At 53.1% G+C, this 133,653-nt stretch overlaps 6 protein-coding genes and 1 long non-coding RNA gene across 24 annotated transcripts; 2 read left to right on the top strand and 5 right to left on the bottom strand.

Moving 5' to 3' along the window:
• Positions 1-13,223: 13,223 nt before the first annotated feature.
• On the bottom strand, positions 13,224-26,503 carry IVD (isovaleryl-CoA dehydrogenase). Of its 2 annotated transcripts, XM_073800743.1 has the most exons (13): positions 26,302-26,503; positions 24,523-24,612; positions 24,234-24,285; positions 22,504-22,673; positions 21,469-21,562; positions 21,128-21,264; positions 19,314-19,410; positions 17,901-17,994; positions 17,329-17,410; positions 16,172-16,276; positions 15,988-16,060; positions 15,512-15,591; positions 14,854-14,989 (listed from the first exon to the last, which is right to left on the bottom strand). In XM_073800743.1, exons 1-12 carry the CDS (start codon positions 26,452-26,454, stop codon positions 15,551-15,553), a joined length of 1,188 nt encoding a protein of 395 aa, XP_073656844.1. In that variant the 5' UTR covers positions 26,455-26,503; the 3' UTR covers positions 14,854-14,989; positions 15,512-15,550. The 2 variants fall into 2 exon arrangements, with proteins under 2 accessions (XP_033707364.1, XP_073656844.1); XM_033851473.2 differs by lacking the exon at positions 15,512-15,591 and having other exon boundaries at positions 13,224-14,989; positions 26,302-26,502.
• A 1,517-nt stretch (positions 26,504-28,020) lies between these two features.
• Positions 28,021-45,265, bottom strand: KNSTRN (kinetochore localized astrin (SPAG5) binding protein). The gene is given in 11 exon segments (XM_073800744.1): positions 28,021-30,442; positions 31,101-31,121; positions 35,877-35,951; positions 36,721-36,776; positions 37,804-37,897; positions 38,061-38,166; positions 40,682-40,729; positions 41,606-41,735; positions 44,784-44,878; positions 45,043-45,172; positions 45,175-45,265. Coding segments are annotated over 11 exon segments (843 nt in total). The 5' UTR covers positions 45,251-45,265; the 3' UTR covers positions 28,021-30,430.
• Positions 45,266-47,752: 2,487 nt separating this feature from the next.
• DISP2 (dispatched RND transporter family member 2) lies at positions 47,753-65,240 on the bottom strand. Of its 2 annotated transcripts, XM_033851471.2 has the most exons (8): positions 65,053-65,240; positions 59,704-60,033; positions 59,382-59,411; positions 59,109-59,232; positions 58,720-58,835; positions 58,479-58,606; positions 58,016-58,113; positions 47,753-56,760 (listed from the first exon to the last, which is right to left on the bottom strand). In XM_033851471.2, exons 1-8 carry the CDS (start codon positions 65,163-65,165, stop codon positions 53,494-53,496), a joined length of 4,206 nt encoding a protein of 1,401 aa, XP_033707362.1. In that variant the 5' UTR covers positions 65,166-65,240; the 3' UTR covers positions 47,753-53,493. The 2 variants fall into 2 exon arrangements, with proteins under 2 accessions (XP_033707362.1, XP_073656843.1); XM_073800742.1 differs by lacking the exon at positions 65,053-65,240 and having other exon boundaries at positions 59,408-59,836.
• An 18,500-nt stretch (positions 65,241-83,740) lies between these two features.
• On the top strand, positions 83,741-92,793 carry CCDC9B (coiled-coil domain containing 9B). 10 transcript variants are annotated; one of them, XM_033851462.2, is made up of 12 exons: positions 83,741-83,896; positions 84,710-84,823; positions 85,107-85,205; positions 85,806-85,961; positions 86,052-86,177; positions 86,853-87,052; positions 87,378-87,436; positions 87,981-88,034; positions 88,134-88,233; positions 88,390-88,558; positions 88,824-88,866; positions 88,931-92,793. In XM_033851462.2, exons 1-12 carry the CDS (start codon positions 83,885-83,887, stop codon positions 89,494-89,496), a joined length of 1,698 nt encoding a protein of 565 aa, XP_033707353.1. In that variant the 5' UTR covers positions 83,741-83,884; the 3' UTR covers positions 89,497-92,793. The 10 variants fall into 10 exon arrangements, 8 of the variants coding, with proteins under 8 accessions (XP_033707353.1, XP_033707352.1, XP_033707356.1 ...); XM_033851461.2 differs by having other exon boundaries at positions 85,107-85,214; XR_012330051.1 differs by lacking the exon at positions 83,741-83,896 and having other exon boundaries at positions 84,783-84,823; positions 85,107-85,651; positions 88,931-90,458; positions 91,573-92,793.
• Positions 92,794-97,936: 5,143 nt separating this feature from the next.
• INAFM2 (InaF motif containing 2) lies at positions 97,937-101,200 on the bottom strand. The gene has a single exon (XM_019935285.3). The coding sequence runs from the start codon at positions 100,603-100,605 to the stop codon at positions 100,141-100,143; it is 465 nt and encodes a 154-aa protein (XP_019790844.1). The 5' UTR covers positions 100,606-101,200; the 3' UTR covers positions 97,937-100,140.
• Positions 101,201-113,681: 12,481 nt separating this feature from the next.
• On the top strand, positions 113,682-132,976 carry PLCB2 (phospholipase C beta 2). Of its 7 annotated transcripts, none has more exons than XM_033851453.2 (32): positions 113,682-113,826; positions 117,124-117,201; positions 117,849-117,917; positions 118,507-118,647; positions 118,773-118,852; positions 118,939-118,992; positions 119,099-119,174; positions 121,543-121,643; positions 121,824-121,990; positions 122,080-122,226; positions 122,394-122,551; positions 122,832-122,914; positions 123,186-123,270; positions 123,872-124,034; positions 124,173-124,282; positions 124,405-124,522; positions 125,471-125,555; positions 125,689-125,813; positions 126,329-126,483; positions 127,032-127,196; positions 127,776-127,875; positions 128,290-128,394; positions 128,563-128,657; positions 128,786-128,861; positions 129,126-129,167; positions 129,277-129,508; positions 129,595-129,760; positions 129,871-129,947; positions 130,038-130,133; positions 130,695-130,752; positions 131,427-131,513; positions 131,885-132,976. In XM_033851453.2, the coding sequence occupies exons 1-32, from the start codon at positions 113,743-113,745 to the stop codon at positions 132,086-132,088; spliced, it is 3,582 nt and encodes a 1,193-aa protein (XP_033707344.1). In that variant the 5' UTR covers positions 113,682-113,742; the 3' UTR covers positions 132,089-132,976. The 7 variants fall into 7 exon arrangements, with proteins under 7 accessions (XP_033707344.1, XP_033707341.1, XP_033707342.1 ...); XM_033851450.2 differs by having other exon boundaries at positions 129,274-129,508; XM_033851451.2 differs by having other exon boundaries at positions 129,123-129,167.
• LOC141278003 (uncharacterized) lies at positions 116,664-129,101 on the bottom strand. The gene is made up of 4 exons (XR_012330049.1): positions 128,990-129,101; positions 128,890-128,949; positions 123,485-123,615; positions 116,664-117,429 (listed from the first exon to the last, which is right to left on the bottom strand). It is a non-coding gene; the product is annotated as an uncharacterized lncRNA (long non-coding RNA).
• Positions 132,977-133,653: the final 677 nt, after the last annotated feature.

Below are 133,653 nucleotides of genomic sequence, written 5' to 3'. Positions count from 1 at the left end.
CCGTGCCACTCCCTGGAGGAGAGGCTCCCCCAAGGACCGGAGCTACGAGCCCTCCCCCCGCACCTCCCGCAGCTGCTGCAGCCTCCGGCTGAGGTCAGGCTCCACCTCCTTTCTCCGGAGGGAGAGCGCGAGGGTTGTTTGTTGTTGGGGTGTGAGAGGGAGAAGGTTCGAGATCACCTGGCCCAGTGGGCACCGGCCCCGGGAGCGGGAGCGGGAGCGGGGCCGGGTGGGCTGGGTTCGGCGGGAGCCGGCTGCAGAAGGTCGAGGACTCACCTCACCCACCCCCACCCGCTCCGGTTCTGCAAAAGCGGCCCCATCCGCCTCTCTAGTTCTTCCATCCAGCCGCCCACTCGCCCTTGCCCCCCCGCCCAGCTGTCCATCCTCGGAAGGATTCTGGAGGGGTCAGAATGCCCCCGGCCAAAGGGCCAGCCCTTGGGTTACCACGAGGAACCAGACTGGGGTTTTTTTTGTTGTGGGTTTTTTGTTTTGTTTTTTTTTTTGCTCTCAAGAAGCTTCCAGTCGGGGGCTGGGATGTGTTCGGGGTAGAAGGACAAGTAGACAGAAAACAGCTTGACAAACATAACTTCTTGACAGGAACACGCAGTGGCTGCTGAGGAAGCCAAAGGAGGGGTGCCAAGGTCTGCCTCTGGTGTGGAGCTGGGGTGAGGTGCGAGAACGTTCGAGAAAGGGCTAAGCAGTGAGCAAAGTCTTTATGAAGGCGCAGGCATTCTCCACGCAGACCTGCCATCGGTAGGGGCAAAGTTAAGGACGCCCCGGGCAGGGGTCTTCGCTTGAGTAAAGGCGTAGAGCTGTGAAGTAGGCGGTGAGTCGGGAGTTGAGGCTGGAGCGGGACTGGAGCCACCCGGGTTTGTAAGCCCTGCCATGGGGCTTCATCCCAAGGTATCGCTCACGGAAGGCTCTTAAGGGGAAGGAAGGTCCTGGTCAGATCTGGGCGTGACAGAGATCTGGGGAGGCGAGTTGGGGGAGCAGAGGGGTATAGCTCATGCAGGGGGCCTGTTGCCCCTTGGTTTCCACCCAACGCTGGCTTCTCGGAGGGACGGTTTACCTCCGGTCTCCGCCCTTCCTTCCAGGTGGGTTGGGCAAAAAGGGTCTATCCTTGGGGAAGAGTCCCCTCTCAGCGCGGCTCCCACCGCCAAGTACGGGTTCTACCTTCTCTCTCCCCGGGGAAGGGATGGGGAGGGTCCAATTCCTCCGTCTCCTCCCTCGCCCCTTCTAAGCCGTCCTGCCATTTCCTGGAGCAGTGGCAAGAAAGAAGTCGGCAAGCAGGGGGACCAGCTTTGCCCTCCAGGTGCTCTTTCTCTGCTCCACTTGGGACTGGAATTCTCAGGCAGTGAACATTGATGATTAAAAACCATATAGAGCTGGTTTCGTCTTCATCCCAATCCCAGGAGGCAGGCATGATCACTGTTGCCATTTCACAGGTTAGGAAACTGAGGCTTAGAACGGTTAATGCCTGTCCCAAGTCACACAGGTGAGACTTATACCCCAGCTTGCCTGACTCTCAGGTCAGGGTTGGATCCCCTGGACCCAGCCCACAGCCGTGATTTCTATGAGCCTGGACAGCCATGCCCCACTGTCTGCCCCTTTGGACCACGACCGATGTTGGTATTGCCAGGTCGAGTAGGACAGGGTGGGAACGTATCAGTGAAGCCTCATACGATCGCCCTGCACTTTCTAGCCTTTTCCCAGACACCTGGAAGCAAACTTTCCAGGGCTTTTCTTTGGGGTCTCCAGCACAGGTCATACCCATTCCTGTTTGTTCCTGGAGCTCCCTGGGCTCTCTGTCTCCGGAATCCTCATCCTCAGAGACTCAAGCCTGACTTCCTGGGAAGGTCTTCTGAAGCTCAGGTGAAGGTCTCCCAAAGCTTAGGTCCACCTCACTCCCTGATGTTCTGGACTCCCAGGGGTCCCACACTGCCTCCTGCTATGCCTTCCTGACCATCTCCTGCTTTGCCTGGGTCTCTGTGATGAGTCTATAAACCCTGGAAGACAGGACTGTGGCTTCAACTTCCTCTTTATGGTTTCCTGTGTGTCTCGCATATCCTTGGATCCAAGGAAGGATGGCATTATAGGTCCCTCAGAACCTAGCTCCAGGATAGCCCTCTACCTCTCCCCTTGAACAGATCCACTCAGGGGTCCCAATTTGGCAACCTCTGAGCAGAATTCAGCAGGCAGACAAGTTCTGTTTGACAAGTTTTTTTTCTCACAGGGCTTTCAAAAAAGATTAAAATTAGGAGTCAATGCTGAAATGTTTGGAAATTTAAAAGAAAAATCCAGATTTACAGTTTCTCTTGAAAAATCAGAAGATCTGGCTACCTTTGGCCCATGTTTCCACGTGCAACAGTTAGGCTGGTGCCAAGTAGCAAATGCCATCTTTACATGGCAGGCATGCTCCAGTGTGCTGTGGTTCCACCTTGCCCTCTTCCACCATTTATGTGTGTCTGACCCCTGAAGGTCTTCAGGTTTGTGATCCTTGCACTCTGGCCTCAGAGACACAGATGGGTGTCATGGTCCAGGCCTTTGGAGTGTCTGCCTCCCTGGGCCTTACTTGGAGATCCTCATTACATTCTCATAGCCTATTTCTCATAATACCTTTATTATTGTTTACTGAGCATGCTCCAAGATTCACGGGCCCAGGCTGCAGATGAAAAGGGAAATGAAATGTGGTCCAGAGTGTGTGGGCTCTTCTGGGTGACATGGTGTAATGCTTGGCAAATAGTAGGTGCCTAATAATGTTTGATGAGCTGAATAGTAAATGGTAAATGGCAACTGAATAAATAAATTAATGGAGTGGGGAGGATGGTTCCAAGAAACGCGAAACGTCTGTGATGATCTGGGTGTGGGTCGCTTGGGACCTCAGCTTCCTTGGGGTCACTGCTATCAAGACACTTGTCCACTCAGATATCAAAATAGGAGTATGTTAAGGGGATCCCTCCTTTGAGGAACCCAGGGGGCTATGGACTGGAAATCCAGGAGTGTACCCACTGTGATTCCTTGAACCCAGACCCGCAGACTCCTGGGACCATGAGGAAACCCAGATCTGGAATGGGCCATGTCTTCCAAAGCCAGGGGTCTTACAGAAGGCCTGGGCAGGCACTCAACACGCATTTCTTTCTTTAATCTTCAACAGCCCTTTTAGGTTAATATTATTCTTAAGTTTACAAATGAATAAGGACACTGAGACCCGAAGAGTCTAAGTAACTGCTCAAGATCACACAGGCTTGGAGTGGTTCCTACCTTTGCTTTTTAAAATATGGCACTTAGGGCTTCCCTGGTGGCGCAATGCAGGGGACACGGGTTGAAGCCCTGGTCCGGGACGATCCCACATGCCAGGAACAACTAAGCCCGTGTGCCACGCGCTCTTGAGACCGCGTGCCACAACTACTGAAGCCCGTGCGCCTAGAGCCGGTGCTCCGCAACAAGAGAAGCCGCTGCAATGAGAAGCCCATGCACCACAATGAGGAGTAGCCCCCACTCACCGCAACTAGAGAAAGCCCGCGTGCAGCAACGAAGACCCAACGCAGCCAATAAATAAATAAATAAAATGTAAAAACATAAATATGGCACTTAGCGTAAAGGGTTAACAGAGGTCTCACCCTTTGTAGGTCTAAAACCTTTGCTCTTTTCACATGTCATGTAGTGTAGTGGTTAAAGAATACAAGCTTTAGCCAGACTCCCCGAGTTGGAGTCCTGGCTCTATAGCTTCTTAAAACATGCAAAGTACTTAGAACAGTGTCTGACCCACAGCAAATGCCCTCAGAGCATTAGCAGTTATGAGTCTACTTCATCATGCCCCCATTCTGCCATGCCTGCAGTCTGCCCTGTTTCTGTATTGGTATTGGAATCCAGTCCTGCAAGCCCTGTTTGCACCCCTGTCTCACACTGGAAGCCCCTACTACGTGGTGCCCGTGGCTGTATTCTGTCCACCCAGCTGCAGTGTGTCCCCCTCTGGCCTCAGTCAGGCTGGATGCCTCTCTTTGCTACGTCTGGGGGAGGAGCCAGCCTCTCTCCCCATGGCTTTCCCACTTCACCCTCCCAACAGCGGGGCAGTCTCCATGACCCCAGCCATCTTCGTCTGCATTTGGAAAGATTTTCGGTGGCATCGCTAATCACATTCCCCAAGCCTCCATCTCCTACAGGCTTCTAGCCATAGCCACTGACCTCCCCAGTCTTCTGAAACCAAGAGCAGAGGCAGAGAGTCACTGGTGGCTCTTTGGCCGTCTTCCTTCAACCTCAATGAATGCACAGGAGCCCAAGATCAGCTTTTCCCAGCAGAGACACCCCCTGGAGAGGCCCCCAAACTAAAGTCTGGGCCACAAGTGCCATGCTAACCAACCACAGCGCCACTGACACCTGGCACTGTTCAGGCACCAGTGGACCTGAAAGGTGATGCTGATTACATTGCGTCTGACCTGGACAGCCACCCCTCCACCCATCAGAGGAGAGCCCCTCTGACACTCAAGAACCCCCAGCCAAGAGTATATGACCCAGGCAAGACTGAGTCAGAGAATAAATAGCTGGTCAGGTGACACCAGGAGTCAGGCATGAGGTCTGACAAATCATTTCCCCTGATTTGGGAATATTATCCTAATTTTTAAAAATCTTACAAGGGGATTTGCAAAAATCATGATTGGTTATATGGGCAATGCTTCTTCTTTACTGAAATGCATATGGGGAAGTCAGCAATTTTGTTTTTCATTTGTTTCTCTCTGTCAGAGTGTGTTCTGTGGTGATAGATAACATTCCCGGAGAGATTCCATGAGCTCAGAACTGGGTTTATACACTTATACAAGAGTCCTTTATACACTCTCTTCTAATCTTCAGCCAGTCTTATGAAACAGGTAGCTATTATTCCCATTTTACTGATGAAGAAACTGAGGCAGAGAGGGGTTCGATCGCTTACCCAGAGTCACACAGCTAATAAGTAGAGGAGCCAGGATTCAGATCCCAGCCTTGTCACTTTTTTTTAACATAAATTTATTTATTTATTGGTTGAGTTTGGTCTTTGTTGCTGCGCGTGGGCTTTCTCTAGTTGCGGGGAGTGGGGGCTACTCTTCCTTGCGGTGCATGGGCTTCTCATTGTGGTAGCTTCTCTTGTTGCGGAGCACGGGCTCTAGGCACGCGGGCTTCAGTAGTTGTGGCTCACGGGCTCTAGAGCGCAGGCTTAGTAGTTGTGGCGCACGGGCTTAGTTGCTCTGCAGCATGTGGGATCTTCCCGGACCAGGGCTCGAACCCGTGTCCCCTGCGTTGGCAGGCAGATTCTCAACCACTGCCACCAGGGAAGCCCTCAGCCTTGTCACTTTTAGTTGTTCCTTCATCTCTTGTTCCTAAATGAGCTTCCCCAAACCTCCATTTCTGTGTTTTCCAAAAGTCTGTTAGCAAGTAGTTTGGATTTTACACATGAAGTTGCTGTGAGCAACATTCATCTCACTATTAGATAGGGAAGCAAAATGTTTTGAGTGTATTTTCATATTTCTTTATAAAAAGAATATTCCTTTTGCAAACCCTCATCAAAAGTACCCTTTGCTTACCCTCTGCACTCATGTTGACAGTGAAATAATGTGGTCTTTCAGGGACATCACATACACTTCAACCAACTTCCAACTACAGGCAAACCCAGCGCTCTCCCAGTGTTTCGATTTGGGGGTAAAGGCACCAGCCCTCACCCACTTTCCAAAGCCAGGAAACTGCGAGTCATCCCTGGCACCTCGCTCTCCCTCCTCAGCCACCACCCATATCTAATCCATCACCACAGCCTGACTGTCATTTACCTCCACTCCTCACACCTCCTCCCAACCCCAGAACAGCAGCCCCAGCACCTGCATCTGCCCTGTCCCACCCCATCCCCCCATCCCCACTCTGCAGCCTGTTCTCCACGCAGCAGCCAGAGGGATCTTCCCAAAACCGATCACATTGCAACCTTCTCCTGCTTAAACCCTTCTATGGCTCCTGCTGGCTGTCAGGATAAAAATCCGAATATGGGACAGACAAGTGAGGCTGCCCTAGCTGGGAGGCTCCCTGATCCCTACCCAGCGCCACCGCCCCCCCACCCCCACAATTGCACTCCTGAACCGGCAATACTCCCTCCCTCCCAAGCCAAGCCAGGCCAGCAAGGGTAAGGCCTGACACCCGAGGCTGGGGTGAAGACCCATGCCTGCACTGGGTCCTGCCGTTTCCCCACAGCTTGGCAGGGCGCCTGCACACGGTAGTTCTCAGTAGCAATTACTGAATGATGAATGAATAAATGAATGACTGGCAAAGAAAGCAAGCCTTTGCCTGTGCTGCAGCGGCTCTGCAGTCTGCCTGCTTTGCCAGGTGGGCACAGCACTGGACCTTCCATATCCGCTTAGAAAACTACCTCCTGCTGCCACACTGCCTACCAGGCCCTGCTGCTATTTTTACTATAAAATTTTCTGACTTTAATTCAGTGACTAGATTACAACAGTTGTGGGTTCGACAGGGCAGACTTTGAAATCTGAAGACATAAAAGTTACGGTGCTGGCTTTGACAGTCCAGATGGCTTCTCCAAGAAGCTAGAATCTGTGGCCCCAGAACCCTGCTCTTTTAGCTGCTACTAAAAAGATCGGAGAATTTAGTTCAAGGAGAAGCCTTGGGATTTCCCCTGTCCTCTTATACCCCTCCCCCTGCAAGTCCGCCCTGGATGTTTTAGTTAAATCTGATTTCATTTAAATAAGCTTGGTGAAGGGTGACAGGAGGGCAGGTGGTCCCCTCTTGTAGCCCCCCAGGGAAGGCATTCATTATGCAAGTATTTAATGGTGGGTACCTCCGTTAAGCCAGGCTTAATGCTGGGGATTCAGCAGCAAACCAGACAGAGAATGTTTGGATGAGCGGTGCTCATGCTGGGTCTTAAAGAATGGATAACATTAGAACTGACTGGCGTGATTAAATGTCTATCAGTGTTTCACATCTATTTCCCCAACTAAACTGTAAGCTCCTTTGGCCCCATAACTGTTCCTCGCCTTTGAATCCTGGCGCCCCTCAATGCCGGTCATTCTTCACCAAGGTGGGGATTGGGGGCGGGGTGGAGAGGTGGGTCACTCAAGTGGGCTGTGTCTGGGGTACTCTAGCTGAGGGGCAGGAGGCTGGATAAGCTGGTCCATCCATTGACTGGCGGTGTGACTGGGTGGTGGACCCCAGGAAACCCTTGCATACTCTCTAGGTGCAGAGTGATGAAGTTTCTATGAGGCTGCAGGGAAATGAGTTGGGTGGCTTTTTCCTGGAGAGTGGGGCAGGCTGGGGCGGCAGGGAGTGGAGGGAAGGGACAGCTCAGAGAACCTTGTGGGGAAGAAAGAAGCCTGAGCCCACAGGAGTGGCCACGTGGGGTTCCCATCCTCAAGGCAGAGGGGAATGTGGAAGTTTAAGGAATGCAGAATATGGGATAGGGAAGTAGGGAAGGGTACACTAGTGAGGGAGATACCTCAGAGCTAACACCGGGGAGCCTTCTTTGGGGAAGGCTCACAGCCTTACTTACAGATTGTCCTGTTGCCTATTGACAGAAGGCTCCACATACTCTGAGGCACCTCCGGGGCCTCTCCCAGGCTGAGGAGTCCAGGACATGAGTCTCTAGGCCACTTGGAAGTTTGGGTGATCAGGTGGGGAGAGCAGAAAAACTGCAGCATGAAACTTCGAAAGGCTCCTCGGGGGTCGGTGAATGGGGCTTAGGGGTGTGTGGGGCAGGGTTCCAAGCACCCGGGCATCCTGCACAGGAGAAGACAAGGCAGGGCCCCACTCGCTTTCCAGTGTGGACTTCACCTTCCTTCACTCTGGAGCCAGGCAGCCTCCCAGGAAAGGAGGGGTACCCGGGACAGATGAAGATCCCAAAGGCCAACCTGCTTCCCATCTGCCCTCTTCTCAGCCTTGCAGGACCTACCGCAAGGTGTACTCTGTCCAGAGGCACCCAGGAGGCGGGGGCAGGGAGAGAGGTAGTGAGAGGGGCCGGGTCTGCATATCTGGGTGGTGATTCTTTTTTTATTTTATTTTGAAATTTTTTAATTTTTAACTTTTTATTATAAGAATTTTCGAACACAAAGGAGAATAACGCAATACACATCCATGTGCCCATTACAGAACTTCATCAATTGTCATCATTTTGCTAATCTTGCAGAAACAAGTTTTAATTATAATCAGAGATAAAACAGGATTCAAACTTCGTGGAAAAGAGTAAAATAGACTTTTTTTAGGTGGTGCTTCTTTAGCTTGAACTGTTGCCAGCTCTGGACTTTGGAAGTAGCCTCAACATTGGAGAGCAGGTCCCTGCTCTCCCAGGTAACTGAAGTCATACAAAATTCCCATCCCTCCAGTCTTAATGAACAACTTTGCAATGGCCGCAACCCCACCCTTGCACTCTGGGCCAACAGCAGGAGTCTGGAAAGAAAGAAAGGGCTGGGTAGGCTGCAGGCCAGTTATGAAGGACATCGGGTCTCACCTCCCCAGCCTCTTCTCACTTCAGATTCCTCCTCCTCCGATTTTAGATCTTAATTCATCTCATAATAAATTTAAGTAAATAATTTTATTTCAGCAAGTAAAGGGACCTACTGTCTACCCAACCTTGCCCAACCTGGCAGCATCAGGCAAGGTACTCAGGTATGGACTGAGACTCTGCTACTCCGTTCCCATAAATAGAACAAGCATTTGGGGTGGGCCCTGCGTTGCCCTGAAAATACTCAGCTTTGCAGAGGCTGCCTCTTGGAGCCCAGGCGGATGCGCCGGGGGGGACTCTCAAGGTGGGCCAGGCAGGTGGCCCCCAGTGCTGGGCTCATCTCCCTCTGGCAGCTGGGAGCTCACGCTCCTTGCCTCCGCTCCTGCGGCATGCCTAACAACCTGTCTCTTGGTGCGTGCAGCCGTGTACGTGTCTGTATGTGTGCACCCGTGTTTGCCCAGTGGGCACAGGGCACAGGTGTGTTTGGATGGAGATGTGCCTATCTCTGTGGTTCCCTGCATAGCCCTAGTTTTCTCTTCTTTCTTCCCTCCGTCTATTGCTGGCAAAAGCAGCAATACTGTACTTCTTCCACTGATCCCCTGTCCTCTGTGGGGGGAGGATACTGCCTGTGCTGAGATATCCCTGGGCTCGGAATATTGTTCCTCTCTCCAAGAAAACTCCCACTTACCTGTCTAGCCCATACTCTTCCATGTCTTCCAGGGCAAAGCTGTGTTGGGCTGCCTGGAAGAGTAAGTGGAAACAAAACTGTCCTTCTCTGAGGCTGGTCTATACTAACTCAATGCTGGCCCAGCTCATGGTTCTCAGCTTGTCCATAAAAGTTTGTTGACTGTGGCTTATAGGCCTGGGCAGGGAAGCAGTGATGCACACTCTTTTCTTTTTTTTTTTTTTTTTGCGGTACGTGGGCCTCTCACTGTTGTGGCCTCTCCCACTGCGGAGCAGAGGCTCCGGACGCACAGGCTTAGCGGCCATGGCTCACGGGCCCAGCCGTTCTGCGGCATATGGGATCTTCCCGGACCGGGGCACGAACCCATGTCCCCTGCAACGGCAGGCGGACTCTCGACCACTGCGCCACCAGGGAAGCCCCAATGCACGCTCTTTTGTTGTCTGATTTTTCCCCCTTGCTGAAAAGAAGCTCGTGGGGCTGGCCCTGAGGCTGGCGTGCCACCTCTGCCCTGGGTCACTTCTGGTGGCATCATTCTAAAAAATATAGGCCACGCAACAACTTTGGAAAACAGTCTGGAATTACCTAGTAAACTTGATCATGTATACCCTACAACACAGAAATCCCATTTCTGGGAGTGTACCTGGAGACTTGCACACATAAACTGGGAGACACATATGGAATGTTTTAGAGTAGCCCCAAACTGGAACCAACCCAAATGTCCATCAACACGAAAATGGATACTTAAATTGTAGTATTTTCACAGAATGGAATACTATACAAGAAAAAAAGTAGGCAAATTAAAGCTCCACTCATTAACGTGAATGACTCTTTAAAAACTATGCAAAGGTGAGCCAGAGAAGCAAGACACAGAAGAATATATTTAGGATGAGTACCATTGCACAAAGCTTAAACAGGTGATCGAAATAATAGTGTTTAGGGAGACACACAGAGGTAGGAAACTATAAAGAAATGCGGGGAGAGGATTATCACTAAATTCAGGGTCATGGTTCCTCTGGGGGGAACGTGTCAGTGAGGGGCACACAGGCTTCTAAGGTACTTGGAATGTTCTCTTCGTTGGCCTGGGTGCTGGGTACACAGGAGTTTGTGTTACTGTTTTTCACACTGCATACATGCATGTTATATACTTTTCTAAATATACTCTACGTTTTATACAAGAAAAAAAAGGATGGTGTGTGCCCCGACTCTGCCCTCTTTTTGTATCCAATCCCTGCACTTGTCCTCAGCTGGCAGAGAGGGGGCCAGGGTCCCTCATCACAGTTCCTTTCTGTTTCTGAGGGGGGCCAGAGGACTATGGGAGGTGAGGGCCTCCCCTCTGCAGCTGGGCCCCGCTACTCCAGAGTGGGAAGGCCTGGGGGAAACAGGGCCAGGCGAGGCCGGCTGGCTCTGCTGTCTCTGCCAACTCTGAGGATTAGGCCAGGGCTCTGGCCCACCTGTTGTTTCACTCATTCAGCATGAACTTAGGCACTGAGCACTTACTGTGAGCACTGGGTGCTGTTGGGAGTGTTCAGATAAGTGAGAAATGGTCTTTGACCTCAAAGATCTGTACTGTATACAGAGGTAATCACGTATACAAGTAACTATGGTACCTGGAAAATGTGAGCTAAATATCACATGACCTCCCATCTGCACTTTCAATAAACATTTGTTGAACAGCTATTATGTGCCAGAAACTGTGCTGGATGGTGAGCATATAAAGGCAGTTCAGTCACAATCCTGACCCTTATGTTCTTAGTCTGGTGCATGGGAAACAGACACAGATGAGATAAAAACAACAGCAGGGGGCTTCCCTGTTGGTGCAGTGGTTGAGAGTCCGCCTGCTGATGCAGGGGACACGGGTTCGTGCCCTGGTCCGGGAAGATCCCACATGCCGCGGAGCGGCTAGGCCGCTGAGCCTGCGCGTCCGGAGCCTGTGCTCCGCAACGGGAGAGGCCACAACAGTGAGAGGCCCGCATACCACAAAAATAAATAAATAAATAAACGACAGCGGGGAAAGCCCACTGATGCAAATATGCCCAGGGAGAAGCAAGAAGGGGCTCCACTCAGGATGGGTGAGATGGGGACAGACGAGTGGGAAAGGTTGGAGAAGGGAGGCCTTCCTGAAGGAAGCAGCCCCTGAACTGAGGCTTTAGGGATGAGGAAGCAAGAACAAGGTGAAGGGCTAAGACATCCTCCACACAGGGATCAGCTGGGGCAAAGGCGCAGGGTAAGAAACAATGTCACGAGGACTGTTTGCAACCAGAACACAAGTACTCAGCAGGGATGCGGAGAGGAGCAGCCGGAGGGGAAGGCCAACGCAGATCAGGGTCATATTTGCCTTGCAAAACCTTAGATCTTATAGGTGTTGGGAGCCACCAAAGTATTTAGGGGCTTGATAGTTCACTCTGGCTCAGTATAGAGGAAGGGTTGAGGTGCGTGGATTGGAAGGAGGCAGGCAAGTTGTCAGGTTGTTGTGGATCCGAGAACTATTTTGACAGGCTAGCTGTGTCTGAGAGTCGGTGGGTGGGTGGGTGGAGGAGAGGCCAGCTTCACAAACAGCTCCCTGCCGAGTGACCAGGTGTGTCCCACAGGGCGCTGGAACTAGTGTGGCTCTGGGTTCTGGATATGAGGAGTGTGGGCAAAGGCAGCAACAGCCAGGAATGTGGATGGGGCTCTGAACTCTCTGATTCCAGGACCCCCAGATGCTGGCCTGTGGACATGAGGCATGTAGTGGGCTTCTTATAAATTAAATGTGTGCACTTGAAAGATCCATCTGCAGTTAAATCAATAAGTCGGCATATCACTTAAAGGCATGAAGTGAATTACCAAACGAAATCTCTTAAAGATTCAAAAGGAGTTTCATCCTGGAACTGGGCGTAGGGGAGGGTTTGCAGATTTGTTTTTTTGTTGCTGTTGTTGATTTTAAACAAGCCTTTAAACTATCCTAGTTTAAAACCCATGCACATAAAACAAACACACACCCCTACCAGCAAAAAAAAATCCTGGCCTTTGTTCTGAATTTCTGTCCTTTCTACTTTTTAAATTGCTAAAAGTGGCCTTTCTTGTATGAAACGATACAGATGGAGAGTAGCCGGCTTTTCCCCCCGTTAATGTCCTCATTTGGCAGAAGAAAACGTCGCTGAGCCCTGTGCATCCTGAAATACAAGACTGCGAGCCTCCAGTCCAGAGCACCCTGCCTTTGCGGCGGGCGGCCGGCAGGGGTCAGGCGAACTCCACGCAGGACCCACGGAACCGCGCCCGAGCCCCAGCTGGGGTCCGCCGCGAGTGCGGCGCCTCGGGGGAGGGGGACAGAGGGAGGACCCTGGACCCTGGACCTGTCCTAGGCTGGGGGTCGCGGCTAACGGTCCTGGGTTAGCCGGGCGGGGCGTGGACTGGGCGTCCGCCCCCAAATAAAAAAGAGGCGCCCTTTCTCAGCCCCAACGCCTAGCTGACGCCAGGGCTGGCTCCACGTCTGGGCGTTGCCGGTTCACCTAGCGTTTTTTCGGGTACCGTGGGCAACTCACCGGTCTTCAGGAAGCGGGCCCTGCGCAACCTTGTCTCCTGCACCGGGTTGTCGGGATAAAGGAGCTAATATGTCAGTATGAGACTTGAGAGGTCTATATAGGTGAGCGATTGTCATTACCAGGTTATATGGGTTTAGAATTAGGACTCAGGCCTCTGGAGGTGTGTCCTCTAGGCCCCAGATCAGCTGTTCTAAAAGGTTGCCTGTGCTTTATAATTACCCCTGGGGATGTGATTAGGTCTGGGGCCCATCCAGGAATCTGGGTTTTTTACAGGTTGCTAAATTCTGATAAAGGGTGTGCCCAGACCACACTTGGAAAACCATTCTCTTAGCTTCTGTTGCCATCCGACGGGGCAAACAGTAGGAGAACAAAGAATGGCATGGTAGTCAACAGGGGAGCTGGGCTGATAATGACCTGCCTAAAACTGGAGTGGAATGAGGCAGCCCCAGGAAGGAGTGGTGCTGGGAGCTGGTACTGCAGAGTTGCACAATGCACATAACAACCCCAAATACCAAGAACCAGTGCCCCCTGCTCTCCCATCATTCATGACTCAGGCTACACTTTTGTGGCTTTATTTTATAACATTTCTGTTTCACATATAGCATTGGGAGAATAATCATCCTCCCCAAGTTGGTGGCAGAGCTCTGTTACCCACACTGACTGGATGAAGCATCCCATTCTGAACGTCTTCGGGCTGTTCGTTCCAGCTACACTTTATAACCAGCAAGACCACCATTTTAGCCACATTCATCTCCAACGCAGTAGGGAGCAGGGTGGGGAAGTGAAGGGACAGGGCCACAAGCCCCTCAGGATAGGACTGGGCTGGGGCTGGTAAGGAGCTAGCTCCACCTGTCACAAGCATCAGGCTGGGAACAGCTCTTGGCTATAGGCCAGGACCGAAAGTCAGAACAGGCGCTGCTGGGCTGAGGGCCAAGAAAACCAGTTCTCTTTTAGGGAATTAGATGGGGTGGGACAACCCAAAACTGTCCCACTCTCGCTGTGCTCCATCCAGGCGGCCATGTAGTAGGGCCCCAGCCTGGCATTCCCAGAACCCCTATTTCTGCTGATCTGGATTCTAGCTCCAGTTCTGACCTTGGGAAAATCAAATTGTCTTGATCTTAAACATGGGGATGGTTTCCAGAAACTTACGAGCTTCCTTCTAGCTCCAAGACTCTTACCGCTCCCTCCTTTCTTTAAAAAATCACTGGGAGATCTGGAAAAGGGAGGTTGAGAACTCCTATATCCTAAGGGCTGATTCCACCCCTGTGTCCCCTATCACCAATGAGCAGGCTGAAGGGCCAGAAGCAGGACCTGGACCAGCCACTCTCCAAGGACATAGGGCTGGAGCCAGACAGAAGGCAGTAGCAAGTAGACTGCTTCTCCCCCAAAACACCAGTTTAGAAGCAGATGGGTTTGCTTCACGAAATGTTTAATACAAAATGGCAGCAGCCACTGTGCAGTTGTAACAAAATTAGCCATAGGGTGTCCAGAGAAATGTATGCAGGCAGCCTTGGCTGGAGTTAAGCCAGCCAACCCAGGCCTGCTGCCCAGTCAGCTGTGGGCTGTCACATGGCCAGGACTGGACGGTGGCGGTGGCAGCGCTGTGCTGGAGGCATTGAGCCCCGTCCTTCACGAGCACGCTGACCTCTGCCCCACCGTGGACTCTGGGTGGCACAGGTGTTCTGAGATGCCTATTTCCAGACCTCTACCCCAGTGGTAGGATTTCAGCTTAAAGAATGAGGGATGGAGGGGTTGCTGCAGAGGGGGTGCCCACTCACAAGCTGCTGAGAGCTGATGCCTCTAGAAATTGGCAGAAACAGAGGCTAGGTTTGGGGGGTATTTTTCCCCAGAAAGAAAAGATGCTACCAAGTTCAAATGAAGGAGAGGGGCAACGCTTCTTGTGTACTTGAGCAGAGTTCCCTGGCAGAGGCTCACCAGGAAAAAAGGTGCCCACCCTGGGAGCGGGGGTGGGGCATCAGGCTTGAAGTTAGAGAGCAAGGGCGCAGAGTCACCAAAGCCCTCCCACTGAGCCCCAGAAAAGCCAGCATGCTTCCTGAGGAGTCCATGTCAAGCTGCTGCACACTTTCCCTGGGCCGGTGGGCAGGGCCTGCCTGGAGAAGAGCTGCCGCGTCTCTCCTTCCAGAGAAAGGCCTCTAGGTGCTGGGAAAGGGGATGAAGTGTCTTGGAGTTAGTGGAATTCTGCGTTGAAGGCTCTGCCGATGACTAGCCGCCTCACCTCACTGGTCCCAGCCCCGATCTCATACAGCTTGGCATCTCTCAGAAAGCGGCCCATGGGGAAGTCATTGATGTAGCCATTGCCACCTGCAGCCATGGTTTGGGCACAGAAGAAAGGACAACAGGAAAAGTGATGGGCAGTGGGCAAAGCGAGGAAAGCAAACAGAAGATCAAATACATAGAAATGGGCTAGGAGGAGAGACTGATTGAAGAGAAGCAGCAAAAGGTGATGAGAGGTTTCCCTGGTGGCGCAGTGGTTAAGAATCCGCCTGCCAATGCAGGGGACACGGGTTCGAGCCCTCGTCTGGGAAGATCCACATGCCACAGAGCAGCTAAGCCCATGCGCCACAACTACTGAGCCTGCGCTCTAGAGCCCATGAGCCACAACTACTGAGCCCGTGTGCTGCAACAAGTGAAGCCCATGCACCTAGAGCCCGTGTTCTGCAACAAGAGAAGCCACCGCAATGAGAAACCTGCGCACTGCAACGAAGAGTAGCCCCCGCTCACCGCAACTAGAGAAAGCCCGCGCACAGCAGCGAAGATCCAACACAGCCAAAAATAAATTAAAAAAAAAAAAAAAGGTGGTGAGAGGGATGGGGTGGGGATTACCTAATTGTGGGGAGGGTGGACAGGAGGCCGGAAGTCCACTCAGAGTGCTGAGGATGCCAGGCAAAGGTAGGGGAGAACCACTGGCAAACATGGAGAAGGGGGACAAGAAACTACTGCATAGCACTTACTGGGGGCCAGGCCCAGAGAGGTGAAGTAATTTGCACAAGTCACAAAGCTGGTCAGTGGTAGAGCCAGGATTTGAACCTAGGCCGTCTGGCTCAAGCCTGTGCTCTCAACCACTATGCGGCATTGAAGTGAGGCTGTTCCACCTCTGAGGCGTCTCCTCTTCCCCACTCCCCAGTGCCCATAGGACGAGGCTGGGAGGGTAAGAGGGGGGCACTACTGGAGACAGTAGCAACCTGTGGCCTCTGGCAGTTTTCTTCTTTGCTTTTCCATGTCCTCCCAGTAACTGGGGCAGGAGGAACCTAAGGGTGCAGCTCAGCTGAAGCACAGGGTGAGGAGTGGGGGCCGCTCACCCAAACACTGGATGCCGTCCAGGGCTACCTGTGTGGCGCACTCGGCTGAGTAAAGAATCACCCCAGCACAGTCCTGTGGGAGGAGGTTCCGTGTCAGCAGGGTCCCCGCCAGGGCCACACGGAGGGGAGGGGGCCCAGCAACCACCCCTGCCCCGGCGCGCTCTCCTCTGGGCCCAGCCCTTACCTTGGCAGTGCAGTAGCCCTCATCACAGGCCTTGGCGACATTGTAGACGTACTGCCGACAGGCCATGAGGCGGGTGTACATGTCTGCCATCTTCCCCTGCATCAACTGCACACAAAGGGAGCCCACAGGTCAGTGTGGTGGAGACACGCTCCTCTCAGAATCATTCCCTAGTTACCAAAAGTAGGTCAGCAGTAGCAACCTGACAGCCAGGAATGGGGACCCGGGGCACAGAGAAGAGGTGGTGGGACTTGCTTAGGATGACAGACATGGTAGCAGGTCTGGAGTCAAGGCCAGAGAGCAGCTGCTGCATTGTGGACCTGGCCCTCCACTCACACGACCCTCATTACCGACCGTCCCGCAGCCCAGAAAGTGTGACTCAAAATGCTACTCCCTCTCCACAATCTGCTCCCTTCACCCTCCAACCCTACAATGCCTCATTCATTCATCTCAAACAGGAAGGGAGGTGACATGAGATGAACTGCCTGACAGCTTTCAAAGCCAGTAGCATGCTGAGGAAGCCTGCGCCCCAAGCATTCACTCATTTTTTTGTTTTTTTGGCCACGCCACGAGGCTTGAGGCTTGCGGGATTAGTTCCCCAACCAGGGATCGAGCCTGGGCCCCCTGCAGTGGAAGCACGGAGTCCCAACCACTGGACCGCCAGGGCATTCCCGCAAACTCATTTTTTTTTTTTAATTTATTTATTATTTATTTTTGGCTGTGTCGGGTCTTCGTTGCTGCACATGGGCTTTCTCTAGTTGGGGCGAGCGGGTGCTACTCTACATTGTGGTGTGCGGGCTCCTCATTGCTGTGGCTTCTCTCGTTGCAGAGCACGGGCTGTAGGCACTGGGGTTTCAGTAGTTGTGGCACGCGGGCTTCAGCAGCTGTGGCTCATTGGCCCTAGAGCACAGGCTCAGCAGTTGTGGCACACGGGCTTAGTTGCTCCGCGGCATGTGGGATCTTCCCAGACCAGGGCTCGAACCCATGTCCCCTGCACTGGCAGGCGGATTCCCAACCACTGTGCCACCAGGGAAGTCCCTCAAACTCATTTTTTTGATGAAGGATAGTAAATGCCCACAGCAAGTGCCCTATTCGTTCATTTGTTAAAGAAAAGCTGAACCCAACGAAAGAGTACATCTTAACAAAACCATTCCACTCACCTGGAAGTGGCCGATCTTCTGGCCAAAGGCTTCCCTCACGTGTAGGTAGGGAATAGCGTGGTCGAGGATGGCCTGCATGATCCTGCGGGAAGGAGAGAACACTGGCGAGGGGCCTCGCTGTTACCCCATTGCTGGTTGGGGGGCAAATGCTAGTGTGGAAAGGCCTGGGGGGCAGCCCAGCAAGACAAGGAGCTGGCGTCCCAGGGAGGAGAAAAGGAGCGTGAGGACCCTTGTCAGCCCTGCTCAGTCACTGCACTGACTGGCTGGCAGTCAGTGCCCCTTCCCCTGAGACCAGGCGGAGTGGCGGGACCCTTCGTAGATGGTTAGAGCTCAGGCGTCTTGCTTCACATCTGAGTAACTAAGCAGGGTGGCTCCTCAGGCCTTGTGTCTGTCACCCAGTGATACTTGCCTTCAGTGCAAAGAAAGTAAACGTGAGAGGAAAGGTAATTTTTTGTCTCCAGGAGATAAGGTACAGGCTCCCATCGGCCCCGAGGGGAGGGCTGCAGCACCACCTGCTGAGGAGGCTACAAGAGCCCAGCTCCTCCACCCCCCGCCCCGAGCCTCACACTCACCCGAGGGGCCCACCGGCCAGCACCAGCCGCTCCAGGTCCAGCCCACTCATCAGCACGTAGACGCCCTTACTTCGATGGCCCAGGACGTTGGCAGCTGCAGGGAAAAGTGCTGGTCAGGGGCAAGGGGGCTGTCCACAGCCTCCTCGCTTTTAGAGAAGTTGCTGGGTTTAGTAACGTGGCTCTCTCACAAGGCATTAAAATATGTTACCTGACCTTTAACTAGGGCTCCGGGTGAGGAAAAGGATGGAGTTTACCATTTCCAGTCAGAAGTGGAGTTTGCTAGTGGGGACATGCTCCCCTCACCCTGCCCCCAACACACACACCATCCCCAAGACCAGACACACAGGCCCAATCCTTAGATCCTCCCCTTCTCTCCTTGAGCTGCCTTGGATGGGAAAGAAGAAAAGCTAGTTTGGTCTAGAAGTCATCCAACCTCTCCCAATTTTTCTTTTTAACACATTTGTGCCCATAAAGGAACCAGAGAATTACTCTTTCCCCCAGGTTGAGTCTGCTCTGGTTAATACTACCCTCCACCCTCCCCTGGGTGGTCCATGGAAGAGCCTGTCCAGGAGATGGGCCACTGGGTGCTGGTGACAGAAACTGCTGAACACCTCCCCACCCAGGAAGCAAGGACACTGGATGGCCTGGGGAGGTGTGGGCAGGAAGCTGAGTGCAAAGAGTTGACACCACTGACCTGTCTTTAATGCTAGTGGAGTTTTTGCCTTGCCGACAAAGAAGGCTCTGCACTGATCGTCCCTCCCTAGATGCTCCTTATGACTAGAGCACACTTTTCTCAGGTGGCGGATCGTGGGGCAGAGGGATGGTTTACGGCTGAGACACAGAACCATCCTAACTGGTGATCAAATCTGTGCCCTCCGTCTCATCAGCGCGTGACAGGCGTGCTGGTTCTCTCATGATGTGGCACACTTGCACTTACACTTCAGGGGAGAAATACCTATAAACTGAACTGCCTTCCCTTCACCGAGTCCAGCTTCCATTAGTTTATTTAGATGTTTTTTTTAGCATTGTTAATGAATACCTCACACAGGCTGTACAGGCAAATGTACATACAAGGACGTCTGAAGGACATGAGTGGGTAAGGGCAGATCTTACCTTTCTACTCCAGATACTGGAATACCAGCCCCGGGCACAGTGTGTGGTCCACATAGGGAACACCACCCTTCCCTGAAGCCACAGTAGGGCATACAGCTGCAGGAGCTCTGGCCGGGAAGGACAGCTGTCCAGATTGAGACCAACACCTATGGGCCAGTGGGCAAGGGCACAGCGGCAGGCCCACTGTCTGGCCACGTACCATGGGTGAGCTAACGATGGTGAGGCTCTCCAAGCCAGAGATGGGCTTTCTCAGCGTGTGATGGGGTCAGGACAGGGGCTCCCTCGTTCTCAGAGACTCACCAGGAACCTCGCAGTCCTCAAAGATTAGCTCACAGGTGTTAGAGCCCCTCATCCCCAGCTTGTCCAGCTTCTTGGAGGTGCTGAAGCCTGGCATACCCTTTATGGGAATAAAAGGTGGCCCTGATTACAGAGCAGTCCCCAAGGGGGCCAAGAAAAGGGAAACCCCTGGGAAGTAACCATCTTTCCATCAAGTCCCTGTGTTTGCCTGATACACCAGCGTCTACTCACTCTGAATGCAACCACCCCATTTCTGGAGGCGCTGCCCTAACACTCCACCCCAGCCTCCCCTGCTGCTGGCTGCATTCTCCCCAGTTCTCGAGAGACCGGTTCTTTCCCAGTGAAATGCCAGATCCCTGGCGCCCTTCTGACCCTTCCTGGCTTTGGTTCCTTTCCTTGGGGGAAATCACTTCTTTTTTTTTTCTTTAAAGATTTTTTTAAATTTTAATTTATTTTTATTGGCTGTGTTGGGTCTTTGTTGCTGCGCACAGGCTTTCTCTAGTTGCGGCGAGGGGGGCTACTCTTCGTTGCGGTGCATGGGCTTCTCATTGCTGTGGCTTCTCTTGTTGCAGAACACGGCTCTAGGTGCGTGGGCTTCAGTAGTTGCAGCACGCGGGCTCAGTAGTTGTGGCTCGCGGGCTCTAGAGCGCAGGCTCAGTAGCTGTGGCACATGGGCTTAGCTGCTCTGCGGCATGTGGGATCTTCCCGGACCAGGGCTCAAGCCCGTGTCCCCTGCGTCGGCAGGCGGATTCTCAACCACTGTGCCACGAGGGAAGCCCCAGGAAATCACTTCTAAGACACTCTCCCCAGCCCACTCAATTCCTTTGCCCTCTTGTTCCTCTGCCACCTGTACCTAATGGAGTCCCACGCAGGGTTCAACTCAACCACCTGTGTGCTCTGACCTGGACTAATCAGATGCAGAACGCATTGGCATATGCCCATCAGAGCACTGCCAGGTGTTGCTTCCCTCTCCTCTAGGAGATGAGAGCAGCGTGACTCAACCTGGAGAGTTCCCATCTCAGCCATGCCCTTTGGGCTACTCACTTTTCTTGTCCTCCAGTCCCATTCCGAAACACTCTCTCCCTCTCCCTATGGAGGGTACTGCAAATCTTTAAAACACTCATTCACGAAACTCTCTACCAACTCCCCTGCCCCCATGGTCCCCCCGCCCTCCCAGGGGCCCTGGCCTCCTACTTCATGACCATTAGGCGGATGGTTCCTCCACCATCACCATCGCCATCCCCCACCCGTGCCTCTTCTCCCTCAACTCACCATTGTGCTTTGCTCACTCTCTCTCATGCATCTCACTTTCTCCTTCTCCTATTTTCTTTTCTCTTTACCAAAAAATTTGCTCAGTTCTCTCCCATCCCTAAAAGCAAACTGAAACTCCCAACTTTTCATTCGAACTCCTGCTGTCTCCCTTGTGCTTTTACTGACAAGACTTGGAAGGTGCGGTCTCCGGTCTCCACCTGCATCCTCACTCATACCTCGGGCTCCCGCGGCTGCTCTCTCCAAGTCCACCAGTGACACCCTGATTGTCAAAGCTGGTGGCCTCCCTTCAGTCCTCATCTTCCTGGACCTCCGGACAGCCCGGCTCTGTGGATGGCTCCACCATCCTCAGACTTGACCCCTCCTCCCTGAATTCCACTTTTTGGCCACCCTCCTTTCAGTCTCCACTCCCGCCTCAGCCCCATCCCAGGAGGGAGCCTCAGCAGAGCACACAACCCTGCTGGTCTTTGCAATCACCTGAAGGAGGTCATCTCTGGTGCCACTTTCAGGAGATAAAAGCCTCCCGCCATACACTCCCCTACACTCACCTTCTCCACAATGAAGGCTGTGATGCCCCGAGAAGCTGGCACAGCAGCCAGATCTGTCTTGGCATAGACAATAAGGACATCAGCATCAGGGCCATTGGTGATCCAGAATTTGTTGCCATTCAGGACATAGTGGTCTCCTAAGGACAGGAAGTTGGCTACTTGCATAAGCTGTATGGGCCTGTCTCAACCAGTCAGTTCTCCAGACCTTCTGTTGACCAAAAAGCTGTCCAGCTGGCAAGTGCTTCTAGAAACCCAGCAGAGGCCACCTCCAGTCACTGCTCCCTCACCTCGAAGGTCTGTCCCTCTGCCCACTCCAGCTCTCAAATCAAGGGGATCCTCACCTTTCTTTTCTGCTTTCAGCTTCATGGAGACAACATCGGAGCCAGCATTTGTCTCACTCATGGCCAGGGCTCCGACGTATTCACCGCTGATCAGCTGCAAGGAAAACCCCAAAGGGCCTTGTTATGACTTCAGAAATACCCTACAGGGGCTCACTGATACCATGTCTTGCCTGGTCACATGACACCCCTTCCAACTTCTTTCAGATCCGGGCATAGGTAAAGTCCTAGAAGAGAAGCCCCATAGCCACAAGCCTGAAGCTTTCTCTTCTATGCCCATTCCCTTTGCAAGGGAAGCTAGTCCTAGGCTTTCATTTCTTAAAATGCTCAGTAAATGTTGTCCAGTGACTGACTCAGGTGTTCTGGCCCTATTTTTAATTTATTTTTTGGCTGTGCCACGCGGCTTGAGAGTCCCCGACCAGGAATGGAATCCACGCCCCCTGCATTGGAAGCACGGAGTCTTAACCACTGGACCACCAGGGAAGTTCCTATTTTTAATTTTTTTGATTGAAGTATTTTATTCTTTTTTTAGTGTCATATTTTAGTTTTTTATTTTCTTAATTTATTTTTAGCTGAGTTGGGCCTTCATTGCTGCGCGGGATTTCTCTAGTTGCGGAGAATGGGGGCTACTCTTCGTTGCAGTGCGTGGGCTTCTCATTGCGGTGGCTTCTCTTGTTGCGGAGCACGGGCTCTAGGCACGCAGGCTTCAGTAGCTGTGGCTCGCGGGCTCTAGAGCGCAGGCTCAGTAGTTGTGGCGCACGGGCTTAGCTGCTCCACGGCACATGGGAGCTTCTCGGACCAGGGCTCTAACCCGTGTCCCCTACATTGACGGGCGTATTCTTAACCACTGCACCACCAGGGAAGCCCTGACTGAAGTATTTTAAAACAAATCCCTGACCCCTTCCTACCCCTATCAGTTTCAGGGCAGCAGCATGCTACAGAAAGCAAGGCTGACCAGCCCTCCCCAATGGGGGAGAAGCCTCATGGCTGGTGGTTGCACCATGCGATCAGCGTGTTTCTCCATCCCCATTTCCTCACCTTGGGGAGGTACTTCTCCTTCTGGGCCTCGTTTCCATTACGAACAATTTGGTTGAGGCAGAGGTTGGAGTGGGCACCGTAACTGAGACCCACTGCTCCAGAGACTCGGGATATCTCCTCCATCACCAGCACGTGTTCCAGGTAGCCCAGGCCAGAGCCACCATACTGAACTAGGGGTTGGGGTGGGGGGCGCAGGGGAGTGGAAAAGGCAGCCTGGTTAAATGAGGACACTGAGAGGAATCTTACATTTATTTGCAGTAGAGGAACACTCTTATAGCACCTATTCCAAGTTCCCTCTAGCAAGGTCAACAGGCGGGTGCTGTGGACCCTGCTCGCAAGCTCACAGAATTGGTTTTGCCTGCTGCTGCCTCTGGTCAGCTGAGGCATGGTTCAGAAAACAGTCATTGCAACTCCTGCTTTATCCCAAACATCAAAATCAGAGAGGCTGGGTTACCTGGTGCCAGCCTACCCTCCCTCCGCCCTGCTGTCTGGGTAAACCCTGGCAAGGCCCTCTGTGTATGTTCACTCTGACCAAGAAGTCAGGCTGGTCCTTGGCTCTAGGGAAGGGTTAGCCCAACCCGCACGACTCCAGGAAGGAAAGCCCAAGGGCGGGTAACGTTAGAAACTGCTACCAGGACACCATGTGGAAACCAGAACTCATATCTGGCTTTCTTTTCAAGGTTGTCCCTGGATAGGGTTTTCATCTGATTCCTAACTGCCTCTTTCTTCCATTAACTAGCATCTGATTCAGAAGAATATTCTTTATGGGGGCTCATAAACCCCCAAGACACAAGGGGAGAAAGAGTCTTGTTTGAGAGTTCCCAGCAACCTTCCCCCTACTATTGTACGTTAAGATAGTCTAAATTAATTTTTAAGTGGTTACATCATTATTCATGATGTAACTTTGTACGATCAGCTTAAATCCCAGGAACTGTCTCCAAGTGGTGAGGGGAGGATGTAAGGAGAGAATGCTGTGGTCCACCGCTACTCTAATGCCCAGTGAACACAGGCCAAAGTAGGGTGGGCTGTTCAGGCTTTGGCTGGCGAGGCCATAGGCTCACCTCTTTACAAGGGACCGCAAGCCAGGCCTGGCCTTTGCTCTAGAGGCCAACATCTGAGACAAAGCCCACCAGCTCCCTGCCCTCTCCCCCTGGAAACAAGTAGCAAGACCCACAGGGGACTCTGGACAGGCCCAGGGACAACCTGTTAAATACATCATCTGGCCACCTCACTGTGGAGGCTCAGACAGGCATCCCTCTCCCCTCTACCTCCGTCTGCTTCCAGATGAGCTCTAGGGCCCAGCTGTGGGCAGAGAACACAGGCGTCCCCCATAGGAACACACTGTCCTGAGTGGTATTGCCTCGATGCTACTGGTAGGGCAGAGCCTAGGGATTATGCGAGGCAGTAAGACTGAGGTACTCAGACCACTGCTTGATCTGGAGTTTTCTAAACTCCCCAGATCACCTGGGGGAACTTGTTAAGCATGCACTGGGTGACCCAAGTGAACCACACAGACCTAAATTCTTTGCCTTGTTAACATCACTGCCTAAAGACACAGAAGAGTTTACTCTTCTCTGGGTTGACAGTCACTGGGCACTTTCTCAGCTCCAAGTGGGAAGAGACTCTGGTTTCTCCGAGTATGATCTTTCTTCTCCTTTCCTGCTTCTTTTGGGAATGGTTTTAAAGGGCATGCAAGACAAGTTCTCTGTAGGGAAAGAAACCATACTCACCAGGGGCTGTGACACCCAAGACCCCCAGGTTCCCCAGCTGCTTCCAAAACTCCTGCCAACAGAATGGAGTGAGTATAGTGGGTTGTGAGAAAGCAGACAGTCACGGGGGCCTGGCATATCTGGAACAACAAGACCCAAGGGCTTCACAGAAAGGGGCTGCATTCTTAGGGGGCTTTCATTTACCAGAAGACTATGAGAGCTCTGCCAGGCAGCAGTACAATTCCCAGGCCATCCCCGCCCAGCTCCCAGTCTGCCCCCCGTGCCCCTCAGAGTGGGCCCCACTACGCACTCGCAGGTTCTTGAACTCATTGCTCCGATCAATCTCCTGGGCATGGGGTGCTAGATGCTCCTGAAGGAATTTAGCCATGGTCTGACGAAGCTAGAGGGAGAGATGTGGACAGATGCTGCTGAAACGGTACATAATTGCCCCTGAGGACAGCGTCTCCACTACTGAGGACACCTTCAGGGAAACGGGACACAAGTAGCCTCACCAAAGAGCAGCAAACTGAAACTTAGAGGCCCCACCAGTTTATGCTTCCTCAGAGATGATCTTCCCCTCTCTTTCTGAAGATTATTTCTTTTTATTTATTTATTTATTTGGCTTTTATTTATTTATTAGGCTTTTATTTATTTGGATTGTTTCTTATTTATTTGGCTGCGGCATAGGGGATTTTTTAGTTGTAGCCTGTGGGATCTAGTTCCCTGACCAGGGATCAAACCCGGGTCCCCTGCATTGGGAGTGCAGAGTCTTAACCACTGGACCACCAGGGAAGTCCCTGAAGATTATTTCTTAAATGTCACTCCCCTACATAAATCATTCCATGGCTTTCCACTGTCCTTAAAAGACAAACTCCTGGGCTTCCTTGGTGGCGCAATGGTTGAGAGTCCGCCTGCCGATTCAGGGGACACGGGTTCGTGCCCCGGTCCGGGAAGATCCCACATGCTGCGGAGCGGCTACTGTGCGCCATGGCCGCTGAGTCTGCGCGTCCGGAGCCTGTGCTCTGCAATGGGAGAGGCCACAACAGTGAGAGGCTCGCGTTCCGCAAGAAAAAAAAAAAAGACAAACTCCTTATATATGTATATGTATAACTGAATCACTTTGTTGTACACCTGAAACTAACACATTGTAAATTAACTATGCTTTTTTTTTTTTAACCATTTAAAAAAAATTAAGACAAACTCCTTACCCAGGACTGGAAGGCCCTGTGTGAGGTGACCCCTGCAGCCTATCCAACCTTCCCCAGTACCTTTCTCATCCCCCACTCACTGTGCTCCAGCCACGCCCCCTTCAGTTCCTGGCACGTGTCAGGCTCCTTTTTGTCCCTGAGCCTTTGGGTAAAAGGGATTATTCAAAAGAGATTAGAAACTCCTTTTGGCAGGAAAGTTTGAGAACTAGGATTGAACACTTTCTGCCTGAGGTGATTCAAAGCTCTGTCTGCTGACTGTAAATACAAGTGGACTTTGGGGTTCTGGGCAAGCTCAGGCACTTGCTTAGAGCCACGGGAGAATCACATTCCCCGGGAACTCCAAGCCAGTGTCCAAGTGAACAGTCTCCTTCCTCCAGGAATGGCTCTGGTTCAGCCCCATTCGTAACAACATCTTTCAAGTTTTTTTTCAACTTTGTGGTTTGACCCGATAGGTTGAAGAATTATATACACTGTGAATTTCAACTCCACCCCCAAGGTGTTTATTTGAAAGATTCCGTGGTGATGATTAACCAGGTTTGAGAACCACAGCCGTAGACAGTATTGAGGTGTAAGAAGACTTCAGACAGATTGAGGGCCCTTTTGCCGCACGCGGGTAGTCCTGCCAATCCTCCACCAAAACACCCCCCGCCCCACCATCCCCGGTCTCCCAGGAGCGTTCCTATCCTCGACTCCTCGTCTAACTCCGGCAACCGGGCCTTGCTTCCGCCACAGAGGGGAGACTGGGGCCCGCGGCCGCCCCCGCGCTGGCGCTCCTACAGCCCCCGGATCACACGCCGCGGCTGGGTGGGCGCTGGGTAGAAGAGCGCCAGGGAGACCACCGAGCACGGAAAATGGGCCGGGAGGGGGGTCAGGCTCCCTACCTGCTTCTGCTCCTCGCTTAGCCCATTGATTGCATCGTCCACGGGCAACAGCGAGTTGGCCCGCTGGGTAATCAGGCCGGCGAGCGGCTGCAGTGGCGGCCGCGGCCTCCAGCTCGCCACGCGTCGACCCAGTATCCAAGCTACAGTCGCCATCTCGGCCTTGTCCTGGGAACCTGAGCCCCAGCAGCTGTGAGCGAGTCCTACGGCGCTCCACCAATCCCCGGCTTCGCTTCCGCCACCCAATCGGCGAGGGGGTGGGTCTCCAGCAGCCAATCACCCTCCCCTGTCCGAGGAAGGCCGCGCTTCCCCCGGCCACTGCACCAGCCAATCAGCGGTGACCGCCTGCGGACCGACGCCCCGCGAGGCTGGTGTGCTTGCTGGGGGAGCTGGACCTGCAGGGGTCATGTCAAGTTTGGGTCTTTTTAAAGTGGACGAGTAGGAAGAGTGTCTTCTTTTTTGAGTTGAGGATAAGTATTCCCCCTGCGTTGAAAATAGCAGTCCCTACCTGCAAACATCTGTGGGAAAGCAAGTGTTAAAAAAGCAAAAGGAAAAGCTCCTAATGCCCCTTGCTTAGCAATACATTGTTAAAGCAAATCGGGGAAAAGAGCGCTTGCTCTAGGGTACACGTTGGTTATAACTCAGTGAATTTGCTTTATTATGTAACAAGGTTTGTTGAGTTTGATTGAGTTTTATGGGAAAGGGGTTGTTAAGGAGTTGCTGTCTTCCAAATTATTTAATGTACCTAAGAACAAGAGTCAGGACTTATTTTTAACAGGGGTGGGGTGATGGTGGACCGAACTCAGCTGCTCGGGTTCAGCTGCTTCCTGCTGGAAAGACAAGTGTTGGCTGGAAAGGACGGGTTGCTTTATTCAGAAGGCAACCTGGGGGGAAGGCAGAGTCGTGTCAAAGAACCAACTCTGAAGAGTCTGCTCCACCATGAAAGTTTTTAAAGGGAGAAAGGGGGGAAGCCATTCGCAGTTAATCATTTGGGGAGGGGGGATCAGAGTCTTCCTTATCTTCCACTAAGTGCAGACTTTCCTCTGATTGGTTGGTGGTGGGGTAACAAGGTGCTGTTTCAGGAATCTGGTGCTCAGCCTGAAGTTACCATCTTCCACCTAGGTGGGGCCTTAGTTCTAGCAGAAGAACTCAAAGATATTGTTAGGTATATTCCTGGTTTCTGGAGGAACCAGGACCCTGCTTTATTGTTGTACTATAGTTTCTTGACAGCTCCTCCTTTGTTTCTGCATTCCCTCTTTTTTCTATTTAGCAACTGTTTGAATCTGCCCTTTGGCACTCAGGGAAGGTCTAGGAGGCTGATGCCTCTTTCCTACAAACAATAAATGGGGACACAGAAAGGATTTGTACACAGGAGAGCCTCACAGGGTCCTGCTCCATTTCAGGGAGACAGGAAAGGAAGAATGGTATATGAGGGGAAAGAGGAGAGCTGATAGAATTCGGCTTCTATCCCCTTCCTTGCTTTGCTAATTTCCCTTTCTGTGGGGTGGTCAATGCCCTTGAAGAACTCATCTCAGGTAGTTTAGCGCCCTGAATCCAGGGACACCATTGCAATCCTGCTACTTAGATGTGGAACTTTGGGCAAGTTTCTTGGATCTTTTCAGACTCTGTTTCATCCTCTTTTTTTTGGCCAAGCCGCCAGGGATTGAATCGGGTGCTCTGCAGTAAGAGTGCACAGTCCTAACCACTGGACCACCAGGGAATTCCCTTTCATCATCATCTTTATTTATTTATTTTTAAATATTTATTTATTTTATTTTATTTTTGGCTGCATCGAGTCTTAGTTGTGGCACACGGGATCTTTCGTTGTGGCCTTCGGGCTTCTCCCTGGTTGCAGCACTCGGGCTCCAGGGCGCGTGGGCTCTGTAGTTTGCAGCACGTGGGCTCTCTAGTTGAGGCACAAGCGGGCTTATTTGCCCTGTGGGATGTGGGATCTTAGTTCCCCGACCAGGGATCAAACTGGAGTCCCCTATATTGGAAGGAAGATTCTTAACCACTGGACCACAAGGGGAAGTCCCCCCTTTCATCATCTTTAAATGAAAACAATACTACCCATTGCAAGGAGGAATAAAGGAGGTTACATATTTAATGACAACACTTGGTGTTCCGTCTTACAGTGCCCCATTCATTAGTCCAAGGTCTCAAACACAGCTAAGACAAGAGCCAGGCTCTGTCAGCTTGTCCAGACCAAAATGTTTTCTTCTTCAGCTCACTGCCTTTCATATCAAAGGTTCCCCCACCCCCAGGTGGAGAAGATTTTTGGAATAACCTGATATAGATTGTGGGCAAGTTCTCTACATTTCTGATGATCTGCAGCCTCATGTTTGTGAAAATCTTCCATAGGCACCTTCCAATTTATCTCTTGGAGCCATTCCTTTGCTTTACTTTCAGGGACTAGTAAATGTACAAGCTGGTACAAGTTTGAATATCCAGGCTCATAAGTTCTTACTGTAAGATGAAATTGTTTAGCAAACCCCAAGGGATCCTGTGAACAATCTGGAAATTTCTTAGTTAAGGCCTTAAGTTCTGTCCTAGTCCAAGGGTGTATAGGTAAGAGCAGGTTTCTCCTTAAAGGGGGTGGCTATTACCTTAGGGCTGTCTTTATCCTTTCCCTTAGACTCAACAAGTTCTTCCTTTGAGATTAGAGGTGGAAGAGCAGAGAGGTCAGCATAGGGGAGCTCAGAAAGAAGAGGATACGAAGGAGCCAAAGGAGGAGAGAGAGGAGGAGAAGCAGTGATGACTTCTGAGGTCTTTTCTAATCTAGTCACCATTTCTGATAATTTCTGATTTGTCTCTCACAATGAAGCCATTTTATCATTCTCTCGTTTTGAGGCTTCCAGGTACCAATTAAAATGTCTCCATTCTAGCTGTTTGATCTTAAGCCGGCTTTTTCTAATTTAGTGTGCAAATAAAATTTACCAACTTAGGTAAGTCGAAAGTGCCCCATTTTGGCCATCTCAGGGACAAATGATTTTTGGTCAGACCTTCCCATTAAGTTAAACGCTTGCAAGTGTCAGTTTCATGGGGGTTATACATAAACCCAGCTGGGGTTCCCATAGGTGGCTATTCATCCGGGAGCTGTTTGGCCCGTGAGGCATGATTTCCCATTATTAATTTGGTAGTCTGGTTCAGGTATGAGATATGATCTGAACAATTTTCTGAGGACAGTGTGGTGGACTGGATGTGCACTGCTTCTGAGTCTAGCAGTCGGTTTGACTCTTATGTGTCTCGGTTTCTCCCTGTGACAGTCTAAGACTGTCATGGGTGCGGGGAGTGCTAAATTATCAGCTTCTGTTGTGCCCCACAGATAAGCAGCATTTACTTAATGGTCGTAGTGGGGTTCCCTTGTAGGACCACTGCACATAGTAAGGATTGATCCTCAGACACTTCTGCAAGGTCCTCAGTCACCTGAGGATGCCTTGTGGCCAGGAGCAAAATGTCCCTTTATTCTTCAGAGCTGAATAACTCAGTCTCTCATTTCACTAACAAAAAAGTTTTGTTAAGACCTGATATCAATTTACCCCTTTTTTTCCCTTGATTTAAGCCGAACTTAACAAAAACCAGCTACCTATGTTTCCCTGGACTTCCTGTCCAGATCCCCCTAGGACCCTGCCTAGGAAATTCCTACGTGCCCCTTAAGACAAGTAAAAACCAGCCCAAATAAAATTTTCAGGATCATCACCAAAACAACAAGATCTCAGGGGCTTCCCTGGTGGCGCAGTGGTTGAGAGTCCGCCTGCCGATGCGGGGGACACAGGTTCGTGCCCCGGTCCGGGAGGGTCCCACATGCCGCGGAGCGGCTGGGCCCGTGAGCCATGGCCGCTCAGCCTGCGCGTCCAGAGCCTGTGCTCCGCAGCGGGAGAGGCCACAACAGTGAGAGGCCTGCGTACCGCAAAATAAATAAATAAATACTAGCATATCATAACAAAAAAAAAAACAAGATCTGGGTATTAGGAGAACTCACCAGAACACCTGAGAGATGCTGAGAAGCTGGTGAGGCTCAAAGTACCCATGCTGGTACTGAGTGCCGGTTTGAGGCATCTTCCAGGTGTCCTCTGGTGGCTGTCTCTGGTATCCTGCTGACTACACCAAGCATATTTCGATGAAAAATTAATCAATAGCCAATCTATGAAAGAAATGGAAAATTTTATTTGAGCCAAATCTGAGTACTGTAACCCTCAAATTTGTGTTCCAAGAACTGTTCTGCCTGTTAGAAGTCAAAACACAGTTACATAAGTTTTGTGAGACAGAGCCGTACATTAGATGACGTATCACTGACAGTTTACACAATCCAGATCGGCAAGTGCAAACTGATGGGTCGTTGTGACCCCTTTACAAATCAGGAAGAAATGTTGTCTTTTAAGGCGTTGCCTTGTTCCTGCTAGAGGATGTTGCTGTTTATGGTTGAGCAGGTGTTTCTGCCAGCGGGGAGGTTTTGTTGAGGCAAAATGCAGATACACGATGCACAGTAGAGGGGAGACAGGAGGCTAAAGGGCAGAGGAAATTTTTTTATATTTAAATTTTTCTTGTCTTGCCATAAAATGTGAATTTCATTTCACACACCTTATCAAAAATTGTTTGGGGAGAGTCATGAGACAGGAAGCCAGATTATCCACAGGTGAAAGAAGAAATCACAATGGAAATTAGAACATATTTTGAACAGAAAGACAAATAATCAGAATAGGACATAGCAAAATTTGGGATGCTGCTACCTGGCCCTTAGAGGGACAATTTATAGTTGTAAACGCATATACTGGAAAAGATAAAAATTGAAATGGAATTACCTTATCTTCTATTTTAAGAACCTAGAAAAAGAACAGTAAATTAATGGGAATTCCCTGTGGTTAGGACTTTGCATTTCCACTGCTGGGGGCCCAGGTTTGATCCCCGGTCGGGGAACTACGATTCTGCAAACCATGTTGCATGGCCAAAAACAAAATAACAAACTTGTCGTGATAATCATTTCATGATGTATGTAAGTCAAATCATTATGCTGTAAACCTTAAACTTATACACTGCTATGTCAGTTGTATCTCAATAAAACTGAAAGAAAAAAAGGTGCCCCATGACCTCCTGCCTGCCCAAGGAGTGGCTCAGGAACTAAGATCCTGCAAGCCATCCATCTTTCACACATCTTTCATTTTTTTCTAAATCATTCATTATGGTGATTATCTGCTCAAAATGTATCAGTGATTCCTTATTGCCTAGATTCACGGTTCTCAGACTGTGAAAGGCATCCCTAGACAGCAAGCTCACTGGGATGCCACGGGATAAACTTCTGGGGGAATCACAGTGATACATGACATGTTAGACAACATGTGAAGTACTAGCCCAAAGTAGGTCAGTTTCAACATTAGGTCATGCTGTGTTCCTCTCAGTGTCAAACAGGATAGGAAGGTGGTAGTGTCCAATTTGATTCCAAGGCTTGAGAAATTAAACTGTGCCCCACATCCCATTAGTAAATAATTGTAGTTATTTAAAAATAAAAATATTTTCTTTAGATTTATTTGTATTATTTTTTCAAATACCTACTAAAAATAGAACTTTTAGGTATTTAGAACTTTTAGGTATTTCTTTTGGTGTGTCATAAAATATTGAGACACCAGGAGCATCATGAACTGAGACAGTTTGTAAACTTCTGGCCCGGATGATAAAAATCCACACCTCCTAGCTTGCATTTAAGTTTCTTCAAAACGTCTAGTAGCACCATGTACTTTCCACTCCCATTATTCCCTGGCTCAAATCTTTCTCCAGTACTTGCCTGTTGTTTGACCTTGGGCAAATCCACTTCATTTCATTAACTAATTGCATTAATTAATTATATGGATTAGTTTCGTATAATTTCTCTGAGCCTTTTTCTTTAGCTATAAAAAGGGTTAATAGTGCTTACCTTGTGTGACTGTAATGAGGATTACATGAGAATGAACATAAGGAGGAACACACATAAACATCACATGTGGCATATTGCAAGTGCTCGGTTAAGTGTCAGATATAATCCCCTCTCATCTTTTTTTTTTTTAAAATATCTTGGCCGTGCCACATGACCTGCGGGATCTTAGTTCCCTGACCAGGGATCGAACCCATGTCCCCTGCAGTGGAAGCACAGAGTCCTAACCACTGGACCACCAGGGAATTCCTCCCCTCTCATCTTGAACCTTCTGAAGAAGCCCAGTGTTCTTACTGAGTTCCTCAAGACTCATCTGGATATCCCCTCAACTTTTTTTTTTTTTTCTTCAGTCTCTCATAATTTTATTTTCTCCTCGGAAGTTCTAACGATCCCCTCCTTGGGTTTGACTGATTTGCTAGAATGGCTCACGGACTCAGAGAAATATTTTATTTGCTAGATCTGGTTTATTAGAAAAGGATATAACTCAGGAACAGCCAGATGGAAGAGATGCATGGGGAAAGGGCGTGAAGCTTCCATGCCCTCTCTGAGTGTGCTACTGGCCCCAAATTCCATGTGTTCACCAACCTGGAAAGTTCTCAATCCTCTAGCTAGTCTCCCTAAATATTACTCTTCCTTCAACCCCAGTTTACCGCTTCCATCAAGCCTCCCCCAACCGAACTAGGTCAGAGTTAACTACTATAGCACACAACTATATCACACAACCCACTGTTTAGTAAACTATTGCCTTTGTTATTCAACTTGTATATCACCTGTGCAATGTTTCACCACATGTACTGTAAGCATTTCTGAGGTTAAGAATGTCATGCTACATTAAAGTTTCCTATAGCGTCTGGCAAAGTGGAGGGTGCAGATCACATTGGTTCACGTAATGCAGGAATTTATTGAGGCTGTAGATCAGAATAAGCACCACAACACCTCCACACGTACAAAAGGCAGATGGAGCAGCAGAGGTCAGAGGGAAGACAAGAAAAGGCAAGACTGCACAAATGCTGGCTGGTGGTGCAAAGCAGCACCGTGAGGTGAAGGCCCCTGTGAGGCCAGACCTTGAGCAAACAGGATCTCAACACTGGGCAAGATGAGTAATGGAGGAGTTGGGAGAGTTCCATTCTTAGGAGTTAACTAGGGAGGCATGACAAGGAGGAAAGGATCTCACAGCTGAGTTTCCCACCCTTTCCTTCCAAGAAGGAAGTAGAACTTTTGGGGGGACCAGAAATGCCAATTACAAATTCACTTGGGTAAAAATCTTTTAAACGATAAACATCCTGAAAATGGGTAGAAGAAAATATTCAGCCCTTGTCACCAGTGAGAATTATTTAACTGGGTTTCCCTATCAAAATATTTGGGACATAACCAACTGTGTGAATGTTGTATGTGTATGAAGGAAAAGAATTTTAGCCCTATAAGTTAGGGTGGGACGTTACTTGACTTGATTGGGTGGCTCTGGGCAGCCCCAATAATGCTGAAGAGAAGGGGGAGTTGCTGAAGAAATTGGGAGAGGTGCAGAAAAAAATGGGAGATGGCCAAAGCCAAAGTGTGCCTAGTTTGACTATGAAATATGGCGGTGCCTTTGGTGGACTGGCGGTTGCAGGGGTGGGGTGTGGCTGCTGTGGACTTCAGTTGACTAAGGATCCAGGGGGCCAGGTCCAGGATTGGCCGTGCAAAGCAAGAGCAGAGATACACGCATACTTAGGAATGCAGGCAGGTAGTGACACAAACCTGGTGGACGGAGTGTGGCACCCACTGCTACAAACAGGGACCACCACAGAAGACTAGCTAATGTTCCTGGAAGATGGGGTTGGGGGGTGTGGGGGGGGCACTAGCTACAGAGCACCTAATGAGTGGAAGAAAAATATTCTGGGTGAAACTGGAGGCTTGAACTTGTTACCTAGATTAGTTCAATAGTATTCAGTGGATGTATTTAGGTTAAAAGGCTCTTTTCATTTGCCAGTGTTGCAGTCTGAATAGTTACAGAAATATTTACTTTTAAAGTAACACTTTATAAAAACAAAAACAGAACTGATTTAGATTAAAAGCTCCAAGGTGTATTGTTTCATAGGTGTTATTGCTATCTATACCTTCACCCCATTTATTAAACCATTTCAGGTAACTTCCAGTTCGTAAATTTACAGTGAGGTTATAGAGCCCAACCAGGATGGGACAGAATGCGTTCCAAGTTACGAGGGGACCGCAGGGCTCCTCAGTGATGTCTCCCGTGAAGCACCTGTGCACCACTGTTTCTTCCCACACGTCTGAATGTGACCTTTTGGCTTCTCTGACTGTGGCTGGTTTAGTCTCCTGATACTAATTCTGTGCTGCTCTGTTGCCTAGGAGGTTGATCCAAGCTTTCAGGCCCCCTCTCTTGTAGGCCTCAATTATGTATTGTGAGGTTCAGGAGAGCTGGCCAATCTGAAGGCTGGGAATGCTTGCTTAAAGGAGGAATTGCCATTCCAGCATAAACTGCAGAAACTGTTTTCATTCTGGAGATGGTGAGTCCTAGAAGGTCATGGCCAAGAAGCAGATGTCCTAAGGGGCTTCCTCTGAGAGTTCATCCCCAAGAGGGAGCCATGTGGCCACATGCTTTTTATCACATTTCTAATAGCTGCTCCATTTCCTCAAGGGCTGTTGTAAAATCATTTACTTGACTGTTACATAAGGTCTGTTGTTCTAGGAACTGGGCCCTCTCTTCTTCTTTTATCTTCAACGTTACCTTTAAGGCCTGCATGGAAAGACATTAAAAAAGACAAAAAACAAAAAACCACCAAACTCTGACTCACAGGAAAGACAATACCATAACTAGAACATTATGCTTCTGTTTGGGATACTGACAGACATTGTCTTTTCTATCTTAGGTTTGTTTATCTGTGTTGGTTTTAGGAATTGTCTCTCTCTACTACAGAGTCTGTTATCTCAACTGGAGCAATGAAATCCTCTAGGATTCCGTGTAGTATCCCATGGTTCATCCAAGCAATCCAAAGTGGTCCAGACCCAAGAATCGGGGTTTCCTATTACAGGTTTCCCTGAGATATCAAGTTTCTACAGCATGGATTTCACACAGGTGTCAACTGTCAACCTGGAGCCACCTAGCGTGTTGCACACTGCCTCATGCCCTGCAGATGTGAACATTTCTAAGAGTCTTTAGAACAGAAAATTAGTTGAAAAAAATGGTGAAATCAAATAAAGTCTTGGAATTTAGTTAATAGTAAGGCATCAATATTGGTTTCTTAGTCTTGACAAATACAGCATGATAATGTAAGATGTTAATATTAGGGGAGTTGAATTCTCCATTATCTTTACAACTTTTCTGCAATCTAAAATTATTACAAAATAGTTTATTAAAAATGAATAAAGAGGGCTTCCCTGGTGGCGCAGTGGTTGGAAGTCCGCCTGCCGATGCAGGGGACACGGGTTCGTGCCCCGGTCTGGGAAGATCCCACATGCCGTGGAGCGGCTGGGGCCGTGAGCCATGGCCACTGAGCCTGCGCGTCCGGAGCCTGTGCTCCACAACGGGAGAGGCCACAACAGTGAGAGGCCCGCGTACCACAAAAAAAAAAAAAAAAACGAATGAAGAGATAAATAAGAAAGAGCCCTCCACAGATCCACCTATTGTGGTAGGAAATGGTAATTTTGCCTTGCGGAGATGTCTGCCTCTCACCTGTAACTCCTCCATCTGCTTTTTGGCTGTTTCGTTAAAAAGCTTCAGTTCATCTTGCAAAGTTTCTAACAGCAGCTAAGAGAAAAGTACAAGGTAGTAACAAATCTTTATTGAAATGTGAGAACTTTCTTCATATAAACTAATCTCTTCATGGGAGTTGAATTAGATGATTGCTAATATCCCATCTGTTCAGTCACTGACTGAGTGTCCGCAAACGTGCTGGGCTCTCTCGTGGGCCTGGAAGAACTGAGTCCACAGCATGGACAGAGAACCCCACCTCCACGTGCTCTGTGCTACACAGGTAATATGAACGAAAGGCAGTAGCCACTAAAGGGGTGACAAATCGCCTGGGGGAGCTGAGGAAGGCTTCCATACCTAGTATTCTAGGATTCTAAGATGACAACTGATCTTCCTGGGGAATAGATCACAGAAGCTCAAAAGGCTTTAAGTGCAAACGATTGCCCTCTACTTTAGGGAGGGAACCAAAGAGAAGACAGATTTAATTCAGGCTGGACCTTTGTAAGACACAGTTCTCAGCAAAGGAATAAGGGGAGAAATTTGGTAAAGCAAAGAATAGAGAAACCAGAAAGCTGTCTCTACGGTCCACCCTGCTATGGGTTTTAAACTAGTACATTCTCAACTTAGACTCCCTCATATTTGTAAGCACAAAGTCACCTTCCAAGTAAAATATGCTACTTTGAGTACACATCCACCACCCTCTTCCACTACCCTGGATAACCGAAGGCTGCTTCGTGGGCTTTGCCGAGCACACGGCAGAGACCTGCTTAGATCTGCAGGGCCTCACGCTCACGGGGCCTTCGCCCACTCACACCCACACCCTCACCATCGAGTCCATGTGATCCGTGGTGGAGTCTTGCCGTGCCGCCAGGGTCTCACTGCCTAAAACCAGTAAATACAACAAAGTCAGCCTTGCCTAGGGAACTGCAACTTAAAAGAAAATTAAAATCCCTCCACAGGAGTATTCACGAGGGAAACTTCTCTAAGCATCTGAAAACTCTCTCCCCTGAGTTCTCACCTTGGCAAGGTCACCCACGCCTGCCCTCCAGAGCTGGATTTTATCTCCCCTTCCTCTCTAGGTATGGATATGGCCAAAACTTCATCCTGCTTTCTCCTCAGCTCAGCGGAAAATTTGTTCAAAAGAAATGTATAGGTTGTATTTTTTGGTTTCATTAACAATACACAAAACTATTTTTAAAAGCTTTTCAGGCCTTAAAAAATTTTATTATTTTTGGTAAAAACAGTGCATACACGTAGGAAATTAAAATCATCCAAAAACGTATATGGTGACTATCAAGAATATATCCTAAAATGCACAGGTTAATGGCAGCATTCAAAGTCAGCACTCCTTCATTCAAACAAGCCTGGGCTCCTTCCCGGGGCATTCTCAGGCTCCTCAGTTCAGGCTCTCTTACAGTCCTGGGGTAACCCCTTCTTCCGCTTCCTCTCTGCGACAGACTCTGCCCTCTAGGGACAGGCTCAGAACAGGAATCACATTTTAAACACCGTGATTCTGCTAACTAGCCAGCTTTAGGAACCCTTTCAACAGTATTATCTCTCTCTCCACCTGTGAAGGTTACCTGTATGCTATATCCCTTGAAAGAAAGAAAATATTTCTGATGTATTTGCAAGATCATACCTGTCAGCACCAAACTAATGGTATAAAGTGTTCAGATAAGAAAGAGAGAATCCTCTCTGCACAACCATCTGAAACTCCGCTGGGCAGGCAAAGTCAACATCACAACAGAACAGAGTGGAGCTCCCCCAAATCTTCAGGGCTTTGCTAGGCAACCCCTGCACTGACTGGGTCAGCTGACACCATGCCAGACCCCTGATGCACAGTCCAGAATCACCCAGGAAGGGGCACATGCACTGACTCCTTTGAAGGCAGTTGTGTGCCATCTCTTACCTGGGTTGAGGCCCTTGCTCTCCAAAATTGCCAGACAGCTGTCCTGAAACTTCTCCAGCAGCTCCACTTTTTGGGTCAAGTCTTTCAGCTCTCCCTGTAGGGGTGCCATACAGACAGGTAAGGCCTGCCCCATTCCTCAGGGGCAGCCACAGCGCAAGCCTGGCATCTTCTCCTGCGCTCAGGCACCTGGCGTGGTCCCTCAGGATTCCACATGCATCACCCAGTGCAGCTGATGGCAGGTCTGGTGGATCGCTTACCTGAGTTTCAATCAACTTCTGGTGCAACTGCTTGTTGACGGCCTCTAAGAGCTGGTTCTTATCCTTGAGCTCTTCCTCTGATTTCTCTTTACTCAGTGGCTTATAGCTGTAATGATAATCGTACTTAGATGAAGTGGTGGAGGGATTAAGAGTATGGGCTGGGCTTCTCTGGTGGCGCAGTGGTTGAGAGTCCGCCTGCCGATGCAGGGGACATGGGTTCGTGCCCTGGTCCCGAAGATCCCACATGCCGCGGAGCGGCTGGGCCCATGAGCCATGGCCGCTGAGCCTGCGCGTCTGGAGCCTGTGCTCCGCAACGGGAGAGGCCTCAACAGTGAGAGGCCCGCGTACCACAAAAAAAAAAAAAAAAAGAGTATGGGCTATGGAGTCCGGTTGGTTTGAATCCTGGCATCATCACATAGTGGTATATGACTTTCAGGGAGTTGTGTAACCTCTCTGAGGCTGTTTCCTCATTTCTAGAATTAATACACACATTTCATAATATTACCATGAAGGATAAGAGAGAATACATGTACAATTCTTAGCACAGCTACTGACACAAAACTTTTAATAAGTAATAGCCATAGCCCAAGCAGTCTTGAGGGAAAAAAACTGAGCTGGAGGAATCAGACTCCCTGACTTCAGACTATAATACAAAGTTACAGTAATCAAGACAATACGGTACTGGCACAAAAACAGAAATATAGATCAATGGAACAGGATAGAAAGCCCAGAGATAAACCCACGTACCTATGGTCAACTAATCTACGACAAAGGAGGCAAGGACATATAATGGAGAAAAGACAGTCTCTTCAGAAAGTGGTGCTGGGAAAACTGGACAGCTACATGTAAAAGAATGAAATTAGAACACTCCATAACACCATACACAAAAATCGACTCAAAATGTATTAGAGACCTAAATGTAAGACCGGACACTATAAAACTCTTAGAGGAAAACATAGGAAGAACACTCTTTGACATAAATCACAGCAAGATCTTTTTTGATCCATCTCCTAGAGTAATGGAAATAAAAACAAAAATAAACAAATGGGACCTAATGAAACTTAAAAGCTTTTGCAAAGCAAAGGAAACTACAAACAAGACGAAAAGACAACCTCAGAATGGGAGAAAATATGTGCAAACAAATCAACGGACAAAGGATTAATCTCCAAAATATATAAACAGCTCATGCAGCTCAATATCAAAAAAACAAACAACTCAATCAAAAAATGGGCAGAAGACCTAAATAGACATGTCTCCAAAGAAGACATACAGATGGCCAAGAAGCACATGAAAAGCTGCTCAACATCACTAATTATTAGAGAAATGCAAATCAAAACTACAATGAGGTATCACTTCACACCAGTCAGAATGGGCATCATCAGAAAATCTACAAACAACAAATGCTGGAGAGGGTGTGGAGAAAAGGGGACCCTCTTGCACTGTTGGTGGGAATGTAAATTGATACAGCCACTATGGAGAACAGTATGGAGGTTCCTTACAAAACTAAAAATAGAATTACCATATGACCCAGCAATCCCACTACTGGGTATATACCCAGAGAAAACCATAATTCAAAAAGACACATGCACCCCAGTGTTCAATGCAGCACTGTTTACAATAGCCAGGTCATGGAAGCAACCTAAATGCTCATCAACAGACAAATGGATAAAGAAGATGTGGTACATATATACAATGGAATATTACTCAGCCATAAAAAGGAACGAACTTGGGTCATTTGTAGAGACGTGGGTGGATCTAGAGACTGTCATACAGAGTGAATTAAGTCAAAAAGAGAGAAACAAATATTGTATATTAATGCATATATGTGGAACCTAGAAAAATGGTACCAGTTTGCAGGGCAGAAATAGAGACACAGATGTAGAGAACAAACGTATGGACACCAAGGGGGAAAAGTGGTGGTGGTGGTGGTGCTGTGATGAATTGGGAGACTGGGTTTGACATACATACACTAATATATATAAAATAGATAACTAATAAGAATCTGCTGTATAAAAAAATAAATAAAATGCAAAAAATCAAAAAAAGTAATAGCCATTATCATCATCAATATTAAGCCTTTTCAAAGTTCTGAGTCCTTGATAGTATTTTGTCTTCAGAACTTTTAAGTCATGCCCAAATAACAGATGTGGAATTAAAACCTATGTCTACAAACTTTTCAGCTCATGTTATTTCTGTCTGCAGGATTGCAAAATGTCCAAGCAAGTCTCAAGCAGAGAAAGATGGATCCTTCTCCAGAATTTCAACAGCAGCAGCAGCGGCAGCAGAACACTCATCTCGAACTCACTAACCACACGCAGGCTCTCCCATCCTGAGGGCTTCCCGCTCCTGCCGATGGGCCATAGCTAGGTTCGGGCAGTGGTCCTGGCATGGAGCCCCCAAACTCTGTCTGGTACTCAAGATGGTAGCATCACTGATTCTTGCCCTGACAATGGTTCTCAAAATCGGCTGTGCCTCAGCCCTGAAAATCCCATCTAGATTTCTGGGGTGGCATCAGACTCCAACACAGTAAAACAAGTCCTGTGACTGATTCTGATGTACAACCAGGATTGAGCTCCACTACCCTAAAACGGTGGCCAGGTTTCATCTACCCTGACGCTCACCTCTTCCTGATGTTCCTCCTGGTGGCAGTGTCTGTAGCTCTCAGCTGCCTAGAGAAGCAAAAACAAATCAGGATGTTAACTAGACTTACTGCGGTGATCATTTTGCAATATATACAAATATCAAATCATTATGTTGTACACCTGAAACTAACACAATGTTGTATGTCAACTATACCTCAATTAAAACAATAACAACAACAAAGAAATCAATCAGAGAATCACGGTACTGTTATTACTTTTTTTTTTTTTTTGTATTTTTGGCCAGGCCGTGTGCAGCATGTGGGAGTTTAGTTCCCTGACCAGGGATCAAACCCCGTGCCCCCTGCAGTGGAAGCACAGAGTCTTAACCACTGGACTGCCAGGCAAATCCCAGACAGCACAAGCTTGAGAAGCTCTGAGGGCCCATGCACTTGTGTGTCAGCCCAGACGACTGAAAAGAGCTTATGAATAGGGCACGGGCTCCCCTCCTGACCACCTCAACAACCTGACAGACCTGCTTCGCCTCAAGACAGTGTGGCTACTTCATGTCAGCCTCACTCACATGGGAGCTGAACACCGGGTGGAGGGACACACATGCACACTACACTGGGCTGGACTGCTCAGAGCAGCAACCTAGGCTAACAACTAGGCCCCACCCGCCACGACTACCACTTAAGGCTGGTTTGACTGCACTGCTGCTATTTGTATACTCAGAGCAAATGCTGAGAGAGGAAAGAATATCTCTTATTGTAACCCTGGCTGTGCCTCTTCTGACCTGATCAACACAGAGGGTTCTGACAAACAGGTCAGCAACGCTGCACTGCTATAGGCCACTGACTACAGGCCAATCCTTCAGATACCCTGTGCCCTCAAAAGCCCTAATTCTTGGTACTGAGCAATTTCTAGCCCAATGTTCTAATTGGATACCGATGCTCTGACTCTCACCCATTGTCTCGTCTTGGTTTGATGATTTTTGTAACATCATTTTCTGAATCCCCTAAGTGAGGTCGGGAAACATCGACTTCTTTGGACCTAACAGGTAATAGGCTCTTAGAAGTGGCTCGAGCTTGTGCATCTGCAAAGGAAAACAAGAGGGTGGAATCCCACGCATCATGACCCAACAGTGCAACTCTATAAATTCGGAAGAATAAGACCTCTAGACCAATTGGGAATAGAAACCAAAATTCTTTAAATGTGACAGTACAGTGTGTTTGAGGGTAGCCAAAAGCTTGCTGATACAGCAAACTGAATGGCCAGAGAGTATAGATGTGAAAGTGGAGATTCATACAGCAAAGAGGATGAGAGGCAGTGTGGCCGTCAGCAAGGCAGAACACAGCTGAGTCCTTCGTCACACAGCAGTTGAAAGGAACTATGTCGTTCAGCTCCTAAGCACTCTGCCCGCTCTCCTAAGGCTACACTCAAGCTGCTTCGAATTTCGGCAGTTGCTTAGTTGTTTTGACGAGACTGGCTCCCTAACTAGTACTCTAAGAGACATCTTTGTGCCCCAGCATCTAGGAGAGTATCTGGCATATTAACAGAGGTTCAAAACCTACTTATTGAATAAATGAAACACGTCACAGTTTCATGAGTTATTTCACAGACCATCTCTAAACTAGCTCCTCTATTCTTCTTTCCCTCTTCCATGCTGACTGCCTTTACCACCAGCCCTTTTTTTTTTTTTTTTTTGTGGTATGCGGGCCTCTCACTGTTGTGGCCTCTCCCGTTGCAGAGCAGAGGCTCCGGACGCGCAGGCTCAGTGGCCATGGCTTACGGGCATAGCCACTCCTCGGCATGTGAGATCTTCCCGGACCGGGGCATAAACCCGTGTCCCCTGCATCGGCAGGCGGACTCTCAACCACTGCGCCACCAGGGAAGCCCCTACCACCAGCCCTTTTAAACTGTTTATCCATCGTTAAGTTTAGAGGCTCGTTAGGTTCCCTGTTTGGTATTCTGTTCCGATCCTGCTAGGCTACTGCCAGATAACCAGAGAAATGGCCCTGACATGACATTCTTCTTCGCCAGAGGAGAGCATTTCCCCCCTAGCCCTTATGCCAGACCTCTACCACACAGCCTCTATCGAATCTTTCTACCACTTACATTCGATAGCAAATTCAAGTAACTTGTTCTGGAGTTAAGCACGCACCCCCAGCACATGCACAGGATTCTTCTAGTTTATACTAACTTTCACTTTGTTCATTGTAAAACGGCTCCTTTAAGCTTGACCTAAATTAAGAGCCATAACAATTAAATCAAGCTGAAGAAATGAGGTACAAAGCACTGGATCACAGGGATTAGGAAACTTTGTGTTTGATAAAGATTTATTTTGATGACTCTAGCTGCACAACAGTTTGGAATAAATATGATTTCTCAGGCTAACAAATTACTTCATTTATAGGTACACTCAATCGGCACTTACATCCTATTTTCCCCTCTTACCCACAAAACAAGTATTAAAAAGGTTCTTTCTGAGGTCTCTGTTGGAAGTAAAAGGTAACTTTGAGTGCATGAATTTACCTTCTCCTCTCTCAAGTATTAATAAGTTACACACAATAAGAAATCTATCTCATGCAAAAAGGTGTCCATAGCAAATTGATCAAAATTAACACTCTTCATTGACTGGAATTGGTTTCAATAACCCATATTTGTTAGATCCTAAGGACTGCATCATAGGAAAAATTTAGCAGGATTTAACAAAGACTATCTCCTTAAAATGAGAGACGCGAAGGAGGGAATTGGATGGCTGGTGTCAAGGAAGGGAAGACTTGTTTTTCACCGTATATCGTTTCCCCACTTTGGATATTTATTTATTTTGAATGTTACCTATTCAAAAAACTAAAAAACAACCAACCCATGCCTAAAATCTAAAATCCTGAGAGGCAGCCTAAAAATGTTAAACTATTGAAGTTACATATGATCATAAAGCTGGGACAAGGAAAAAAGCAAAGAGATGAAAACTTCCAACTTGGCTGGGGAGATGCCAGTCGCTCCCCACTGAACGAGAGACTGCTTTCTAAGGGAAAGGCAGCTAAGACCGGCTCCATTTCCTCCATCAACTCCTAGGTGTTGCTGATGCCAGAATTGCCACTCAGGTGTTCTGAAGCAACATAGGACAAACAGAACCCTTTGAAGCCTTTGAAGTAAAGCCTATTTACTTCAAAGGTCAATCCTGCTACTGCCCATCAGTCAACTGCATGGAGTCATCTGGGAAGGGATCTTAAATAGCTGCTTCAAAACCTCCTACCACAGGTTCTGATGTTTGAAGCCTATTCTGTGCTATAATCTCTAGATTAGGCAGCTCAGCAACTGCAGACATTAGGGGATGACTTTCAGCCGCAAGCCCAGTAACACAAAGCAAATGGCAAAGCAATCAAACACTGCTTTTATTTTATTTATTTATTTATTTATTTAATTTTTTAGTTTTTGACCACGCAGGGCATCTTGTGGGATCTTAGTTCCCCGACCAGGGATGGAACCCAGGCCCTTGGCAGCGAAGGTGCGGAGTCCTAACCACTGAATCGCCAGGGAAGTCCCAATCATTACTTTTAACCATCTCTCTTCTCCCAAGATTCTCGAATACTAGTTAGGCCTGACCCTTCTCTCTCACTTCACTCAACAAATGTTTACCGAGAATGTACTATATAAGAGACACTGTGCCGTTACAAATGTGAACCAGACACAGTGTGAACCCTAGTGCTCCCTAAGTATCCTGCTTTTCATATGACTCTCTCCTCTTCTCCCTGACAATAAACCCAGTCCTTCCAGATAGCTCGTCTGGAAATAAAACAGGTAAATGTTTAAAAAGGGATTCCTACCTTAATGGGAATAATATTGTAGAATAATCAACAACTTAAATCTACTTGGTGAATGCAGCAGAGTTCGGTTTGGGGGAGCAGGGGTATGGGTCAAGTCTAAATTCCCACCACGTGGCCCTTCCCCTAACTCCCATCACAAGCCTAGACAGCCCGGTTCTAGGGGAGTTAGAGCAGGATGTCAGAGCCGATAGAACCCCCTCCCTTGCCGGAGCCCTCCACTCCCAGCCACCGATTTGATCCCCCATACTCCTGGCTTGACCACCCGGGGCCAGTTCGCAATGCCCGGGGGCAGGGGGGGCGTGGACACCCACCTGCGGACAGGCCGCTGCTCAGCACAGAGGGGGGCTGCAGGGTGTACACTGTCTTGACCACGCTGGTCATCGTAACGAGGCGGCACGGCTGGGGCCTGGAAGGTACAAGGCGAATGTTACCCAGGAGTGAGCCAGGGTGCCCGAGCCAGGCGGAGGGCCCCAGAAGAGCGCGACTCGGGAGAGAGAAAATCCTCCATTCTCAGCCCATCCCATTGGCCTCCCACATCCAGCCCAGTCTCCCGCCCCGGGAGAGCCGAACCCAGACGCCTGCTGCTCCTGCCCGCAGGCCTCGTCGCTCTGGTTCGAAAGATGCTCGGCAATAACTGCCGTACCGCAGACCGGGTCTGCCGCCCGGGTTTCAAACGGAAACTTCCGGTGGCCGGGCGGGAGGGCTGCGATGCGCTCTCTGTAGGCGGCCATGTTGTACGGAATGCACGGCCGTGGGCGACGCCTTCGGGGGCTGCCATGCTGTACGGAAGATCCGAATCGAGGCAAGAGCGCGAGCTTCCTGGCGGTGGATGTGGAATCCCCCAGGTCTGGGCGGGGGAGGGGAGTGATGCGCTTTGCCGGCCTAAACGGAGCTATGAGTCATTGGCGTCTTATTCCGGCCTTGGGACGCAAACGCGGTCACGTTTAGAGTCCATGTCACAATCTCTTTATTTGGTCTATGATTGTTAGGGATGGTGCATGATACCGGATAGCCAGGAACACAGAGAGGGATGGGCAGGAAACTACACGTTACAGGGTGGAGAGTGGCAGGTGAGGTTTGGAGAGGGTCTGTGAGCTGAAATACCTGCAACACCTACCCTCAGTCCTAACTTTAATAACACTTATCCAGAATTTAAGCGGAGATTCAAAGCTACTCCTAGGGAACAGGGCAGGGTTCTTAAGCAGTGCACTAATTCATTTCGCTCAACAAATATTTATTGAGCACCTGCTATGTGCCAGACCACAATTCTAAGTGGGCAGATGGGATGAGGGCAGCAAGTATCAACACTAACCTGGGTTCTGCCCTCTTGGAGTTTACAATCCAGGAAACAGCAAACAAATAGTCACACAAACTTGTCAACTGTATCTCAGTTAAGCTGGAAAAAACCCAAATAAATATATATTCATCAACTATAGTAAAACTATGAAGGGAAAGTACAATGTGCTATGAGAGAAAAGCAGGGAAACCTAGTTTAAATTGCAGAGTCATTTTTTTTTGGCTGCGTTGGGTCTTCGCTGCTGCACGTGGGCTTTCTCTAGTTGTAGCGAGTAGGGGCTACTCTTCCTTGAGGTGTGTGGGCTTCTCATTGCGGGGGCTTCTCTTGTTGTGGAGCACGGGCTCTAGGTGCGCGGGCTTCAGTAGTCATGGCATGCGGGCTCAGTAGTTGTAGCACACAGGCTTAGTTGCTCCGAGACATGTGGACCAGGGATCAAACCCGTGTCCCCTGCATTGGCAGGCAGATTCTTAACCACTGTGCCACCAGGGAAGTACCAGGGAAGACATCTTAAGTGATGTTTGACTGACAAAAATGAGTAGGAGTTAATCAGATGAGCAATGGGGAAGAGGAGAGCAATGCAAAATCCCAAGGTAGGAATGGGCTTTTCCTAGAGGGACTGAAAGATGGGAGGCGAATGGTACTGATAAAGCTGGAGAAATAAGTCAAATGGCATTCTTTGTAGGCCAAAGGTAAAGAGATTTGTAGTCCAAACGTAATGAGATTTTTTCTCTTTTTTTTAGATTTTTATTCTTAAGGGTAATTAGAAATCACTGAAGTATTAGAGCAGGAGAGTGTCATTCAATTTATATATATATATATATATATATATATATATATATATATATATAGGCCACACTGTGCAGCTTGTGTGATCTTAGTTCCCAACCAGGGATCGAACCCGAGGCCCTGGCAGTGGGAGCGCCAAGTCCTAACCACTGGACTGCCAGGAATTCCCCAATTTATATTTTAAAATGTTCACTCTGGCTACTCCAAGGAGAATGGATTGAAGGAGAGCAAGAGCAGAATTAGAGAGACAGTTGGGAGGCTACTCTCATCGTTCAAGTGAGAGATGATGGGGGCTTGGCCAGGATGGTGGTGGTGGTAGTGGAGATGGAAAGAGGCGGACACATTTAAGACAGCTTTTGAGGGCAGAATCTCAGGACTTAGTGCTAGACTGTATGTGGAGGAAGGAGGAATAAGGGGGAGGGAGATCTTAAGGATGACTCCCAGGCTTGAATAATTGTGTGGATAGAGTCATTATTTTGTGTTGGGGAGAGATTTAGATTTCAGTTCTGAACACGGCAAACCTGAAATGCCTTTGAGACATTCAAGTGGAGCTGTCAAGTAGGCAGTTGGAAATACAAGCCTTGAGCCCAGAGGAGAGTCTGGGTTGGAGATATACTCTTGGGAGTCATGGGTATACATATGTATTTAAAGCTATGATATTGGATGAGATCACCAGGGAAGAAGTGTACAGAGAGCCTTAGGACCAAGGACAGGGATGGCAGTACTTAGAAGCTGCAGTGATTAGAAGGTGCCAGCCAAGACATCTGATAAAGAGGTGTCAGAGAGGTGAGAAGAAAATAAAGAGGGGCTTCCCTGGTGGCGCAGTGGTTGAGAATCTGCCTGCTAATGCAGGGGACACGGGTTCGAGCCCTGGTCTGGGAGGATCCCACATGCCCCGGAGCGACTAGGCCCGTGAGCCACAACTACTGAGCCTGCGCGTCTGGAGCCTGTGCTCCGCAACGGGAGAGGCTGCGATAGTGAGAGGTCCGCGCACCACGATGAAGAGTGGCCCTCGCTTGCCACAACTAGAGAAAGCCCTCGCACCGAAACGAAGACCCAACACAGCAAAAATAAATTAATTAGTTAATAAACTAATAATAAACTAATAATAAATAAATAAATAAATAAACTAATAAATAAACTAATAAATAAATAAACTAATAATAAATAAATAAATAAAGGGTGGTGTCTTAGAAGCTAGGAAGAAGGAAGTGGTAAACTGCTGAAAAAGGGAGTGATAAACCATTGAAAATAACTGAAAGGGCAAGCAAGATGAGAATTTAAAAGAACCCATTTAATTTAGCAACAGAGAAGTCATTGGTGTGTACAAAATCCTGCAGTGAATAAACTCATGCATATGTTTTCTCATACACACACAAAAGTCACTGTTGAGTATCAGAAGAGGAATTCTGGTGGAGAGGCTGGAGTGGAAGCCACACTGGAACAAATTGAAGAGTAAATGAGAGACGAGGAAGCAGAGATGGCAGGTGCAGAAGAGTTTGTCTGTGAATGGAGTTAGAACAATTGGGCAATAACTGAAGGTGGGTTGTGGGGGTCAAGGAAGGGTTTTCTTGAAGATGTAGATAATAGTGGGTACATGTGCCTATGGGAGTGAGCCAGCTGAGAGGAAGAAAAGGACGCTTCAGAAGGGAGATGGGATGATCAAAAGAGCAAAGTCATAGAGAAAGAGGCAAGGGAGATGGTACCTAGGTAGCATTTTCAAACTCCTTTGTGCATGTACCCTCACAAAGAATATATTTTTAAAATGCACCCTCTTCATTTTTAGTTGATGCCTAAATTATTTCATAATTTTAAATAGTTGTAAAGGACCTATTTTCTGCTTGTTGTATATTGTGTATGCTCTTTATTCATTTCTAAACTTTTTTTTTTCTCTTGGTGTTTCATTTTGGATAATATCTATTGCTATGTCTTCAAGTCCACTAATCCTTTTTTTTTTTCTAAAACGTCTAAACCGTTGATTCCATCCAGGGATTTTTCTTTTTTTTAATCAGACATTTTAGTTTTCATCTCTACAAATTCAATTTGGGTATTTAAAATATATATATATATATTTTTTTTTCTAAGTCTCTACTTAGCTATGTGAACATATGGAATACAGTTATAATAATGTTTGTATGTTCTTGGCTTTGCTCTCTCAAGGACTTCCTCAAGCAGAGCATTCTCAAGTAGTCCTTTTATTTGTTTTTCAGAAAATACTGCAGAGGGAGATGCCAGAGTAGGAGTCAGAATGAAGGAAGGGTCAACTGGGAAAGCGGAGGTTGGGGAGGCGAACTTGCAGACCTAAGGCTCCTTCTTAGGCTGATGAATATGAGGAGAGGAAAATTATGAAGAAGGAAGCTCTTGAAACTGATTCCCTTAAAACTATCTGTGCCCACCTACCTTCTAGAAAGTGTTCATGTCTCTGTGGGAATGCAAGCCCTAGTTGAAGGCCTCTCATGCAAAGTGTGTGAAGCCATTGCTGGGGCCATTACTGCTTCTTTCTTTGTAACAGAAGGGATGGGTTGAGAAGCCAGTAGGAGCACAGTAGGTGAGTTGGGGACTTGGTGCCTTGAAGGTGAGCACATTCCACTCTGATGCCTCCAGGTTTCCTCATGAATAATGAGTTTTTTGTCTACTGAAAGTCGGGGTGCAGGGAGGTGAAGGGCATCTGATGTCTGAAGCAGGTAGAGAAAGTATGAAATGATCATTGCAAAGAATGGAAACTAGTAACTGGAATGGAAGCTAGCTAGGCAGGGCGGAGACTGCAGGTGAGGTTGGAGGTCATGGATTCAAATCTACGTCAGTCTGCCCAGCTGAGTGATATTCGTTAGCAATCCTGAAGCTCTTGTTTGATGTCTGTGAACTTGGTAAAATGTTGATCTTTTCCCTATGTTAGGGTCTAACATGAATAACCACACAGAGGCCTCACGATAACAAGTTTATCAAGGTCCTTCCAGGGCTCTTCAGTGCAAGGTGGCTTGGGACAGCCAGCCATTTACACAGCACACAGTGGCTTTCTTTTGTTTCTCATCTTCCCAGTGAATTGAGTTACAGCTTCTTCTCTTAAGCATAAACACCACTACACCTTGAGTTACTGTTGTCCCTGTGAACAAGGGTGAGGTTAGAAAGTATAAGGAATGTCTGTTTTTCCCACCCCCAAGCAAATCTTTTTTTTTTTTTTTCAAGCAAATCTTGATGCATGGCATGGGTGCCAGAGAGCTTGTCATTGCCCACGTGTATTATCAAAGGCCAAGATAAGGCCACCATGGAAGAAAAGATCAGAAACTCTCCAACATGTCCTCTTTCCTGGTACCCCTCCCCCACCTCCCTGTCCTGTCATGCGCTGGGAGAAGAAGGAGTTAGTTGGAGGGGCTGAGGGCATTTGGCTTATAAATCTCCTGTGAGATGTCTCTTTCAGAATCAGGCTCAAGCTGAGATATTGCCTAAATATCATGGTATGGGATGTGCCTGTAAAATCTAAGATTCTGCCCGTCAATTCAATCTCTAACATTGTCACCAAAGTGCCTCAGCCATGGAAAGATGGGTTTCCCCGTAGTGACAAACTATTCCAAGTTACATTCTTAAAACATACGGTACACATACTCATGCTCTGGGTGTGAGTTCAAGGACCTGTGGCACAAATAGGAGAAATGACCTCAAGTCCCAAATGAGTGTTCATGCAGTGTCTCAGTGTTAAGAAAGCATTTCTTGAATGTTCCAGAGCCATCGTGAATGCTTTGACTGGTTTTCCCTTGCCTCACAGCATGCATCTAAGCCTCTCCCCACATGTGTCCAGGACCATACACTCACTGTAACCACCCATAATGATAATAATAGATCTGCTGAAACTCAAAGGAAATAGAAAGTGCTTCAAATCCCGCTTTCCAAAGTTGGGGCTAGAGAGGCGGGCGGGATTACCCACTGCTGTGGGAAGCCTGCTCTTCGTTCGGGCCACTCTGGGTGTGAGATGATGTTTTGGATTACCACTGGGTTCTTCCAGTCCTTTGGGCCCGCTGGTGTAAAGAACAAATCCAGTGGGTGTCTCGGCTGCTCTGACTCATCTGCCTTCCTGAAGGGTTGTGTGGCCACAACCTGCCAGAAGGGGATCCTGTGAGGGCCCCCAGTTGTGCCCAGATCCCTGATGCCCACCCCAGCCACCACTTCATGCTCTCTCGAACGTTTCACTGGTTGTGTTCAGGCCAGATTCCTGAAGCTCCAGTCCCAGACATCAACGTCTCCCCCTGCAAGACACGAAAGAGGGCGCAGAGGAGCCGGTCCTTTTCATCCAGGGCCCTGCTGCCTTCCTACAACACAGGGCAGAAGAGCCGCGGTGCGTCATTGAGAGACCACTAAGACGCTGGACTCGCTTTTGAGTCAAGGCCAGACTTCTGCTTGTGCTCAGTAAGTAGGGCTCACCTTGCCCTCCCTCTGGCTGACGGTCCCAGACGAGACCAGAGCTCTCTCAGCCTGGCTGTGTGATAACAGAAGGATATAGTCCATGGTGCAGAGAAGCCAGGCCAGAGAGGCTGAATTCTACTCGGACATGAAGAGAGAGAGGTCCCAGTGGACCTCCAGGGAGATGGTCCAAGTTAGTCCTAGTCACTGTCTCTCCTTCCTGGTGTCGGGAGTCAAATGGGTATCATTATCTTGCAAAGGAGCCGACATAACCGGTCATTTCTGCCCACGGTCTTCTCTCTTCCACAACGCCCATATTTTCATTGGGGTTCTGGCCTCACTTCTTATGGGTTACTCGGAGTGGGAGGTAGGGCTCAACAATATAGGAAAAAAAACCCAAACACCCCCTGATTTGCCTCCAGCTCTGCCACAGACTGTCTCTTTGGCCCTAGAAAAGTCCTTCCTCTCTGTGCTACTCGTCCATAAAATGACCTGCATCAGTGGTTTCGCATCACATTCTTCAGAGCCACCAGGAGCTTGAGGGGTTCCCCAGGGTCCCCTGAGAGGCACAGTAGAAAGGGAGGCTGACCTGGCTCTGTACTCCCCCACCCCCAGCACCCACCAGAATGGCTGCTTTTCATCTGCTTTATATACTGTTTCCACACAAGGATTCTTTGAAGAAAGGATCCTGAGGCTCCAAAGTTTGAAAACTGCTGGAATAAATGATTGTTAAGGTCCCTTCCAGTTTGAGATACTTGGACTTCTAAAGCCCAGCTCAAGTCGTTCCTCCTCCAGGAAGCCTTCCTGGTTACCATTCCTGGGTACTTGAGCTCCAGCAATAGTCATGGTGACAGGCCTATGGCCCTCAGCATGTGCTGCATGCTACTATCAGTGACCCATCCATGCCTGCATGTGTGTGTGAGCTGTTTCCCCAGCTAGAGAGTGAGCTCCTTAGGGCAGATGTCTGATTTTCCCTCCTTGCCTCTGTCCTCGTGTAGTGCCATAGGCAGAGTTGGTGTTCAGTAAACTTGCTGAAGCTCCAGGTGTCGTGAGCTCTCATGTGGGATAATACCTTCCAGAGAGACCCTTTGCTTTGGGGAGGGGGCAGTCAGCCTTTGGTCTGCTGAGTGCCCCTGGAGAGACCTGTCCTTAGGAAGCTGGGACCTTGACCTGCAAAACAGCTTCAGACTTACACACTCCTAAAGAGGGCAGCCCTGAGTTCCTGCCTTAATTGAACTCTTCTCAGCCTCTACTGCCCTCAGTGCATCTCCTGGCAGGGACTCTCCACACATTGTGGCCACTGAAGAGGCCTCCTCCTCTTGACCCTGAACCTGGGAATCAGAACAGCCAGGATGCCTTATGGATGGTAGGCTTCTCAGCTGGAGCTGGAGGGAAGCACGAGGGAGATGGGGAGGAACTCCAGGCTTGCTCAGAACGTAGCTCTTTCTGGAGATGGAGGCCTAAAGCGAGGAAGGAGGGGAGTTTACCGAGAGGCATCTGCGAAGGCAGGTTGTTAGAGGGTGTCAGAGACCAAAGATCAAGACAGCCACAGGCCAACATCCCTGGGGCAGGTAGACAGAAGGAGAGTGGCAGTTGTGGTGGAATGAGTCAGGAAGCCTGTTCTGCCATTTACTATCTACGCGACTTTGTGTAAATCACTTAACCTTACCTAGTCTCAATGTCTTTACCTGTAAACTGGCGGCAAAAGGACCTGACCAACTGTAGGCTACCCCATACAGAAGTGGTGAGATTCCCAGGACACGATGGGTGTAGAAGTGTTCTGCAAACTAAAAGATGCAGGACGTAAAGGATTCTTATTGTTGTTAACAGGGGAGAGGACCCTTCCATGTCAATGCAGCTCCCCATCAGGGACCATCAGCAATTTAGGGGTGCTCTGAGGCCGACCATTCCTCCTCCTCCACTTCACTGCCAGCAGCCATCTCTGCCTGGTCTTGACAAATTCCTGGTCAGACTGAGGACTGTGAGGGGCACAGGTAGTTAAGGACAGAGGGCCCAGCCCAATTCTGGCCCAGAGAGGATCCCCAAAGAGAAGGAAGTGTCCTGATAAAAAGCCTCTGAAAGGTGTGAGGTCCAGGAGGCTGCTGAGGCTTCCCAGGGCTCTTTTGGTTGGTGAGGTGCCCTGGCTGGGTCCCTTAGTCCCACTGACCTTCTTGTCACTTGGCATGGGGGCCAGGTCAGCCTCCCCTGATATACGGAGCTACGACTGTGGCCTTCCCCGTTCCAGAGGGTGGGTCCTGGTTGGCACTGTGGGGCAGACGAGCCCTTAGCGGGTCACAAGGAGAGCTTGGCGTTTCACTCCAAAGACCACCCCCCCGCACCCCCCACTGAATCCTCTGGATGTGGGGAGGAAGCAGAAGCCCCTACCAAGGCTGGATCATCTGGCAGGTTCAAAATCCACAGCTGGAGAGTGAGACCCCTCCCCGCTGATGTGAGGAAACACCAACAGGCTCTAGCCTGCTGCTGCCCCTGCCTTGTCACCCCCGACAGGCTCTGGGCCCCAGTCCGGCCTCTCGGGGCCCCCCTCAGCTGCTGTAGCCTGAAGTGTGGGTGCTGGGCCTGCGCACCCAAACGTCTGGCAGATCTGGCTGGCTGTTGGGCAGCACCACAGGGCTGCCATCCCCTGGCCCGCCACGGCCCTTCCAGGACGAGCTGCTCTGGTGGGAGGCGGGCAGCGATGGGTCGTACACGGTCTCCCTCAGCGCCAGCCACAGCGTGTCCCGCTTCCCATTCAGCTGGCCCCGCTCAGGTACTGTTTGCTCAGTTTCATCCAGGTCCTCTGGAGAGGCACCCACGGAATCTGGCACACGGGCACTGGGCTCAGAGGTGCTTAGGCAGGTCTCGTCAGAGACACTGAGCCCCTCCAGGGTGCTGGCTGAGGAGCAGAGGCACTCAGGAGGCTCTGCGACCTGGGGCTTGGGCTTGGGGGAGTGGGCTGGGGCTTCTGGTGATGCCTGCACGGGCTCAGCCTTCTGCCCTTGGGAGTCCTGCCTGGTCCGGGTTTTGGGGCTGGGGCCAGCCTGCTTATAGGGGGAGGAGGTCTGCAGGGCTGGGCACTGGCTGAAGAGCGCCTGGTGGTCCAGGAACACCTCCCTTGGGGAGGTAGGGGCTGGTGGGAGCCGGGAGCAGCAGGGGCCATCATGCAGCTGTAGATCCTCAGAGAGCACTGAGGGCCGGTGGGACAGCTTGCTGGTGGCTGTACTAGTGTCAAAGCTGGGACTCCGGCGTCGTGCCAGGGGCTGTAACTCGTACTGCTCTGGACAGGACCCAGGCGCCCCTCCCACTGGCCCTGGTCGTTGGCGGCCTGCCTTCTCCCTTCCAGGCTCCCCAGTTCCGGCGTCCCATGGCAGGTGGGCACAAGGCCAGAGGATTTGTCCACAGTTCTTCTCTGGTCCAAAGAAACAGCAGAGAGATTGGAAGAAGAAGCTGGCGAAGCCGCAGCTGACGCACTTCACCATCATGAGGACGATGCCCAGCTTGCGATAGAGCAACACCGAGGCAGGCAGCATGAGCACACCGGCTGCAAACAGGGCTGCAGCCCCCACTGCCGTGGCGCAGCTGGTCTGGCGCAGCGAGAAGGCCACGCGGCTCAGGCGGTCAGGGTGTGGGCACAGGTGATAGGAGATGCAGTAGTTGACGGTGAAGTCGACCGAGAGGCCCACAGAGGCAGAGAGAAAGAGGGCCTCAGCAGTGTTGAGCTGCCACTCGAGTAGAACCAGGAGCCCCACCGTGAGCAGCACGGTGCCCGCCACGGCTGCCACAGAGAACAGGCTAAGTGGAACATTCCAGGTGCCCAGCAGCAGTGTGGCAAAGGCCAGCGCCAGGGCCAGGCCCAGCACCACAGCAGGCTCGGTGCTCAGGCTGTGCTGCAGGCTGTACAGCTCCAGACGGCTGGTGAACCAACCCCGGCGCAGGCCGGGGGGTGCCCTGCCCAGCTCTGCTGCCAGCCAGTAGCTGACCTCAGTGTAGAAGTGGTGGGCCTGGCTGTAGTCTGGACTATACTGGAAGTTGGTCTGGAACTGCAGGACCAGGGCAGCCAGGCCGCCCTGGGTATTGAAGCGGGCTCCCAGGTCCCGGGTGCTCTCGGGGCCTTGCTCCAGAGCCATCATCTTGAGGCAGTGCAGGAAAAGCTGGGGGGCCCAGGGGAAGCCCGAGTGGCCACAGCAGGGGCCAGGCCCCAGGCGGGCGCAACCGGGGCTCTCCATCCAGCGCCGGAGGGCCTCCACGAAGCACAGCGTGGGCCAGCCCTCTGGCTGGGCCCCAAAGAAGCTCTGATTCCGAGCTCCCTGGCAGAGTGCCAGCAGCCAGCGCTGCGCCTCAGGACCGCTGGCCGAGAAGGCAGGGTCACTCACCAGAGAGCTGTTGCTGCGAGGGTCCAGGGGGTCGCCAGTGTCCACCGGCAGGATGCCCCACACCAAAACCACAGGCATGTGGCCGCCCTCACCCTGAGGCAGCCGCTCGAACAGAAACTGCTGACGGTACTCAGCGTCGAAGCGTTCGAAGGGGTGGCTGGGCCGGAAGACCTGGCCGCGGGGCGGCGGCAGCGTGGGCAGCCGCAGGCGGGGGCTGACGCCGGCGATGTAGGCGCCCCCCGCCGCCAGCGCGGCGAACCAGCAGATCCAGATGTAGCGGAACTTGATGACACCGCAAGGCAGGAGGCGCTGGAAGAGCAGGCGCGAGGTGCTGGCGGCCGCCCTCCTTAGCCCGCGGAGCCGCCGGTGCAGCGCCAGCGCCAGTCGCCGGGGCGCGCTGCCGCCCCACGGGCCGCGCGCCCGGGCCGCACAGCCGCGCGCTAGGTAGCGCTCGTGGAGCACCGCGGAGGAGGGCAGCCAGGCCAGCGTGAGCGCCAGGTGCGCCAGCACAGCCGTGCCCATGTAGAGCGCGAAGCATCGGACGGCGGGGAGGCGGCTCAGGTAGCTGGCGTAGAAAGCCGCGCCCGTGGTGAGGCCCGAGACTAGCAGCAGGTAGCCGAAGTGGTGCATGGTGCGGCCCACGCGCTGCGCCAGCCCCCCGGAGGGCAGCTGGCTCTTGCTGAGGCGCCAGAGGTCGAAGAAGATGAGGGTGTGGTTGGCGCAGACGCTGCTCAGCAGGACAAGGGCCGCGAGATTGACGAAGGGGAAGTAGGCCATCCGGAAGGCCACTCGGTAAAGAAAAAAGGCAAGCAGCAGGGAGCCCAGCACCCCCAGTAGCACCATGAGTGTGAGGAAGAGGGAGCGCAGGTAGAGGGCGATGCTGAGGAAGATGGCGGCCAGGGCCAGCAAGGGGTACACCGTATCCTGGGCCAGGTAGTGCCTCAGCAGCTCCTGCTTGAGGCCCAGGTCCATGCCAGTGATGGATGTGTAGTTGTCGGAGAGCCCCCAGGGCACGGCTAGGCGGTCCAGGTAGATGCCCATCATGGAGGCACCCTTCGGGGTGGGCAGGAAGAGCAGGCTGTACTTGAGGGAGGGCACCTGGTAGTCAGCCGTCTGGGGACTCAGAAAGTCCCTGTCCAGCAAGAAGTGCAGGAGTTGGTAGACAGCACTGCTCCGGGAGCACTTGGTGGGAACCTGGGCACAGCGCGGGGGCTTGTCCTTCCCGGGTCCCAGACAAGAGGGCACCAGGGCACCACGGTGATAGTAGAGGGCACAGGCCCGCAGCAGGGCCAGCGTGCGGGCTGTGTCGGCTTGAGTAGTGTCCAGGCAGGAGGAACGATTGGAGAGCACGGCCACATAGTTGCCCAGGGACCAACTGGGGCAGCACTCGTTGGCTGCTGTACGCTGGCACAGAGCCCCAAAGCTGGTATGGGAGCGGACCTATAGGACACACACAGCACGAGAGAGCTCAGGGGCAGTGCAGGGGCCCAGGTTTCCCCAGCGCTGTCCGAGGCCCTCTCACCTCCTTTCAGGCTGCAGGGCAGAGGCAGAGAGGTATCTTGACTGCCCAGCAAAACCTGACTGGTCAGGCCCAGGTTCCAGCAGCTACGTCTTGACTCTGTCAAAGAGGAGCCTCAGGAATGCGGCCCCAGGCCTCTGCCTGAGAGGTCTTGCCCTAAGGGCCCCAGCAGGTCACACACCCCAACTCTGCACTGCCTGAGACAGAAGTAGGAGTGGAAGTGGCAGCCACAGATGGAATGGGGCCAAGTGTCCAGGGAACTGGACAGGTGGGAAAAGTGGAGGCCAAAACATTCCAGGATCAGGGTCACTGCCAAACCCTAGCCCCCTATCTCTGTCCAGTGGTCTGCTTAAACCTTGTGAGGGATAGGGCTGTTTCTTTTTCAGACCTCATGCCTGTTTTTCTCTCCCACCCTGATGCTGACATTACAATAGCTGGTGTAGTTACAGAGAATGCTAGCCTGGGAATCAGAGGCCCTGTACTGCCATCAACTGGATGTATGGCGTTGGGCCTGAGATCATGGTGACAATAGTAACATTTATTGAGAGATCACTATTGTCAGTCATTATGCTATATTTTTTACAAATTCTACCTTGTTTCATTGTCACAACACCCCTATGAGGAAACTACCATTATTCCCATTTTATATATACAAAGACCGAGGCACCGAGAGGTTGAGAAATGTGTCTGAGGTCACACAGCCAAGGAGTATTAGAGCTGGCCTTGAATTCAGGCATCTGACTCCAGAGCACATGTTCTTTAAGCCTAGTGGTGTTCACACTGTTTTTAGTAGCGAAACTTTCTGCAGATGTTATAGCACATGGTTCTCCAGTTAGCATGACTGGATCTGCAGCGCTTGGGTTGATGGGGGCTGGGGGCCTTGGGCCGGGGCCTCCTCAACAGCTCTTGAGGCTCCTTTTCAGGACCTTTCGAAAATCCCCAGGCTCTGCAGGGTCTGTCTTCCAGCACCTGTATCTTGGCTCTTCTGGAAACAGCTGACTCTTCTCTCCCTGCCAACCCAGAACCTCTCAGCAGGGTTGCAGTAATTTTCTAAGCAGGGAATGCTCTCTCCTAGTCCAGGCTGGGAGTCCTGGCTCAGCTGTATTTCCTTATGATCAGGTCCCTGGTGTCCCTGGTTCCCCCACCCAGCCCCTGGCACCTCCCTAGCCAGCTCACCTGATCCTGTTCCATGCGACACATGGAATGGATGGCGTGCAGGTTCCACAGGCTGCCCGCTGAGGTGGACATGAACACCAGCTGTGCATAGCTCTTCTCTGCAACACACCGCCCAGAGCTCACCCTTTGGCCCCAGGTCCTGGGCCCACCAAAGGGAAGATGCTTACCCAGGGCCATATGAGGTTTAGATTCCCAGGAGCCTGAAACCTGTGCCTGCCTGCCTGATCCTGGGCCTGCATCCCTCCCCTGTGGCACACCCCCATCCAGCTTGCCCCTACCTGGCTGGAGCACCTGAGACCTGCCTCATCCTCCCAGCTGTAACTCAACTTCCTTGGCTTGAATGTGACTGGCCAGGCTCCTTCCCCTTGTTTGCCCAAATTTGTTCTCCTGGGCCCTCCTGTTCTCGTAGGTGGGGAGGGGGTAACCACCATTAAAGCCAGGAACTGGCCAGGCTGCAGCTTACCAGGGGGGCCACAGAAGAAGCTCTCCTGCCCTCTGGCCTCCAGGGGCTCCACCATCCTCCGAGGCCGGACCATGCCCTCCTGGGCACTACTCCAGGGTGTGGGGCTCAGAGTGGTATGGGGGTTTGAGCTGAGGCAGAGAGAAAATCTATGCCAGGCCCTCTGACCTGCCTTCGGCTGCTCTCTGGAGGCCTCGTTCTTTCCCTGGTTCCCCCCAGCAGTGGAAAGATGGGAACCCATTACCTGTTCAGCTCAAGGTCTGGAGAAAGGGAAAGCAGCTTCTTGGGGCCTGTGAGGGACTGCAGTGCTCTCCAGACCACTAGCTTGCGCCCAATGTCCGTGTCCCGAGGCTCAAAGCCCTGCAGGGAGGAGGGCAGAGAAGATCAGGCCGGCAGGAGGGGGAGTTCTCCTTCTCCCTTCTCGGCTCTGCCCCTTTGGGTCCCTGGAGCGGGGAAGGCTGGCCCGCCTGCCTGGATTGTTGGACAAGAGGATCACCTCTATACCATCTCCCAGCTCTCTCTGGAGAGCCCATTGCTGCCTCCCCACTCCCAGCTGCGCCACTCCCATTTTCTGCCCCAGACTGAGCTGAGGTGGCCAGGCCTGGGGGCCCATCCCTCCCCTTGGTCCCTCACCAGTAAGGGCTTGGAGAAATCGGGTAGCTGGCCTCCCAGCAGTCCAGCCAGGGTGCAGAGGAGGATGACAGCCAGACACAGCAGCAGCACGGCCACTGGCCACTCAGCAATCAGCTGGGAATAGCTGGGAAAGAGGAAGAGATCCCACATGAATTAGCATTGGGTGTGATAGCAGGGAATGCGGGGGCTTAGAAGCCACCAACAAGGGATGGTGGGGCTAAACTGGGGACTGGCCTGGTGACCCCTAGGGCTCCAGAGAAGGGCCAGGCCTACCTCTTTGGCATCTGGAAGGCCCGTACCTGCCTGTGGAAGAGAAGAAAAGACACTTGCTTGCTAGAGTCCTCTTGTAGGGTGGGAGGTTGGGATGGGGGTGGAGGATAGAGGAAGATGGCATCAACCCTTTTAGGCTTTCCCACTCCCAAGCTCCAACGCTTCCTTCATCTTCCATCCAGGCTGCCTCCTCCATCAGACGCAGGGGACATCCTGGGCTGCCTCCTAGTGATGGAGTCCAGAGTCCGGGGGGGGGTGTCGACCCCACTTTTAAGCCCTGCCCCACCTTCCAGGGCAGCTGGCAGGCTGCTGGACCCCTCCTTACCTGACGCTGACCACATGGTGCTGCACAGATGCCGGCTTCCAGGCCCCATCATGCTGTGAGGGGGCTGGGGAAGGGCTGAGGCTGGAGCCATGGGAGCACAGCGCTGCCCGGTCCCCAAGCCCTGGAAGGGAGCTGCCCCCCCGGTATTCCTGTGGTGCCCGGGGATAGGTAAAGTGGGCAGGGGCCAAGGGGCTGGATGGGCCCACAGGATGAAGGGTGGAAGTTCCTGGTGGGGGTCCCGAAGAACTGGAAGGGTCCTCAAGGGGGCAGCTGTGGAGGGCGCCGCTTCTCTCTGGGCTTGCCTCAGGGGCCACAGCCTTGCTCTGGGACCTGGGGAGAGAAGAGACAGGGAAAAAGGGGGTGGGAGACAGTGGTGGTCCACACCGTGCAGCAGCCTTGCTCAGTGAGCTGAGACGGATGGAGCTCAGGCTGTTCTATTCCTAGGCCTGGGGAGAGGCAAGGAGGGTGGAGGCTCTGGGTCTACACCCCCAGCCTACTTCTTGGGGTTCACTGTCTCATTCACTCATCTGCCCATGCACCTCAAAACACATATGATCTTATTTACTCCTTTAAAAACCATACCGGGGAAGTACTTTCTTTCTTTTATAGATTTGAAAACTGAGGTTCAGTGAGCCCTGAAGAGCTGGACCTTGAACCCAGTTCTGACTTGCAGACCTGTGCTCTTTCTGCTGTAGTTGTCTCTTCATCCTCTTGTCAGACGTTTATTGAGCACCTGCTGCACTTTTGTTCCCACCTTAGAGCCTTTGAGCTTTCTTTGCCCTCTGCTTGGGATGTTCCTCCCCAGATAATTGCACGGCTCACACCATTACCTTCTTAGAGAAGCCCTCCCTGACTACCCTCTCTAAATAATCATCCACCAACTCCTATCCCCCTACCTACTCTATATTTCTTCCTAGCATTTTCCACAACTGGACGTTGTATTATATATTGTCATGTTTACTGCCTGTCTCTCCTATGGAACGTGAGCTCCGGGAGAGCAGGGCCTCGTGCATTTGTTCATCTGTGTCCCCAGTGCCTTGAGCAGCACCTTGCACACCGAAGGTGCCCCAGGGATGTTTGCTGAGTGAAGGCTGAGTGCTGGACGGGCTGCTAATAGTGGTGCCAGGATGAATAAAGCCCAGTCCTTGTCCTCCAGGCACTCATGGTAGGTGGGCGATGTGCAGGGGCCACCATGTTGAGTGTTGTGAGAGGGGAAGTCACACAGGACTGAAGGCGCCCAGAGGAGGGCCCAACTTTGACAGGGGTGGGGGGGTCAGGGAAAGCTTTGCAGAGGCAACCACTTCCTTTTCACCAAGCCTCGGCCTTGGGGCAGGAGGTTTGCTCTGCAACAGTGTACACAGTTGGGAGAGGGAGTTGGGACCCCCAAGGAGCTTGCCAGGGAGGAGTCAGCAATAGATTCCTCTTTCCAAATTATGCATGAGGGCAGCACTCTGTGCATGGACCCAGCCCCACTCCTTGGGTGCAGGCAGAGGTGGAGTCCCACCCCAGGGGCAGGATTGCCAGACCTGGGGTAGGAGAAGATGGCCACAGAACAGAGTGCCTGAGGGCCATGGCGGGCTCCCAAGGGGTTCTGGGCCCTCCAGCGAGTCTCCTTTCTTCCATCTGCCTGCTACAACTTGCATAGCTCCCATGGGAGAGCCAGGTCTATGCCGAGCAAACCCTGGCTTCCAGTCTTGCCTGCTGCACTGCTGAAGGGGCCGTGGGCCAGAGTCCTGGCTGTGGTGGCACATGGACATTGCCCACAGAGGCTGGGTTCTGCCCAGAGACCAAGTAGAGGACCTGGAAAGAATAGGCAAGCCCCTCCTCTTCCTCCCAGAAGGCTGGATGGCAGTCAGTCAGGGGGTGGGGTATAATTCTCATGCTTGGACTAAAATAGGGGAGCAGTGGAGGTGGGGTCCTGGCTCCATCATCCTTTAACTCTGGGGTCTTGGGAAAGACACACAATTCTTGGAGCATTGGCGTCCTTGTCTGCTGAGTGAGGGTACGATGATAACGCCTCCCTCTCAGGTTTAGTATGGGCATTAACTGAGGTAACACATGTGAGGTGCCTGGCGTGGAGCCTGGCATGTGGAAGACATTTACTTTCCTGCCTCTTCCCACACTCAGTGCTGCAGGGAGTGTGCAGTTTAAGAAGTATATTTATATTTACAATTCGACCTCTTTAGGCACCTCAGATAATATATCTCCATTTGAGAACTTCTCACACCTTGAGAATCTCACTACATATATAATTATAAGTACTTTTCTTTTTGTTATCCAGAAGCAGCATCAGAATTTGTTTCATGATATAAACCACTGATTTTTTTTCTTACTAACTCAACACTTAGAAAAATAGGAATTTGACTAAACTTGTTCTCAAGCAAGACTTCAGAATTCCCCATAAAGTTAATGACACAGCAACCAGTGTCCTTGCAGATAAAATAGCTTATGGGCCCATCACCATGGGCCAAAGGGAAGCTGGAAAAATGACCGGGGTTCATGTGTATAAGTGTGGACATCTACTTCTTTAAGATTTTTATTCTGCAGGTCTTTTTTGAGCACCTGCCACATGCTGGGCACTGTGCTTGGCCTGGGTTGGATCCTGAAGGCATGAAGGTGACCCATTAGTCTTGGTCTCCCTCTTTAGAGCAGGGCCTGCTTTCCGCAGTCAGGAGGGTGGGGCAGCCAGGGTGCCTATTTCAGCTGCGCATGGTCTTAGAGCACTCACTGAGCTTTGGGCTTATCCTAGGAGCCAGGCCCCCACTTGGAGTGTCAGTTTCTTTTTCATTAAGGGAAGCCAGCACTCCAGGCCGTGCTGGCAGAGAACAGGAACTCCAGTTGTCCTTAACCAGTCTACCAAATCTCATAAGCCACCCCCTTCCTTAGCAGGCTCCTGTTCAAGGGGGATTCCAGCATCCACCATTGGTTTGCTTCTACTGGGGTGTCCCTGGCCCCAGCCCCTTCCTCTCAATCCCTTCTATCCCTCTCCAGGGACCTAGGATCAGCTGCTCCCAAATCTCACCCTTCATGACCGTGCCCATCATTGTGAATGTGGCAGAATTTGAAACTTTCCACATTCCGACTGCTGTAGAACCGGGAGTTTGTCTTGACCCTCCCAAGGAGAAGAGGCAAACTGTTCTCAGAATAAAAGCTTTCTCCTGCCAGCCGCTGCTGCCCTCTATTTTCGGAAGACCTAGTAATAGTTAAGCACCCCTCGCCTTGCCTCCCCGGGGGGCTTTCATTCTCACCCTCTCAGTTCCATGGCTCTGACTAGGATGAGCGATTTCCTGGGCCACCTGCCTGGGCCCACTGGTCTGTAAGCTAAGTGATTGAGGCAGGCAGGTAGGTTAATGGAAAGTGATGACACAGGCCTCACTCATGGCCAAAGTCACAGCAGTCAGGGCCTGGCTAATAGTGCCCCAGACACCTCTCTTGGGAGCCCCGTGAGCGGAAAATGTACATGTGTATTAACCATGCCCCCAAGTCCACAGACACGTAGCCATATGGACATCCATGTGACCCTGCGGAGTGGCCAGGACAGATGAGGGAGCAATTCACGCCACTAGGAAAATAAAAAGGTAATTTTAAAAACACAAATAATGGGGCTTCCCTGGTGGCGCAGTGGTTGAGAGTCCTCCTGCCGATGCAGGGGACATGGGTTCGTGCCCCGACCTGGGAGGATCCCACATGCTGCGGAGCGCCTGGGCCCGTGAGCCATGGCCGCTGAGCCTGTGCTCTGCAAGGGGAGAGGCCACAACAGTGAGAGGCCCGCGTATCCCAAAAATAAAAACAAAAATAAAACACCACAAAGAATGAAATATTTCAAATTGCCCTGTTGTCAATGCATTAGTAAAGGGGTGTGTGTGTGTGTGTGTGTGTGTGTGTGTGTGTGTGTGCGCGCGCACGCACGTACGTGCTATCTTATTCACTCCCCAGAGTGCTACTTAGTTCAGCCGGAATGTATTTTTGTTTCTTGGATTGAAATGAATCCCTTTGCCTGATTTGTCCAGGGTCTCTGGGGAAGTGCAGAGAGGGGCCAGAGGTCTCAGGGAGTTGCTAGAAGAGAGCAAGTGATTCCTGTGCCCAAGTATGACCCACACGTGCAGGGGAAGTGAGCAGACCAGACAGGGCTGATCCTTGGCAAAATATCCAAGGTAGCAAATGACTCTCCAGTCCCTTCTAGGGATGCTCCTGGCCCCTGCCCTGTCCTGTCACTGTCTCTGCCTTGTCCATACTTGGCTTTTTGGTCAAGCCATAGTTCCAGGCAGCCCCCTGGTCCAGGGAACACATTAATCCTGTGTACCATCCTGTTGAAGAAAGTTCTGTGGCTTTCAGACTGAAACGTGGCTAAATCTACCCAGGCTGATGTGTCAACATAGTGGGAAGAAAACATTTCCCTCCACTTGTGGGGTCTCCTCTTCACTCAGGTACAGAATGCACATTTTAACTGGGGCAGTCTGAAGACAATGTGTCCACCTCTGCTTTTGCCCCCAAAGAATGCTTCCTATTTCAGTCCAGGCAGGAGAGAGAGGCGGTGTCATGTCAGGTGAGGGATTCTGGGGGCGGCAGACCAGGCAGGGCACAGAAATTGCACCATATTGCTACCTGGCTGGGCTGTTCCCTCACACATATGCTGGAGGAAGGGAAAGGAGAGGCACCAAGATCTGGGCCCGCAGCGGGAAGATGTTCCTTCCGTCCCACCAGCCTGGTGCTCCTTCAGGGACGGTACTGACCGCAGCCTGAGCCTCAGAGCCTGCCCACGCAGCGCCTCAGAAGAGTGCAGGTGGCTGCCACACGTGGGGACTCGAGCCTACACGTGCGCAGCTGGCCATGTGGGGCAGACTGGAGACAGACGGTGATGGACAAAGACAGATCCTACCTAGCTTGGAGACCGGGTGTCTGCCCTCCCCCCAGGACACACCTTGGCGAGTCTCCCGTCTACAGTACACGCGCACCCTCGACCACATTGACTCGCTGGAACCTGGACTGAGGCTGCTGCAGGCTTGGGGCTTACAGAGAAGACGCGGGGGCAGGGCCTACAGGGAGGGGCTCTGGAGGCCGGAGGGGCTGGGGATACCGGGGCCTTAGAGGAAAGGTAGGAACAGTGGGTGGGGCAGGTCCTGGGGGCGGTGAGGGCTAAGCGGGCTGACAGTAGGGGGTATCGGGAGAGAGAAAATTGACCCGGCAGAATGAGGGCGTGGCCAGGGGGCAGGGAGTCTGGAGGCCCCAGAGGGGCTCTAGATGGGGCTGGGGACTGAATGGGACGACATATGGCGGCTACTGGGGATACCTGGGGCGGGGATTCTGGGAAGGTTTGCGAGCTGGGTCTGCGGAGCAGTCCGCCCCTACCTGTCCGGGGACCTGCCGTCTGGAGCCAAAGGCTCCCCCTCGGGCCGCTGCTCCCCTTCCAGACCCGGGCCGGGAGCCGGATCGTTGCTGCCGCTGCCGCTACCGCCGTCCATGCCCGTGGGCGGCGCCGCTGTCCGGGCGCTGGTGCTGAAGTAGCGGCGGCGGCGGCGGCGGCGGCGGCGGCGGCGGCGGCGGCGGCGGCGGCGGCGGCGGCGGCGGCGGCGGCGGCGGCGGCGGCGGCGGCGGCGGCGGCGGCGGCGGCGGCGGCGGGGGGCGGCTCCTGCGCACGCGTCGACGCCAAGCGGGTCGATCGCTGGGCGGGGCCGATGAGGAGCCCAGCCAATGGGCGCGGCACCGGGGGGCGGGGACAGGGGCTTCCCGCCGCGCCGCTGCCCGAAGGCTCGCTGTCTTTAAGACCCCCGGGCTGGAGTTGTGGGCTCTTGTACTCAGGCCAGGTCTGCGAGCTGCTGTTAGGAGTCTGTGCAGTAGTTCGCACATCGGCCTTTCCTGGGGGGCATCCGTCTTCCCGTGAGGGACCAGGAAACGCGACCCCAGGCACCGTGTAAAGAGCCTCAGAACTTGTAACACAGACTCTTCCAGCCCCAAAGAGGGAGCAGCTCCATGCCGGCACTTCACTGCTCCGGACGCTGAGGGGTTGAGAGGTTGGGCTACTTTTAGACTCACATTTGTCTCGGCTCCGCTCAGCGTCCCCCCTTTCCTTCCCAGTAAGGCTAGGCACCTGCTCAAGTTGGGTCTTTACGTTGGTCTGGACCTGGTTCTGCGCCCCTCAGTTGTGGAGCCTGGATTCTGTTATTCAAGTGCAGAGTATGGCCGGGGAGAGGGACAAGAGAGACACTCAGAGAAGCCCCAACTCTCTCTTATAACCACCCCACTTTAGCCTGGAAGGTACCCAGTAGCCACTCATTCCAGGGCGCTTGCTGCTTCCCCTGTTAGGGAATGGCTGTGAGAGAGGGGCGGTGTGATGGGCGGTGGAGAGGCCGGGCTAGAGGGCTGTTACCATAGCTCTAGAACAGATACGGGCCCTGTGAGAAGCCTGGGAGTTGGGGAGCGGAGAGGATCCCAGACGTGTAACTTGGATGGGCAGAAGAGGTTTTACAGTAAGCAGACTCTCTGTGTGTGTGGTAGGTGCCTTGGCTGAAGCATGCGGCTGGGGGGAGAGTCAGAACCCAGGAGTGATTGGACTATGGGTATCCCTAAATTGTGTGCAAACCGTGTGCAAGGCATAGACCAGTAGGCATGAGGGTGGGAGAGTCTAGAGGTGTAGAAGTGGTGGCCCTGCCCTGAGTAGCTTAGTTTGGTGAGAGAGATAAAAAGCCAGCCCGTTAATTGATGCCAACTGGGTAGGGTGTGGTTGGGCCCATGTGATGGTCGATAGGAGCTGCAGAGGAGGGGGCAGTGTGCAAAGACAGGGAGGACCTCACTCAACCTAATGGGCTTTAGGGAAGCCTTCATGTTGATGGTGGAGCTTCAGCTGGCTTGGAAGGAAGGCATTCCTGACCTGGGGGTGAGGTGGAGGTGGTGGTGGGGAAACTGTGCAAAGTTTAAGAGGCTGGAAATTTCTATGTGTTTTCAGGGGATAGTGAGAAATAACATCTGGAGAGTTAGGGATCCATTGAAGGCTTCTGACCTGTAGGGTGAGGCATGTAAGATGGAACCTTGGAAGGCCCACCAGGTCTGGGTATATATGATGGGATAGATGTGATGAGACCATACTTGAGATTGAGACCCTTTGATGGGGGGTGGGGCAGAAGTGAAAACAAAAGGAGGGGTGACCTTATTCAACCGTATGCTATGGACACTACTGAGAATGCCTGACTGGGTGCCGATTTTCACAACTAGGGAACTCAGAGACCACTGGGCCCCCTGAGTGCCAGTTTGGATGTGAAGGAAGATAGGCTCTTTTAAGGTAGAACATGGCCTCCAGGAGGCTGTTTATTAGATCCAGAAGATTCTGGTTCAGGCCCCATGCCAGGTCATGCTCTCCATTCTTATGTCCTGTTTCTTCTGCTTCCTCAGTGATGTGGGCCAGTGGGGTGCCCACAGGGCCCTGGGGGGTGGCCCCGCATAGGACAGTGCCCTGGTTCAGGGTGGGAACCTGGAGGATGGTTGCCATGCCAGGGGGGTGCCTACCACCATGGCAGTGCCCAGGGCCAGGGCCGTGACCATGCCCACCACCATGGCAGGGCCCCTTTGGAAAGCCGGATGAACAATATTAGAGTCAGAGGTCAGTGCCAATCTTACCTGCAGTCAACTCTCCCTCTCCCTTCCCCTTCCCCCTCTCCAGCCCCTACTCTAGGGGACTCAGGATTCCTGGGCACTAGCAGGGGCTCATTGTGGAGGTCAGGAGACAGGGATAGCAAGTGACTGCTCCTAGCCCTGGGCCTTTTGCCTTGATGAAACCAGAGCACAGAGCAGACACAAGGGGAGGAACCTAGATCCATTGGGTTCCATTCCTTTAGCTGAGATATGACTCCCAGTCTCTGGACCTCAGTTTATTTTATCTGCAACGAAGAAGCAGAATTATCTCATCTTCTCTCTTCCCTCACCCAGGAACCCATGCAGAGTGATTAGAGGTTTTGCCATGCTGACTACTTAGAAGTGAACGTGGGGCTGGGGGAGGCTACAGAGGAACACAGTGAGGGCCAGGGGCAAGGAGGAGACAGGAGGCAGGGTGAGGGGAGATGCGGGAGCCAAAGAGAAGGAGAGGCAGCTGGAGGGTGGGAGGAGACAAAGGTAGGAGGTGACAAGGTAAGGATGTGCGTGTCCTCTCTGTAGGTAGTGTGTGCAGGTACAAGGCTATGTGCTGCGCTTACATACACATAGCTATGTCTGTATACATGTGCATGGGTGGGCGCCTATACATGCCTGCTGTGTGCACAGATACATGTGTATGGGTGCATGTGCCTGGTTGAGTGTATGTGACAGTGGGAGTACATGTGAGCCCATGCCTGTCCCTGAGGAGGTGGCAGACTCAAGAAACCAGGAAGAATAGAAAGTAAAATCAAGACTTTATCGCCTAAGCCAGAAGAGTCCTGGGAAAAGTGGTTTAACCTTCTGTCATGGCTGGAACCACTTCTGAGGCCCCAAGGCCAGAGAAGTCTCTTTGCCTCTTGCCACAGGCCTAGGGAAGAGTGGAGACGCTACCTTGCTTTTCTGGTGCTGGGCACAGGGGACCTGGGGCCCCGGGGGAGCAGGGCTGGGGCCCTACTCTGGGGGGTGGATAACTCCCCAGTCTGCTCCTGCCGCCTAGGGCCTGAAAACGGCTTATAACCAGTGGGGAAGAGGCAGGCTCCATGGTTAGGGGACTTTCCTGTGACCAAGTTAGGGCTGCCGCTGCCCCATCCAGGCTCAGTGATGCCTGGAAACTGCCACTTCCCACCCTGCTTGCCTCTTCTGTGACTCTTTTTGTGGTGGGGCCAGTTCCGGGCCTAGGAGCTGGGTCTGCTGGTGGTAGCCAGTGGGGGCTGGGGGAGGGGGAAGCAGGGAGGAGGGCAGGCAGCCTCCCTTCTCTGGCAGAGGCAGGTCACTGGGGCCCTGCAGTGTGGTTGGGATTTGGGAGCAAGCCAGCTATCCAGGGAGGCTGTGAATAGCCAGGAATGCAGAGAAGCATGGAACAGAAGGGGAAGCAGCAGGAGAGAGGATGGGCTGCCGGGGCAGGGAGGGGATGTGAGAAAAGGAGAGAGACAGATGGGAAAACAGGAAAGGAGCAGAGGAGAAGGCTGACGCCTGTAGGGGGTGAACTTGCGCTGTGATGCCCTGCCCCGCCCCACCCATGGGGGCTGAGGCCTCCCTATTCTGCATCTGGGGGACATTGTGGTCGCTCCCTGAGGGTCTAGGAAGGGGCTGGAGGTCTGGGGGACGTGGCAGCGGGGAGGAAAAGGGGGAGACGGCTGGGGAACTTTCTATCCTTTGGACCTGTGGGAAAGGAAGGGAAAAGAAAGAAATAGCTTTGGTTATTTGGTTCTGCAGTAAGAATCCTGTCTTCCTCCTGGTGCTGATTTTGTGCCCACCTTCCACCCCCCTCCTCCAACAAGGCTCAAGAGCCAGCTGAGTTCTCCTGGGTGGGATGGGGCTAGTTAGGAAGTGTGGGTTCTTGTTCTCACTCTGTCAGCTGTCTGCCCTCCCAACCTCGGCCAAACTCCCTAACGCTAAGGGAGGCGTCTGCAGTGGAAACCCTGTTTCTTCTACTTCCAACTTCAGGCGGGCCCCACCCCGTCTCCCCCTCTGCCTCCTCCCCCCAGATCCCACTTTTCTCAGCCCAATCTCTGCTCAGATCCTCAGCTGTTTCTTGGCTCCTGCTTAATGACCTTCTGGTCCCAGCTCTTAGCCTTTGCTCGTGTCTCCTGCCACTTGGCACTATCTCTTGCTTGACTCTGTGTCGCATTCCTGCAGGAAGTCTGCTTAGATTGGGCCGTCCTGCCTGCCCTCACTGCCCAGCTGCTGGCCCAGAGGGCTCATTCTTGCAGTAACCAATTTGAGTGGTCCTGGGTGTTCTGAAGTGCTCCCTCGGTGAGAATCGCCTCCTTGATGAGATGTATATTTCTTTTCTCTTTTTCTTTTGGCCGCATCACACAGCATGTGGAACTTCCCTGACCAGGGATGAAACCTGCACCGCCTGCAGGGGTAGTGCGAAATCTTAACCACTGGACCACCAGGGAACAGGAGGGGAAGCAGCGTGGTCTTTTGTTCCTTTTGAGGGGAGCCAATGGCACAGCTGCCAAGAGCTGTGTTCAAGGTTCCAGCCCCAGCCCCACCTCCAGGGCCTCACCCTGAGCATGACCCCTAATTCCCCAGAGCGCATGTGGACGCAGGAGGAGCCCCTCCCTGTTTTACTCCTGAGGTTGAAGATCTAGTGAGATGAAGGATGTGTGGGCATGCTTCTTAAACTGTAGAGTGTATTACAAAATTCAAGGGCTTGTTTTCATTTTGGAACCCTACCACCACACACACACACACACACACACACACACACACACACACACACACTCTCTCTCTCTCTCTCTCTCTCTCTCTCTCTCTCTCTCTCTCTCTCTCTCTCTCTCTCTCTCTCTCTCGGCTTGTGGTAGATGTGACTGACTGATTGCCCCTGCCTTCACCACCCTCCCCTTCCTTCTCTCTTCCTTCTTCCACCCTACAGCCTCCCGCTGCAGTACTTACCTGGCTCCATCTTTATGAGGCAAGCACAGGGGGTGACAAAAAGAACACCTGTGAGTCAACAGGTAAAGTTTAGTTTACTGTGATCTAAATCGCGGTCTCTCCTTCTTCTTCCCAAGGATGTACACACGTAGACCCTTCAAGGGATGAAAGGGATAAAACTGCTCCCTGTGGCTTAGCTTGGGACTCACTGTGGAGCTGGACACTGAGTAGGCGCCAGGCAAGGGTGTTGAGCAGATGCACTGGCTTCATTCATATGGTAGGTAGACAGAGACATGAGAGCATTATGCACCCCTGAACCCTACACCCTCACACGTGACCCACCAGATCCACCCCCAGACTCACAATCATGTATTAATTCATTTTTTAAAAAATAAATTTATTTGTTTTTGGCAGTGTTGGGCCTTCGTTGCTGCGCGCGGGCTTTCTCTAGTTGCGGCGAGCGGGGGCTACTCTTTGTTGCAGTGCGTGGGCTTCTCATTGCAGTGGCTTCTCTTGTTGCGGAGCACGGGCTCTAGGCGCGCGGGCTTCAGTAGTTGTGGTACGCGGGCTCTAGGGCACAGGCTCAGTAGTTGTGGCGTGTGGGCTTAGTTGCTCCGCGTCATGTGGGAGCTTCCTGGACCAGGGCTCGAACCCATGTCCCCTGCATTGGCAGACGGATTCTTAACCACTGTGCCACCAGGGAAGCTCCCTATTAATTCATTTCTACTAGGGTCAATTTCAATCATGTTAATTATTCATGTAGCATGCCTACCATGTGTCAGGTCACAGTACTCAGTCCCTAGAGACTCTTGTCCCTGTGTAGACGCCTGGCATAAAGGTGGGGAGGGAGACTTGGAGAGATCGGTGCACCCAGAGCAGGGAGGATGGGGTTGGTGGGTAGGGGCCTCTGGGGGATCCAGGGGATCCTAAGACCTTTACCCCCATGGCACAAGTGAATGGAAAACCTTCCTTGATCCAAGCTGCTTGTTCCTGTCTCCTCCCACCAGGACTGGAAGAGGACTTGGGGGCTGAGCCCATCTGTCGTTTGCCAATAAGTGTGCTCTCATAGGATGGAGCTTCTGAGGTGCCCTGGTGCCAAGGCTGGCCTTGTCTTGCTTGGGGCTGGTGCATAGGTCATAATGGACAACTCCAGAATGGACCCAGTGCAAATGTGGTATATTAATTAATTTTTTTTCTGACCCGCAAATCAGAATATAATATGTGACATACAGACCAACTACGTGACATCTGGGCACTCTGGTAGTCATATGGTTGCCGAACATAGAGGCACAAATGTTCACACACACACTTCTGTACTACAACAGCCCCAGCCCCTTGCAAGACAGGCCCCTAGCACTGTTTTCTTGTTTTTTTTAAAAAAATTATTTATTTATATCTTTGTTGCAGCATGTGGGATCTACTTCCCTGACCAGGGATCGAACCCAGGCCCCCTACACTGGGAGCGTGGAGTCTTAACCACTGGACCACCAGGGAAGTCCCCCTGGCACCTTTTGAGCCACCCATTTTTGCTGGCTTTTACTTATGAAAGAAATGTTCAGCTGAGGTCAGCCTCTGAGCTATGCCATGGTCCTTCCTGTTACCTCCTTCTTCCCCTTAGTGAGTGATGAGTATGGAAGAGATCCATGGGACTAGGCTTGGGGAGGGAGTGGCAAAGACAACCTTAGGGCCAGCCAGGATCTGGCTTGGTAGAAAGAGAAAAGACAGGCCTTGGAAAGAAAACAATCCCATTAAAAAATGGGCAGAGGGGCTTCCCTGGTGGCATAGTGGTTAAGAATCTCCCTGCCCATGCAGGGGACACAGATTCGAGCCCTGATCCGGGAAGGTCCCACATGCCGCGGAGCAACTAAGCCGGTTCACCACAACTACTGAGCCTGCGCTCTAGAGCCCGGGAGCCACAACTACTGAGCCCATGTGCCACCACTATTGAAGCCCGCGCACCTAAAGCCCGTGCTCCACGACAAGAGAAGACGCTGCAATGAGAAGTCCACGCATGGCAACGAAGAGTACCCCCTGCTCGCCACAACTAGAGAAAGCCCTCGCGCAGCAATGAAGACCCAACGCAGCCAAAAATAAAGAAATAAATTAATTAATTAAAAAAAAATGGGCAGAGAACCTGACATTTTTCCAAAGAAGACATACAGATGGCCAGCAGGTACATGAAAAGGTGCTCAACATCAGTAATCATCATGGAAATGAAAACCAAAACCACAACGAGATATCACCTCACACCTGTTAGAATGGCTATCATCCAAAAGACAAGAAATAAGTGTTGGCGAGGATGTGGAGAAGAGGGAATGTGAATTGGTGCAGCCACTATGAAAAACAGTATGTTGGTTCCTCAAAAAATTAAAAATAGAACTGCCATATGATCCAGTAATTCCACTTCTGGGTATTTATCCAAAGAAAACAAAAACACTAATTTGAAAAGATATATGCACCCCCATGTTCATTGCAGCATTATTTACAATAGTCAAGACACGAAAACAGCCTAAGTGTCCATCAACAGATGAATGGATAAATAAAATGAGTATTATAAACAATGAATATTGTTTAGCCATATTGTTTGGCAACATTGTTTCAGCCTTAAGAATGAAATCTTGCTGTTTGTGACAACATGGGTGGACCTTGAGGGCATTATGTTGAGTGAAATAAGTCAGACAGAGAAAGACAAGTATCATATAATCTCACTTATATGTGGAACCTAAAAAAATTCCCCAAACAAAAAAACCCCTCAAGCACACAGATACTGAGAACAGATGGGTGGTTGCCAGAGGCAGGGGGTGGGGCCTGAGTGAAATGGGCGGAGGGGGTTGGAAGGTACAAGCTGCTATACACCTGACACTAATCTAACCTTATCGTTAATTATACCTCAGTTAAAAAAAAAAAGACAGGCCTTGGACTGTCTCTTCCCAGTTCAGGCCAAGGTGCTTGAGGGGTAGGAGTTGGTGGCTCTGGAAGGGAACTAACACAATCTCCTGGACCCTCAGCTAAACCCCTGTGTCTGGCGCATCAGAGGCTGTAAATTCAATTCTAACTCAAGAAGAGAGCGCAGACCCAGGGGTGGGGTCAGGCACCTAGACACATAGCACACAGACCCACATTGCGTTTATGAGAGACACGCACGTGCGCGCGCGCGCACACGAATGACACCCACACAAAGAGACACAGAGGCACAGATACCAATTCAGTACACACACACACATACTCAGGGAGACCATGACCACACAGGCCCACAGCACTCACAGAGCCCACAGCCAGCGGAGCCAGACCCTGACCTGGGAGCGCAGAGCAGGGGGCAGGAGGCAGTCTGAGGCTCTGTTTGTCCTCAGGTGTATTTGTAAAGGATGGGGAGGGGCTGGGGTGGGCCAGGTGCACTGGGAGGTTCATGGGCTGAAGGTGTGGAGGAATGAGGGGGGCTGGGCTAATCTTTAACTGGGCAAAGAGCAGCTGGAAACAGGGTGTGTGTGTGGGGGGTGTGTGTGTGTAAGGGTGGAGTGGGTGGGAAGGAGCAGGGAAGAACCCGTTACCCCATCAGCCTGGTAACAAGGTGCCACAGAACCAAGGCAGGGGGCCTATACCCTGGCGAGGCTGTTTAGCACCCAGAGGGCCGTCTCTAAACACTCATGGAGCTCCTACTAAATGCCAGGCCCCAGGTGCTTCACACACTTAGTGAACCCACTGACGCATACAAAACAGTGAGATTATCACCTGCTTCCATGGGTGAAGGAGGAAACAGGGAGCCTAGTGGAGGAGCCTCTGGAATCTGTGCCCTGGGAACCAAGCCCCAGGCCTGAGTTCTCACATGTGCTGCCCCAGCTCAGGGAGCTCGCCTGGGAGTGGAAATTGAGTGAGTCAGAAAAAAAACAAACTTGTGGTTACCAAAGTGGGGAGGGACAAATTAGGGGTATGGGGTTAACAGATTAAAAACTACTATATATAAAATAGATAAGGGGGCTTCCTGGTGGCGCAGTGGTTGAGAGTCCGTCTGCCGATGCAGGGGACGCGGGTTCGTGCCTCGGTCCGGGAAGATCCCACATGCCGCGGAGCGGCTGGGCCCGTGAGCCATGGCCGCTGAGCCTGCGTGCCCGGAGCCTGTGCAACGGAAGAGGCTACAACAGTGAGAGGCCCGCGTACCACAAAAGAAAAAAAAAAAGATAAGGAGCAAGGGTATACTGTATAGCACGGGAATTATACTTATTATCTTGTGATAACCTATAATGGAATATAATCTGCAAAATACTGAAGCACTATGCTGTACACCTGAAACTAACATAATGTTGTAAATCAACTATACTTCAGTAAAAAAATTTTTTTTAAATAGAAGTGGGGATAAGATTAATAAATTTCCAGGACACTGAAAAAAGAAAAAAAAGAAAAGAAGAGGGGACTTTACGGTTGGAATGTCGACAAGCGGGAAGCAAGCCTGGGGTTTTGCAGTCCAGACCACCAGCTTGCTCTGTGCTCTGCAAGCCCCTGTGGCCCAGCCCAGCTGAATCCTCTGGCCTCTTGTTTGTGCCACACCCCTTGGCTTCCCTTAGGCCCCTGCAGACAGACCAGATGCCCCTGTTACAAGGCATCCCCTCTCTCCCTGCATCTTTCTTCTCCTGTATCCTGCTCCGTGGGACTATCTGTTCACCTTTGTATCCCCAGGGACTGGCCCTTAGCAGCTCTCCTGGCCCTCAGCAGGTGCCCAATAAAAATCTGGTGAATGAACGCAAGGTTGGAGTGTAGTTACTGTTGGGTAGTAACTGGTCTCCATTTCTGTGGTTTATATTTTGTTTATTTTTCTCTCTTTTTTACATGTTAAAAAAAATTATTTTCTGGAAGAAGGAGGAGGATTTTTCCCATGATGGCAGTCCCCTGGCTGACGTGAGCTCGTGATGCCCACCCCTGGGCTTACCGTGATGGGTGAAACCGAGGCCAGCTGACACTCCCACCCTCAACTAGGCGAAGGGGCTCGGAGGGGTCCTGTTTCGATCAAGGAGAACAAGCACCATGTGAAATCGAGAACATGCAGGAGGAGGAAGAGAAGTTAAAGCAGCTGCTCTCTCTAGGTTCTCCTATAAAAAGCCTGGTTGACCTGGATGTACCTGAACTGCTTTAAATTCATTTTTAAACAGTGACTTGCCGGAGAGAAGGGAAAACCTGGGTCTCACTAAGGTTTATACTTGAATGTAGTAACTTTGTTTGGAATAGCTAAAAACTGGGGAACTTCTCAAATGTCCATCAATATGTGAATGAATAAACAGATCATGGTGCATGCACTCCGTTGGATACGACAGTAAAAAGGAATGAACTATTGATATGCACAGAAACATAAGTGAACCTCAAAATAACTGCTGGTGAAGGAAGCAAGACATGAAGAATCCATACTACATAAGTGTCTATAAAATTCTAGAATGGTGTAAAATTCTAGAAAATGTGAACCAATTGATAATGACAGCAGATCAGTGGTTGCCCGGGGAAAGCATGGTGGGGGGGGCGCTGGAGGGAGACGTTAGAAAGGGACATGAGGAAAGTTTTGGGTTTCATGGATGTGTTCATTATCTTGATCGTGAGGATGTTTTCATGGGGTAAAAACACGGCAAAACTTATCAAATTGTACATTTTGTGCCATTTCTGGTATATCATTTTGGCCTCAATCAGAGCTGTAAAAACAGAAGCAACATAACTGCATCAGAAAACAATTTGGAAAATGGAGAGGAGGAAAATACTGATTCTCCTTTATTTCCCTGGTGCGCAAGAAAGGAAAGTATTTGTGTGTCAGTTTCTTTTAAAATACCAATTATCTCACATAAGCTCTTGGGGATAGGTGTTATTATCTTCCTCTTTTTTATAGATTAGGAAAAGCCAGGATTCAGAGAAGTTAAGACACTTGCCTGAGGTCACCCAGCCAGCGTGTAATTAGTCCCAGTCGAGGACCATCTGAGTCTAGAGCCTGGACCCCTTCTCCACATTACGTTGTCTCTCTTTTCAGGAATGCATTTCTGAAAAATTCCCGCCTGCTTTGGTAACACTGTGGGCAAAGGACTTTGGTTTATGACTAGATGGGGAGTTATTAATCCATCATGTACATATTTGCTGTGAGCCTTAGGGGAGCTAGTGCACGGAGGGCAGGCGGAGGTTTACAAAGGCGCGGTGCCTGCAGAGCTCACACCTTTCAGCCCACGCTGCCTGAATGGTACTACCTGTGACCACCACGCCCTGCCCTCCCCAGCCCTCCCAGCCCCCCTCTTCCAGGAATCCTCCTTTTCCCCTTCCGGGACCCTGATGTCATGACCTGTTCACTCCCAGCCCCAGCCTTTGGCAGGAAGCTAAAAGGAGAGGCCTATGGCTTCATGGACCCCCAAGGTCCAAGGGGGAGAGGGGACTGCAGGGCTGAGGAGGGCAGTGGGGCCTCACGCTCTGGGCTCAAGGCTCAGTACCCTGGTTCTCTGCATCTCTGGAGTCAGGGTCTGGGCTCAGGATCTGCATCACTGCAGGCAGGCAGTAGGAGGTACGGAGGCCTTGGGCCGAGGAGGTAGACCCATCATTTTTCTTTTTTTAATTTTTATCGGAGTGTAGTTGATTTACAATGTTGTGTTAGTTTCAGGTGTACAGCAAAGTGAGTCAGTTATACATATACATATATCCACTCTTTTTAAGCTTCTTTTCCCATATAGGTCATTACAGAGTATTGAGTAGAGTTCCCTGTGCTATACAATAGGTCCTTATTAGTTATCTATGTTATATACAGTAATGTGTATATGTCAATCCCAACCTCCCAATTTAGAGGTAGACCCATCTTGACGGGGTGGACAGAGAAGCGAGGACAGTCTGAGTGGTCTGGGTGGGGTGCAGCCTCCGGGAGGTGAGGAGGATGTCCACAGCAGTGGGTGGGCACACTGGAGTCAATTTGTTTTTTTTTTTAATGGATTAGTCTTGCTTAATAATGTCTTATTTATTTATTTATTTTTGGCTGGTTGGGTCTTCGTTGCTGCGCGCGGGCTTTCTCTAGTTGCAGCGAGCGGGGGCTACTCTTTGTTGGGTGCGTGGGCTTCTCACTGTGGTGGCTTCTCTTGTTGTGGAGCACAGGCTCTAGGTGCACAGGCTTCAGTAGTTGTGGCACGCGAGCTCAGTAGTTGTGGCTCACGGACTCTAGAGCTCAGGCTCAGTAGTTGTGGCACACGGGCTTAGTTGCTCCACGGCATGTGGGATCCTCCCGGACCAGGGCTCGAACCCGTGTCCCCTGCGTTGGCAGGAGGATTTGTAACTACTGTGCCACCAGGGAAGTCCTGGAATCAATTTATAGCAGAGCACGATGTTCCGTGGGATCCCTCTACCCAATCCTAAGATGTTGGGGGTGAGCAGAGCCTCGACCACGTGTGGGTCCCCTCTACCCTCTGGCACTGTGCCTTACAGACAGTAAGTGCTTACCGAGTGCTTTTGTTTATTGCCTGGCAGAGAGAGGTGGCCCTTCCCTGCCAGAAAGGCACACCAAGTGGAGAAGAAAGGCACTCTGGGAGGAAGGAGAGACATTTCTGGGCTCAGGGAGAGGAGAGGCTGAGGGCATCTCCAGAAGCGGTAGAGGCCATGGGTGGGGGGGCCTCAGGGAGCGTGTGGACTGATGGTGAAGGCCAAAAGGCAGGATGTCGGCCCTCTCTGTGACCCCCAATCCCTGTCAGTAGAGCCAGCAAGGCCCTTGCTCCTGGGCTGTCCTGGGGGGTGGGGTGGGGAAGGAGGTGGGACAGCCAGGCACTTTTGCAGGGTTTGGGGGGACAGGTTTCTCCTGGCAGGAGGGTAAAGGTGGGCGGCCTTGACCTGGGCTGGAGAGGGTGCTGCAGGGATGGGGCCAGTGCAGCGGGAGGCCCCCACCCGACCACGAGACTCTCGGGCAGGTCACTGACCCTGATCTCCAAAGAGAATCGAGTAACACTAGCCCTGGCTAATCCACAGATTTCAAAGCTTGATGAGATCAAATGACATCACATGTGTGAGGGCTTTGGCAGTGTTAGATGTAAGTGCAAGGTGTTATTATGATTATCAGTATTAGCACTGACGACCTATTTGTCTTCCTGGCCTCATCGTTCATCCCCTTACTCACAGTGGGATCTTCCTGAGGGACACATCTACATCTTTAGCCACTGGCCTCACTCAGAGTATTTCACTCACAGGTGAAGATTCCCTCCCTGCCCCAGCCTCCTTCGCCATAAAGTGACCAGATATCCAGGTTTGCCTAGGAATGGGGGGACTTCTGGACACAGGACTTTCAGTGCTAAGATGGGCTCAGTTTCAGGCAAACCTGGACAACTGGTCACCCTACTTCCCTTCCACACCCTCAGGCTGCTTCCTCTTCCCTGTGATGACTGTGGTGTCCCAGGCATTTCAGCATGCTCTCTCTCACCCTGGTTGCCCTCTTCTGCCTTGAAGCCTCTAGGCTGGGTGATACTACCTCCAGAGACGGGACATCCACCCCCTGCCATTCCAAAGGCCAGCTCTCAGCAATCCCTTGGCCTTCTGTTGGGCTTCTGTCCTCTCCGCCCCTGAAAACTGTGCCAGACCTTTTCCCTATCCCTGGAGGGTGTGACCCCACCCACACCTCATCCCCATGAGAGGCCCCTGTGATGAGCTTCAAGATGGGGAGAGCCTGTCTGTCCCAAGCCAGCCTTCCAGCCTCTCTGCCTGCCTAGAGGAAGGAGCACCCTGGGCACCTGCAGGCAAGCCCGGCCTGCTCCCCACATCCATGAGGACCCCAGGCCTGAGTCCTAGATGCTGTCTTGGCTGCCCTGCCCCTCTCCCCCCACCCGCCATGCTGATGCTCTGAGGCCTCCTGAGGCTCTCCTGCTCACCCTTTCCTGGAAACTCCTCTTCCCTCTCTGGTACAGACCCCTCCCTCCACGATCTGGACTCAGCCTCCTCCCTGGCTTCCTAAACCACTGCATGGCCTCCTTAGCCCCTGCTGTAAAACCTTCAGTGAGCCCCTCTGGACGGCTTTGTCCCCTCAGTCTGCCCTTCAGTGACCTACCTGGTCTGGTCTGCACTTTCCTAACTTAAGGGTCTCCTCTCTCTCTCTTTTTTAAAAAATTTATTTGGCTGCGCCGGGTCTTGGTTGTACTGCACGCGGGATCTCTGTTGTGGCATGTGGACTCTTAGTTGCGGCATACAGGATCTAGTTCTCCGACCGGGGATCGAACCCAGGCCCCCTGCATTGGGAGCACGGAGTCTTACCCACGGTACCAGCAGGGAAGTCCCCTAACGTTTTCTTACTAGTAAGATGCCACTCCCGCTTCATGCAACACTCTCACTGCCATCCCCTTGCTGAGTCTTGCTCATCCCCCGCAAGGTTATCTCCTGGAAAATTGTAACACGGAAGAGCCAAATGACTACATGTAGAATCTGCTTCTTTTACTTTAACCTTTGCTTTCCGCTGCTTTTGTTCAGTAAAAGGATATTGTGTAGGGCTTCCCTGGTGGCGCAGTGGTTGAGAGTCCGCCTGCCGATGCAGGGGACACGGGTTCGTGCCCCGGTCCGGGAGGATCCCACATGCTGCGGAGCGGCTGGGCCTGTGAGCCATGGCCGCTGAGCCTGTGCGTGCTCCGCAAAGGGAGAGGCCACAACAGTGAGAGGCCCGGGTACCGCAAAAAAAAAAAAAAAAGGATATTGTGTATACATAATGGCCTGCCTCAGGGAACTCTGCCCCTCTGCCAGAATGTTAAACCAAGTGCCTTTTGTTCAGGCGAACATCCGGACCAGGTCCACCTGTGGATGGCTAAGAGAAAGAAGAAATTAACACTTAACACATCCCTTCCCGGAGGCTGGCCATTCCAGGGGATATTTGCAAAACGTCTGGCCTTTTTACTTTACTGCCTCTCTCCTCCCCCTCTGTGCTATAAAAGAAACTGGCATCCAAACCCCGATAAGATGGTTATTTTGAGACTTTAGTCTGCCATCTTCTCCGTCTGCTGGCTACACCTCATCTCCGATTTATTGGCCTATCCTGCGGCAAGCAAAACTCAATTGATGAGTCTTTTGTCACCCTGGCCTCAGGCTTATGTGGCCTGGTATCGTCAGGTGCCTCTGAGGTGGAGCCTGGGTCTTCACTTTTTGTTCCCTCATTGACTGGACCGGGTGAAGTAGCTCAGGGGTTCGGTTCCACGTCAGGGTTCTCCTCCCACTGCCGGCCCGGAGCTGGAAAGCTTAGGATGCCCCAGCCCAGGGTGTGCCCTGTAGAACAGAATGGAGGAGGGGTTCCCCGAAACATCCTTCTGCCACCTGATGCTTCAAAGGACTTCGGCCCCACCCTGCTCTGGTATGTGTGTTCTTGGGAGCGGTAGGGCCCAGAACGTCCCTGGCATCTGGAGCCTACCAAGAGCTTGTCCCTCTGGCCCTACCTCATGCACTCTGAGTCCTCCCTACCCAGGGCCAGGCCTGGCCTGACCTGAGAGGCCTGCACTAAACCTCTGGTCAGTAGGAATCATGACAGCAGTTTCTTGATCCAGGGAGGTGCTGAGAGTGAGGTGGCAGTGCTATGGGCCCAGCCGGCAGGCTGCCTGAGAGGGTGGGGGACCAGCCAGGGAAGAGACACGACCCGACCTGCGGCCCGGGACAACAGGCCCATCCCTGCGTAGAGAAAGGGAGGGCACACGGTGAAGTATCAGGAGAAACAGCGTTGTTGGGACAGCCAGGAAAAGAGCTGGTCAGGAGGCAGGTGCCCGGCTGCTAGGTTCATCTGAGCCACAAACAGGCTGAGCAGCCTAGGCAGAGGGGCGCTACCTCTCTGGTCTCATCACCAGTAAAATGAGGCTCTTACAACGCATGTGGCTTCTCCGGTCTGGCGGAGTTGGGAGGTGGGGGTTATGGAGACTTGTGGGCGGGGCGCTGGGAAGGGGAGGGGAGCAGAAGGGAGGGGAAGAGGGCCCCCCAACCAGGCTTTTGTAACCTTGCTGCCCCCTAGTGGTGACACAGAGTAACAGAGACATGGTCTCCCCGGGGGAACACAATGCTGGTCACACCCCGCCTTCCCTAGACAGGGAAAGGAAATTCACGGTTAGGGACTTTAGCGGACACCGCCTCCCTCAAGGCTGCGTGTGCTCTGGGTGGAGGGAAAGGCAGCCCCAGCCAATGCACAAGTACCCACAGCCATGCACAGGATGGCGTGGCTACCTCACTCCTGTATTCATTCTGCAAGCACCGAGGGAGGCTCTGTAGTTTGCAGGGGCACTGGGCCAGGCCCTGGGGATTTAGAGCCCCTTGGCACACCATTCCTGCCCTCAGAGAGCCTCTGTCCAGGGGGGAGCAGACAGGCACATTAGAGACTGGGGAAAATAGGAGACTGCTCTGAGGCGTGACTGTTGTGTGAATAACACTTGGGAAGCACATGGCCGGCAACCGTGGGGCTGTCTGACTATTGGTTTCTCCTGGGCACGTGGCTCCAGCCTGCTGGGTCCGGAGGCCTTTGCCACTAGTTTAGGGGAGTCTTTCCCTGCAGGGCCTTCCAGCGATCTGGGTCGCCCTCCCTGCAGGAGAGCTGGATTTCTACCTGTGCCTGCTGCTCCCCGCTGCTGTCCTGCCCCCACCCTGGCTGGGAACAGGCACAAGGGGGACAGCAGACCTTGCCTCGCTCCTACAGCCTCCTCTATCTACACCTGCCCTCCCCAAACCTGGTCTGGGGACCTGGGTTCCAAAGACAACAGAGAACGTTAGGTCTCAGCTGCATCTCCCCCTCCCAGGCTGGTACTCTGCGGGCCTTCCAGCTCCAACCACATGGCATGGGGCAGGTGACAGGGGGCCCAACTGCCACCCCACCAGGGCCCTGCCCTGACCTTCAGAGACTAGGCTGGAGCTCAGTAGGCAGCACGTGGAGAGGGTGGGAGAAGAAGCAAGTGTGTGTGTGTGTGTGTGTGTGTGTGTGTGTGTGTAGCCTGGGTGCGTCACCGTCACTGGGAATGTAGACGAGTCTGACTCAGTGGGAACATCCGGCATGAAAGGAAGAGAGAGCACAGTGGCATTTCCAAGCAGGATGGGAACTATGGGTGGTGGAGACTGGCCGTGGGGTCAGGGTTGCTGCTCCAAGGCCTGGAAAGAGGCTAAGCGTGGTGGGGCGGGGGGAGGGGAGGGGAGACAGGAAGGGGTAGTTCAAGGGGAGCAGAGGTTGGACCTCTGACTGCCTGGGCTGGTCTGGGTAGGAGAGAGGGCAGCAGGGCTTTCTGCTCTGGAGACAGAAGGGGACAAGTCATGCATGGAATTAGAGAAATAGGCCTGGTCAATCAGGGATGAGGGGAAATGCAGGGACTTCCGACCTGCCCTTCAGGGCCTGGAGGTTGGGCATCTGTTACTACTGAACCAGACCCCAGGTGCTCCTGATACGGAGAGACCACCCCTGCTCCCAGAGGCACTAAGGGTGGGATTGCCAGGCAAGCTGCTCCCTTGGGCAGAGACAGCGGCCTCAGATGCACCGGGAAGATCTGGGGAGAGACTTTCCCAGGAAACGTTGCTTCCTTTCTCGGGATCAGAAAGGCTGAAAGGGCCATCCCTGGAGAGCAAGGCCAGGAAAGGCCCAAGTTAGGAGCCAAGGAGGAAGGCTGTTGGCCAGCCCTGAGCTGTGGCAGCGCAGACCCTGAGGGATGCTCCCCACACCAAGGGGTGACCTGGACAGCTGAGCGTCCCAGGAGTAACTGTACTTGAAAATACAGGGAAGGGCTTCCCCGGTGGTGCAGTGGTTAAGAATCTGCCTGCTAATGCAGGGGACACGGGTTCGAGCCTTGGTCCAGCAAGATCCCCCATGCTGCGGAGCAACTAAGCCTGTGCGCCACAACTACTGAGCCTGAGCTCTAGAGCCCGCGAGCCACGACTACCGAAGCCCGTGTACCTAGAGCCCGTGTTCCGCGACAAAAGAAGCCACCGCAATGAGAAGTCTGTGCACCGCAAAGAAGAGTAGCCCCCGCTCACCACCAACTAGAGAAAGCCGCGCGCAGCAACAAAGAGCCAACACAGCCAAAAATAAAAAATGGGTGAAATAAATAAATATTAAAAATATATATATATATATAAAGAAAATACAGGGAAGACAATGTTGAACCTAAAGGAATGAATGACAAATGGTGTTATTTTAGGTATGTGGTAGTACTTGGTGGCCTAGGGGAGGGGAGCTTCTTAATCCCTTCGAATTACTTAAACCAGAATTGATGGGGAGAGTGAGGGGACAGGGGATGCTCATTTGAGTTGGGCCCCTTGGACCAGGGAGCACAATGGGCTGGGCTATAGGTCTTTCTCTACTAATGAGAGGGCCAGAGGGCTACTTGGCTGCCCATCTGTCTGCAGGCAGGCCCAGGCTGGGGTCCCACTGGAGCATAGGGCCCCCTGTGTAGACTCAACCCTCCAGGGAGAAGTCCCTGCCAGTCCGTCTGGGGATGCCGGGGCAGGGCAGGGAGAGGTGCTGGGCAGGGCCAGGGGCCCTGATCCTCGCCCTCTGAGGGTGGATGGTGAGGGCGGTGGCCACTGCGTTCCTGGCCGGGAGCCCAGAGGAGTCTTTTGTAATCACAACATGATCTCGTGTGCTGGGCGGTGAAGCCGGCAGGGAGAGGCCAGCAGAGGCCCGGCTCCGGTGGCTCCAGCTTCCCTCCTGCTCTGGCTCCCCCAGGGCTGCTCTGGAAATCTCTCGGTGCCTGCTGTTGCCATGCGCTCGGCTGTGAGTGGCACCTTGCCTTTGGCGGGGGGCTTCTTGGGGCTGGGATATCAGGCGGCCACACTCTGGGGGCAGCTGGGGGCAGCTGGGCCTGGGAGGAAGAGGGCCGTGCCTATGCCGGTGGGGGGCTGGGCAGGGGCATCAGCCACGACGGGGTCCCTGCAGCCGGAGAAGGAGGGACTCGGGGATCTCGGTGCTGAGGCAGTGTGCCCCGGGGGGGCTCCCCGGCTGGGCCTGCCCTCGGAGCTGGCTCTTTCCTGCCCCGACTGACCGTCGGCAGCTCAGGGCCTGGAGAGGCCAGGCCCGTGGGAGTGGCTCTTTCCCACAGGCTGGGCACAGTTTTGGGGTGTGGGGTCCAGGGCCTGGGAGCTGAGGACAGAGCAGGGGCCTCTCTTTTCACCATGGTTCTTGGCCTGGGAGCCAAACAGCACCCCCCTCGACCTCCTGAATACCCTGGCAACTTCCCAGTCACGGCAGGTTCCGCTGCCAGAGCCATTTATAACTCCCATTCCAGGCTCTGCTCTGCAGTGGAGCTCCCAGGAGAGCTGGGGGGAGGGGCAGCCACTGCTGGGAGCTGCAGGCCTGGGTATGAGGCCCCGGCCTGAGCCTCAGAGGTGGCAGGAAGATGGGCACAGAGGCCAGCGGGGTGGGGCTGGGGGGCCTTCCATGGGCCATCTCCCCACGTGACCCTCGCTCTGGGTCTGGAGTCTGCTCCTTGGGTGGTAAGAGTATGGTAGAGTGGGCGAATGTGAAAGTCGAGGAGCTGGTAAGGGATGGGCCCAGCAGTCAGGAGCTTGGGCCCCCTGGCCTCTGCAGGGGCCTCATGGGGCCGAGTCCCCAATGAGCAGGCAGGAGGAGAAGGATGCAGAGCTGGACAGGAGGATCGTTGCCCTTCGCAAGAAGAACCAGGCCTTACTGCGCAGGTACCAGGTGAGTGGGCTGTGATGGGCCGGGAGGACTGACTGGGTTGGCACTCCCTGTCCGATCTGCAGACCCTGAATAGTTGTCTCTCCCTGCAGGCTCTGGGCCTGGGACCAGGGTTAGGTTGGGTGCGTTCCATCTCAGGGGCTCTGTGAGGGTCCTGGGGACTCTGTGATGTAGTGCCTCTGCCCCCTGGTGTCCCACTGGTGTCTCTCTGTGTAGGCCTGTCGACATCTGTGTCTCTGTGCACTTGGGGGGCCATGGCCTGTGCTGACCCCGGGCCCTCCCACAGGAGATCCAGGAAGACCGTCGGCAGGCGGAGCAGGCGGGCATGGCTGGGACCACGCCGGAGCTCCTCCGTCCTGACGGCCTCACTGTCACCATCAGCCAGGTTCCTGGAGTAAGACCCACCCGGCAGACAGGGTGGGGTGGCAAGGAGGTGGAGGCCCAGCCCGTGCCAGGGGAGCACAGCTGCCCCCGCTCCTCTGCTTCTCCCGCTTACATTCTGGGGCATACCTACCAGCTCCCAACCTCATGCAGCCCAGGCCACTGCTGGCCCCCATACCCAAAGAGCCACAGCTGAAAGGTGACCAGATAGAAGCCTCTTCATGCCCTTTTCCAGCCCCAGAGCTCTGCACCCGTACCCCCAAGCACAGGCCGCTCGTAAACCCCAAACCCCAGGGGCACAGAGACGTTGGGGCTGAATGCCAGGAACAGTGTCTGGGGGACAGAGCCTCATTGTCTGAGTGCTTTGGATTTCCCAGCTCAGAGATGATGGGCCACTGTGGAGTCTTGGGCCCCTGGGTGGCCCCAGGCCCGGATAACCTAATGCCACTGGTATGTGAACGCCTCGCAGCGTCAGCTCCTCTGTGGGCATTCCAGGGAGGGCCAGGGCTGGAACCCAGCCTGGGGAACCACCCAAAGGGCCCAAGCCCCAGCTTCTGCCCAGTGCTGTCTACGTGGCGTGACGGCACGGCCCCTCATTCTGCAGGGGAAGCGGGTGGTCAGCCGGAACTGGGCAAGGAGCGCCCTTGGACCTGGAGCAGCCAATGAGATGCTTGAGGATGAGGAGGCAGAGGCCCACGCGGGCGCCTTCCGCTTGGGGGAGCGGGTGGAGCTGGCTGTGATCATGGAAAACAAAGCCGAGGTGAGCAGTGCTGGTGGGGGGAGCCGGGCGCCAGGGAGGCAGCCTCTTCTTCTCTGGCTCTGCCACACTGCCCATCCGCACCTTCCCCAGGCCAAGCGGATCGTAAGTGAGAAGCCCACCAGAGCAAGGAGCCAGGGGGCAGAAGGGTCACCTGGAGGGGGCTTGGGCCGGAGCCCCTCCATGCAGATGGCCATCAGCTCAGATCCTGCCCGGAAGGTAGCTCTTCAAGAGGGGCTGGGGACATGAATGTGGTGGTTCCCTTTCGGGGGAGGCATAGAAGCTGAGTCACATATGTCCCCCTTTGCGAGGACGTGGCCCAGGCAGGACCTGCAAGAATTTCCCACTCCTTCCTTTCTCTGGCCAGTCTCCACGTTGGGTGGGTCTTGCAGTGAGAGACAGTGTAAGCCAGAGGTGTGACCTAGCCCCTTACCCTACCTGGCCATCTGGTAGCAAGCTGGGGTGGGGGGGGGTCTGGAGGTCTGTCAGGAGGGTGTAAGAGACTGGCCATGTGCCAGGTGTGACCTCTAGGTGGCAGCAGCCCCTAGTCTTGGCTCTCGCTCACAGCCGCTGGGTGCCTCTCCACCCTGCCTGCACCTGACCACACACCCCAGCGACAACTCTGTGGATAGATGCTGTTATTATCCCCATTTTACAGATGAGGAAATGACACACAGCTCTCTTAAGTAACTTGCCCCAAAGACACCGCTAACGCGTGGACGGAAACCGTGCCTATAGCAAACAACATGTTAGAGATGGAATGGATCTAATTTTTTTGGTGGGGGGACCTCAAGGCCTTGAGACAGGAAGGGGTTAGTAGATTCTGGATCCCCTTTCCAAGCTCAGGGCTCTTTCTGTTTCGACCCCGTGGTGCTTTGTGTCTTCTCCCTGCAGGGTGTCCGGGAGCCCCAGAGTCCAGGCCTGGTCCCAGGCCCAGCTCCCCGCCGGCCAGTGGGGGGGCCCCCGGAGGTGGGCTGGGATTACGCCCAGTGGAAGCAGGAGCGAGAGCAGATCGACCTGGCCCGCCTGGCGCGGCACAGAGACGCACAGGGTGACTGGCGCCGCCCGTGGGACCTGGACAAGGCCAAGCCCACGTGGGTGGCAGGGCTGGGCCTCCTGCTGGGTCGACATGCTTGTGGGGCTGAGTCGGGCTAACTGTGGGTATCTCTTGGAGGGCTGCTGGGACCCTCCCCAGGGTGGTGAGGCTCTGTCTGACCCTCTGTTTGCACCCTGGGCTCAGGGCTGTGTGTGGGCACTGCGTTTCCCACCTTTCTCGGGCCCACCCTCTCCATGCTGTCCTTGGTTCCGTGGCTGGGCTTGGGGCTGGGACTGGGGCAGGAGGTGTCAGCCCACCGGCAGCCTTGTAGCCTCTGTGCTCCCTGCCAGCAGCCCACCTGACTCCCTCTCTCTGCAACGCAGGCCACAGGACTCCAGCAAGCCTTGGGAAGAGGGCCCGGCCAGGGTGGGCAGCACGAGGGGTGAGCCAACACCCACCCTTCCTGGATTTTTTCACCCCTTGCCCCCCGCTTCCTCTCTGTTCCCTGTCTCTTGGTTTGCCACTTATTTTCAGAGCTGGAAGGAAGCATGGAAGGACATCTTCCTTCCTCTCCCTCCCTATCAGAGGAGGGCACCACTCCCCATCCTCCGAACCCACAGCCCCTGTCCTGGATTCTGACCCCAGAAGGTCTGGGGAGAAGGGCTCACCAGGAAGTCAGCGCTGGAGTCCTTTTGAGGTGTTGGTCCCTTGTGGGCGGCAGCTGCCCCTCGCCTGTTATTGGAACAGAACTCTGCGTCGCTGGCCCCTCATTTTACACACAAGGGCGCTCGAGGCTGGAGAGGCTCTGCCGGTCACCTAGTCAGGAGTGACACAGCGAGCACAGGGACGCAGCTCCCCTGACCCCCAGGCCAGGGCTCTTTTTTGGGAGCCAGAACACTCACAGCTGGCGGCTTCCTGGTCCCGAAAGAACTGATGTTCCTGCTTTGGGTCTTTTGTGATGCCCACCCTTTCCTTTTTCCACTTAGGCCCCAGGGGCCACCGAAAGCTACAGCCCCCACCATTTCCCCCTGATGGCAAAGGTGAGTTGGGACAGGAGGAGGAGCAGGTCCCATGGGCTGGTGGAGGAGCTGGGCTGCTATGGACCTCTTCTCTCTTGATTTGTGGACCATCTCTTGCAGGCGGTACTACTCGGGGTGGGCAAGCCAGCAGACCTTTGGTGGCGCTGGCCACGCACAGCAAAGCTCGGGGGACAGAGAGGCTGACTGGCAGGGCCCGCAGGTAACATGTGGCAGGGAGCAAAATCGAGGGAGGCATCAGGGCTCCCTGATTTCCTGGCCCTCCCCTGCCCCTGGGAGGTCAGGCCCAGCACTGGCCCAGGTGCCTGCTCCAGCCCCCGGGGCCTCTGCCTCTTGGCTGACTGCTGCCTTGTGGCAGGTTAATGAGATGTGGGGAGAGGCCATCAGCAAAGGCAGCAGCAGCAGCGAGAGCCTGGTGTCCAGGGAGGCTGGTGGTAATTACAGCAGTTACCTCCCCTGGGAAGTCAGGCGCGCCTTTCCCAGGCAGCGCAGGCCAGGACACGCACGGAGTCCCCACAGAACTCAAGGTGCTGCAGGCTTGGCCATAAACAGCAGTTGGGGACTTGCAACGGGGCTACGGTGGGCGGTGTTCAGAGGAAGTGGCTGGGTTTGGGGAGGAAGGTTGGGCTGGAAGGGAAGCATCCTGGAGCCTCGTTCTGGCTCTGAGGTTCCTCTGAGACCCTTGGGCTCTCGCTCCTCCCTGGAGGACATGGGCTGCTGGCTATGGAGCAGGTGACGTGAAGTGGGATGGGTAGTAGTGGGGTAGTAGTGCCATGTTCTGTGTTTCTGCAGGTGGGAAATGAAGGGAGGCAAGGAGGAGCTGGAGAGCCAGGAGGTGGGTACTTGGGCCTAGGATGGGGCGGGCTAGGGGCATGAGCCCTGAATTCACCAACCAGCAGAGCCGACCTCTTGTTGTCAGGGAAGCCCAAGCACCAGAAGGACTCCAGATGAGAAGGAACATGCGCAGACTCCCAGCGGGATGGAGCCGGGCGGACCCATGAGTGTCCCAGCAACCAGCCCAGCTCCGGCATCAGCATCACCAGAGGAGCCAAAAGGGGAGTCAGGAGCTTCGACAGCCAGTCCTGAGCCTGGCTCTCCACGAAACACGGACTTGCTTCCCCTCGACCTCTCTCTAGGATGTGCCAGTAGCCCTGGGCCCGGGGAGAGCACGTGTGCGCTCAGTCCAAGGCCTGGGACCCAGGAGAGCCCTGTGTCCTGGCTGGAGGGTCACGAGCAGCCCCTGGGGTGGACCGAGCCCCAGGCTGAGCCAGAAGCCCAGACTTGTTCTGGGCCCCCAAAAGAAGCAGGGCCCCTGGAACCCAGAGAAGACAGGCCTGGCAAGGCTGGGGCCCAGCAGGTCCTGGCACCTCGAAGCAGACCCCCCAGAGGAGGCAGCCAAAGGGCAAGGGGCACAGGAGGTATGAGGCGCAGGACAGGGGGTCCTGCCCCTGCAAGAAGATGCTGAGCAAAGCTCTCGGGGGCAGGGGGCCGGGCTGGGGAGGGGAGGAGGGAAGACACCGTCAAAAATCTTTGAGCTCTGGGCACGCGCTGGCTGGCGGCTGTGGCAGCCTGGCCGAGCAGTTTGGCAGACTCTCCGGTGGAGTGACACTGTGAAGGCAACGAACCAACCCCTGCACCTCACGGGCACCCCCCTGTGCACGTGTGTGCTCTCACCTGCAGGTAGAGCCCCTGGCGTAGCCCCACGCCACACCTGGTCTGTGAGGCTGGCAAGCCCTGCCCCAAGCCTACTGCTGCCCAGGCCACAAGCTCCCTGACCATGGCGAGATGACAAGGCTTGGAAGCACTCAGCACCTGGCTCTCCTGGCTCCCATCACCCCCAGGGCCTGGCCTGCCCCTCCGGCTGCCGGCTCCTGGCTCCTCAGGTACAGACAGCCTCAGCAGCTGGCACGGCCAGCCCAGGCTCGGGCCCTTTCCTACACCCCTGCCTCGCACCCAGGTGAATCACAGTCCAACACTCACAGGATGGCCAACCTGGGGATCTCACAATCAGCTGGCAGCCTCCTGCCTTTCTCTGGGCCTCAGCCTCCTGGAAGAGGAGGCTGAGGCCCAGAGAAAGGGAGGCCACAGCCAGCAGGGACAGAGCTGGGGACAGAAGAGTAGAGCTCAGGTCTCTGTGAAAGGAAGGGTCTCTGGAGAGTCTCTGAAATGGGGCGGGGCGGGGGGAGGAAGGAGGGGCCAGCTTCCTCTCCCCACAGCAGGCGCAGGAGCCCGCCGTCAGGGACCTCGTCCCCCACCCCCAGGTCAGACATGGAGTGCGCCCTGAACGGGGGCAGAGGGAGCCTGCCACCCAGGGCCGTTTCCTGCCATCTCCAGCTTCCTCCTCCCACCGCCTCCCTGCCCAGTGTCATGCCAGAGCAAGGTCTCAGGCAGTGACCCAAGAGGCAGAGAAACAGCGACTCCAGCTAAGTATGACATCAGGACTTGTCTTTCCTACTTAGTCTCCTTTCCCGTCCCTCCCCTGAGGCCCACGTCTCCGCACAAGCTGTGGCTTCCTCTCAATTCAACAAACATTTCCTGAGCACCCACTACCAGCAATGCAGCTGGTGGGCGACGGTGACTTTGCCAGCAAGAGGGAGGGAAGAAACCCCTGCATCTGGCAGACCCAGGCTGCGCAGCAGGAGCCGTTCTTGGCTGTAGGTGCCCGACAGGGGCTGGGGATGGTAGTAGGAGCCCAGAGGGAACCATCCCACCGCTGCTCGCAAAGGCAGGCGCGCCTCCCTTTCTCATCGTGTGTACCCTTTGCCCCCAGTCCCCTGCTAGGATCTCCCCACGTGGCTCTGCCACGGTTGTTCCTCTCTGCTGAGGGTCCTGGGCCTCACCAGCCTCTCTGGGCTCTCTAGGGAGTGCCCGGATCATCCCCAGCATCTCTCCACTGTCAGTGAGGCCTAAACTGTGGCTCAACTGTGTGAAGGCTGGGCTTCCTCACTGGCTCTTGCTCCGCTCTCCACCCCCTCTATTGAGGAAGCATGAGGAGGGGGTGTCTTTCTGGCAGATCAGATTGTTTAGAGCAGTGCCTCTCCTACATTAAGGTGCAGAGTAATGCAGATTCTAACTCGGGAGGTCTGGGCTGGGCCCGGGAACTTGCATTTCTACTAGGCTCCGAGTGCCGCCTCTGCTGCTGCTTCCTGGACCACAGTGTGAGAGTAAGGGTTTGGACTAGAGTGTATGGAGGGCTAGGGGCAAGGACAGACTCTAGACTCTAAGGGCTGGCCGCTGGCTCTGTAGGGGATGGAGGCAGGCTGCCCCTGCCCGGTGGGGGCTTCCTGGTCTCAGAGTTGGGTGGGACACTGACGCACTGGGTAGATGCTTGAGAGTGGGTGGTGTCAACTTCCTGTAGTGGGGAGTGAGAAAGCTGGTTGGGAACGGGATGAGGTGAAGGGGGTTGGAAGAGGTGAGGACTGATCAGAGGAATTTTGGAAAGGCTTGGGAACATTCTGTGCCTGAGGGAAGAAGACCCCTGTGAGATATGAAAAGGCAAGGGTGAAAGAGTCCAAGCTCAAGCTTTCCTTTTGCCTTCCAGTCACATGTGCGTGGCTTTGGGACATGGCACTGGCTCTGCAACTCACGACTCCCAAAGGATGGAGCTGGGGTAGAGCAGGTTCGGGCAGCCTCGAATTCAGATGTCTCCCAAATAATTGTGATCCAGAATTTGAATTCTAAGATTCACAAACTTCCCCCAGCCCCCAGTGCCCCCAAGTGTACAGATGTGCCTTCATTAAAGGGTCTGTGCCAAGGCATGTTTGACTATGGGATGGGGATGTAGAACTTGGGCAGAGCTCTGGTTGAGGCCTCACAGCAAGACCTAAGCAGGAGAGGAAGCTGGACAAAAGGGCTATGGAGAAATAGGGCTTCTCTCCCTTCTGGGTGTTAGGAGAAAGGGATGTCATGGGGATGAGTCACTAGGGCTTGGAGAGAATGGAGTCTGGCACAGGACGTCTTCACTGCAGGAGGACTGTAGTGCAAGGCAAGCGTCACCGAACTTTTCTCAAAAAAGGGGAGCCCTTCTTCAGGAGCAATGAACCAGCAGCTCTGGGGGCCACCCCTCCTGCTCTAGGATGGAACCAGCTAAGGAACAGGAGGGAAGCGTAGACATCCCTCCACAAAGCTCGGGACCATGGAAGGCTGCTCTGTTTCCTTCTGGCTCCTTTGGTTAAAGGCCTGGCTGAGAGCCTTCTTCTTGGATTCCCTGCTCCTCTCCAACCAACAGACAAGACTGCTCCTCAAAGGTGGGAAGTTCTTCATGGGACACGGCTTCAGGAGCCCAGGCACAGAGCTGGAGGAACTGACAAGGGAGAGTGCAGTGGGTAGTAGGGAGCCAGCAGGGAGATGACAGCTTTACCTAAGGCCTCAAAACAAGGAGGGCAGAAGAGGTGGAAAGCATCTCTGTCCTGGCCCATATCCCCTTACAGGGGGGAGCAGCAGACCACATTGTGTAACCACATTGTGTGATAGGCAGCATGGTTGAGGGGAACAAACATGGGCCTTGGAATCTGAGAGACTGAATCCGAATCCTAGGTCTGCCACCTGCTAGCTGGATGACTCTGGTCAATTTTAACATCTAAAAGCCTCAGTTTTCTTGCCTGCAAAATGGAGCTAGTAATACCTATGATGAAGGGTTGTTAAGAAGAAGATGAGAATATGCAAAATATACCTGGCACACCATAGGCACTCTATTCACAGGAGCACACAGAAGGCACTCAGTAAATATCTGTCAAATAAATAAAGTAGCTATTTGTTGTGATCTCTGTCTACTTGGTTTTCCATTTTTTCCATCGTCTTCTCTTTTAGTCTCATGGTCACTGGAGTCAATACACTCTCAGGGAAACAGGGATGGATTGTCCTAGCCTTCTAGGACAGTGAGCTGCTTTTAATCCCCCGGGGTAGTCTGGTTGGGTTAAAAGCATCATGAAGTGACTCTGCTCTTACAGGGAATGTTCTCTGCCCTCATCCACCCACTGGATCACAAGGATATCCTAAGCATTTCCCCCTGACTTTGCACACTGCCTCTTGCAGCTCAGAGTGTTTCCTCTTTTCTTCTGTTTACATCACAGCAATCTCAGGAACTCACTCCCCAGAAACAAACTCCTTTGTGGAGTTTGCTCCATGCCTCCCAAAGTTTTATCAGCCAAAGGAGCAGCATGCCGGTATTTTCTTATAATCAAGAGATGGGTAATTGGGGATCCCTGGAAGCAGGGGATCCCCAGCTATCTAACAAGTCCCAAGTTTGGAAGGTTTGACCACCAGTCAGCTCCACCCCAAACCCTAGCCTCAGGGACAGGAATAACAGGGAAAGATGGCACTGGACCCTGAAAAGAAAAAAGGAAATGGCAAAAATCCCACTTTGGACATGTCTTTTTATTTGGGGGACTAAATCGGGGGGGGGGGGTCAAGGGAATAGGAGAAACTAAAGGCACCGCTTCACTTCTGCCTCTTAAGTCATTTATCAGTGTCCACAGACCCCGCAAGCGTCTCTTCCTGAGTGAGGGATATCAGGGCTTACGAGGAAGAGCTGACACAGGGTGACCACAGCCCCACCGAGGGGGAGAAGGCGAGGCTGGGGAAGGCAATGAGAGAAGCCGCGTAAGGCACAGACCAAGGCTGCTTTCTCTCAGCAAGTCTGCCGGCCTACGTCACGGCCTTCCGTTAAGCATCCACTTGACGCCGGGGAAGTGAAATAGCACAGACCTGGCACCAGAAAGGACAAATGTGGCACCCACTGCTCCTTTTAAGGACTGGCTGGAGGAGCTGCAGGCCCCAAGGCAGGAGGTGATGCAAACACATCAGTACCTTTGTGGGAGGGGGAGGGAGGACTCTTTCAGGCCTGCCTCCTTCTTTTTTTTTTTTTTTTTTTTTTTTTGCGGGCCTCTCACCGCTGTGGCCTCTCCCGTTGCGGAGCACAGGCTCCGGACGCGCAGGCCCAACGGCCATGGCTCACGGGCCCAGCCGCTCCGTGGCATTCGGGATCCTCCCAGACCGGGGCACGAACCCGTGTCCCCTGCATCGGCAGGCGGACTCTCAACCACTGCGCCACCAGGGAAGCCCCATTGTTGGCTATTCTTGAAGGTTGCAGGAGAGCTTGCCCAGGAGAGCTTGTTAAGAAGGAGGCAGGGGATTCCCTGGTGGCGCAGTGGTTGAGAGTCCGCCTGCCGAGGCAGGGGACATGGGTTCGTGCCCCGGTCCGGGAAGATCCCACATGCCGCAGAGCGGCTGGGCCCGTGAGCCATGGCTGCTGAGCCTGCGCGTCCGGAGCCTCCGCAACGGGAGAGGCCACAACAGTGAGAGGCCCGCGTACCGGAAAAAAAAAAAAAAGGAATAACCAACAATGAAGGCTTTTTAAACTCTAGGGACACAGTGTTTCCTCTTCCCTCAGCAGGGCAGCTGGCTTCAACCAAGAAAGAGGGTCAAAAGTCACCTTTGGATAACCATCTGTTCAAACCGTAATACCCTAACCCCAAGTTACTGAATCAGAGGGAAAGGCTGGGCCAGTGCTTTTCACATTCCAGCGTGCATCCGACACCCGCAAGGCTGGTTAACACAGTGCAGAGCTCCTCCTCCTGAATTTCTCATTCGGTCGGTATGGGATGGGGCCTCAGACATGGCGTTTCTAACAAGTTCCCAGGTCATGCTGATGCTGATGGTCTGGGCACTGGTGTAATGTTTACTCCCTGCCCCTTCACATTCCTTTCCATGCATCATTTTTGCCCAAAGGGACAGTCCCTCCCTTGAAAATATATTAATTACCTCATGTGAATATACTGTTCTTTTATTCCCAAGATCTCGAAGCCCTGTCACACCTATTAGCTCCATTTGCTCTCATGAATTCCCATTTGGTTAGGAGGAAAGAGAGAAGGCACGGGCGATAACCCATGCCATCGTTGAGTCCGTAGGCTGCCTGGCTTCCAGTTCAGGGGTCCCTCCGAAGAGCACACTGCCTCCCCAACCCAGATCCTCGTGATATGTGAGCTGCCTACAGCTCAGAGACTGGCTGCCGTGACTCAGCACTGCCCAGACTACTAGCAGGGAGCTGAAGGGACAGGTGGCCTCCAGGACAAGGTGGGAGGAGACCTCAACTCATCCTCTGAACATGGAGGTAGCAGAGAGAGGTAGAAGTAAAAGGAAATCCTTGGTAACCAGCAACTGCTTTTTTGGACAAGTTGGTTTGGGGACTTTTGAGGCTCACTTCATATACTGTAGGCAATAAATAAATAGTTCTTGAAATAATGGTAGTGGTTTACAGAAAATGTTCTAAGGAAGGTTAGAATCTTACTGCTGATTAACTGATGAGCTATTGTAAAAACAGATTACTGAAGTTAAGGAAACAGGAAAGTAACAAGGGTAGATTCTTGTGGGCATGACTGTAAATTCCTTGAGGGCAAGAACTGTATGGTAATTTTCTGGTCCCATAGGAGCAGCTTAACAAATGTTTATAGAATGGAATGCGGCACAGGGAAGCTGGTTTGGCTCTGGTGCTCCTTACTGACCAGGTGGCTCAAGGACACTGTGTGCCACTGGGAGCCATGGCTGTTTCTGCGCTTAGGACAGACAGCCTGGTAGAGGCTGGGAGTGTGGTTAAAAAAAAGATTTCGTCTTTGTATTTTTAAATTAGCTACTGGAGGGAACAAAGAGCATAACACAGGTTTTCTGGCAGCAGAAACCTACATGTTATGTCAGCAAGTAAAACAGATGCGACCCAAAAACTGTTGATAGAGCAGATATTTTTATAGCTCAAATTGGCCACAGGGCCAGGACAAAGGGGACAATGAATGGGTTACATATTCTCTGTTGCCTCCTTGAAGCACCACATGGAATACAGCTGTGGACTCCTGGCGCCTGGCAAGAACAGGCAGGCCAAGCCCAAGCCCCGCAACCTGGCAGTGAAGAAACCGCAGCCAGAACGGCCAGTGCAGCTGTGATCTAGCAATTCACCTCCCTGAACCAAGATCCTCGCCTGTGGCTACACAAGTGGATCATGACAGTGACACCACGATGACTCTAGGGCCAATGCTATCCAACGCAGTGATGAACCAGGTGATCAACAGTGCCAGGCACTGAGCTTTGTGCTGGTCCTCTGAAACGAGCAAGGCCACTGTGGTCCCTCCCTCCATCCAGGGAGAACAACAAAATGTACAGCTGTGGCCCTTTTGTTACTGCGTTGCAATTCCAGAAATACCACCATTCTCTGCAGACAGGAAGGGGAGGGCAATTATTATCCCTTTTAAATAGCTGTGGTAGCCCTAAAGCTCGGGACGTGACCTTTCAGTTCCCCTTAAAGAAACATGTAGAAACAAGTAGATGCTCTCCACTCAGCATTTCAAAACAGGATATAAATACTCAACGAAAGAACACACTATCTTAGGATTCCCTAGTGAAAACCAAAAAACAAGGTAGACAGAAAAAATTCCAAAGCTGTGGTATCATATGTGTAGAAATCTCGAGCTGTTAGGAAGAAAAATATTTCTTATGCCGGAAACTTCACAGAAACACTTCCTCAGCACAGTGGGGGAAAGAAATGATACCCACACAAGCCCAGTCTAAATGGCTTAGCAAACTCCTCACCCCTCACCCTCCAGAACTACGCTTTCAAAAGAGGATTATTTCATCAAATGCAGGCTGTCGAGAAATAAACGCACACAGTCACTTCTAACATAAACACCTAGAAATGATCCAGGTAGTCCCAGTGCAAAGCAGTTAAAGGAAAATAATCCCCCTTTGCCCAGACCTCTCCTTCCCAGTTCAAAACCTGATGGACAATTTTGCAGCTAATTTCTAACCCTTGAAAATAAAGCTATTCCAACCGCTGCTCCCTGCCACCAGGCCCTGTTCCGGTGGAACAGTGACCTTCGCACTGGCCAGCAGGCTCCTGCTGCACACACACACTGCTGTATGTGCCCAGCGTGTGAAGCCGTGTGCAACTGCAGAAGCCACATGTCCCCGTCTACAGAAAGGAGGGGCTGGCTTGAAGAACTTTGGAAACTCACTCCCCTTCTGCTCTGCCTTACCAAGCCCTCTCACAGAAAGCCATTGTGTAGGCTCAAGAGGGAAATAAAAGAAGGGTGGACTTTTTCCATGCTCCCCTGCGGACCACAAGGTGATGGAAAAGCACAGCAGCCACCCCCCAACAGCTCCTGAGAAGTACAGGCCTCAGGGGGCCCCACCGACACTGGCTTCTCACTCTCACTCGGGTTCGCACTGGGCAACATTGTCTAATAATGAGCTGAGCTCAATTGCTTGCTGTGTATTTTGCAGCACAACTAATCCCTTATATTTGTGCTTTCCACCCACATGTCTTTTATTGTTTGCTCTAGGGAAGAAAAAGCCTCACCTTTGAAGCAACCTACACCTTCTCTCTGCCCCGTGGCTCTCTCACCTCCTCCACTGTAGACAAAGCTCTGTCCAACCACTGCAGACACATCCACTTGTCTCCCCCAGTATTAGCACTTCTTGGGCTTTCTGGGGGCCAGTGGTTTAAAGGCGAGAACAGCGATGCTATATGGCGGCTGACCCTCACCTCAGCTCAGCTCTCAGCCAGCTCAATGTTTATAATAATTCTCAATCTGTGTGCTTACTGGTCCCTCAGCTCCCTCAGCTGGGCAGCTGCTCAGAGTCCTTTAAAGGCAGAACTTTTCCCAACCGTTTTAAGGTTGGCAAAAGGTAGCTGAGCTAGATATCACTGTTCTTCCAACCCCGTGATTCCTTCCCGAATAAGATGGATTCCTGCCACCCTTCAATTTGGTCAAACCATCAGGCACAGAGAACGTTAGAGCAATTGCTTTTTCCTCTTACACCTTATTCATTACCACCTGTCCACCACACCTTAGACTATTACCTCTACTCCTTCCCCAAGAAGCATGAAAAGAGAAATGATCGACTTACACAGGCTGACGTAGAGTTCTTAGAATGTATTTTTGTTCACCTGAAAAATAAAACTTTTAAAAAATATACAGGACTTTTTGAGTACAGGTATATCTTAAATGGCTGGATTATAAATAATGTCTCTGGTCACACTCACAGCTAGAGCTGGAGCTAATGTCCCAATTCCAGTGAAGGCGTCAGAGAGTCAGGAGACCAGCAGCTGGACCCACGAGTGGTTTCTCTAGACTCTGATCCATCCCAACGTGGATTAAACAGTCCAGAATGCAGGGGTCAGGATGGGGACAGGGGATTGGACTCCCAGATGTTCTCTTGCAAGTTCAAAGGATTCTTGGAATAAGAGATCGATTTACAAATTATTAAAATATAGGACTAAAAATTCACACAGTAAATATAAATTACAGGCTATTATTTAAGTTATAAAGTGGCATTTTATGTTTCTTCCCCCAGGCCCTCACCAAAAATTTAAAAAGGCCTCAGGGCTTCCTAATGACCGAAGTGCTCAGAAATCTCCTTCAACCAAGACACCTTGGGGGTGCAACCAGCCTGCCCCTATAGGCTATGATAGCTCAGCTGCTATTACCTTGCCCACACCAGGACATGGCTTAAAGCAAGGCTGCTGTCCTGTAAACTTGGATCAGAGCTAACTGGAGTGTAAGCCAGAAAACAGGAGAGACAAATTGTTTCAGGACTCAGGTGGATAAGTTGTTGTTGTTGTCATTGTTTTAAAGTGCCTCATTTCCCAAAAAGGAAACACGAAAGGGTTTGATATCTTGTCACTACCCACACTCAACTGCCTAAAAGCAAGTGGCGGAAGGAAACGGAATCCAAATTGAGGATGTATAATTCTTGCTGCCCCAGAGCTAGCTCTACATATGTTATTTCACTCGATGTTTCTCATCTCAATAAAAGTACAGGCTGCATATAAGTAGAGCTTATCAGGAGAGGTAAAGACAAGCCAATTTAACCTTCCTACGGCTGGTCTATTATCTGGCTATCCAAACACAATCCTGAGGTTGAAGCCCACCTTTCGGCTTTTTGCGTTCCACAGTACAACTCATAACCAGAGGGTGTGCTCAAAGCTCTGGTTTCACAACGGATTTCGTCCTAATCACAGGGCTACACTGTCACTACAGGCTCAGGGAAGAGGGAAGGTGAAGGTGATTACTGGAACAAGACCAGATCTTATAGAGCAGGGAAAAAAAAACCACTCGTGAGCCACTCTACTTACAAAAGCTTGCTCTTCCTAAAAGAACTCTGTGAGAAGGCCAAGGGGTGAAGCACAGAGGCATTGCTTTTTCCCTTCCTTCTTCCCTGGCCCATATCCAGATACTTAGGGCTGCAACAGAAAGCCTCTTAGGTGGGGTGACTAAGGTGGGAAGAGGAGAGCAGGGGAGCAGTACATTCCCCACCCTCCCTGAACTCCTTCTACTTCTCCAAAGGTTTTCCATTGTCCTTTCAACAAGTTTAAGAATGATTATACTTTCGTCTTGTCTAACCCTAATGTGTCATAAATCTATCTTTCTGAAACAGGAGGGGGAAAAGGGGAAAGAGTGGGTAATGAAAAAAGTGTTTGTGCCCTTCTGGCTAGCTGCACTTTGGGGGCCAGCAAATAGCCCTTGCTTAGCCCCATCCATCAGTCAGTAGCTACCCAGGGTGTAGGAGGATACATGTAGTTTATATGTAATTATAGCTTCTAGTGCATATGTCAACAACTATATACAGGGATCTATAAATTAAATGCATCTGTGGCCACTGCAACTAGGTTGACGTACCTGAGCTCCACTACTTTTGGTGCCCTCCTCCTTGCGAGAGCTTCGGCTTATTAAAGAAGAGCCCCTACAGCTCCCTCCTTCCCCTGAGTCTTGGGGGAAAGCCCGAGTCACCCCTCCACGTAAGATACCGAAGAGCTAGCGGCGCAGAAGGGTTCGGTGCTGGGATCTCCCCACCGCTCCCCCCATCCCCCTTATGGCTCAGGGCCCTGGCGCAGCACGGTCCTAGGAAGACAAAACACCGAACCCCCGGAGAATCGTGGTCCCTTGGCTGAAGATCCGACTTCAGGCCCCTCGCCCCTGCGGCGAGCGCGCGATCTTCGGGAGAAGGGAGGCGTTCACTCCCGCGGGGGTCACTCCCGCGGGCTCCCCGCCCGGTCCTGCTGCAAAGTCCTGCCTCCGGGCTTGGGGAGGATGGTTTCCGGCCACCCCTGGCACGGAGGGGTTCAACGACTCCCGGGCGCCGCCGCCGCTTCCTTCTCGTCCTCCTCGGCCCCCTGCGGCTGCTCCAGCGGCCCGGCCAGGGGTCTGTCGGCAGAAGGCTCAGGAGACACGGGCCGCGCCGCCTGCAGCGGGGGCGCGTCGCGCGGCGCCTCGCGGCGGGACGACCCCGTGGTGTTGGGCCCCGCCGCAGCCGCCGCCCCTGAAGTCCCGGACGGGCCGGTGGCGTTGGAGCCGCCGGGGGGCGGGCCGGCGGCTCCTCCCGAGGTCCCGGCGCCCACCGGCTGCCAGATGAGGCTGTAGTAGACGGCGAGCACGATGGCGGCCAGCGACACCGAGAGCACGTAAGCGAACACGGTGGCGAGTCGAACCCACTTCTTGTTGGTCTTGGCCGCCATCTTCGCCTTCTTGTCCCCGGTGTAGGTGGCCGGCTTGCCCCGCTCGGCCGGGGCCGCGTCGCGCTCCTTCATGGGAGGGCCCCGGCCTTTGCCCCGGTGCTCCACGGCCCCGGCTGGAGGGGGCCTGGCGGCCTGCAAGGACTGGGCAAGGGGCGGCCCGGTGCCCTCGGTTCCCGGACACTCGGCTCTCCGCCGCCGCTCCTCACGCCGCCAGCCTGCAGCCCGCCACCGTGTCGCTGCAGCCGCCGCCGGGGCCTGGACCAGTCACCGCCGCCAGCGCCGCCGCCGCCGCCGGCCCGTCAGCTGCTTCCCCGCCGCCGCCACAGCCACAGCCGCCACAGTCGCCCGGCTCCGAGTCCCCATCCGCCGCCGCCGCCGCCTGCCCGGCCGCCGGCCGCCCGGTCTCCAGTGGCCGCGCGGACAGCGCTCTCTTCTCCTGCCCGGCTCCCCCGCCTCTCGCGCCGGCAACAAGGGGCGGGAGAGGGCGCTGCTGGGGGCTGCCTCTTAAAAGGGCGACGGCGGGGTCCGGAAGTACCGCACGGGGAGGCGGTCTGCAGGCGGGCGCCGCGAGCCCCGCCGGGACGCCCCGTTAAGAGAGAGTTAACGGAGGCTGGCTCTTAAAAGGGCAACGTCGCCGCAGCCCCTTACGGGCTGGCGCGGCGACGGTGGGAGCCCGGGGCGCTTCTTTAAAAGGGGAACGGCGCCGTTTGGGGCGGAGTGGTGAACTGGAATGGGGGCGGGGAGGGGCGGTCGGAGCGCAGAGCTGTCAACTCTGGCGCCTCCCCTCTGTGTCCGGACTGTCCGAAGTGACAGGTGGTATAGCAGCAACGGCTTCCGCTCCCAGGCCCCAGGCCTCAGTTTACCCCCAGAAGTGGGAGTGATTTCACGTTGGTGCTCTCGACTCGCGCCCCGTTCCACGTACCCGCCGGGCGGGGCTTTGAGACCCCTTTACACCTAGCGAGTCTGGACCATGTCGTCTGGCGTAGGCAGCCAAGGAAGCTGGAGCGTGCACTGTGGTTACAGCTGGTCGCGCCCTTTCCCAGCCCTCACCCCCCACCCGCCGCCGGATCCCGCCTGTGCTTCAGGCTGTCCCGATTCTCTGTCCTCGGAGATCCCCGAGTCGGCTGCCCAGACCTTCCAGAGCTTTCGGGACAGTACAAGTGCTGAGCTGTTTCTCCTCCCACCTTAGTCCTGAAGTTTGCAACAGGTCCCAGGTCCCGCTTTGGGGGGATTCCGACTCCCGGGTTTGGGCTTGATTCATGGACTCAAGAGGCTGCCCTTGAACCGGTGGAGCGGCTTACAGTACAGGGCTTTTGCCTTCTCTGATCCTCTCCGGGTCTCAGAGCCTGGGCGGCTGTTGCCCTGCCATCCTTCCCAAGTGAGGCTTGTCGTCCCTCGTTTAGGTGCTGACGAACTCCTCCAAGCTCGGGCTCTCAGTAGCCGCTTACCCTGTGCCTTCCCCCTCCTTCAGCCCTCCTCTCTTTTGGCTTCTCTCCTCCCCATTCCCTGTCTATGAGGTTTTCTAGAATTTCTGGTTCTCTCCTCCCTGAGTTCTACTTCCTGTGTTCCCACAGCTGGGTGTGTGGACCTCCTGGGTATCTCAGTGGGTGTGGGAGACTGCCTTGGTGGGGGGGAGAGAGCCCAATTAGGTCGGTCCTAATTGGGTTCTGTGGGCGAACCACCCCTCCTGACTCCTGGCTTCAGACTGTGTGGGGCTGGACCATCTCTGCCTTTTCCATTTCCCCTCCTCCACAGGAACTCTTAGCTTCCAGACACCATGCCCCCCGATGAAGAAGCCCCACCCCATCACTGCTGCCCTGCCTCCCCCACTGCACAGAAGTCAAGTGGCTACCAGAGCTGAGTGTGTTGATCAGGGCTGGAACTCCAGGCCCATAGCCCAGCCCCTGACTCCTGAAGCTCAGGTGCGAGTCTGCCACTAGCAATGGCCAACTGGATGCTTATTTCCAAGAACAGGCTGCCTTTTTACTTTCTGAGAGATTTTAAGGACATTGAAAGTTTGGAGTGCTTATTGCCTTCTGGAGTCTGATGGGGAAAAGACAACCACTCCTTCCCCAACCTGCTGCCAGGGTGGCCAGAGCCTGTCTAGCAGGGCGACCTGTTAAGTCAAAATCCCTGAATTGCCTCTGGATGTTGAACTCTCTCTCCACCTTACTCTCTGGCCTTCCTGGCAGGACCGATCATACCAGCTGTACCAAGGTGAATTATTCTTAAAAGATTCCAGGTGAGGCCAACCCAAAGCCTCCTTCCACCTGCTTCCTTGAATGCACTCTGAATTTCTTCTGTTGCAAATTAAACTTCTTTCTTCTTGCTTGGCTCCCAGCGGAGTAGGAAAACAGCCTGTCACTTTTTTCAATACTGAAGAATAGATATACTTGAAGCCCCTATTCAATTCCTCTCACCCTATTCTTCTCCAAACTTAACAGTGCCAGATTCTTTAACCTGTCATCAATAAGCCGTATTTATTATCTGGATTTACATAGTGTCTTTTACCCTAGGAACTCAAAATGCTTTCAGATATAATTGAGGCTGTTCTCCCTGGTGCCTGAGCCATTAAGAAACCATTAGTGTATTCCTGTTGCAGGCAACTAAACGGCCCCCTGGTGGCCTGAAAGTGAATGTGCTTCTCTAAGTGCCTCTCCGGGACTAAGGGTAGGCAGAGTCAGAGCAGAGAATCAAGGCAGCTTGGGGATAGAATGGGCCCAAAAGGTCCTCTTTTGTAAATACCCTCATGGACCCTAGAACCTTCCCCACAGCATCCCTATGGAGCACTCTCCAGCGTTAGCTAAAAGACCCTCCATGTTGGTGTACGTTATTGTCTGCTCCCTAAGGCAGCCCTTTCAGGCTTCGGAAAGTTCTGACCAATTGTAACAGCAGCAGTTCTGACCAATTGTAACAGCATCCACACCTTTATTATGTGCTAGGCACCATGCTAAGCACTTACATTCCTTGTCTCATTTGTCTTACAACAATCTATCAGGTAGTTACTATTTATCTTCATTTTAGAGATGAAGAAATTGCCTCAAAAAAGTTCAGTAGGGCTTCCCTGGTGGCGCAGCGGTTGAGAGTCCGCCTGCCGATGCAGGGGACGTGGGTTCGTGCCCTGGTCCGTGCCCACATGCCGCGGAGCGGCTAGGCCCGTGAGCCATGGCCGCTGAGGCTGTGCGTCCGGAGCCTGTGCTCCGCAACGGGAGAGACCACACAGTGAGAGGCCCGCGTATCGCAAAAAAAAAAAAAAAAAAAAAAAAAAATTCAGTAACTTGCCCAAGGTCACATAGCTAGATAGAATTCAAACCTCAGTCTTTATGACTCTAGAGCATTAGATACCGATCCCTGTTCTACTCTGCCTCACTGGCAGAGCTGAACTTTGTCTCTGTAGTGGATATTGGGAATACCACGCACATCACCCTCAGGATGGAGGTTCTCATTCCTCCAGCTGCTAGGAATGTTGGCTACTAATGGCTCACAGCTTGCCACTGTCCCTGAGAATTGCCCTCAGGCACCAAAGGAAGCTGTAACTCTCTCTTGGCCTACAAGACCAATAAATAGGGCCAAGTTGCAACACAACCCAGCCAGAGATGTGCAGGGTTCCTGCTAGGGAAGGAGGAGGGCTCTATCCCCAAGGAGCTGCGGAAGTAGCTAGTATGTACTGGCAGGAGCAGGAGAGGATGTATTGGCTGGATCGAGGGGGAGGTGAATACTAAGTTGAATGAGGGGGAGTTTATTGATATGGGAACACTCTCCCATGAAACAGGATTTAACATCCTGACAAGGATCCTGGGAGACAGGCTCACCAAGTGAAATGGAAATACCAGAAGTACCATGGCAGAAGATGGAAGAAGGGTTCAAAACGCTCAGAGAAGTGGGCATGCTCTAGTGGGTATTCTATGTAAGATCAGAAACCCACTTAAGTTCTGCAGGAGGGCCCAGAGGATACTCTGGTTATCAAAGCCAAGAGGAGTGCATTGGTGAGAAGCTGAGTTTTGGCTATCCTACGCAGGCCAGGGCTGACAGCAAGAGGCCAAAACAGAACTGGCTCCCTAATAGCAATGGGGATGTTAGGACTGCAAAATGATAGAAGCCAGAGATTGGCATACTATTGTAATAAGCAGCAAGTCGCAGTGTCAGGGGGAGGGTCCTGACAGTAGAGCTATGCAGATGGTTAAAAGGTCATAGCACCTCTGGGGCAAATTAGTGGGAAGAGTGCCTTTTTTTTCACATTTTCGCAAGTCACTTAAATGTGGCTTTATAGACAACAGCTGGATCCTCATATCTGCTTTGGGTGGCAATATGTTGTTTTGGTTAAAATATGTGAAGAAAATCCAGTCTCATGAATATATGTATTAACAGTTGGAAAAGAGAGGAGCATTTTAATAGACTTTTCAGCTAACTGTGGGCATTTTCCTTTGATACTACACCAAAATTCAACAAGGAGTATTTTCTTAAATGGTAGTTGTAATGTAGAATATGAAACTATGTCAGTGAACTTTTTGTACTCAATCATATTAAAATCTATTGATCTACCTTGCATTCTGAACAGCTCTTCTACCTATGCATGATTTTGTAACATCCTTTGGTCATTTGGAAAATATTGGTTCATTGAATTATACAGATCTTTCAAATATTGATACAATTCATTATACAATACTAAAAATCATATTTGTTAGTATCATCAGGAAAAGTTTTAAGTATTGGGAATCTGTCAAGTTCATGATAGTGCATACAAGTTTCCTAAAATTCTAATTTTCATTTGAAAGCTCAAATTGTATCATTGGCAAAAAATACTATCAGCTGCTTTCCTCAAAGTCACAGGCCTACTTGGTTTGAATCTGAGAAAATACCTGCCAGATAACCAAGTCTGAATGACCATAGTTTACCTGTCAGTTATTTTGTCGAGTGAAAAAAATGGCTAGTTTAGCTCATACTCAATTGCACAATTGCTTTTTCTTGAGAGAACCATTATATTTCTGGGTGCAGTACGGTACTTTCTAATTAATTACAGAGAATATTAAAAAGACATGTTTTTAAGGGTTATGATTTAATAAAATTTAACAAATTTTAAATTTTGTTAAATTCATTAAGGACATTCTTAAGTGAAACTGACTCCTCCCTTTCTTCCTCCCTCCCTTCCTCCCTTTGTTCCTTCCTTCCTTCCTACCTTCCTGCCTTCCTGCCTTCCTGCCTTCCTGCCTTCCCCTTTCCTCCCTCCCTCTGTCCTGTCTTTCTTTTTTCTTTTTCCTTCCTTCTTTTTTTACAATGAACTACCAGAACAGTTTAGTGCCACTGCCTTGGTTTGATAAGGTGCCAGAAATTTTATCCAACATTGTGTTTGCACCATCAGTGCAAATGTCAACACAGTTTAAAAGGCATATAATGTCTTAGTATTATTATGCAAAGATTTGACATTGTGAAATACCTGAAATGGTCTCAGGGCCCCCCAGCGATCTGCAGACCACACACAGAATTGCTGAGCTGTACAATGAAAAGAAATCAGGAATGAAAGATCAGGAGGTTGGTGACAGTTGCTCAAATAAAAAGTCACGATACCTTGTCTGGTTTCCAGACCTGACTCAATTTTCAGATCTAGAACACTTTTTTTTTTAAATTTACTTACTTTATTTTTATGTATTTTTGGCTGCGTTGGGTCTTTATTGCTGTGCATGAGCTTTCTCTAGTTGCAGCGAGTGGGGGCTACTCTTTTTTTTTTTGCGGTACGCGGGCCTCTCACTGTTGTGGCCTCTCCCGTTGCGGAGCACAGGCTCAGGACGCGCAGGCTCAGCAGCCATGGCTCACGGGCCCAGCCGCTCCGCGGCATGTGGGATCTTCCCGGACCGGGGCACGAACCTGTGTCCCCTGCATCAGCAGGCGGACTCTCAACCACTGCGCCACCAGGGAAGCCCCGGGGGCTACTCTTCATTGCGGTGCGCTGGCTTCTCATTATGGTGGCTTCTCTTGCTGTGGAGCACGGGCTCCAGGCACATGGGCTTCATCAGTTGTGGCACGCAGGCTCAGTAGTTGTGGCTCATGGGCTGTAGAGCACAGGCTCAGTAGTTGTGGTGCACGGGCTTAGTTGCTCCGCGGCATGTGGAATCTTCCCGGACCAGGGCTCAAACCCGTGTCCCCTGCATTGGCAAGTGGCAGATCCAGAACCCTTTGACTGAAGGAGAGGTTGGGTCTCCAGGAGGAAGGCTTCTGTAATACTATGGCAATACAGTAATGATTTTCTACTCCTTCCCCAAAGGGACCTATGGCCATTTACTTGGGTAACTGTACAGTGGGGAAAGTGGAATAGCCAAACATTTTAAGGTCATGCCGTGTCTGAGTTGACACTGATAGCTGGAGACCTGACTCATCATCATGGCTGCCTGGTCGAGTGGCCCTACATAAAAATATGTACAGGCTCATGGGCTGTAGAAAACGGCTTGATGAGTTGGTTAGAGGCCTAGAAAGGGAAACAGTGGGAAATTGGGAAGAAGAAGAGGCACGTGGATGTATCTACGGGAGTGGATACAAAGTGTGAAGATCTATACATTGCATGTTAATGTCCACCCGAGAGCATCCACCATGGAGGAGAGGCTAAATAGCCACGTAGATAGAATGACTTGGCCAGTTGACATTAGCCAGCCTCTGTCATCTACCACTTGTGCTGGCCCAACTGGCACATGGAAAAGTGGTCATGTTGCCACAGATGGAGGCTACACATAGGCATATAGTGTATGGCGGCAGGGGTGCACCCAGCAGAATGGGCTCCCGCTCACCAAGGCTGCCAAATCTCCAACCTACCAACATCTGATGGTACTTGGTAACAAGGTGACTACATTGCACCTGTTCTAATCGGGAAGGCTCGATGATTCATCTTGACTTGAATCAGCATGTATTCTGGATGGCTTTTTCTTTCCTGCTAAAGGCCTCAACCAGCACCACTCTCTGAGAGCTTAAAGAGTGTTTGATTCACAGATATGGGATCTCACATAACATTACGTCAGACCAAAAGTCCCACTTTACAGCAAAAGAATGGGCACACGGTCGTAGAATCTTCTGGGCCTATCACATTCATCGCTATCCACTGGTGAATAGAGCTGATAGAGTGAAAGAAAAGCCTTTCAAAGGTGCAGCTGAAGCACTGTTTTAGAGATGATGGGACACCGTGCTCCAGGATGAAGTATGTACCCTATTCAATAACTATAATATGGTGCTATGACCAACAGGTAGAATATAAAAGCCTAATAAACAAGGGGTTGAAGTAGGAATAACCCCACTCACCATCTCTCCCAGTGATCCTCTGGGGGGAACTCATGGTTCCTATTCCTACAGTTCTAGGATCTCTGGGTTTAGAGAATCTAGTTCCCAGAGGTGGAACACTTCCACGAGGGCACAGAAAAAGGATCCCATCAACTTTAAGTGTGGCTGCTTCCTGCCTTTTAGATTCCTTGTACCAAGACACCAGCAGGCAAAAAAAAAAAAAAAAAAAAAAAGAGTCGCTTCCTGCCAGGGGTACTTGACCCTGATCCTTGGGAAGAGATAGGGCTGCTGCTATATAATGGGGTCAGGGAAGAAGATGTTTGGCACCCAGGCGATCCTCTAGGGTGTCTCTTGGTACTCCCTTGCCCAATTTTGATAGTAAGTGGACAAATTCAGCAGCATGGCTTGAAAAGGGCATGGTGGTTAGGAGCTCAGACTCCTTGGGGAATGAGGATCTGAGTCACCCCACCAGGTAAGCCACCTAGACCAGGAGAGGTATAAGCTGAAGGTAAAGAGAATCTAGAATGGGTAATGGAGGGATGCTGAATATCAGTGTGACACCAAGACAAGCTTCAGTAGTGAGGGCTAAGTTCAACCTACTTACCTTCCTATAAGTTTCTCAGAGGAAACAATCACTAGAATTCTGGAGGGGCTATTCCCAGGCAGAGGGTGCTTACCATATGATGCAAAGAGTTCCAGGCTGTGCAAAGGGGGTACTGTCATGGTTGCTATGGTGCACCACCCAGATCCTGCCTCTGGGACCAAGAAGCTTATCCCCAAGTTGCTAGGAGTATTGGCTGCTGAACGCTCACAGCTGAGTCTCTCCCTGGGCATTTCCGTCAGCTTTCAAAGGGAGCTGCCTTGCCTGACTTCATGAGGGATAATCTGCCTAGTCAATGTGCCGGGTGGGGGTGGGGCGTTCAACTTCAGTTGGGGCAGCTCTGAAGTGTCATCCCAACCCCCGAGCTCCCTGTGGAGGCGTCCTTTGTTGTGACTGCATCCTTGATCAATTTCTTCCTCTGCTCAGTCTTGATTCCTTCACTCCCTCAGATGTGTTGTTTCTGAGAGCACTTCCCAATAAACTTCCCACAAGAAGCAAATCTCTGTTTCATAACGTTTCATGAGAAACCTGACCTAAGACAGTCACCTCAGTCACCTAAGATTCCAACCTTTAGGACCCACGTGAACAAGTCTTATCCATTTGAAGGTGGACCGCCGGACCACCTTTATGTCCATGCTGTGGTTCCCTCCACCAGCCCTCACAGAATGTCAGGTGCATCCTACATCCTGGCCACCTTCCACCAAACGCCCTCCAGCTTGTGCATTTCCCCATGATAAAGCCACCGAGACCGAAGTCCCCGAGTGCATTAGATGTGGTCTGACACGCCAAGAATGAGAATGCGACTGACTCCTCCTTGGTTCTAGAGCCCTGGCTGCACACTGGAACCAAGACTGAAGCTCTTTGGAAATCCAAACACCTCACTTCCTTCCCCTCTCCCCACCCACCCATCCCAGGTCCTGAATCAGAGGGTCTGGGAACAGCAAGGAGCATCCAGTGTTACCAGAGCTTCCCAGGCGATTCTGATTGATATCAAGATGGACAGTCACTGGGCTCAGTACTCCGCTTTAATTCAGCAGCCTAAGAGTCTGTCCGTTTCTTTGGCAGCCTTCTCGTTTGACTCATATGAAGCTGGCTGTCGGTGAAAACCCTCAGTTTTATTCACACATGCTTCTGCTAAGCCGCTACTTCCCCACCCTGTCCTTGTACAGTCGGTGCCTTGGAGCCAAGCCCGGATCTCTCAGTTAAGCCCTGTTCATTTTACCTTGTGAAGTTCAGGCTGTTGCTCCAGCAGGTTAGGATGTTTTGGGATCCTGAGTCTGTCTCTCAACACCTCCCCTATCCTCACTGGCTTCCTGCTATTCACAAAGTTGAGGGGCCGGTTCACTGTGGCTTTGCCCAGGTCCTGATAAACAGATGGACCAGGACGGGAGTAAGGAGGGAAGCGATCAATCAATTCTGAGGGCACTCCTTATGTGCAATGCACCATGCCCACCTGGAGAAGGATGTTGTCTAACTTATTTCCATCACACTTATGAAAATGGGTCCATTTCACAGACAGATAAACAGAGGCAGAGAAGACGAGTAATGTGTCCAAGAACACCCGGTAGGGGGAAGAGCCGATCCTTTCCCTGCCATCTTCAGCTCTCATCTCTAGGTTTGTCATCTCTCAGAGAAAGTGACAAGGCTGGTCCTTCTGATGGGACAGAGATTTTTAGAGCTGGAAGGAATCTTGGAAATGATCAAAAACTTAACAGATCAGGGAGCTCAGGTAACTTGCCAAGATCTCACAGCTAAACTTTGCTCTGGTTGAGAGTAAAATCTAGGTCTCTTGAGGATGGATCCAGTGTTCCCCTAGTTACACCTCCAGGTAAGTTTGATCCAAAATGATACTTCAAAGGGAAACACATATGGGACTGATTCTTTTCCACTTCTAAGTCCAGGATGGTTCCTTCTATGATTCTAGGAGGGGTTGGCATGGGAGGACAGGCAATGTCTTCCTCCTGGGTTTCTGCAGAGAACTCTTGATCGCCTGTCCTTTTCCCCTAAGGGATTACAGCCTCAGCACCTGCTACCCAGCCTTGTCCTTGCCTGCATTCACACTCAGCTCTCAGCATGCAGAGGGTGGCTGGATCTGGAGCTGCAGCTGAACATACAGCCGGACTGATGGACACCTCCTGGTCTTCACTGTCACGCCCGCCTCATCAGCTGTGATGGTGTGGAGGTGGTGGGAGGTTGGCGTTTGCCCGTGATGTGACTTCACGAGTTCAGGCTGCTTGGGGGACAGCCTGCTTCAGGAGCACCCCTAGTTCAGCCTGCCCTGGGAAGGTGGGTCCAGGCCCTGATCCACACAAACTGCTGGAAAAAACCCCACAAAAAACCCAAAGAGCAAGTCAGTGAAGATAGTTGTGGAAAGAATAGCAATATACACCGAGGAGGAAGTAATAAGAAACTGCTTTTCTCCTGTCAGCGTCTGCTAACAAGTAATAATAATATTGAGCTCATGTGCAGGCTGGGTATTAAGTACTTTACATCCATTATATTATTTAATTCTTATAGAGTCCTGTGAGGCATAATTATCCCCATCTTACAGGTAAGAAAGTTGAGGCACGGGACCGTTACAAGATAAACCAGCTAATAAGTGGCTGGGTTCATAGAGTAGTGAGCCCAGCCTGGCTCCCTGTGCCCGACTAGGAAACAGATCTTTGAGGATGCAACATCTGAGCCAATCTTCATTCCAGAAGTAAACTAGCCACTGGCCTAAGACACTCAACAGGCCTCCGGGCTTCTGAACCCCACTGCTGGCATCAGGTAAGAAACCCACCTCATTTGACTCTCTTGTTTGTCTGGTAACTGGGCCACCCAAAGATCTGAGTTCAACTTCCACCGCTAAACTTCTCTGAAGAACAGGTTGAGAAACCAAAAAGCAAGAGGTGCCAAGTGAGCAAGTGACTTCGGGACCTGCCCCCGGGGCTCCAGGCCACCAGTATCTCCCTGGGAGACAGCACGACCTTCTTGGCCCAAAGCTCGGACATGCCAAACTCTCCAGCATACCCATCTTCACAACTGATCCAGACCCAGCGGCAACTTCCCTAAGGGTCTGCCTTCGGGGTTCCCAGCCTTTCCCCAGGAGGCACGTGCTCTCCAGTGCGCCCAGCAGGGGGCATCCTCGCCCTTCACCTTCTGCCTCGGGGGTGGGGGGGGGGTGAGATTGGCAGACTGTCTGAGGCGCCCTCTTTTCAGCTCAGCCCAGGAGCCAGTCTCCCAAACTGTGTGTTCATGTGATCTCTCTGATTTTCTCTGTATCCAGTCTACCATTATTTACACAATATTTTTGTCAATTCACATTTAAAAAAACCTAAATGTATTTTTAAAAGAAAAATATCCCTGTTGGATGAAGGTTTTCCCAGCTCCCTTTGCTGCTTGGATTTCTTGCATTCTGAGGGCTGCTTTGCAGGATGTGGGCAGGCGAGGACAGACGAAGCTACAGTTGGGGGTCTCAAGAACAGGGTCCAGGCAGTGTCATCACTGGGTAAAGATGGGTGAGGCTTTATTCTGTGGATTCAGAGCCTCAAACTTCAAAGCCGGAGATAGAAAGGGTAAAAGAGTAAAGAGCCCTGAAATCCTTGCCTTCCTTGTGGCGCCCCCAATCCTGTGAAATGAGAGCGCCTCCACCTACCCCATCCCCATGCTGAGGGAGAGAGAGGGGATTGTCTTTCCAGGCCCAAAGTAGAGAGAAGGCTGCAGGGTGGACCAGAGGGAGGAATTGGGTACAGGAGCAGGGCCGGCTGCAGGTGACAGGTGCAGGGGCTTTGGGAAGGGACAGGGATTTCCCTTGCAAAATGCATTCAAACAGACAGAGAGGGAACCTGATCCCAGGAAGGGAATCGGAAGAGCAGGAGATGCCAGGGGGGCCCCCAGAGGGGTCCAAGGCTGGAGGGATGAGGGAGGAGAGATGAGAGACAGCAGGGCTTGGAGGGAGGGGAGGGCGGCTGAGTCCTGAGGGCACAGGGCATGGCAGCATGGAGGATTCCCAAGCTGTTTCCACAGGTTCAGTCAGGCCTTGCTCCAGGATCCACCCCAGTGGTCTTAGAATCATTTTTCCAGGGCTTATTTTTGGGCTAGGAACCCCCTCAGCTCCAACCCCTAGAGGCCCCCATCCTCCTGCCTTGGGCCGGACTGGCCATCAGAGGCAGTTCTAGGGCCTGGGTGAGGGTCCCGTTGTTGTCAGGGGGTGGCACAAATGTCCACGGTGGGACCTGGAACAGAAAGCCGGGCCCTGAGAGGGGAAGGAAGTCCGGGGCAGAGCTCTCGGCTCCCCCAGCTGGGTTAAGAAGGGTGATGAGAGCAGATTAGGCAAGAGGAAGTGGGCTGGGCTGGACTGGGCTGTGACTGAGCTCCCGGGCCGGGCCCTGGGCCGGAGCAGAGTTAGGGCCATAAGCCCTGAGCAGCACCGCAAGCTGAGGCCCCTGAGAGCAGCCCTCCAGCCCCAAGCATTCTCTCCCACAGGCCCCGGCACAGGGCAGAGGAGGGAGCCTGGCAGGACAGCAAGGTGGAGGCTGGTGGCTGAGGGGTGCTTGAAGCAGCGGTGTGTGGAGTGGCGGCTGGTCAGTGAGGTTTCAGGCCTCGTCCAGGTCCGGAAGGCCAAGAGGAGGGAGTCATGTGTGATGCGGGTGAGGGGCGCGATTGCCTCACTTGCACCTCATTTTCATGGGGAGGAAGCACCGAGAAGGAGGGGCTGGGTGTTCAGCAAACTTTGCTTATTCAAAATGCTCAGTCCCAGCTGGACCCTGCTTCTCCCTCAACTCCCACCTCCAGGGTGGTCCCAGGCTCCTCGGCCTCTGAGAGTGACCCCTGTGCTCCGGACCCCACCTCTGTGGGGGTCCCTTCCCCTCGTGAGCTCCTCGCTCGCCCCCCTCAGTGTCCACCTGGGCAGCAGTATCCCCAGCTGGCCCCTTCCCACATCTGACCAGGGATGACCCCTGGGACGGAGAGGCCCCTGCTCGGGGCGGCCAGGCCTCGGGACCTGCTTCTTGAGCAGCACAGAGAAGGAAGCCCTGAGCAGGAAGTGCTGAGGCACCGGGTGAGGGCGGGGGGCTTTGCGGAGGGGAGCCCGGCCTCCCTGGGCAGGAGCAGTGACCACAGCCCCCCACTGCGGGCGGGCGGGACGAGGTTGATTTGAAAGGCAGATGGGCCTCTGGCCGAAGCATTCAGCTCTGCACCCAGCTACTGCCCCCCGCGGGCTGTAAGAGCGCCCAGACTTCCGGACTAGCTGGGGCGGGTGCCATGTGAGCCCAGCTAGTCTCCCCCCAGCCCCGCCCGCCCTCCTTCCTCCCCTCCGTCTGCGCGCTGTGCCTGCCCAGCCTCTCCTAAGACGGACGCTTGGCACTATGTCTCTGCTTAACCCTGTCCTGCAACCCCCCGGGGTGAAGGCCTATCTGAGCCAAGGGGAGCGCTTCATCAGATGGGATGATGTGAGTGGGACTGGGCGGAGGGCTGCAGGGGTGGCGGCCGCCCTGCTTGGGGCTTTGCCGGGGTGGGAGGGGGGCTGGCTTGGTTTATGTCTGCCAGGACTCAGGCGCCTGTGTTGCTTGGCCAGGCAGCTGACACAACTACCCAGATAAACAAACCTGGGCGGGAGGGTGTGTGCCCCCAGTCTGTGTCCCTGGGCTGCTGGGGCTAAGGCTCTGTGTCTGGATGTGGGAAGACGATGGCTGCCTGGGTGGTCATAGGAGGAAATTTCTCTGGGTCTGGGTCTGTCTTTCCCCAAAGCCCCCAAGAAGAGAAGGGTGTGTTGCTCCCGGTCTGGGCAGTGGGAGGAAAGGTGTCCCAGAGCTGAGGCAGGGCCAGCAGCAGAGGTGAGCCAGGCCCCTACTCCCAGCAGACAGCCCATTCCAGCCCCAGACGGACGCCTGGACTGGAATCCTCACCCCTCCCCACCTGGCCCCGGCCCTGTCCCTGGGATGCCCTGCTCTCCCCCAGCTGCTGTGAGGTGGCCACGAAAGGCTCCTGGACCCCAAGGGAGAACTGGAGGCTCTCCTCCCAGGGGCCTGGGAGGGAACGGATAGACTTCTGCTTCCGCCAGCTGCTCTCGGCCTGGCTCCCTGACGCCGGCCCGTCTGCAGGGAAGGGGAAACCACACTTTGCCCGGCACCTCTGTCTCCACTGTGTCTGCTGCTTCCCAAACTGGGCCTGCTTCCCAGCCTCTGGTCCTCCCGGAGCCTGAAGATGTGTGTGTTGCCATAGGCCAGGGATTCTCCTGGGCGGGTGAGAGGAACAACTTGGGGCCCCTCCTTCAGGGAGGTAAGACTGCTGGGCTGGCCCAGCGTGAGAGTCAGCACTGGCTGCTCCCAGGAAGGGAACCTGAAGTCTCTGGACTGGCTGCGGGGGGGGCGGGGGAGGAAGGGCCCTTAGGGCTGGTTCCTCCTCCTTACAGGTGGGATGAGGGGGCTCTGAGTCTGTGAGTTAAGGCTCTCAGGCCTTTGGGGCTGGGCTAGGCTGAGTAATCTGGTTGCCATGGCTATGGGGAGCGGGCCTGTGGTGAGAGACTTTCTGCTTCCCCACGAGTGGTGTGGTCACTGCAGCATGGTGGAGCCACGTCCCAGGAGCCTGTGGAATGAGGGAAGTGGCTCAGAATGAAAAGTGAAGCGGCCTCTCTCCCTTCCTCTGGGAAGTGCGTGTAACCTGACTGGGCAGAGGGTCATCAGGGATGGGGCCACGCTATGTGGCCTTCTCTGCAAGCCAGCATCTGTGTACCTGGCAGGCCCGCTGCCCTCCCCAAGGCAGGGCACTGCAGGGTCCTGGATCCTGCCTCCCACGAGCAGGAACCTTCCCCGTCACGGGGCACACGCACCTGCCAGACGAGGCTCTGCTCTCAGACTGCCTTTGGCCCTGTAGGCAGATGACCTGGGTACTGGATAAGCACAATGTACAGGATGTAATCAAATCCCAGCTCACTGTCGTGTCCCACAGCCCGTTTCCAATGTATTCTGTGGGAGAAGCTCCCCTATGACCCATGGAAGGAAACTGAGCCCGTCATGAGACGTTCCATTTTCTCCTGGGGAATAGACAAGCCTAGGACACGTTTCCTCACAAAGCCCAGTCTACCTTCAGAAACTAGTTATAACTCAAAACTCCAGTCTTAATTTAGAATGACATCTTCTGCCCCACCTCCAAGAATGGTTTCAGGTGGGCTGCAGGCCCTGCGGAAAGGCCTGTGGGAGGATTCCCTGATCTTCCTCTATGCCCACGAGGGGTGGGGTACAGTGAGGAAGGAGGGAAAGAGGTACCAAAGTTCTTCACGGAGCAGTTGCTATCACGAAGTGGGCCTGGCGGAAGTGTAAGGCTTCTGCTTTCTCTCAGGCGCATTTTTGAGAATCCTTAGGAGACCCTCCCCCTGAGCTGGGGATCCCTTATTTAGGGTCCTCCTGCCATCTCTGTTTCAGGAGCTCACTTCAAATTACTTCTTTAGCCCCGGAGAATCCAGTTACCACCCTCAGCTTCCTGCACCTTCGGCTTTGCCCCTTTCTCCCACAGGCCCACTCTGGACCCAGAAAATACTCACGGGTTCATTGCCCCACAGACCCTGGGGGTTCGGGCTCACCTAGCACACCAGCATCTCTCTCACCCGCTCAGTTTCCTGGGCAGGAGTCAGACCCCAGTTTGTCATGCACCACAACGGCAGGGGTGACGACAGCTCTCCAAGTGCGAGCTTAAGGTGAGGGGTCAGGTACCCCAACCCTCCCTTCGGGGAAGGAAGGGAAGGGAGCTCACAACACAGCTTTCTCCAAAATGAGGTTCCTCACACAGTATTCTCTTTCCCCCCATATCCTAACTGCCCCTAATCTGGGAACCTTTTTCTGGGCCATTTCCTTTGTAAATTCTGCATTTGGTCTGGTCTGGTGTGCAGCCAACTACCATGCCTGGTGGGAAACTTCGATTTTAGTATCTTGTTATTTGTGCATACAAAGACCATTAAAACAAAAGGTAGGCTGTGTGCTCTGTGAGTGGAGCAGGAACGCAGAAGCGAGTTCATTTCTCGTTCACCTGCTCCTTCGGCAAACATGGCGCATGCAGCTCACGGTCTAGTACAGGCTCGTTTCCCGGGAGTCCGTGAGCCCCTTGGGGATTCCCTGGAGGGGCTTCCAGGTCTGAGAACCAGCCCCCGCCCTGTTGTTGCAGCATGCTTCAGGAAAGGCTCTGCAGAAGCTAGTCTTTGATGGTATTTTAGGCAAGAGGGGCTGGGTGCTGAGGCTGGGAGGTGGGAAGGCACTTGGGACAGCGGGGGTGGGGTGGGGGGGGTGGGGCGGTGGGGTTCATGGATGGAAGGGCTGGGCAGGCAGGAAGCTTAGGCAGCTCTGCGGGAGTTGGGCTCTCAGCTCTCACCGTGTTCAGCTCTCCTGGGGGTAGCGTGGAGTCTTGGTGAGGGACATTCTACCTCTTTGGCTGAGCTGTGGGCCTTGAAAATAGGGTGAGGTGGGGGCCAAGACCCTGCTTGGGGTCTAGAGGGAGATCTTCTATTTGGGATTTAGAGGGGAAACCCTCTTCTCCTCCAGAAATGCCATCTCCAATCCTCTACCCCTCCCCACCCCTGGTTCAGAGCTTTCAAGGCTTACACCCAGCCCTTAGCTCTGGAGAACAAAGAGAAATGCCTGCAGATCCCTGGGATGGCCACCTCCTAGGCAGACGGTGAGCTCTGAAACCCCTGGCCCGGGCCACGTAAAGCTCGGCCTGAAGTCTCAGAGCAGGGAGCTGACTCCTTCTCTCTGCAGGAAACAACAATAGCCTCCCCGGTTATCCTCCGTGTGGATCCCAAGGGCTACTACCTGTACTGGACGTATCAGAATAAGGTGAGGCAGCCCCTACCTACTGTGGCCCTGAGCTCCCGCTGTTCCATGGAGTCCAAGCAGCCTCTCGATGACACAGGGGTGGAGGTGTGGATGCCACGAGGATAGAATGACCGGGAAGGGTGGCTCTGGGGGCATCTCCTGTGGGCAGGGGCTCTCTGCTTTGGAAGGGAGGATGCAGTCACTCCAACCATGGCTGCCTTGGGCCCAGATGCTTCAGCTTTCGCATCCCTTGGAGAGAGAGAGAGAGAAAGGAATTAGAGCTACTGCTGAAGGCTGATTCCCTGCCTGTGGTTCTGGGTAAACTTGAGGGCTCAGAGAGATCAGAGAAGGTCCTCGGCACCTGGGCGGAAGGAAGGGAGGCGGAACATGGGGAGAGTCCAGGATGGTGGAGGGGAGGCTGGAGGTCACAGCTCCCAAGTAACTCCAGCGGCCAGGGGAGGAGTGGCCAGAGAGGAAGGGAGGAGGGTCACCATGAGGAAGGAGAGCCCGATCGCTGAGGAGGGAAGGCTGGGGTCTGGGAAGCCCCACAGTCTTGGCATCTAGAGAAGGCAGCTGGCCAAGATGTGAAGGGGTGTGAAGCTCCCTCCTCGCTGCCCTTCATTCTTGACCTGAGGTCTTTGTCTGCATCCTGTCTTTGCTCCTACCAGGAGATGGAGTTTCTGGATATCACCAGCATCCGGGACACCCGCTTTGGGAAGTTTGCCAAGATGCCCAAGGTAAGTGGGCCCAGTAGCAGCCCAGGCTCAGCACGGCCACCAGCTCCACGGGGCTGGGGCAGGAGTCCCTGTGGGGGCAGGGAGCCTGATCTCTGGAGCCAGGGAAGGGTCCGTGGGCTGAGCAGAGGGTCTCTCCCTGAGCTGAGCAAGGGGCTTTGGTATCAGGGCACAGTGGATGGAGATGTTGCGTGGCCAGCTACTGCCCCTAGAGCACCCCAGGCTGTCTGGGAGGTGTTGCTTGCATCCTCTCCCCCTCCACCCCGACTGCTTTGCCTATATTTGCCTAATGCTGGTAGGAAAATTGGAGGAAGGGATTGGTGGAAAGCAGGATTCCCTGAGACTGGGGACTAAGAATCTGTCTTCAAATGAAAAATGGCAAACAAAATACACAGAACTCCCAGGCCCCAAAGTCTTGGTTAATCTCTTCCTGTGGGCCTCTCCCTCCCGTGGCTCCTAAGATGGGCATGGGTGGGATGCCACCCCCGTGGGCCAGATTTCAAGTGGCTGAGAGGGAAAGACAGGGAGAGCCACAGTGGGCAGGGACGGGGGCACACACCTCTGATCCTAACCTTGTCACGACCTGCTACAGAGCCAGAAGCTCCGGGATGTCTTCAACATGGACTTTCCTGACAACAACTTCCTGCTGAAGACGCTCACCGTGGTGTCTGGCCCCGACATGGTGGACCTCACCTTCCATAACTTTGTCTCCTACAAAGAGAACGTGGGCAAGGTGCACCGGGGGCGCCTGGCCTGGGGCTGGGCACCTGGGACAGCCTGAGAGGCGGGCCTGGGCCACGGTGTGGGGCGGCACCTTTGTGGTTGGGGGCCTGACTGCTGTGCCCTGGGGTCCTGCAGGACTGGGCTGAAGATGTCCTGGCTCTGGCCAAGCACCCGCTGATGGCCAACGCCTCCCGCAGCACCTTCCTGGACAAGAGGTAAGTGCCTGCCTGCCTCCCTGGCCTGAGCGCGTGGGGCTAAGGGTGTCAGCCCGGGCCTTGACGGGCTGCCTTCTGCCCACCAGCCTGGTGAAACTCAAGATGCAGCTCAACCCTGAAGGAAAGATTCCTGTGAAGAAGTGAGTCTCCCCTCCTCCCTCCCCACATGTCCTCTGAGCTCCCCAAGGCCTTCCCTCTCCAGGCCTGACCCCTCTCTTGGCCTGGTGCTTTTCTCTGCTTCTTCAGTTTTTTCCAGATGTTTCCTGCTGACCGCAAGCGGGTGGAAGCTGCCCTCAGCGCCTGCCACCTCCCAAAAGGCAAGGTGAGTGGTTCCCCCCTCTCCAGCCCACGCCCAGCATTCTCCTTCTCATCTGAGTTGCCTTGGACTGGAGGGCACCCTGGGCAGGCCTGGTGGGGATGCGGAGGGCAGGAATGACAGTTCAGTCCCAGCCAACAGCCCGAAAAGTCAGTTCACTCTAAAGCCACCGGTTCCTGATACAAGGCACAGTGACAGAACCGGGGCAGGGGGTTGAGGTGCCCGGGTTCAGAGCAGGTTGGTCTATACCCCTTCAGTTCCAATAGGAAAACATTTTTCCTTTCTTTTTACTCAAGTAATTTTTAATTACAAGTCGTATGCGGGGTCACCCCATGAGATGCCTTATGTGACTTACAAAAAGGAGCCCTCTGGGCAGATGCAGCCCTGAGCCAGGGTTCCTGCCTGGCGGGGGTAGATCTCAGGCCCCTGTCCTCCCTTGGCCAGTGCCTTTGTGGATTCCACGGAGTCTTTTCTCCTGGTAAGAATTTGGAATGTTATAAATAAATAAAACTAAGGCCTCATGGATCACTTGTCCACGTGAATCTCAGAAGGAATACTTCCCCCACACTCAACTCTATGGAGCTGGTGACCCCTCGGTGCAATGCGTCACAGGGGATGCAAGCTTGGGGTTGGGGAGAGGGTGGGAATGGGCTCCTGCTGAGGGCACAACTTGGGCTGTCACATCCACCCTCCTTTTCTCCTGCCTCCCGAGTTCCCACCTTGGCTAAGTCCTCCTTATTTATCAGCTCTCCTGCATCCCGGCAGGAGCCGTTGAGCCATCTCTGCTTGCAGCTGATGGGTCCAAGATTCGGTCTAGCTATCCTGCTCAGAGCCTCTGCTCCAAACTAAGACTGATGTTGGCTTTCCAGAATGACCCTGGAAAACATTTGATGGGTTTTTCTGGAATGGAATGCAAAGGCACAGAAACCCCGAATGCCACCAAATCTACTTTCTGTTTCTGTTTCTATGGATTTGTCTCTTCCGGACATTTCTTGTAAATGGAGTCATACAATATGATGTCAGCCTTCATTCATTTAGCACAGTGTTTTCAAGCTTCATCCATGTTGTATCATGTATCAGTAGTTCATTCCTTTTTTATTGTGGAATGCTATTCCATTGTGTGGATATACCACATTTTGTTTAACTGTTCAACAGTTGATGGACATTTGGGTTGTTTCCACTTTGGGGCTATTATGAATAATGCTGCTATGAACGATTCTGTCCGGACGTATGTTTTCAAGTCACTTGAGGACATAGCTAGGGGTGGAATTCTTCTGTCATATTGTAACCATATACTTAACATTTTGAGGAAATTCCACACTGTTTTCCAAAATGACTATACCATTTTACAATCCCACCAGCGTTGTATGAGGGTTCCAATTTCTCCACATCTTCATCAACACCTGTTATTGTCTGTCTTCTTTTTCTTCTTTTTACTTTAGTCATCCTGTGAGTGTGATGTGGTATCTCATTGTGGTTTTATGTTATTTATTTATTTATTTTGGCCACGCCACCCGCCTTGCGGGATCTTAGTCCCCCAACAAGGGATCAGACCCGTGCCCCCTGCAGTGGAAGTTCAGAGTCCTAACCACTGGACCGCCAGGGAATTCCACTCATTGTGGGTTTGATTTTCATTTCCCTAAGGACTAATGATGCTGAGCATCTCTTCATGTGCTGATTGGTCATTTGCATATCTCCTTTGGAGAGATATCTATTCAAGTTCATTGCCCATCGTTCAGTTGGGTTTTCTTTTAGTGTGAAGTCGTCTACTACTGGATATCTGATTTGCAAATATTTTCTCCCATTCTTTTTACTTTATTGACAGTATCCTTTGGAACAGCAACATTTTTAATTTGGATGAAGTCCAATCTGTCTATTTTTTGTTATCGTTCCTTGTGCTTTTTGGTGTCTCCAACTGTTGTTGTTGAATTGTCTATTTCTCCCTTCAGTTTTGTCAGTTTTGCTTCGTGCTTGGGGTTCCGTTGTGAGGTGCATTGTTTGTATGCAAATTGTTCCTTTTTGAAAACTTATCCTCCATTTAAAAAGAAAAAGATAGCCCACAGCTCTGGCAAACAGCGTACAGTAGCTTGCTTCTGAGCTCTTTTCTTCCCAGTTCTGGTCATTCTTAGTTTGAATCCTGTCCCAGCCAAGAGATTAGCCAGTATCAATCCAGGGGCAAAGCAAACCAGCTAAGATGCTCTCTGCTCAGCAACCAGGGCCTTGAAAAGTGGGGGCTCAGGGTGCCCTTGATGCTCTTCTGTCTGCCCTGAGCCCTCCCTCTCCCCAAGCCGCCTCGCGCAGGGCTGGGCCTAGTCTGTGGTTCTTAGTGCTGGAAGGTGGGGGCAGGAGTCATCAGGTGACTCTATCCCCCCAGAATGATGCCATCAATCCCGAGGACTTCCCAGAATCCGTCTACAAGAGTTTCCTCATGAGCCTTTGTCCTCGGCCAGAAATAGATGAGATCTTCACTTCCTAGTGAGCTTCTTGGGCTGGGCTGGTCTTGGGGAAGGGGTGGTGGCTAAAATTCCCACCTGCCATGCTGACAATTAGGTAGCGTCGCTGGAGAAGGGGGTTGTCCCAGCTCCCACCACACACACCCCCGCCCCCAGCCCAGGGGATATAGAGAAGACCTGTGCTCCTCTCTTTGGCCTGCAGCCACGCCAAGGCCAAACCCTACATGACTAAGGAGCACCTGGCCAAATTCATCAACCAGAAACAGCGGGACTCCAGGCTCAACTCCCTGCTGTTCCCGCTTGCGCGGCCTGACCAGGTGCAGGGCCTCATCGACAAGTACGAGCCCAGAGGCATCAACGTGCAGAGGGGTGAGGACTAAGGGAACTTCTGACCCTCCACGGTCCTCTCCGGTCCTGGCAGCTGGGCTGCTGCCCTGACAACCACCCCCGTCCCCCAGGCCAGCTGTCCCCCGAGGGCATGGTATGGTTACTCTGTGGGCCAGAGAACAGCGTGCTGGCCCAGGACAAGTTGCTGCTGCACCACGACATGACGCAGCCGCTCAACCACTACTTCATCAACTCCTCCCACAACACCTACCTGACAGGTGGGCCCTGGCGACCTCACTGCCAACCTCTCCTTTTACGGGGGCTGTTCCTGCCCCCTGAATCCCCTGCAGGGGTTGCCCACGGGCTGCCCACGACGGAGTGGGGCGGGGCAGAGCTGGACTGCCCTTGAGTGAAGCCCCCGCCCCTCGCCCCTCCTCTGGCTCAGCTGGCCAGTTCTCAGGCCTCTCCTCTGCCGAGATGTACCGCCAGGTGCTGCTGGCGGGCTGCCGCTGCGTAGAGCTGGACTGCTGGAAGGGGAAGCCCCCTGACGAGGAGCCCATTATCACCCACGGCTTCACCATGACCACAGACATCTATTTCAAGGCGAGACTCGTCATGTGGAGGCTGGTGGCAGTGGCACTAGGGGAGGGCCCTGGGCCATGAGCTTTTTGGGGTTGGGGGGAGTGAGGCCAGAGAGGAGGGATGGCTGGGAGGCCTTGGACCAGTGTGGGTACTAGAGAGGACCAGAAGAGACACAGGGCCAAGAGTGGCCCTCCAGTTCTACGTGTGTGTTGAAACTGGGGAGTGGGGAAGGATGCCGTTGAGGGAGGCGAAGCCTGGAGGCACAGCACTGACCTCCCCATGGGGTCCCCTTCTCCTCCAGGAAGCAATTGAAGCTATTGCAGAAAGTGCCTTTAAGACCTCCCCTTATCCGGTCATCCTGTCGTTTGAAAACCACGTGGACTCGTGCGTATCCAGGCCATCCAGCCTCATTCTCTACCCTGTCCCCAACTCCCGCCTGCAGCTGCCCTCCCCACAACTGTCTCCAGCCTCTAGCCATGCCTTCTGGCTCTCTCCCGGGTCTCAACACAATCTCCTTGGGACCCCAGGCTCTCCTGCCTGTGTCCCTGCCTCCCCAACATCTTGAGCCCCTGATCTGGGTCATCAGGGGGCACAAAAAGATGGACAAGAGGGTGGAGTGGAGCTGCTGAACCACACCCACTTCTGCTCCCTGCAGACCCCGCCAACAGGCTAAGATGGCCGAGTACTGCCGAACGATATTTGGGGATATGCTGCTCACAGAGCCACTGGAAAAGTTCCCAGTGAGTGGACTTCACTGTGGGGCATCTGGGTCTGAGGGCTGGGGAGCCAGGGCAGGGTGCCAGATTAAGGAGGCAGATGTCCCCAGAGGATGCTGGGGTTTATTTGGGAGGACGTGGGGCTGGGGTCCTACCATCTACCACGTGTCAGGCACTATGCTGGGCTTGGGGGGTATGTCAGTAGCAGAGGGGCAGTCCCAGCCTTCAGATCACTTACCCTCTAGTCAGGAGGCAGACAAGTAACCAGGCCATTACAACCAGTGGCTGCTATGAGAGCACCTGGGGCTCCAGATCTGGTCTTGAGGATCAGGGAAGGCTTCCTGGAGGAGGTGATGGCTAAGCTGAAACCTGAGGGAAAGAATGGATTTATCCTGGTGAGAGTGGGGAAGGGTGTTCTAGGCAGGCTGAGTAGTTGAGAAAAGATCACTGAGGAGCTGGGATAAGTTGGGTCAGGCAGGGGTTTAGCGCACGAGGTGGGAGTGATGAGAGGAGAGGCTGGAGCGTTAGGCCGGGGGCAGCTGGAGCGTAGCTTGCCATGCAGGAGCTTGGGCTACTCCCTGAAGGTGAGGAGATAGTGCTGAGGACCCTGTCTCCTCTCCCACAGCTGAAACCAGGCATCCCCCTGCCCAGCCCTGAGGATCTCCGAGGCAAGATCCTCATCAAGAACAAGAAGAACCAGTTTTCTGGTCCCCCAGCCCCCAGCCAGGAGCCGGGTGGGGAGGCTGAGGGGAGCGGCCCACCCAATGTCCCTGTGGGTGAGGACACAGGTGAGGCGGCCTGGGAGGAGTGGGGGTGGCCGAGGAGGAGCATCTGGAATGGGAGAGAGGGGCTGGGCCTGGAGGGGAGAGCCAGCCTGGTGCTGGGGTCTCCCCCGCCCCCAGTGCTGATGGAGCTGTATGTGGCAGCGTGGGCTGGTGAGGAAGGGGCTGAGCTGGAGGAGGAGGAGGTGGAAGAGGAAGAGGAGGAGTCGGGAAACCTGGATGAAGAAGGGATGAAGAAGATGCAGTCAGATGAGGTGTGTGGGGAGCCCCGAGGCCCTTCTGCCAGCTCCACTGCAGGGCCCTCCAGGCGGGGGTGTGGGACCGGGCCCCTGGGCTCTGAGCTGGCCTCTTTCCCATCCTCCCCCCTTCTCCCTAGGGCACAGCGGGCCTGGAGGTGACGGCTTACAAGGAGATGTCCAGCCTAGTCAATTACGTCCAACCCACCAAGTTCATCTCCTTCGAGTCCTCTGCCCGTGAGTTAGCATGCGGTGGTGGTAAGCTGGAAGTTAGGCTAGATTCGGGAGAAGGCCCTTAGGAAGCGTGTCCTGACGCCAGAGCAGCCTGATGGGTGGGGGTGAGAGTGAGGCGGGTCCTCCCTCTCCTTGGGCTGGGGGCCCTGTTTATAAATACCCAGCAGAGGAGCCAGGCAGAGGCATGTTTAAGTGGCAGTGGCTCCCAGTGTCCCATCACTGTACTGAGAACTTGGCACCAAGCAGAATGCTCTGGAGTGTGTCGGTGACAGGCAGGTCATTTACCAAGGGCCACCTCGGCCGGGCGGCCTGGGGCTCCTCCAGCTTCCTTCTGTGGCTGCCTGGGCATGAGAACTCCTGGGAGGGGGAGGAAGGCAAAGAAACCAGCCAGCGCACATCTGCCCCTTGTTCCCTTCCCTTTCTGAGCGCGTCCACGCTGTTTACCTTTATCTTCTCTGGACATGCGCGTGATGAGTTCCTCTCACCCTCTGTGCACAGCCCCAACACGAACACCTTTTTCTGCATGCACTCTGCAGCACTGGCTCGTCATCCCTGAAGCCCCAGCCTGCACCCCTTCCTGTGCACCACCCTTGCTGTGTGCCTCTCACCCCTGCACCCTGTTCCCTGTGCATCATAGCGTGTTCCTGACCCCCCGGGCTCATCGCTGCGTGTTTCCCACACCCTCCGCGTCCACCCAGGGCATGTACCCCACTTTTTAGGACTCTGGCACGCACACCCCATCCCTGTGCGTATGTATCCACTGTGCGTGCCCTTTACCTCCAGCACACACTGCTACCCACACAGATCTGCATATTCCCCACCCCGGGGGTGGCCCCTCAACCCTCAGCCCTCGGTGGAAACGCTAGGTTGGAGGCATCTCTGTGCTGGAGGGAGCCGCGCCACAGGGGAGGGCAAGTCTGTGGGAGGGGACAGGCTGACGCGGACTCTCCTTCCTCTTTCTCCCCTACACAGAGAAGAACCGAAGTTATGTCATTTCCTCCTTCACGGAGCTCAAGGCTTACGACCTGCTCTCCAAGTCCTCAGTGCAGTTTGTGGAGTATCCTTGAGACCTCACTAGCCAGGGTCCCTGGTGGGGTGGAGGGAAGGGGGAGGCCTGGGACGGGGCTCGCAGGGGGTCTGTGGGTCTTCCCGGTGCAGGTGGCTTTGCTGGCTCCTATACCCTGCGGCAGCTACAACAAGCGCCAGATGAGCCGCATCTACCCCAAGGGCACCCGCATGGACTCCTCCAACTACATGCCCCAGATGTTCTGGAATGCTGGTTGCCAGATGGTTGCCCTCAACTTCCAGACGATGGGTGAGGGCATGCTCAGGCCCTTAAGAACCTTCCCCTGCCCCTCCCACCTTTACCCCTTCCCTGGGGAGGGGGGGTCTTTGGAACAGACCTGGGGGCGGGGGGCTGATGTTCATTTAGGCTCTGGGCGCATGTGCATGTGTGTGAGCGTTTAGTGCATCAGCTCATGCCTATGTGCCTGCACGTATACGAGTATGTCTGTGATGATGCCAGGGTGCTGGCATGGGTTCTGGCTGCTTGGCCCGAGTGGGTCTGTGGGAACACCTGCTCCACTGGCCTCAACTCCCACTGTGAGCTTGAGGTCCAGTTGTGGCTTTGCTCCTGCTGACTCCAGGTTGCGGGCCCTTCCTGAGACATGAGACCCTAAGGAACTGGGCTGGGACATGAGAAACCCTCATCCTCACGGTCCACCCAACCTCCCCATTTGCGAGACGGGAAAGGCTGGGAAATGTGGAAAGAGAGGCTGCGTGCAGACCCAGAGCCGGGCCGCCCTTCCTGAGTGCCCTTATGCCCCCCAGACCTGCCCATGCAGCAGAACATGGCGCTCTTTGAGTTCAACGGGCAGAGTGGCTACCTCCTCAAGCATGAGTTCATGCGCCGGTTGGACAAGCAGTTCAACCCCTTCTCAGTGGACCGCATCGACGTGGTGGTAGCCACCACCCTTTCCATTACGGCAAGGCCCTGAGGTGGACAAGTGGCCGGGAGGGCTGGGGTCTTGAGGAGAAAGACACAGGAGCCCCACTCCTCCATTCCCAACCCCCTCCCCTGATATCCCGAAAACTTCAGCCCCAGCCAGTTCGTGAAGTAGCAAGTTGCCTTGGAAACTGCCTCCTCCTCAGCACTGGAGGCTGCCTCTTGGTCCCCATGGAAACCAAGGGGAAGGGCTGAGGCTGGGGTGGGGGAGGGGAAAAGAGTGGGGCAGCAGGAGCCCCAGGCCCCGGGCCGGGGGGCGGGGTGGGGGGAGGGCCCTGTTCCTTCCTCGCTGGGGAGGGAGGTGGGGAGGCCCACACCTCTTCCCTAAATGCTGGAAGCACCCTGGGTGCCAGAGCTTAGCTGTAACCCTTAAGCCACACAGCCTCTACTCTGTGGCCAGAATTGAATGGGGCTCTTCACAGTACCCAAGAATGGATGTTTCAGCTAGGGGGGCTGGAGGCCCTCAGTTCTGGGGAATGGCCTGGGTGGGGGAGCTGATGCTGGTCTCCCATGGGCCCCAACCTCCAGGTGATCTCTGGGCAGTTCCTGTCAGAACGCAGTGTGCGCACCTATGTGGAAGTGGAGCTGTTTGGCCTTCCTGGGGACCCCAAGAGGCGCTATCGCACCAAGCTGTCACCCAGTACCAATTCCATCAATCCTGTCTGGAAGGAGGAGCCCTTTGTCTTTGAAAAGGTGGGGTGGCTAGATCAGGGCAGGGGCTGGGATCTGTCCCTAGTTCTTGGTCTGTACTTGTAGAAGAGAAAATACATAAAGGGATTTCCTCGATCCTCCTCCTCTTCCCACCCCTCATCTGTGCCCTCCTGAGTTTCAAGAGTCCAAAAACCAAGTTTACAGAAACTTACTTTGTGGGCAAGTTCTGTATGCGTGTGTACATGTGTGTAGGTGCATGCTTGTCCATGTTACGATTAGAGGCAGAAATGTGAACTCCCAGACCAGGGTGCAGGGACCCAAGGAATCACGGGGCCTTTTGCTCCCATTGGATACTTGTTGACAAAGCTTCCAAGGGCTGTCTGCACCAGGCCCCCTGGAGCCCTGGGCTGCATATCCAGCTCTCTGCCCTGTGTGGACCAGCCATGACCTGAGCTGTTAGGATGTCTATGAGTGTGGCTTAGAGTGGGCCCTCTGTCCTCACCAGATCCAGTAAAGCCTGCCATGTTCTCACACTGACCCTAGATTTCTGGAATCAGGGAAGGGGGGCAGCTTGGCCACTCTCTCCCCTCTCCAGCTTGTCCTGTCCTGAACTCTCCCCAGATCTTGATGCCTGAGCTGGCCTCCCTCAGGGTGGCTGTGATGGAGGACGGCAACAAGTTTCTTGGACACCGCATCATCCCCATCAATGCCCTGAATTCTGGTAAGGATAGGTGTTCTTCTTTGCTGTTCCCAGTGGGTCTGAGACCAAGACCAGCATCAGGATCCCGTCCAGAGTGTGGGGCAGCTTCAGGGAGGTGGCCTTGTCATTTTATCAGCCTGGGAAAGTGGGGCAGGAATAGTACCTCTCCAGGAAACTGACAGAGGTGGGGACTCTGCCCACCCAACACAATGTCTCTAATTCTCTGAAACTACTGGGGCAGTTTCCCAAGTAGCTGACACTTATTGGGCACTTAAAATGCTTTACGGGCTTATAACACTTTCTCACTTAATCCTAACAGTAACCACATGAGGTAGAACCAGACTAAAGCCAGAAGTGTCGAGCACTGGGCTGCTGGTGAGCAGTGCTGGGCAGCAGTGGGCTCTGGCTCACCGGCCGCCCGGTCATGTCCCACAGGATACCACCACCTGTGCTTGCACAGCGAGAGCAACATGCCGCTCACCATGCCTGCACTCTTTGTCTTCCTGGAGATGAAGGACTATGTGCCTGACACCTGGGCAGGTGGGAGGCCCCTGGAATGTTGGAAGCCCCAGGGCGTCCATCCCCCCTCCTCTCTCAGCAAGCCAGCCTCCAGAGGGGGGCAGGACAGGGTATTCTGGCGTAGGTGAGGCTGGGGGAGGCTCCCAGGTACATCTCCTTATCAGGCCCATCATGTCCCTGTGCACCCAGATCTCACGGTGGCCCTCGCCAATCCCATCAAGTTCTTCAGTGCTCATGATAAGAAGTCTGTGAAGCTCAAGGAAGCCATGGGAGGCCTGCCTGAGGTCTGTGTTGTCAGGTCCACTGCCAGGGGCCCCCATGAGCTGCACCCTCTCTGTGGGAAGATGAGGGAGGGGGCAGAGTCCAGGGCTCAGGGAGAGAGACACCTTCCTAACACGCTCTCCCTACACAGAATCCCTTCCCTCTCGGGAGTCCAGTTGCCCGCCAGGTCAATGGGGCATCAGCTTTACCGAGCAACGGGTCAGCAGGTACGCACTGCGGGGTCCCCGCACCTACCGGAAGGGTCTCGATCTCTCCGCTGCACCGGTAGGCACATCCCAGACGGGCGGCAGTTCTCTATAAAAACAAAAACAAAAACAACCCCGAAAACTTTCACCTGGGGAGGGAACGGCTGCATGTGAAGCCTCGGGCTGGGCAGCGCGCAGCAGGGGGCCCACACCGCCAGCCCCGGGAGGCGCGGGAGCGGCCGAGCCGAGGGCACCGGAGAGCCTCTCCTTTGGTTCTTGCAGCAGCCCAGGCCAAGGCCAGGGAGGAGGCCACGAAAGACGCTGCGGGTAAGGCCTGCTGAGACCGAGTCACGTTGGGGTCGAGCCCGGGGAGGGTCCGGGACTCGGGGTGGGGGGCGGTTCCCGGGGGGCGCGCGCCTCACGCCTGCCCCAGCAGAGCCGCGGACCGCTAGCCTGGAGGAGCTGCGGGAGCTGAAGAGCGTCGTGAAGCTGCAGCGGCGGCACGAGAAGGAGCTGCGGGAGCTGGAGCGGCGCGGCGCGCGGCGCTGGGAGGAGCTGCTGCAGAGGGGCGCGGCGCAGCGGGCCGAGCTCCGGCCGCCGGGCGCTGGGGGCGGCGGCGAGGGCCGGGGCCGCAAGCTCGGCCCGGGGAAAGGCTCCCGCAAAAACAGGTAAGGGCGGCGGAGGTATCCTGCCCCCCGCGGCTCGGGCGCGGGCGGCCTGGGGCTCACGGCTTGTCCCCACATGGCCTCCGCAGGACCCCGCCGGGCGAGGACCCCGCCGGGTCGGCGCCGGCCGAAGGCCCCGAGGGCGCGGGCGCGCATCTGCGAGAGCTGAGGGACAGGCTGGAGCTGGAGCTGCTGCAGCAGGGCGAGGAGCAGTGCGAGTGTGTCTGGAGGTGCAGGGCGCAGCAAGTGGCCGAGGTGCCAGCGTCGGGGAGGGGAGGGAGCGAGGGCCCGATCGACCCCACACCCTCTGCACAGCCAAGGGCATCTCCTCGGTCTTAGCTTAGCCGGTCCTTCCTCTCCCTCAGCAAATGACCAAGATGATGGAGCTGGCCAGAGAGAAACAGGCTGCAGAGCTGAAGACCCTCAAGGAGACTTTGGAGACGTAAGACTGCCTCCCTTCTACGCCTGACTCTTACCTCCCAGGAGGGCCCAAGCCGCAGGAAGCATCTTCCTGATGCCTGTTTCTCTGCAGTGACACCAAAGAGGTGAAGAAAAAGCTGGAGGCCAAGAGGCTGGATCGGATCCAGGCCATGATGAAGGTCACCACAGACAAGATGGCTCAGGAGAGGTGAGCCCTGGAGGGGAGGCGCAGGACTCAAACTCCAGGCCCAGTGCTGAGCAAGAACCACACTGGGTGGGAAGGGGCCTTCCTACGAGTGGGTCCTGACTTGCTTCCCAGAGATGTGCCTGTCTCCTGGTGCTGGAAAGTTAATTCTACTTCCGTCACCTCTGATCAGAGAATGTCCTCCCTAGGCAAAACACAGATGCCACCACTATTTGAGGAAAGAGGAGAATTTAAGGGAAAATCAAGTGTGTAAAGAGGGAGGTGAAACCTTGGGAGAGCTGATTCCCACCTACACTTTCCCATGCATGCCTTGAAGAACAGTGCGTTTTAGTGAGGAAGCCCTTCCCTCAAAGGGCCCCCAGGGCTCCCAATATCTCCTTAGATCCTCCTTGGGTCCCCATGCTTACCTCTCTGGCTGGTTTCCAGACCAGACATAGATGCATGCCAGCCACAGAGGGTTCTACGATGGAGTTCTCATGTTGCCTACACCCTGTGGAGAATTTGTCTCATCCAGCTCTTCCCGGGGGCCTCCTGCCCTCTCTGAAACTCTGATCACCCCAACAGGTTGAAGAGAGAGATTAACAACTCCCACATCCAGGAGGTGGTGCAGGTCCTCAAGCAGGTGTGTAAGAGCTGTGCCCTTCCCAAACACACTCTCTCTCTCTGAGGGAAGGAGTGGCCCCAAGGCCTTTACTTTGCCCTTAGGAGATGCACTGTTTAGAGTGGCCCACCAGCTAGGGATGGGGGGGAGAGGCAGTAGAGGGGAGGGGCTTCCCTTAGGCCATCCAGGGTTCTGACCTTTGTGCAGAGGTTGGGATACCAGCCTAAAGGAGTCTGTCTTTGGCCAGCTGCCCTCGATGGAAATGATATGGGCCAGCTGGCCAAGGGGAGGTGGGATTGGGGTGGGTGGGTGAGAGGGAGCAAGGGAGCTTCCAGAGTTAGGCTTCCAGGGAGTCAGAAGAGGAAGGAAAGCCCTGTGGAGAATGGCCCTAAAGCTCCCTGGGGATTACTAACAACAGTAACAGAGCTGCCAGCTCCTGAGTCCTGACCTTGTGCAGGCACTAAGCCGGGTGCTTCACGTGAACTGTCTCATATAATCCTTCACAATCCAGCAAGACAGGTACTATTATCCTCATTTTACAAATTAAAAAACAAAACAAAACAAAAAACCCAACTTTTCAAAGGTTAAGGAATTTGTCCAAAGGCTCCCAGCTCGTTGACTGGGATTGTAGCTGGATTTCACCCCAGACTGCCTGCCTATGCTGTCCTGATTCTCTGTCTCTCACTCCTGCCCAGATGACGGAGAACCTGGAGAGGCACCAGGAGAAGCTGGAAGAGAAGCAGGCAGCCTGCCTGGAACAGATCCGGGAGATGGAAAAGCAGGTGACGGGGGGGGGGGGGGGGGGACCACTACCCTGGCCCACAGCAGAGCTGGCCTGGCTCCAGGGTGTAAAGGGACCCAGCTCCGGGGAGCTGCGAGTCAAGAGGTGGGTGGCCGTGGGGGACTTGCCCCTCTCCAGGGGGTCAGGGCTCTGATTCCCAGGGAATCATGAGGCAGCTCTGCAGATCTCTTTGCTTGGTTGGTATTCCCTCTCCTGAGAGACCCCCTGATGGGCTCCACTACCCCCACCTCCCACCCTGATCTCCTGGGAGGTCTGAACAAACCAGGCATCTCCTGGTTCCACTGTTCAGGCGAGGAAGAGTGGGCAGGTGGCCCATCCTGAGCCAGGGGGTGGTCCTTGCTGTCCTCACAGTTCCAGCAGGAGGCGCTGGCACAGTACGAGGCCAAGATGAAGGGCCTGGAGGTGGAAGTGAAGGAGTCGGTGAGGACCTGCCTCAGGGCCTGCTTGCCCTCTGCGGAGGAGGACAAGCCTGAGAGGCCCTGCAGGGTCTCCAGGGAGCTGTGTGAGCAGGATGCACTCACAGAGAAGACAGACGCCGAGGAGACCCTCCTCTGATGCCCCCATGCCCTTGGGACGTTCTGCAAGGACATTCACCCTTCTCTGGGACGTGAGTCCATTCCCCCTCGAGGAAAGGGCCCCAGCACCGTGAAGCTGCGGGAAGCTGGAGCTCCCTTGGACACTGGAGCCCCTTTCTCAACAGCCAGGCTAAGTAGGAGGCAGGAAGCAGGCCAGCTGGGGCCCATCTGGGGTCTGAGGTCCTCTCCGTCCAACACCCTGCCCCTCCTGTTTCCGCTTCCCCTCTGAACAAGCGTCTGTCACATGTTTGTTGAGGGCAAAAGAATATGAACTTGGAGGCATGAAATGGGGCCCTGGCCCCACTCTGCATTTCCTAGTGTGCCACTCTAGACTCAGTTTCCTCACCTGGAGGGTTAGGCCTGGCCACCTGGAACCTCTACTCCATCACCTGTAGTTCAAGCAGGTCCAAACTCCAAACTCTCCTGCCATAAGGCGGGCAGCTCACCCTGGCTTCTAGGCCCCATCTCGGGCTTGCCCTGAGTTGGCCTCATTGTCAGCTCCCGGATACAGAGTCCAGCACTTCCTTCCAGCTCCCTGGGGACAGCTGCTCCCAGGATTCCAGGCTAAGGTGCCTTCCCTGCCTCCTGCCTTTGGGGGATGGGAGGCTGATGTGGAAAAGCTGCCTCAGCTGTGTGGCCCTCAGGCCACTGAGACAACTGGGGCTGGGGGTGAGGGGAGAAGGACAGCCTTTTGTGCACTCTCCCACCCAGAGCCCAGCCACCCCTTTTCCTAGGCCTGGGGGGTACTTCCCAGCATGTGCCCCAGCTCAGGCTGTCCTGACAAGGTCAGCACCATTTTCTCTCCTGACTTTATGAGGTTTATTTATTTTTCTCTTTCTTACTCCTACTAAAGAACCCTGTCTCAAGATTTCCTGCCTAAGCCTGGCCTCTGTTCTACAGCTAAGAAAGGCGGGTGGAGATGGGCAGGGCTTCCCAGGTGGCGCAGTGGTTAAGAATCCACCTGCCAATGCAGGGGACACGGGTATGAGCCTTGGTCCGGGAAGATCCCACATGCCGCGGAGCAGATAAGCCCGTGCGCCATAACTACTGAGCCTGTGCTCTAGATCCTGCGAGTGACAACTACTGAAGCCTGAGCACCTACAGCCTGTGCTCTGCAACAAGAGAAGCCACTGCAATGAGAAGCCCGCGCACCGCAACTAGAGAAAGCCCGCGCGCAGCAACGAAGACCCAACGCAGCCAAAAATAAATAAAAGAAATGGGGGGGGGCAGCGGAGTAGAGTGGCCCCCAAATGAAGTGGGCTGGGGAAAAAGTCCATGAGAATTGACCTGGGCATGAGGTCCTTTCTAGAGCCCAGTGGAATGGCCCTGCCTCTGGGCTTGAAGAGGATTCACTTCCCCATCTGCCGGCCCTGATGCCACAACCACTGGAAAATGATGTCACCCTTCTGTTCCACTCCTCACCAGATGTGGCCCTTCCTTGTCTCCACCCTCAGGGCTGGAGCAGAAGAGCCTCCCGCAGAGGTGCCGCCCACCCTCTTGGGGAGTTGCAAGCTGTCAGGCCACCTGGGCCCCTTTAGGCAGACT

This window comes from Tursiops truncatus, chromosome 2, assembly GCF_011762595.2.
Source record: "Tursiops truncatus isolate mTurTru1 chromosome 2, mTurTru1.mat.Y, whole genome shotgun sequence".
NCBI classification, from domain to species: Eukaryota; Metazoa; Chordata; class Mammalia; order Artiodactyla; family Delphinidae; genus Tursiops; species Tursiops truncatus.
This window is presented reverse-complemented; position numbering and strand designations above follow the sequence as displayed.

Excerpts from the sequence above, each read along its gene's own strand:
- IVD (XM_033851473.2), bottom strand. The coding sequence starts at position 26,454 with ATGGCGACTGTAGCTTGGATACTGGGTCGACGCGTGGCGAGCTGGAGG. Across the intron at positions 21,563-22,503 it reads AGGAGAAGTACCTCCCCAAG|CTGATCAGCGGTGAATACGT; the intron begins GTGAGGAAATGG and ends TTTTCCTTGCAG. Across the intron at positions 19,411-21,127 it reads CAGCCTTCATTGTGGAGAAG|GGTATGCCAGGCTTCAGCAC; the intron begins GTGAGTGTAGGG and ends ATTCCCATAAAG.
- DISP2 (XM_033851471.2), bottom strand. The coding sequence starts at position 65,165 with ATGGACGGCGGTAGCGGCAGCGGCAGCAACGATCCGGCTCCCGGCCCG. Across the intron at positions 58,836-59,108 it reads ATTTCTCCAAGCCCTTACTG|GGCTTTGAGCCTCGGGACAC; the intron begins GTGAGGGACCAA and ends TCCTCCCTGCAG. Across the intron at positions 58,607-58,719 it reads CCAGACCTTGAGCTGAACAG|CTCAAACCCCCATACCACTC; the intron begins GTAATGGGTTCC and ends TCTCTGCCTCAG.
- CCDC9B (XM_033851459.2), top strand. The coding sequence starts at position 85,349 with ATGCAGCCCAGGCCACTGCTGGCCCCCATACCCAAAGAGCCACAGCTG. Across the intron at positions 86,178-86,852 it reads GCTCAGATCCTGCCCGGAAG|GGTGTCCGGGAGCCCCAGAG; the intron begins GTAGCTCTTCAA and ends TTCTCCCTGCAG. Across the intron at positions 87,053-87,377 it reads CTGGACAAGGCCAAGCCCAC|GCCACAGGACTCCAGCAAGC; the intron begins GTGGGTGGCAGG and ends TCTGCAACGCAG.
- INAFM2 (XM_019935285.3), bottom strand. The coding sequence starts at position 100,605 with ATGAAGGAGCGCGACGCGGCCCCGGCCGAGCGGGGCAAGCCGGCCACC.
- PLCB2 (XM_033851449.2), top strand. The coding sequence starts at position 113,743 with ATGTCTCTGCTTAACCCTGTCCTGCAACCCCCCGGGGTGAAGGCCTAT. Across the intron at positions 121,644-121,823 it reads GATGAGATCTTCACTTCCTA|CCACGCCAAGGCCAAACCCT; the intron begins GTGAGCTTCTTG and ends TTTGGCCTGCAG. Across the intron at positions 126,484-127,031 it reads CCACCACCCTTTCCATTACG|GTGATCTCTGGGCAGTTCCT; the intron begins GCAAGGCCCTGA and ends CCCAACCTCCAG.